Consider the following 144179-nt stretch of genomic DNA (forward strand, 5'->3'; position numbering starts at 1 on the left):
TTTTCATATTTCTATTGACACTAATATTGTTTTTGAGCCTTTCCAGTTGGTGGGTTGTGGAAAGACCCGCTTGAAAACCGAGTTGAGATTTTGGGATAATACTATTGGCTATTGTATGTATTCTCAATCTGTTTAAAATAACTTTTTCGAATAATTTTCCTAAACAGCTTAGCAGGCTTATCGGTCTATAGTTAGAAGCCAGACTGCTATCTTTCGCAGGTTTTGGTATGGCGATAACTTTAGATAATTTCCAGTTTTCAGGAAAGTATCCCAATTTCAAACAGCTATTAAATATAAAATTTAATTGAACTATTGTGGTTTTTGGCAGATTTTTTATCGCACTATTGTTTATATTGTCTAAACCTTGTGATTTTTTCGCTTTAAGATTTTTTATTATTTTACAAATATCTTTAGGTTTTATCAGTTCTATTGGTTGAGATTTGGACCGTGAAATTTTATTGAAAAATTTGTTGACTGTTAGGTTCACCTTATTTTCCAACAGACTTCTGTTTAGAGTGGTGGATTGATGAGCACTTTGGAAAACTGTCCTTAGTGCCTCGCATTTTTCTTCAGGAGTTAATAGTGTCTTCCCACTCTCTTTTAAATGTTGAATCGAGTTTGGTTGATTTTTAATAATTTTGACAAATTTCCAAACTTTGCTTGGGTTTTTTAAGTTATTCATCGTTTGAAGATTTTTGGTCCATGATTCGTTTCGAACTAGGTTAAGCTTCTCAATAATGAGGTTTTTGAGGTGCATATACATGGATTTGAAGTTTGTGTTGTGTCTCTGTCGCTGCCATTTCTTTCTATACATATTGCGTATTTTAATTAGTTTGAGAATATACTCAGGAATGATGATGTTAAATTTTCCTGGTGTTTTCTTTGGCACAGCAAGGTCATGAGCTATATTAACCTCTGTTGTTAATATATTTAGCAATTCATCTACTTGTGATTGATTTTGCATTGAACTAAGGTTTAATTCCATCACATTTATTTTGCTTTTTTTTAGATGATTTCTAAAAGCAACCCAGTTGGCATTTGAATAATCAAAAATTTTTGTTTCGGGTTTGGTAGGTAAACAAAGCCCGTTGATATTGAAACTGACTGGGAGGTGATCAAAGGTAAGGTCGATGGATGTTAGAGGATCTGAAATATTGTGGTTATTATTTGTTATTATAATATCTATTGTGGAGGGGTTGAATTTTTGATTAACCGGAAAATATGTTGGAGTGTTTGGATGATAAACGGAAAATTGTCCTCTTTGCAATTCGTCAAAGAGAATTTTTCCTGCCCGATTTGATGAGGCGCAGTTCCAAAGTCTGTGTCTAGCGTTTAGGTCTCCACAAATAAAAAAACTATTTCTTGTGTTTGTAAGAGCTTGCATATCACTTTTGAACTTAACTGCATCAGTATTACCTCCGGGATGATATGCGCCAATAATCGTGATCTGAACATTGTTGGATCGAATCTGAATAGCAATGGCTTCGATTATCCTTAAATTGTATGAAGGAAGAAGCTTATGCTCTATGCAACATTTTACAAGCACCATTATACCTCCTTTAGTACTATGTAGTCTATCTAGTCTGTATGTTTTATAGCTGGCCACATTAAAAGAATGGCCGGGTTTGAGAAAAGTTTCATATACTATCATGATATCGATGTTGTTCTTTGTTAAATAGTGAATGAGTTCATATTTTTTGTTGGAAATGCTGTTTGCATTCCAGTATGAAATTTTAATGTTTTTGGAACCTGCCATCACGGGTAACAGTATTTTTGCACAATTTTGAAAACCACTAAGATTTGATCTTCTTTGTTTTTACAATTTCTCAAGCAAGAGAAGGTTTCTTTTACTATTTCAATTATCTCTTCAGAATTGAAAAGTTCACTGTGGTTGTTGGCAGTTACCTTGGCAAAGGTAGTAAGGTTAGATCGTTGCCCTGTGATCATGTTAGTATTTGTGTTAGAAATATGCGAATGGGAAGATTGCGTAGAAGGAAGGAGAGGGAAACTACTGTTTGAAAATGATACCTGTTTAGGTGTTGTGGTCCTGTTCTTTAGTTTTTCAGTTGTGGTTTTGTTCATACGGATCGGGCATCCAAAATAATTCGCGGTATGATTGCCTCCGCAGTTGGCACATTTTAATTTGTGAGCCGGTATTACGCCGTCTGTTGAAATCTTTGCCACCGGGCAGGTCGTTGATCCATGATGCTCAGCACACTTCATGCAGATAGGAGGTCGGTAGCAGTTTGCGGCACCGTGCCCAAACCGTTGGCAGTTTTTACATTGCATAATTGAACTGCTGTTCGAATAATATCGCCACTTCACTATTTGGTGGTCCAGCGCTGTGATTGTCCGCAACACTTTGATATCAACAGTACCTTTTTGAAAGTGAAGAAGGTACGCTGCCTGGTCATCGTACCGTTTGTTTTTGATGCTCAACTTTTTTATGGATGCTGGTGTGACATTTTCCTCTTTTAGTATTAGTGTGATCTCTTCCAGGGGCTTATCAGTTAAACCCAACAGCACGATCTTCGTTGTTTTTTCTTCGTCCAACTGGTACGTATGGAAGTCTGTATTTGCTTGTTTCAGGTAGTTTACTACCACTCGAAAATCATTACTGGTCGTGGTGCGTACTAAAGTACCGTTATTTGTTACGGACGTCGTGTATTTAACTACACCAGCTGCAATTATTTTTCTGTGGACATCACCCACGTTGGTGCTCGCTACCACGATTGGTGGTGGTAATCTTGTCGATTGTCTTACGGTTGTCGTGTTGGTATTGACCACTTCATCATCGATCGTTTGTAGGATGTCGAAAGGGTTTTGATCACCAGATCTTCCGGCTTTTGGAGAGTTTCCGTTATTGTCCACGGATTTGTGGAAAGATCCTAGAGGCACTGAGGATTTCCTCTTGTTTATAATCCGTTTCTTGGCGCCCATTGTTGGGCGTATGGTTTGTACACTGCTCTACTAGATTTGTTTTGTTTGTGTGTGAGATCTCTAGCTCCCGTAATGCGTCCGTTCGCTATCGAGTTTGGATGCAGACTCACATTACATGAGTGATATTCATTAAATACATAAAAAAAAACACAAAACATAGATTTGTTTATAAATTTTCTTCATTTTCATGTTCATATTTTTGGATCTATTAAAATACATTTGAGCATAACGAAGCTTCATAATAAAAAACGGGGCTACCTCACGATCGTCCTCTAAATGTAATTTGGTGCTTCCTATATCTTTTGAAAAAATTGTTAGATGTTTGTAATGGGCCATGGCGTGTTTGTTAGTTTTTCCTTTACCTGTCCATAATATATCACGTAATATTTCTGGAGTAAATATGGCTTTTAACGTACGCGACATTCTTATCTTACTATCTGCTATTTGGCAGCCAATGGTGGCATGCAACTAATCTAATATGCCGGTATAATAGTTTTCAGATTTTAATTTTTTTTTTCATCAAAAACTGCTAAAGAGTGCAAGCTATCTATTTTTTCTATAGCCGAGTTTATATCATTGCCTAAAGGTGCTGGAGTAATAAGGTTGAACAAGGATCCAACTGATGCTTCTATATTAGATAGCCGCGACATAATTGGTTTTTTCTGCCACTCCATAAAGACTTCCCCTCGTTTTTTAACACTTCCGAAATCACATCTAAAATTACAATTAAACATAGATTAAAGAAAAATTATTAAAGATACTTAATATAATAATGAACTAACCACGTATGGTTTCACGCAAATTTTTTTGACCTTATCAAAAACGGAATATCTTCGGGGTCTAAAAGAAAGATAATATAAAACACATATTAAGAAAAGGTTTAAAACTATAGTATATTAAACATAAACATACCAAGTGCAGCGTCATGAGCAGCCGCTTCCTCTAGTGTGCTAGGACCTGCGAAAAAACGACATATTCGTTAATTTGCTAATATAATATAATATATCCTATGTTAACATGTGATATAACAAGTTATAATAATTTGGGAGAAACAACATCAATTAAGATGCACCTACCGGGAACAGAGAAAGCGGCCTGACTAGGTGCAGGAAGTTGAAGAGAAACCAACTGCACTCTCGGCTTGCCAGGGCTTGTGTAGAAATCAATTTGTTAAGATGCGTGTAATATATAACATTTCGATGAACGTACCTGGCGCAGAGAAAGTGGCCTGACTAGGTGCAGGAGGTTGAAGGGAAACCAACTGCATTCTCGGCTTGCTAGGACCTGTGACGAAATCACATTTTCCATGAGCATTTAACAAACAATATCACAATGCTACTGCAGTATGCATCCATAATACACCTACCAGAAGCAGACAACGTGGCCTGATTAGGTGTAGGATGTTGAAGGGAAACCAACTGCATCCTCGGTTTACTAGGACCTGCGGAGAAATCGCATTGTTAATATGCATGGTTGGACTCAAAATCACTTTAGATGCACCTACCGGGAACAGAGTTTGCATCCGTCTCAACTTTGATGCTTTTTACGTTAATACATCGTTTTTTGGGGATATTAGGATCTGTTAAATAAATTTAATATAATTTCTTAAATAAAAAAAAAAACATTGTAAAAACTTATATTTACCGAAAGTCATAATATTCCTTTGGGAATCGTTCAAAACTCCAAGGACAATGCGTGGTGGTTTTGATGCATTTAAATTCTCTCGGCCCTCACTATCCATTGCTAATAAATAAAAAAAGGATCCGAATAGTTCATCATGGTTCAAATATCACAAACACCATCATTTATATTGCCGCTTTAAACTCACCTCGATGACTAGTAAAAATAGATCAACTCAAACAACACTGGACGAAAATCATACACGTTGCAACCGGAGTGGGATAAAACCTAATCAAAAACCCCGCATAAGTCTTTATTAATAAAACCATATACATGTATATCGTACGATAAAATCTCTTCTCTCACCTTCTCTCACAGGCGTATCGGAAAAACCCGGGACTCGTACCACACAAAACGTGAACACAGCGTTTTAGACAAATGAGAGAGTGAGAAAAAACGCTCTGAGCACATCAACGGGTAGAAATAATGAGAAAAGAGCACACACGATAACACAGCTGTGTGTCAGTTATCGCGGAAGTGTCAGTTACAAAAATTTAAAATAAAATCCATACGTGTTTTAAACACCCAGCAACCTTGGATGTTTTCATCTTACCCACACCTCCACTAAACCTTGGGTAATCAAGTACAGTTGCCTTTTGCTTCTCTAGAACAAGTTCTCTAGTTCACTAGAGAACAAGAACCTTCCAGAACAACGAGCAAAAGGCAACTGTACTTGATTACCCAAGGTTGGTAAGATTAAAACATCCAAGGTTGCTGGGTGTTTAAAACACATATGGATTTTATTTTAAATTTTTGTAACTGACACTTCCGCGATGTCGTCGATGTGTCGTCGACCTTACGTCGATGTCGATTTAAAATCGACTTTTTTTACCAATCACAGAGCTTCGATCATAAATGACTGTTTTTTAAACGCAACTGTGAGGGTCACAGTTGCTTGCAACTGTGATGATCACATTGCATTAAATGTGATCCAAAATGTTGCAGGTGAGATGGTAGATCGCAGAGTGTTGTACGAATGAATGAAAATATACACACGTACACGCGGGGATAACGGTACCGCATACGCACACGATACAGTGTGGTACAGTACCGAACAAAATAGATATAGCATAGAGTTATTGTTCAATAATACGATTGTACCCACAATGGGGTAGATCATCCCAAAAGTTATAAAGCTTAAGCTTTAAGCCTGTATCTGTCAAATAATCCAGGTACCGGGCGGTATCATTCTGTACAGCAAGGCTATTGAAGGAGACAAGGTTGAATATTAACGATTTTCCGCAAAATTCTTCTTCCAATAATTTGACGTTTGTGGGTGTGGGGTCATACGTTTATAACTACAGTTAAAGCGGTTCAAGCGTATAGGACGTGTATCATTTGAGAAGGGGAAATTTAATAATTATTTGTAGAATATATCACTCATTTCATTGCTAGGTAATTGATACCAGCTTATCTATTAAAAAATAAGAATATTGCAGTATATGCTTGATTTATATGTCCAGATGCATTGTGGTCAGCAAGATTTTTGGTGTGGTTCGCCGAATGTCTTGAATGCCTTGAAACCAAATTGTGTCGGTGCTAAATATAAACGAAAGGATGTTACTGTACCAAGTGCATATGGTTCTTTTCGTTTAAAAATCATCAATTAATCGGAAGGCATTCATTTCGTTATAACTGAATCTGCGCACGAGTTCATCCTTGGGAGTGCCACTATCTTAAGATGCCGCTCTCTTAAGATCGAATGGAAAGGGACATTTCACGGACGATTGTGGCTAATCGATATCGATAGATAATGATTGTACAAAATGATATGAAATGTAATCATCATCAAAAACTGTTTCACTTATGCCTTTTCATTACTCAATTTATTCTGGATGTAAATGATACAGTTTTGCTTGGTAGCAACTTTGCATTCACCAATAGCCTTAACAATATAAACCGTCCCCAACGGACATTCTCTTTAATACTTCATTAGTTATTATCATTACTTCCAATTCAAGCGCAAAATTTTGTCTAAATGTACAATAAGAAAAACATAGAAATGATTAATTTTAATCGAACAGAGAAGCACCGTTGCAATTCAAATGGCCGGTGTACCTTTTCTGAGGGATTTTGCAGGCTGTCAAACGCACCCTCCCCTGTCAAATGCACCTACTAGTTTTTCATCTTCTTACTTGTCAAAATACTCTACATTCCACCACCTTGTCTCCTTCAATAGCCTTGCTGTACAGATTCGTAAAGGACATAGCATTTTGCCATAAAGAATGACACAAGGGATCATTTTTGTAAACTACAAATTGAGAAAAATCGATTAAAGTTTAGAAATTTAATTTTAATTTCAATTCATTTGACGTAATATACAAGTCTGATTATTAAAATAATCCTTTTCAGTTTTCTTCGTTAAAAAAAATTTGTTTACCTTTTTCGCACACGGGAAACATGGCCTAACCTGGCTCAGACCAGCTAGCAAAATTCTTTGTTTTGACATTTGTCGAGTTTGGGTTTTGGGTACTTGGGTACTTTCATTGAGAAACCAATCTAATCCTTCTTTTCTAGGCTTAACTTGGCTTGCCATTTGTACGGCGAGCAGTAACCCAACTAACCTGACGTCTAAGGCCGCCAAAATTAGAAAAAAGCAAAAACCTTACGAGTATGTCTACGAGCAAGTCAACGGACTGTCCCACTTTGAGGGGGTTTTTGACGTTTGGCAATGGGTTTGACAGTTGTCAAGTAGGGGGGTTTGGAACGTTGGAAACCATTTTGGATCGATTGGAAATTGTAAAAAAAAAACCGTTATTATTTACCACTACATTTCCCCCGTCCTCGTCTACTTTTTCTCTCGGTTATTGTTCATACACTGTACACATGTGATCATATATGTACGTTCTATTGCTGTGAGGGGAGAAGATATTATGTATTGTGTATGTGTGTAATTTATTATATAGAAATATTTTTCTGTTCAGAAAGTGCGATGCTCGTAGTATCCGGCTCTAGCGTTGATCCAAGAATGTGTTCTGAAAGAAATACAGTCAAGATTGTGTTACGCACTCTGCTATCAGAGCGCTCATGGTGCGAGACGTTAATAATCGCGTTTTATTTTACATTTGCGTATAAGCAGTGTTTAATTTATCATTCGACTATGCGAAAGTATCAACGTGATTTCCGTGTGTTTGGAAATCGAGTTTTGTTATCTTGTGGTGATTATGGGAAGAATAATGGTTTTTTGATACTTTCCAGTATTAATTTAATATAAGGAAATAAATTTTGTCCTTTTTATGTATGTTAACGTCACGCTGTGTATGATAACAATTCATATTTCAAATGTTCCTGGAAAAAATTATGGAAAAGTCACTCGGTGTTAAATGCTTTTTTATCATAACGGCGTGCAGCTTGTTGTTTACACGATGAATCCTGTAAGTAAAAAGTTAATTTTGGTTAGAGCTACATCAGTAAAACTAACGGTGGGTATGTTTATATTTCAGAAACACGATAAAGAGAATGCTGCTGCAAGCAATAACCGTAACAACGATGTAAGTATGTACATGAGCAAACATAACGAAGTTGAGTGCTATTGTATGTTAAGAATCCGAAAACTATCATTGTATTGTGTTTGATGTTGTACGCTACACTCATAGTTCACGGAATGATATGAATTTTCCAGCCAGTACAATAAAAAACAGTGCCAAATGAACATAACACTCAGTTATGTTCAGCTTCAATTATTCTAGCTATATTTGATTGTGTGATTTGTTAGTTCAATTACCGATTTTACCTGATTTCTATAACTATCTATTTGATGTCATGAACGTATAACTATAACCTTGAATTAAATGAAGTTTTACAACGTTTATTTATATTTTTTATAGGACTCTGCACATCGCGCACACTATCAATTTGATCACACTTATACACCACTTATGTATGAGGTATCATCTTCCAAAACAAGAAAACGTTATGCAAGCCATGCAACTTCTAAAATGAAGTTAAAGACTCTGAAAGATTCCCGATTGTCGATTCAGGATCATTCGTATAGTTCAACGACATTACCTGTGCAGTCCTCGCCAGCTATTACTTCATCAGCCGTGCCTGCACGTTCGAAAACATCAGCTTACAGACGTAAAATACCAGCCATACGTGCAGAGTTTGAAACACCAGCGAATGCTTCTAGTTCGAAGGCTCTACCTACTGCTCCATCGTCCGCAACACCAACTGTACCTCCAACCATTCCGTGCAGTTCAAAGCTACATATTGCTCCATCGTTCACTACACCAACTGTACCTGAAAGGTATGAAACTCCAGCCATTCCTTGCTGTTCGAAGGCTTTACCTACTGCTCCATCTTCCAAAACAACAACCATACCTGTAAGTTGTAAGACACCGGTCAGTTATACAAGAACAGAAACTGTTCCTTCAGGCTTTGAAGCTGAAACCATACCATTAGCATCTACATCTCAAACTGTTACGGCTACCGTTTATGACCAGCATATCCTTTCAAACCCATCATCACCTCTAGAAATCACCCCAACAAAAGAATCTGACCTTCTCACTAATTTGCATCCTTTGCAGAATGAACATACATTATCGTATATCGTGCCCTCGAATCAGTCTTCTGGAACAGAAAGTTCACACTACATGCACATTATTGAAAAGGAGCTAAAAGCTCTTCGACAAGGCCAAGAATATTTGCTAACTACTTTCGAGTGTGCTATGGAAGCTGTTGGTGCTTTAACACCATCTACTTCTTTTAGCATGCAACCGATTAAATCTAAGGAGTCGATGGTAGAATTTGATACCCGACTTGCCGAACCAGATTACATGGCACAAGTGATAGCGTATTTAAAACGAACGACAGGGGAATATCGTCCTATCAATTTGATGCACCGATCCATAGATTTGCTGTTCGATTTGGAGTTTTTCGCATCCTGCAGTTGGAGTGGAATAGGCATTCCTAACCCAAAAATCCCTTTCAAAATTCATACCAATATCCTTAAACTTTTTGGCCTACTAGGAACAACGGACGGAGTGGAGTTCCCGGAATGGAGTATTCGCGAGTACTTTAAAGATAAATTCTATCATGCGAAGCAAAGGTTACAGAACTACAAACGTATTCGAACATCAAGCCCACGTCCATTTACTCGTTCCAATAGGCTTAGTGCAAGAAAAAATGCTTTAGAAAATCAAGCAAATCCGCAATCCTCCTTTTCTGGGGTATCTGGAGCACCTGAAAGCACCTAAAAATAATATCAGATTACAATGATAACACAATAACAAAGGAATAAATACTGCGTGTCATCAGATAAGCAGACTGAAATGCATTACCTAAAATAAAAAAAATAAACGTTTAAATCGTTGAAAGAATATATTTATTACAAAAAATAGCAAGAACTAATCCTTCTTTACACTGCTTTAATAGGTAAAGTAACATTCGAAATCCATTTCTCTTAGTCTAAACCTAATTAGGTTAATTAATAGATTAATCTATTAGCGTATGCACAAGGGGAGCAAACATCGTAAGTCCCTCGTTATCTAACTTGACGGCAACCATCTTACCTTTGACATCAGAAGTTTTATATTCGAAAGTATTAGGAGATAAATTTGAAATTTTGCCTTTACAAATATTGATGACCCCTGATGATACCGGCTCATCGAAATATTCCTCCGGATCAATCAACTTCCTACCGATTAATTTTATAGTCCCTGACGATTTTTCTGCAGAACAAAACCTGATTAGCTCTTTTTCTGGCGAAAGAAACCAACCGTCGCGATTATTGGGCCTTAGGATAAAATCCTTCATGGTTACAACTATATTGTCACCTGAACCCTTCAATGTCGTTTCATTATCCGGTCTCATTTTCGAAATGGTTAACTGTTCGAATTCAGAATACCTGTTCACAGCTTGCTCTAAGCATCTATGTCCGTGTCTAAGCATACCTTTCATATGCTGAAGAGCATTTTCAAAAGGATACGCAGACATTGTATTCAGAGGCCCTAAACGTTTTACTTCTTCAGTTACATGCAACAAGTTATGTACGTTACTACTAATATAACCTTCCCCATAGATTTCTTCATAATGCGAAACAAAATCGTTTAGCATGTCGGATGCCTCGTCCCAAAAATCTTTATACACATTTGAAGACAACAGCGTTATTGCAACAAAATATAACATAAAATGCTGATATGCTTCTGCTGATATGTTACCTCTCAGCACTACTATGCTAGCATAGAACAAAAAACTACTAAACTCCGATCCTTTCCAATGTTTCAAATCTTCTAAACCTCGTAACTTGCGATGTACTTCAGAAGGAAGAGTAATGCTTTTTAAAAGACTAGAAATGTGCACAAAGGTTTGATCAGACCATCTGGTTGCTCCCCTCATACCATACACCCACCCGTGTAATAGTTTGCGTGTAACTCCTAGATCTATCAAGTGAAGTTTATCACCGACTAACACGTCCTTCACTATATCAAAAAACCTTAGCTCCAAGAGTGGTGAATGACCCACTTTGTGCCTAACGTAAATTCCTTGCCTAAACTCAGCGTCCGAGCGGGGTGGATGATCGATTCCAGTATATGTAACCGCCCTTGATCTCGGGTGACGACGTCCGATGACTTTACATTTCATACACCCTTCTGTAGCATTGCAGCTAACGCAGGCTGGAAAAGAAGAAATAAAAACGAATTAGTGATATATGTTATTCCAAACACACTATGCTAAGGAATCTTACCTTTAATAAAGCTACGAGCTGGTGAATCCGCCACAAAAGCCAACACTTTCAGCCTCACTAGCGTTTGTTGCTCACCAAGACGTACACCTTGAACGAGCAGCAAATTTAGTTCCTCTACTAAAGGCCGTAAAATCTCTTCTACTGAACCCGGCTTCGATGACCCGTAGAATAAAGCCACTGCCATAGGTGGTATGTGGGGCATATCTTCGATGGACATTAAAATCGGCCAAAACGTGCTTTCACTGCTCCTGTGTAGAGGCAATCCGTCAACAAAGAATTTTAAGGGAAGCTCAGAAACATTTCCCAGATGGTTGCCACTGCAAAAACAGGGTATAATAAAATAAAAAAGGGTATATAAAATATGTCAGAATATCGTCAGTAGTAAAACATTACGCTAATCGCTTACCTGAATCGAATATTGAGGCAGTTAGCCACTCCGTGGTACCAAAAACGACCCCCTTGAACAGGTACTATATCTTTTTGTACCCTGCTGGTTCTAAGCAGGGTACGAGCATCCTTCGGCACAACGCATGAAGTTTTTTCACGGATGATTCTCAATATCATGTTTATCGATGTGTGAGCCGAGTTTGTTTTTAATGCCCAATATTGAAGGCAGGCATCCAGGGACTGTTGACCAAAGTCAAACTCTAAAGTTTCTTCGGTATTAATATCCTCGTCGTCATCTGATATCTCATCATCGAGTGGAACGTCCAAGTGCTCCGTTGGCTCCATGGCATCCGTCTCAGCATAGATAGGTCCATCATCGTGAGAAGTAGCAGCATCGTTTCGTGGCTCTGTAAAACATAAATTAATACACACATGTAATTAATGGTTTAATACAATTTCACTAACGAGAACAATAATCGCACATACCATTTGCTGAAGGTAAATTATCCTCACAAGTGCACGGACACGTACATTCACTTGCACGCATAACTGCTGCTATTTTAGCTTTACGCCGGTAAAACGGTTTACTACGACGCACTTGCTGAGCATCCATGCTTTAATATTTAAGCAATTTAGCAGTTTAACAATTTCACTTATTCAAGTCACTTATTTTGTCACTTGTTATCGCAGTTAATATCACTTTTAAAACACTGTAACAATTGGTTCACTAAAAATTGAGCAAGAAATTGCGTTCTTCACTGTTCAAAATAACGAACCAGAATGGTAAACAAACTTGTTTTTTTCAAACTTTTCACTTCGTGTTCTTCTTCTTTGACCTGTTCAGGTATCAAATATTCGGAGGTACGGCCAAACGCTCTAACACATTCTCACAGTGTGTTTACTTCGGCTCGCCTCGTGTATTGCGCCTGTAGGAGTAACAGTGTGAGAACATCAGCCGCACTCGCTCTAGCACATAGAAACATCCATCGCAAGGCTAGTTGGGAAGCGGATAAGCCTGGAAACGTCAAAACGCATACAAAAAACAGGCTTAGACCGTGATCTACCCCAATGCCGGTCAGATGCCGGTCAAATTCAGATGCCAAGGAAAACGCGTTCGATCCTACATGAGGCCAATATTGCTTTCATTTAGGCCAGTAGTGTTGAGCCAGGTGTAATGACATAGGCATAGGCATAGACAAGGCTGAGCTTCTTTCGTTTCAGGTGTTGGATATGATTCGGACATTCGATCTTTTTGAATAGAACATGATTCATCACTGACTAGTTGTCCTTGCATCGATTGATATGAACGTTTGCACGGTGGGCGGAGTAGGCGACCACCTAGGGCCTCGAAGAAAGTTGTTATGCTGAAAAGAGTATGTGGGTTATATGTGAGCATGGTAGAGAGGTCCTGAATTTTGAACAGAGGTCCTTCCAAAGGAACTCCCACTCTCCAATGTAGTAACTAAGATTAACGTACAACTTCGAAGGAACCCCTCACCCCTCTCACAACAAGCGCTCTCAATTATCCTCCCGGTAATGGTCTGGCCGTACTGTTGGATTGATTTCGAACCCAAGAAACAATCCGCGCCGCCTGGCCAGAACTGTAGCAAAAGCCAATAGAAAGTGTATGTTGGTCTTTGGTTAACATTTTTATGCTGGCGATTGACTGTCTCTCTGTGTGGGATAAATCCACCGTTTGAGGTTAGGATCTAAATAGTTATGCTCATCGTTTCTGACCGCTGTAAGGTGAGTTGAGATCTTCCGTAAAATTTCATCCATAAATAGTCGAAAGGAAATCCCAACCGGCATTCGAAGTCATTTCGAGTGAACTTTTGGGTTCTCAGCCCGATAAAGTCTGGGCGCTGCATGGGGAGGTGGTATGCGGACTGTGGAACAGCATGCGACGAGTGAAGGTGTTGAGCAAAACTGCGACCGGGATGAACGTTTACTCTAGCTCACTCATCGTTTTTTTCATTCTCCTTCTTCGTCAACGCTGACCCTCTCAGCTGTCAACCATTTTGTTTTGGTTTTTGCAGCGCAGTATCAAATGTTTGCGGTATTGTTTCGTGGCTATATTTTAAATTGCCAAATTGCAAACGTGTAGTTTATGCGATTGATTTTAGTGAAACAGATTAAAGTGCGATTATCAATCGCGTGTGCGGTGCAGGAAACTGTTTCCGATCGGAAATAAGGCAGAGATTAACAGGTTTTCAATCTGTTAAGTGCAGCTAAGTATTGCTCCTGCTTTCTGTTCCATCCCGTACGTTCTGTTCACCGTTTTTGCCTGGTCCTAGTGTAACGTGTGGTTACCAAGCGCATGCATCTTTGGACCATCTCTGTCCATATGTTATACGGAGCGGCAGCCACGTCCATTGATGATCTATGCGCAACGTTTGCTTCCAGACATCCATTCCTAGTCGGTTCACCAGGGTGCATGCAACCTCACATGCGGTTTCAAGCTTGTAATACGTTTCAGTGATATGAATTAACGTTTTGGTTGGCCGACGAGTGATTGTTATCTTTTTTTAGGTACGAGGGACATGAACAAAAAGGAAAGCGACAGCTGCTTCCAGTACCGGCGTGATGCCGGCGAACTATCGTGATGCCTGTTCCGATACTTGCGTGGTTCCGGGGACACTATGTGGTGATATATTGCTGTCCAAAGCGATGCCGATGAATATCGATGTGGTCATGGCAGTTAATATCGCAGGATAACAAACGCCATGCCACGATAGTAAGGGTGTCGACGAATGTAGGTATTTGACGTATCCGAAGTGTTGCTAAAGATGATGAACTTGCATATGTTTTTTTTTATTGTTTTCATTTCAGTGTACATATGCACGATCATTGAAAGGAAGGGCGAATGAGGCATGGACCACTTTCCACGTAGGATTACATACGGCGCGATTTTCGTCGGTACATGCGTTAGAAAAAATGACTCAAGCAACGCGGGTCTTTTTTTTTCTTTTGGAATTTACAACTCTACCCAAAACAGGTAATGTAAATAAAAGTAACCATTTACCTCTTCTGATTTATGCTATTCGAGATTGTACAAGCACTTTCTTCACTCCATTTTATTTTTCGTTTATTGTAGGTGATTTTGTGTGACACCGATTGCATTGAAAGTACTAGTACGACAGCCTATATGGAAAGCCAACCGATCCACTTGTGGTACGACCGAGTGCGAAACGATTACGAGTGTTGGGACAATTTTCATGCCGTCATCCATCATATTGACGGAATCAACTACTCGGTGCTCTAGTTAATATTCCGATCATCGAGGATCTTTGAAGCTACCATTCAACACGGCTTCCAAACTTTTTGTGCGAAAATTTAGGTTATATAATAATAGAAATATTGTACATACAATATTACATATATTGTGTAAATGTTACAATTATCCACTAATCTTACTAAGTATCATTTAAAGAACGTAATTTCAAATTGCAAACTATCGACAGAAGCAAATAATTTTTACAATTGACATTGTTATTAAGTTTATTTATTGATAATTATTAACAACATCTCTATTAAAATTAATTATACTACGTAATGATTGTAAAAGTAACCTTAAAATAAGAAAAATTGTAAACTAATATTTATTATTGAAAAATAAAAATAATTAAATAAAAAAAAAATTAAAAAATAAATTTTAGTAAATTTGTTGGGGAAGAACCACTGTGTGCATGAATGAGACCCCTCAGGATCGATCATACTTCAGGGATACTTCCATCGGGCCGCTGACGGACCAGAGCTCAAAATTCATTCGAAATTCACCCCGATTGCTTGTTGGGAAGCTGTCGATATTTTTTTCGACAATTAGTATCGCGAACCGTCCTTTTCGATCGAATTCATTTCGACAAGGAGACGACCTGTCGAGAGCTAGTACAAATTTGGTTTTTGAATCTGTTTATATATTTGTTTATTTGCTCAAAGCTCAAATTTTGTAAAAAAAATACACAAAAAAAATGTAAATAAAAAAGCTCAAATTTTGCTGGACGGGCGGGCCCGTCGTTCGATCTGCCGTTCGATGTGTAATCTCACTAACATTGTTACAAAAAAGCCCGTTCTGTTCTCCCTGGGAGTAAAGACGAGTTTGGTCACTATTTTGAATTCTTCATCTTCTTTTCTATCTTATTCCATTTTGTTTCTCATACATTACTGTTAAAAGTGTTATTTAAACTGTGTGAATAAATTAAAATAACGGAAACTACAAAATAAACCACTTCTTTGTTGCATTAGCAACAATTTTCAAAAATTTATTTTATATCGCAGTATTTAATGACGTGAAACCAATACAGATAACACATAGAATGGTGATCTATAAAGGGCATGTAATGCAATAGATAAAGACTTCAAACAGATTTGAGCTTAAAACTTTATTTGTAATAAAAATGCCTTTGCCAGCATTATTCATAACTATCCGAAACCAGCTGCATTAGTATGCTTTTAATTTCTTAAACCACGAGCTGTACGTAACTGATGGTGTATTCAAATGCAGAACGACATTAGGATGAAGCAAACAGCTCCCGTAAGTGCTGATATGATCTACACTTGTTATAGTAAGTTTGGAAGGATCGTTGTCATTTTTACACACTGCCTAGAATCAAATTTGTCTGCCACTTCACTTTCAAGAATGCTGCTTGCTTGTAGTTTGTTTTTCAAACGAATTTCAATGTTTTAGGTTACCCTCGTGACGTTGACTAAGAAGGAACAGTTCTTGGGATCCGAATCATGAATATTCACGAATTGCTTTCTGAATATATCGTATTTCTGTTCAAATTAAAAACAATGAAAATGAACTTACACTTAGTACGAACATTTAAAAGTAGCAATACATTTTCCTTTTAATCGAAGCAACGATGTTTAACATATTGAACATAGACAAGATGCGAGGGTGAAAGTTTTCTCTCATTTCGCTTCGAGAAAACTCTAATTTTTATGTTGCTTCTGTTCAGCGACTGTAAGTTTGGTTAATCTCGTCAGTTAAGTTAATCCTAATATTCAACACCCTTCTGTTTTTTTTATCCTGCCTGAAACATTGTACACACACTCACACTGCATCAATCCGAACGATACCCTTAACTACTCTTAAGACACCTAGTCGTAGCTGTCTATTTTCTTCATGCTCTTGGTTTTACAAAACTTTTAGTTCAAACGTCCAATTTTTAAAAATGTTTAGTATAGTGCGTTTTAAAGTAAGGATTTTTTTCCAACAAAAGCACAGGTTCTGTATTCGGTGTGTTGTTTAATTAATAGAAACTACGGAATGATTTATTTCCGTTGTCACAATTTCTCGAATGATAGCTGACTATTCTTTGTGTCTTATAATTGTCGGTTGGTAAATATGTCTACTATCTTCTTCAGTACGATTTGAATCTAGTTATTGAACTACTACTACATTATACTTGACATTTACCTTTTATTATCTTGTGTGATAGAGATTAAATAGTCAATGTAGAGTGTGAACGGAATGCCAGTAATATTGATATTAAGCTAATCTTTTCTCAGAAAGTAACTCAAGTGAATCATTTACCGTTGTATAGTTCCATGACACGGTTAATCGTTCTCTATATAACTGAAATCCGTTCTTCTCAGCTACTTCTTTCACTCAGTTGTTCATTTGTTTTCAAAATTTTCCTTTGCCATGTTTCAAATTGTTTTGAAGACCTTATTTGTTCTGTGCTCCCTAATGTTAATGACATTGCCATAATGGGTGAAGAAGCCAGGCTCAAGGGTTTAATGACCTTTAATCCTTATTTTAAGCTTTAAGGATTAACCCGACACAGAAAACCATCCTTAACCAAGAATTTTCTTAATGTATGCCCCATGGTTGTTTTGTACCTCTGATTTGGTAAGCAGGCGGTGGCGGTTTGGTTTGTAGGGCTGATAATTTTCTACGTTGGAAAAACTGTTATGCAATTCAGAATGTTTTTGCTCATCGTACTCTTCATGCTTTTCTTCCGAATGATTATCGTGGTTTTCTTGGAAAGTTTTATGTTCATTCGCGGATGGAGGCTTTTGTGTCATTGAATAATTTTCTGAAATTAATCCAGTCCCTTCGGAATTTGCATTTTTTGCGCTCATGGGTAACATTATAGTGTGTTTATTGTGCAAAGTATTCTCTTCCGTTGTCAGTGAAGGTAAATGAGCGCTTATTTTACTGCTATCGTTTGCTCCAATTTCCGTAGCGTTTGTATTATAGCCAACCTCTATATCTTCTATAACCGTAGCAGTCGGGACAATAGTTGATTCCTTAGGTGATTCAGATGAGTGCACAGTAATATCATGTTCCGGTGCAATGGTGGTTGTGATAAAATCAGAATACTGTGTCAACTGGATAGCAGATACCAACGCAGCTACTTTAAGTGGATTATTATTATGATACGGAAGCGGAAGATGCGCAGACGTTGTCACAGCCGTCTGTAACGGTCGTGTGGTGATGGAAAATGTTCCAGGATGCTCGGTTAGTTGAGATTTATTTTGTTCGAAAACAACATTGACTGCCTGATGGACTTCACTCGTGGAAGGAGCAATTGATGATGCAGATAATACCTCATCCTTCAAAACTTCGATAACACCTTCTCTTAAAGTCGATTCCACAACCATAAATGGATCACTGTTTTCGTGATCTCCTAACAAATATGCATCTGATGTTGAAGGTGCAGGTGAGACATTAACCCCAGAATCCACTGAAATGTTAGTGGAAGATACAGTGCGAAGTAACATGATTGGAGGCGACTCTGTTTGAGGACGAGCGGATATGAAACGTGCCTTTACGAGTAACATTGGCGGTATGAAGTGATCCCCAGTAATTACTTCTTTTTTTGGTGTCGTTGGCAAGATGTGATTTGACGCAGTTGTTCTTGTGATTAGCAGTGCTGATGTTGTGGGAAAAATAGTGGAAAATATCGTTGGAGTAAAAATCGTCGTCGTAGAAGTTGTTGCTTCTGTTATATCAGGCATAATGGTTATTCCTTCATCTCTGTCCGCATCAGTTCCACGACGCAAGCGTGAATCTGGCGTAGTCATGATTTCTGTTGATTTCTCATTGATATAGCTATTGCCACACAATCTATCTTTGTTACATTTTTCATTCGCAATCTTTACACCATTTCCTACAACAGTTGGATCAGCATAATCTCCATCCGCCGTAGGTTTTACGGCTTGTTGAATGATATCAATCGGTTGGATTTCCGTTTCGTCCTGCATTGGCTGATCGCCTAGCATCGGTCCATCGTCTTCATCCTCTTCATCACCACTATCGTTCCGATCCGATCTGTTGGAGTCCTTTTTCGTGTAGTGATTAACCTTTTCGTACAACTGTGATTTCTTGATGTAGGCAGATTTACGCTGACTCTCCGTATTATGGATCACACTGTCCAGTTCTTCACTATGTACAGCTACATGCTCACTGCGCATAAGGTCTTGCAGGTTGAACTTATTGATGACGTTCTTTACAGTGTCTTCGATTTGATTCGGATTGACCTCGATCTTGTTGTTGCTTTCCTCATCGTTGCTGGATACAACTGTCAAAATATCGTGTTCCAATATTGACTGCTGTGGTGGTCGTCGTGTAGCGCTTGCTGTTGCCAAACTGTTAGCGTCAATCATTAATTGATTGGTTTTATCAATAGTTAATGCCGATGCCAAGTCCTCTTCATCGCTGCACTGCAATTGCTCAATAACGCTGTCTCGGTCTTGTTTACCCTGGCAGGTGATATGCTTCGTACCGGATTCTCCGCAATCCCGTGAGAGCTGCACAGTTCCGCTGTCCGACATATACTGTACCGTAAGGGATGGAATCGACGTGATGGTGCAGTCCACCGCCCACGTTGGCACTAAAAGAGTAATGGTGGTATCTTTAAAATAACAAACACGTCGAAGAGCGATAAAACAGTAATCTTACCAGGAAGTTCGCATAGGAATGCGGCAGTTTCAGGGCCCCCGCATCGAAAAGCATGCCAACGAAAATCCCTAACCGGATCTACTACGGCACACAGTGGTTGTTCGATTGCTGGCATAGTTTCTGCCCAATAACCATTTGCAGGATCCAGTGTCCTTGAGCTGCTGTATAAATGAAACATGAATTTAATTTTAATTTAATGCATTAATCATATATATCCTCCCAAATTCGAATAGAAAATGTTCGAAATCGTACAGTGACGCTGCTTATAGGATGCTTAGCACCCGCTGGTCGTAGGTGGCAACAAGTGGCATTCGTGTTTTGTGTGAGCTTTTTGTATTATTGAATAATAAAATATCGATGTTACATTAGTTAAAAATATTTACACAACTATTTCGATATGATTTAATATACTTATGAAATCAGAATTTACAGGGTTAATGAGATTACTTGGCGACGGCGGAGCATTTTTCCTGAATCGATTTCCTGAATCGATCTGAATCGACAGAACTAGCAAGGGAACACATACAACCTGAAACATTCGCACCATTTGGAACAAGCTCAAATAGAAACTGACTCTATTCCCGCAAAGCTGACTGTCACTTTTGCAACGCTTTAGCATAACAAGCGTGGTTTTGTTTTGCCCGTACTTGAAACGTGCCGAGTTAATCTCGGAACCGCGGATTTTGTGCTGGGGAAACTTACGGATGAGTAATTTAAATGTTTAGTGTTTGTATGTGGTATAAAGAAGGAAGAAGACTCTGACTTTCGGACGCGCCCCTTACGTCGCATCGAGGAGCAACAGTATAACTGTAACGCTTGATCAGCTCTCCGCAAAATGCCAGCGCATGACAAATCTTCGACACAATAGTGATATGATCAAAAGTGACAAAACTGAGAAAGTGCCTTCCGTTCAAGACAATACATTTGAACTACAATCTGCTGTCGGTATTCTCACCAACAAGAAGAATTAAGTTTCCTCCGAGTTACCTGTTTCATCACTTACGTATCTGGATCGCACAAACTCATCTGCAGTAATTTACCACAAATTACATACACGGGCACATCCTCACGCAGGACATTTGTACACCAGCCCGAAATCGATGCAATGGAATCGCACTTTACTCACACGATTAAGAAACGTAACCATGGGCACTTGTCTGGATTAAGCAAATCCCCAGCCTTCAACATCCGAGCTACAAAGGCATGGTTATAATTTATTAATGTGAAGCCACATGTCACTCCTGAAAACATGTTCTTTTTGGGTGTAAACGATACTTTCCACTATTGATGTCACGGTTCATCGACTCACTAAACGCAGTGCTGACCTATAAGGGAATTTTTTAATCTCTTTCAAAGTGAGTATTCCTGATTCCTGATGGACAGGGTGCAGTGCAAGGTGAGAATATCGAGCATGCTGTCGGATGCGTTCGAGTCTCACCGGGGATTGAGGCAAGGTGACGGACTCTCCTGTCTGCTCTTCAACATCGCTCTGGAAGGTGTCATGAGAAGCGCGGACTTCGATATGCGGGGCACGATTTTCACCCGTTCCATCCAATTCCTTGGCTTCGCGGATGACATCGACATCATCGGAAGGACATCTGCGGCGGTGTGCGAGGCGTACACCCGACTGAAGCGCGAAGCCTCAAGGATTGGATTGCTGATCAATGCGACGAAGACAAAGTACCTGCTTGCCGGAGGCTCTGACCGTAATAGGGCCATGCTGGGAAGCAGCGTATCGGTCGACGGCGATGATCTCGATGTAGTAGAGGAGTTCTGCTACCTCGGTACGATCATAACTTCGGAGAACAACGTAAGCAGCGAAATCCGAAGGCGCATTGTTCAGGGGAATCGTGCCTACTGCGGGCTCCACAAACTCCTACGATCCAGAAACCTTCTCCTGCGCACGAAATGTACAATATACCGTACATTGATACGGCCGGCTGTCCTCTATGGTCATGAGTCTTGGACCATGCTCACAGAGGATGCCAATGCACTCGGTGTTTTCGAACGCCGTGTGCTAAGGACGATCTTTGGCGGTATCTTGGAGCACGACGGGTGGAGGAGGAGAATGAACCACGAGCTTGCTGAGCTGTTTGGGGGACCTGACATCCTCACGGTGGCAAAGGCCGGAAGGATACGCTGGTTGGGGCACGTCATGAGGATGCCGGACTCGTGCCCCACCAAAAAGGTCCTCGTCGGCGACCCGTTCGGCACGAGACGCAGAGGAGCGCAGCGAGCCCGTTGGCTGGATCAGGTGGAGCAGAACCTGTCGGAGATCGGGTGCAGCAGAGGATGGAGAGCGGCAGCCCTGGATCGAGTCTCCTGGAAACATATTGGTGACCAGGCCATGTCAGCACGACGTGCTCAACAATAAGAGCGGGCCAAAGAAGAAGAAGAAGATTCCTGATTCCCTAAAGGATACTGCTTTGCAAACTTCGTGGCCGCCTGCGCTTCGGCAGTTCGGCAGTTTGTTGAACACGGTTTCACAAAACGCCAAATCCATGAGAGGATTCTATTTGATCCGGCCTCATCCGTCTGCAAGCATCTACTAGCATCGATCTGATTGGTTCGAGCCCTCCTGCTCTCACATCGGTCAGTCACAACCAGCTCTCACCATCGGCAGCATTTCCATCCAACGCATCAGGTTCGCCTTCCCAAGCATCGGAACTACTCGACACGATTGTACCGGATTTTGTGAGCTCTCCTCCACCTTCATCGCTCCCACCGCCTTCGCCGTTGAGGATCCTTCACCCGTCTCACGCATAAAGCTGCGGGGCCACGAGCGTTGAGACTGCGTCTCAAACCTCATTTACCTCAGTCACTCATTTACCTCAAAAAGTCACTCAAAACCAAAGTCTCCGTTGCCTCTTGAGGATTCCCTCAATTTCAGTACAGTGGTGACCTTACTGGATTTGACGTTGACAACACACAGTGTGTGAAGAGTAAAATGTTTTCATGTATTTTTATTTTTTGTTTCTACTGTATTTTTGTTTCAATTTTATGGAAAATATGGTCAAAAAAATTGTGGTTTGTTGATTAAAAACTAAATCATCATTTTCTTAATTACAGGAGCTTAATCCATCAATCATATTGCAGTTGAAAAGTATAAATTCAATTATAAAAAATGTTCACAACTTTTGTCACACATTGTTCCAAAAAGTACGTTGCGGAGACATAAAAACATCATACCGTACGCCAAAACATTGTGCTTGTACGATCATAATTACGCATAAAACACTTTCAGAATGAAGTTACATTCATAATAGTACGCAAAAAGTGTACTTGTATAAAAAAAATAAACCATTATTCTTTCGCCATACCATCGGCAGATACAACAGGTTTTGTTTACATTTTGAGCTGCTGATTGGCCAAATCTGTCAAAAAAGTCGCAAAAATTTTTGAGACTTTTGTAGATGAGCCAGGTTTCCCTCAAAACTCAAGTCACTCAATGTTTAGAGTTTTGAGGGAATCCTCATCGCTCGTGGCCCCGTGGCTTAATACGTCATACGCAGCCGGACCACCTTTTCCCTAACCAGCCCTAAACGCACTCAACTAGCAGCTCACGTGTAAACGATCTGTAGGTTTTCTATTATCAAAATATTCGCGGGCTGCGCACTACGCACACGGAACTGCGCCTCTCTGTCTAGTCCTCACTAGAAGCTTTATGGCTGAGCACACACGGGACGTTCACGTCCTGCCCACGTCCACACCAACTTCGTGCAAAGCCGAACATAAACAACTATCCTTTACCGTACGCACGAGCGAGACAGCATTTGTCGTACGATCAAGCCCGTTATGCTCTGTACGCGTCATTCTAAGGCTGGGCACACACGGGACGTCCACGTCCTGCCCACGTCCACATCGAACTTCGTGCAAATCCGAACATAAACGCCTATCCTTTACCGTACGCACGAGCGAGACACAATAGTCGCACGATCAGCCCGTATGCTCCGTACGCGTCTTTCTAATAGAAGCATATGTAAAATTCAGAGAGGATCTATTATCTTACCCCCTAGTTCCTTTCATAAACATTTTCTTTGCGTTTTGAGAGCCAGATATGATGTTCATTTTGCTTAGTCTAAAATTTGTTCATGTAATTATATTTTTCATGTAGGTTTCAGATAAACCATTGCAAATAAAGAGTTAATAAAAAAAATAATATTGTTCCAAAATATCGGGAACCGCTTCGCAATATGTTGTGGTGTTTAAACATTTCATCACAAAAAAAACCAATGCTTTTCTTCCTAGTTCTCACAACGGTTCGATCACAACCCATCTTTTTGCAATCCATCCTTTTTACTCTACAACAGCAAGGCTGCGTAAGCGGGTAAGAACAAGTCCACTGATCTGCTCTCGAGAGAATTATTTCCGAATCCTCTTTCACTTCGTGGTTTGTGGACGTCTTGTGGACGCGTCCACGGCAGGACCCAATTTTTTTGAATTTTTGTATGACTTCGTGGATTTTGGACGTCCAGTGGACGTACGTGTGTGCCCAGCCTAATAGTTATTTCCGATTCCTCTTTCACTTCGTGCTTTGTGGACGCCTTGTGGACGCGTCCACGGCAGGACTCAATTTTTTTTAATTTTTGTATGACTTCGTGAATTTCGGACGTCCAGTGGACGTACGTGTGTGCCCAGCCTATAGATAGAAAATTCGAAATGTCGCAATGTGTGTATTTTCGGCGACTTTGTGCGACTTCGACGCCATGACGTTTATCTGTCGTCCCGGGTGCAGTTGCCCGATATGCTGCCGATTCAAATATTTAAATTCAAACTAATTCAGTTGTGAGCCAATGAAATGGAATAAAGCAATACAAAAAGTAAAATAAGTAAGTAAAAAAAAGAGCGTATGAGAGAGAGAGGATCGAGTGATGATTAGGAAGAGAGTGAAAAGACAGTCAGTTTTTAGACAGACGTATTAGACAACGGTTCGGAAAATAGCAGCGTTGAAAAGGAGAGAGGAAGCTGATGTATTAAAATAAAGAAAGAAGTATGTCTGGAGTAAAAAAACAAAAAAAAAAGTCAGAAAGTTGACTAAGGTTCTCAAATTGGAGAAAGAAATAGTGGTACATGGTGAAAGAATGGACGATAGTCACGACAGATTTGACAGAAAATAATCCATCGTGTAATACGGCCAATACAGGCTAAAAGCATAAGCCTTCTTACTTATACTTAGTAGTTTTTTCGGATCAGCGCTACCACAGAAGGCCTTCCAAACTACACATGCTACCACAGAAGGCCTGAACTATTTATCCAAGATCGTTGCTGGTCGCCTTTGCAGAAAGAACAAAATAAATCTTTAGACGTCAAATATTTATGCAGATAAATATGCAACGTCTAGCGTAAGACCGACTCCACATGGGCCGTTGTCGCACCGTACCACGGAAAACGCGTATATCTTTCGTTTCAATATTGAACTTCGAATCAGCTCGATTTGGGTGGGCTTTCAAATCTTGCACGGCAGGCTGTCAAATCTTCTACACCTGTTGTTGCGCAGAGTTGTTCATCTTGAACAAAGCTGCATTTTCGCGAAGAACCTGTTTGACAGCCAGGCGCAGAAATTTAACAGCCGAGCGCGTCGAGTACCGCGCAGGTCGCGGCTCGTGTGATGGCGACTTTACAGTCTAGTTTCTTAATGTACACTGTTATTGTCCTTGCTTTTTATATGCTGAACGACCCAGTAGTGCATTTTGTAGCGACGGCACGACGCGACAGATACGATAAAACTGGTCCAAAATCCCAACCAGACCAATCAATCCGTCAGACACAGGACTGACTATACAGCACCAGCACAGCACATCATAAATATGTTATATAAAAAGCCATGCTTGAAACCTCTCGAGAATTTTGTACCAGTAAAGAGTAAGAAGAAGGCAGTTTATTTCGGTAGTATGGGTAACAGACTTCACGAAACACATATGAACGAACGGAATAATGTAAATCTTGTGTGTTTTATGTTCTACTTACGTCCAAATGAAGCGTGCCGAGTTTTCGGGACGCATCAGACCGATCCATACTGCGCTAGTCACGTCAAGCTCCTTGAGAAAGGCACGGGTCGCATCAAACTGCATTCCATTGTCAACTGTAAAGAGGCGCCAAATTAGAGAAAAAAATTATACTACTTATTATTTGTGCGATTGATTCATAGGTCAGCTAGGTAGGTCTTGGTCAAGAGGTGAAGGGATAAAACGCCAATGCAGAGTTTTTATATGACAGAAAAACGCAAGCGCCTATCACAACAAAGGCAGCATATGACATTTAAACGGCTTTAGGCTGGTGGAACAGCTCCATCGTTCCGATTTTTTTGCATATGCGAATCGTAAGAATGTTCCTACACAGTTAGCGATTGTCGCATTTGCGACTGCGGCTTTGTCAAACTACATAGAAATATATGTCAAACTACATAGAATACATAGAAAATTCGAAATGTCGCGATGTGTGTATTTTCTACGACTTTGTGCGACTTCGACGCCATGACAGTTTATCTGTCGTCACGGGTGCAGTTGCCTGATATTGTGCCGATTCAAATGTTTAAATTTAAACTAATTCAGTTGTGAGCCAATAAAATAGAATAAAGTATAATTTAATTTGAGTAAGTTCACGTGCAGAAATAAATTTAAAGAATTTATATATTTTTTATTTATTGAGTTTGGTTTTGGTACCATCCGGTGTTACCCGTCGTCGAGCTTTCTTGATGATGACTATTTTCAAACATCATCACTAGCCTTCGTCAATCAACTCTCGTCAAACTCGTTAATCAACTCTCGTTCGTCGAACTAATATTCCAATCCTCAAGGGGCCCCTTGTGTTACTCTGCGGGACCCCCAATAGCATACGAAGAGGGTTAAAGCGGCGCTTGTCGGTCCCATTTCGAGCATATTTTATGCACTTTCCCTACTAAATACACTGGCGGATCAGTCCCCTTGGAGGCTCTGGGCGGATAATAGTTGGGGCCCGTGGGGGTGGTCATGATCAAATTTAAAAAATTACTGACCGGGGAGCCTGCACATGGACCAACTGTCTCTCTTAGAATTCAGAGAGACAAACCGCGGGGGAAAGTTGTATTCCAATTTCTCCAGTAGCCCTTTGTGTTACACTTTGTGTTGTGTCGTTACTTTAGTAAAAACGTACTCGCACAATTACACATTAAAACACGTTTATCACACTAAAAGATAACACACACGATAACGCAAAAACGACTGTCTCCAGCGGACGTCCAAAGGAGAAAGCGATCGGGTAGGGCACGTGCGAACAGTTTTCGGCACATCGGATGCTGTCGGTTCCCAGACAGCAAAGAGTGATTAACTGGCTGCGTACGTGATCAAGGTGTACACAACACTTTGGGGCCCCACTTGCACTCTTATACTTTATATACTTTTCTTACTAAACAGCTTTTCCCGGGCCCCCCCTTCACGGCTAGGCTCTAGGCGGCCGATTACTCCGCCCACCGTTAGATCCGTCACTGACAACCAGGAAGGGTCAATAAAAGTAGGACCCAACTCCGGTTGGACACCCTAAAATTTCATCAGCCTGACTCTTGGCAGCTTTTCGGCGGCATGTTTATAACCCCCCTTGTGAAAGATTGAGTTGAGTTTGCAGCACTTGTTTATATGCAATATTGTTTGTTTTTTTAGTTACTTGATATTTTTTTGTGCAAAATATATTTAATAAATTATTAGAAGACTTATAAAACATGTATTGGGTTACGTATTTGAAGTATTATGCCAAAATCACTTCCTGCATATAAACAACTAATTCAAACTTAACCCAATCTTTCACAAGGGGGGTTATAAACATGTCGCCGAAAAGCTCCAAAGAGTCAGGCTGATGTAATTAAATGCTCCCGTTCAAAAATCCGGTGCTTGCAATCAAAAATGTGCGCCGGCGACAAGAAATCGAGTGCGGCGCGTCAAAAAATGTGTGCTGCCAGTCAAAACTAAAGTGTAAAACCCTGAATCACATACATTAGCTGGAACTGTTGAGAAAGTCATAATTTTATTAAACATGTATCATAACTACATTTCCAGGTGGTACAGAAGAGAGCTCTGTTGCAGGAACCAGCACCAACCGCAGGAAGGCTATTTCGACATTATTGATGAATATCGAGGCCGAGGACAATCCAACACTAATCCTGGTAAAAGACGATTCTGCTGCGAAGATAATTCCGGTAGGCTTCATCATCATCATTATCGCAAGCATGGACTACGTTCGTCGTGACTGGAGGCTCTGGTCGTATGTTCCAGTTTCGTTCGAAAAGCGTCGCTAGAACTTTTTTGGATATTGGGCGGTAATGTATTGTAATGTGAAAATATTGTAGTGAAATAAAATAATGTTTACAAAAAAAAAACAAACTAACTATTTTTAATAATATTTATTAACCTTGAGGAATAATTAATATCATGAACTTTCTGCTCTCTCGCGATATAAAATCATCGGTTTTTGTCACATGGGCTGTAAGATCGATTGCAGATCGATTTCAGAGTGAAATCTGAGTAACTTATGAAAGAATTTTGCCAGGTGGGGAAGCACTAGTACAACTCACCCAAGGGAACAAAATTTGGAGTTTGGGAACTATTCTCAACCGAGTTTGGTCCTCCGAAATGTGATCCCGAATAGTTCCGCTTTGCAGCAGTTTGGGCCATCGAGGAACCCAAGTTTTATGGACTCATGAGTTGAGTGAGCAGTTTCGGGACTTATCGCTCAAATTTACGACCGATCTCTCCTTCGTTTGGACTTTGGAGCGCTTTTCCCCTGCACAGGGAGAGAGAACAAAAAAGCTGCACATGCACTCACACTTTCTATACGAAGTACGTGCAGTGTGACGAAGAGTGTGACAGATATTTTTGCATTCGTATGATTGCACGGATCAGCTGTTGCAAGAACGAGAACAGAACTTTTGTATTATACCATTTGATACCAATTTACCTCGACGGCGAATCGATGCGGCCACGGAGTCCCAGTCTGAGAATAAGCAAACGCGTCGGGTTTTGTTGTATGATCAGCGCGTCGATCGATGCGTCGCAACATTGGTTTGAGTGCATTTTGGTCATTCGATATGCACCAAACGAACCATACCATCCTTATTGGGTTCAAAATGCAAAGGAAAAATACTTAGTCCAATGCCTATTATGGCAGGTGCTGTTGTATGCATTCATGTAGCAACTTACTTTAACTTGATTAACATTAAGGCTTGGATAATTTTAGCGCATTCTTCTATTTTTGCTCCAAGTGATAATCGACGACCGGTTGAGTGACGACCGATCAGGTTGAGAATATCATGTTTATTCAATGAAATATCACAATAATAAAAAAGACACTCGTAGCCATTTTCGTACCTATTAGTCGCTATACATAAAACGTAGATCGTAGAGTATGTGTGTATGTAATGTATGAACATATACTCGCATACATGCGAAGATAACGGGACCGCATACGCTCACGGTACAATGTGTCTTCTTCCTTTCGGATTTGGATATGATTCGGACATTAGATCTGTTTTGAATAGAACAAAATTCAGAACTAACTAGTGAGCCTAACAATCAGTCGATTGATACTAACGTATGCAAGTTGGGCGGAGTAGGCAACCGCCTAGAGCCTCGTAACAAGTTGCTATGCCGGAAAGCGTATCTGGATTGTCAAAGAAATATTTTAACTCTTCCGCAAGGTATAATGTTGTTCCAAATGTGCACTTTCGCGTCTTCTTCTTATTCCATTTGTATGGTTAGTTTTCTGTATATTTTACAGTATGCATTAACCATTACATTTGAACAGATAGAACTAAAAATATGTAAAAGTCAGCAGGTGAGAACAAACCTGTTAACACAACACTGGAAGTTACATTTGATTTGTTTGACTGTCTGTACCTGTGTAAAGACGTAAAATGCTTCAACCATCCTCTGGCCATGCCATCACCAATGGCAGTATCAATTCCAAGGAGTCACGCGCAGTGTCCAAAGCAAAACTTCAAGCACTATACATTTCATTGTTGTGTGCTAGAAAGAAGCCGGCTATTCGAGAAGTGTCAGCATTTTGTACTGGGCAATGAAGGACCAAGAGGAAACAAAAACGTGCGGACGGATAAGGGCTGATACGCACAGTATCTCACTCTGCGTGAAAAGCTTAAGTGCATTAAGCGGGCATAATTGCAGTCTATAGCGGATCATGCTCTTTGGAAATTCGTTGAAATTAGGTATTGGTATTATTGATGCTCAGAGCCCCTTGCTCCTCGAGGCATCGAGGACCGATTAGTTTGCGTAGTGCGTGATCCGTTACTGACTGCAATGCATAGTTTCAAATATTTTTTGTTAGTGATGCATTGGTGCAGGCTAATCCACGATCAAAACGTTGGGTTAAAACAAGGCAAATCGTGTGGAGCTAATGCATTATCACATGGGGTCACACACTAATTCATAGTCACAAAACGCTCAACTGGACGGTTCGCGTATGTGTGACGGAGAAGAAAGACATGTGCAATGAAGACACATTCATTAAACCCACCCTACAGACAATGAGAGAAAAAACGAGTGCGATTTACTGGCCAAGGCTGAGGAGGCTAAGAAATCTTGGGGAAACAACGTAAGACGTGTAAAGACGAGGGGCCGTTGAATGTGTGCGTCAGTTAACATGTTAATCAACGGCCCCTCGCTGCAGCGGTTCGCGAGCAAGGCGATTATGTACACTCTCGAATCCTTTCCGTCTCGCATTGTCCTTCATCGCAGCGATCCTGCTTACGCGTTAAGCTAGCGCGGTTGCTGTGCGCTGAGCTAGAGCGGTCGTATGATGAGAGTTAGAAAATGTTCCCATCTCGTCCTTACCCGCGCCAGGAAGCATGCTGTATCGATCTTTGTCTAGCGTTCACACCACCATAGCGAGGTCAGCTAAGTCTGCTGAACGCTAGGTCCGGGACGGACGTGTCGAGGTTGTTAGAACATTTTGATCTGTACCAACAATGCGCGCATCACTTGTCGCATTTGTTTTATACAGTGCGGTCTGCTAGGGGATGTTGTTTTTTGTGAAGTGGAGGAGATTGTGTGGCTGTGTTTTGCCATGCCGTAAATGTGTGGTGTTTGTTTTCTTCCTACACTACGTGCTTGCTTCGGCAAGCGCATTGATATTGGAGTTAGGAAAAAAACTTTCGGTACATGTTGTGGACAATGCGTCCTTCTTTTTATGCATCTAAACATAGTTGGTGTTTTTTTTGTTTTTTAGTGAAATAGTAATTAAATTTCAAGTGAACGTTTTTGCACATTATGAATCAACTCGTGTATTGATTTTACGGATTTTACGACCACCACGGATCTCAGCAACAATCGGCTCCATAAGCTTTCCCATAGCTGTTACAGCCGAGGCAAGAGCAGTTTGGACCCCGGCCTGCATGCCCAAATCCTTAACCGTTGACAAACTGTCAAAATTGTAATGTAATGATCCCATTCGTCCTCTTCCGCTATGTTATTGATGCGAAAAGAAATTTGTAGACGTTCCAGCCATCGATCGAAATTGGATTTACTAGCATCGAATGGCTCAAATACGCACAACGTCGGCATCATTTTAGCGGCAACAGGAACCATGGAAAGCACAGCAATTGTAGAACCAATAGTTTTGCCAGTAATAGTTCCAGCAGCAGCAGTAGTTCTGGCAAATTTAACATTGTTTACATGTAAGCATTGTTAACGAATGTTCTCAACCTCATCATAACTATCTACAAAAGTTGCAACATCCTCAGTGCCAGAATCGAAAAGTTACTACCCATGTATAACGACCCCTTTAATTTGACTTTGGTCATTTTTGAACTAAAAGAGGGTCGAAATACACGCTAAAATACGGTATATAGTTCATTCCAATATTTAGTTTCTCTAACATTCCTTGTGCACATAATTCATTTTGCAAACATTTTTCTGTAGCCACCTATTAACTAGGTCCCAAGGTTCAGTTACTGAAACAAATACAATCAAGTCTCTCTATCCAGCAAGCTGAAGGGACCGCTATCTTACCTTAAAATTAACACCTAGTGGTCTTCCCAGGTTCGATTGCCAACGTATCTGGGAAGACCGCTAGGTGAAGATGCAGGGTTAGAGAGACATGATGTTTGTATCATGTGCAGCTTAGAGAATGCCATGTTAGGGAGGATTTGCATAAAATGTAATGAAAATGAGGGGCTTGTCAAAAGTGATCATCTTAGAGAGAGAGGCTATCTTTGAGGTGTACTACCTTAGCAAGACTTGATTGTATAACTTTTCTTAAAAAGAAAACCTTTCCGCTTACGATTACAAAATACGGCCAATATGGCGATTTTCCGTTTAAGTCCGTAAATTAAATCACCAACTCTGCAGTTGAAAGCTGTGGGTAGCCGTGTCATATTCATTTTTTTTCAACAAGAAAGGCACAAATAGGGTTCGGTTACTTACCGGTGACTAGATTAGCATGATGAAACTGACAAACTGCGTCCGCCTCGAACCAGGAGATTTTGTCGCGAAAGTAGCGATAGAATACAGAAAATCCCTCTTGCGGCAGCGTCCACGTGTTGCTGATGTTGACCTGTTTAGATGAAACGTCAGCGAAGTAAATAGTTAGTCTCGATTATGTCAGTCAGCTTTCGACATTTAAATATTCACAAGTGCAGTATTCTTATGGGCTGAATTGAATTACAAATTTTGGGTTTTCGATCGAATAACATTTTGTGCAATTTTGATATCGATCGAATCGAGATAGTAGCTACTGTGAGTGTAGTGGCGACTGTTTAGCTTTAATTTATTTAGGAGCATGAAGCGAGATGATAAAAAGCTTATAGGATAGCTTATACAAATTATTGTTTTTTGTGTTTTGCGTTATGTTATATTATATTATTTTGAAATAATCATAAGACGAAACGGTCATTCTTAATAAAACAACACATTAAAAATTTATTACAAAACGTATTACACTATCACAGGACGTCAAGACGTAACAGAACATGTCTGCTCGCTAGAGTAGCCGCATTAAAAGAGAGCTTACACAAATGGAGGTTCGTGCTGCCGAAGGTAGTCGAACGAAAACGCATCGGTAGCTGTCACGTGTCAACACGATTACAGGACCGAGTAACGGCAAGTAACGCTGCGCGCCCACGGTGTATAGAACACCTTACACAACACCTCCCCCTTTTAAGTCAGCCGGTACGCGCTGAACCTACGTGGCAGTCTTCTAGACCTAGAAGAACGTCGTGGTAGACGCGCCTGCTGGGTGCTGTTCCTGTCGGTAATCGGGGGTGCTTGTTGCTTTCTGATGTATGCCGGCGCTGCTAGTAATGATGCTGGTGATGAAGGGGTCTCTACCTGTGCCGGAGGTGCTGATACTGATGTAGAATACAATGAGGTCGGCGACGTCGAAGATGCTGGCCGATGGAACTAATTTCATGGAACTAACGACTTAATTTCATCAGCCTAATTCTTGGCAGTTTTTCGGCGGCATGCTTGTGAAAGATTGGTTTAAGTTTGAAACACTTGTTTATGTGCAATATTGTGTAACATGTAGGATTGACACCTTTGATAAATAACACATGACAATTTAAAGTAGCTAAGACACAAAGATTAGTGAAACGTCTTAGGCATTAAAGCCACATGAATTTTCGATCATCCTAGACACGAACCACTTAGGATCAAAGTAAATTAATGCAGTCAGGATTAGAACAAGATAGCTAATGAGATAGCATGAGAAGTGGCGTCCTCAATACATTAACACGAAGTTATTTTTCTGTTAATAAAAACTTAGATCAGAAGTTATCACAACATAAAATACCACCAAAAGATGCGCAGGAATTTTAGACACAGCGAGGTAATACTTTTATAGCACACTCGATTATGCAAATGATGTAAATTAGAGAGAGAGTTCATAGAATTGCGTAACAGGACAATAGGAATTGTTACCACCATTAAAATATGTAAAAACGCACCTGTGAAAAATCACATACGCATAATACACTCGTTAGAAAGGGATAGTTAATTATGTTCTTACATAACAGTAGTAGAGGGTCAAATACACCCCCTTATGGGTGTATAATGTAAAACAATGTAATTATTTCATATAAAAGGAGGCTCGCGCGGAGCCAAAAATCGCAGTCGCAGTCACAGTCATAGTCAGAACTAAATATAAAACAAGTGTACAGTTAAAGTCTAAAAGTAATAAAAAAAGGTGAAAAAAGGAATATATCTATCCACATCCTATCGGTCTGAGATGACATCGGAAGGAAGTCCGCTACAATTGTATAGCTGCAGCATAAGCGCGAACCATTGCAGCCGATTAACAGTATATACAGGAATGCCCTTCTTTGAGCCAAAGATCTGGAGCGATGGCCTATGGTCTGTTTGGAGTTTAAAATGACTGCCATACAGCATTTTGTGAAAGCCAGTTACCGCAAATATGATGGCCAATCCTTCGCGGTCTATCTGACTATGCTGACGCGTGCTACACCACTGTTATTAATCCATCTGCAAACTTGTGGCTATTGGTGGCTCCGAGTCCAACTAAGGATGCGTTTACGACTACGATGATTTCGGCTTTAGGGTCATAGTGGGTTAGAAGCAGAACTGATTTCAAAATCTCCTTAAACCTGTTAAATGCGCTTTCGCACCGCTTCGTCCACACAAACTGGTTCTCATTTTTCAATAAACCGTCCAGGGGGTACCTCAAATCCCGCTTCCTGGGAACAAATTTGCCATAATAGTTGATTGCTCCCAAAAACGAATGGACTTCATTTACAATTGTTGGCGCTGTAAGCTTTATTATGGCATCGGTTCGGGCTTTGGGTTCGGCCTTAAACCTGGTCGGTCAATGATGTGCCCGAGGTATTTTATTTGATGCACCGACGACAACGTTATCCATATAACCAGACGTGTCGCATAATCTAGCATGCATCGCATCTATAATCTGCTGAAATGCGGCTGGTGCTATCTTTAACCCGCGAGGCAGACGATTATAGAGGTAAAGATCTCGATGCGTGTTTATTGTCAGAAGAGGCCTCTTCGATAATAATCGACACTCTTCGATCTCGACTTGTAAAAATGCGTCCGACAGATCTATTTTGCTGAAGAATTTGCAGTGGGCCAACTTTGCAAAAATGTCATCAGTGAACGGCAACGGATACTCATGAGGCTGCAGCCCAGCATTCAGCCCCGTAGAATAATCTCCGCATATTCGAATACTGCCGTTGCTCTTACGTACGACCACGATTGGGGCTGCCCAATCGGAGTAATCGATGGGAGTGATCACGTTCATATTGACCAATCGGTCAAGCTCTTCCTCAACAGTGGCCTGCATAACATACACCACGAGCCTTGGACGGAAAACTGGTTTGCAATTTTTACTTAAGCTGCAGCTTAATCTGCGCTTTTGCACAAAGTCCTGTACCACGAAACACTTCGGGAAAACTGGCTTGCAACGTTTTCGGAACGCGTATTCGTTGAGATCCCTGTCGGCCAGATTGTACGAATAGGTGAGATGTCAAATCGATGCAGTCTATGCTACCCTTGTATAGATATGTGCGTGTCCGCGAGCGTGTGTGTCACCCAGCCCGTCATCGTATCTTTGCCTTGTGTGGTTTTGTACCTAGCGTTGTTTGGCGTCAGTGGTGACTCTACGTTCGTGCCAAGTAGGTGCAGGTTGTGAAAAGTTTTTCAAGGAATAGAGATCAATTGAAAATAGATTGTACAACGAATATGCACCAACGAGTAAGTACTTATCACATACATTAGCCGGAACTGTTGAGAAAGTCATAATTTCTATTAAACATGTATCATAACTACATTTCCAGGTGGTACAGAAGAGAGCTCTGCTGCAGGAACCAGCACCAACCGCAAGAAGGCTATTTCGACATTATTGACGAATATCGAGGCCGAGGACAATCCAACACGGATCCTGGAAAAAGATGATTCTGCTGCGAAGATAATTCCGGTAGGCTTCATCATCATCATTATCGCAAGCATGGACTGCGTTCGTCGTGGCTGGAAGCTCCGGTCGTATGTTCCAGTTTCGTTTGAAAAGCGTCGCTAGACCTTTTTTGAATATTGTGCGGTAATGTATTGTAATGTGAAAACATTAAAGTGAAATAAAATAATGTTTACAAAAAATAACAAACTAATTTTATTAATATTTAATAACCTTGAGAAATAATAATTATTATGAACCTTGGGAGAAGCATCAGAGCTGTCAATCTGAATTGTACTTATAGATCTTCTTCTCCGTACGCCTAATCGTGCACCTTGTAATTGTTCTAATCGGTGTACTTTTAACGATATTGTGCCGCCAGGGTTGGTACTCCAAATTATTCAAAGTTTGGTGCAATCTACTCTTTAAAGATTTTTTTACACATCATGCGTAACATTGTTTTGATCTGAGCCTGACGCTGTTCAAACTACACGTACCAAATCGCGTCAGATCGCATCAGACCGATTTTTGTATGGAATTGACAGCAGGCGCAAACTGTGCCATAATCTGACGACTTGTCAAACTGTGTGTGTAGTTTGGCTGTTACTGGCGCTGGTGTTGCTGTTGTAGTTACCTTGTTCTGCCACTTGCCCATCTTCTCCTGCCTCCTGCTCCGTTTAGGTGTCCTGAAAAGTAACACTTCCATCTTTGGATCACCTTCCGTTCGTCTGTCAGGAGATTTCCTTCCGCATCTCGGCACATTGCGGATTTAGGAGCAAATACACCCCGTGCCTCCTTCAATCTCCTGTAAACCAAGCGGGTGTCCCCCGACTGGGTTGCTTAAGTTGCTTAAGCAGCTGTTCATCTGACTCTTCACAACGGTGTTTCTTATCCTTAAAGAGCAGAGTCTGTTGTTTCCTCAGTTTTTTTGTACTTCTACACATTCTGATGGGTTTCATGCTATAGCATGCGGGTTTGTGCTGCGGGGAGGGGGTTCATTAGCATATTTCATAACTGTTGTAGGGCCCATTTCTGACATACTTCATACACTTTTCTTACTAAATAGCTTTTCCGGAGCTCCCTACACGGCGAGGCCCTAGACGCCCGCACTTTATTTTTTAGCATTTTTGCGATGCCGATTATATTCATAGTTACACATTGCTATTTTCTACATGTACAACAATTGTCGAAATGCTTTTTCATCAGGAATCAGTTGTCATTTTTTTATATGGAACCTTTTTGTAAAACAGTTTGATAGCAACTCACCCGGCGGCCTACAGGCACCAAACATCCAGCAAGAAACGTCAAATCGTACGTTTGTCTCTAAAAAAATTCGGCTGTAGGCGCTGTTGTACTATCGGCAGAGTATCACCAAAAAATTGTGCGGCATTGGAGGAAGGAGTCTTCTAGAAGCTCAATTGCCTTTGTTCTGGCTGGTCATACTTTCACGCACTCTGTTGCTAAATGAAATTGATATAGTGAAAAAGATCGACATCGTGATCTTTAAAGCATTGATGTTGTGTTGAACTTGTGGCAAAAAAGCAATCAGTTTGAGACAGTGGCGGATCTAACGATGGGCGGAGTGGGCGGCCGCGCGGCAACCCCCCCTTCCCGCTCCCCGGGCAATAGCTAAAAAATATGCCGTTCGTTTAAAACGCGTACTCCTCTTCCATGGTCCACTATCGATATGCTCTTTGATATGCTTTTTAATATCGATATGCCTTGGCATATAACTATATATTGTAGGATATCACAACGAATTTAAAATTACAATATGAAACATTGCTAATTTGTGAACTCTCGCAAAATCTTACACACAAAAATTTTCTCTATTTGAAACGCAAGTAGCAAACAATAATTGTATTCATTTTACCTGTTACCAAAAATTACAGTTGTCTGTATCCATAACTTAATCTCCAAAAACTTTCGCATCAGCCTTATTGACAGAACTTAACAGATAGTTGCAGCAACGTTTTCCTGATCTAGGTTCAGATAAAAAAAAATCTTTGTTTTGGTTCAAAATTCTTTCAATGCAAATAATAAGGATGTTCCATCTGAACTCCAGATACAAGTAATTGATTTACAAAACAATTAGAGTCTGAAAACCAAATTTAACGATTTAAATCTCATAACTTTTTATCAGCTGTTGCCCCAAGAACAGTAAAATTATTTTAAATCATTTGCTTAAAGCTATATTTCAATGTTTAGCAGCACATATAAATTTGAAAAAAAACATTGTCAAAACTGAAATTTACAAAATCCTATTACAGATCAATATTAACTGATGACCATTAGCAATCAATTTTAATGATAGATTGTACAAATATTGAACCTCGCTTGGAGTATATAATTGCTGCAAAACAAAAATACAATATCATCAATCGCATTGATTGACATTATTTCCGATAATTTTGTATCTAGGATTTTATAACGGAATTATTCGAGTAAACTAATAAAAAAAGGTATTCTCCAGGCCCGCTACAAAATTTGTCCCTTTGCCTCAAAAGTTTGCAGACCGCAAATATAGAGCATTTTGTGTGACGCAACTTTTGTTTTTTGAATAATCATGGAAAAGAAAGAATTTCGCGTGATGATAAAGTAATGTTTCATGAAGGGGAAAATACAGTAGAAGCCAAAAATTGGTTTGATGAAGAGTTTTTGGACACTACTCCATCAAAATTAACTGTCATATATTGGTATGCTACATTTAAAACGTGGAGAAATGAGCACTGAGAACGGTGAATAAAGTGAACGCTATGAAGTGAAGTTGATCGAGATACCTGACACCCTAAAAATATCTAAGGAACGTGTTGGACATATCGTTCATGAGTATTTGAATATGAGAAAGCTCTGTGCAAAATGGGTGCCGTGCGAGTTTTTGCGTATAAATGTTACCTTTAATGAGACTTGACTTCACCACTACACTCCAAAGTCCAATAGACAGTGATCCGAGTGGTTATTATAGTTGTCAAGTTATTGGAGCGTTTGAAGGACGAAATCGTCAAAAAACGGTCACGTTTGAAGAAAAAAAATGGTTTGCTTCACCAAGACAACGCACCGTGCCACAAACAGTAAGAACAATGTAAAAAACATTAATTAGGCTACGAATTGCTTCCCCACCGACCGTATTCCCAGCGAATATTTACTTTTCTCAGATCTTAAAATGATACTTGCTGAAAAGAAATTTTCGTCGGATAAACAGGTGATCGCCGAACCTGAGGCCTTTTTTGAGCCAAAGGATAAAAAGTACCACAAAAATGGTATCGCAACATTGAAAGAATGCTATAATCGGTATATCACCGCTGTAATCGGTTAAAGGGATGTATGTTGAATAAGAAATAAAATTAATTTGCAAAAAAATTGTGTTTTACTATCATAGGCCAAACTATTATCAGAGCACCTGTTATTATTTAGCTTTTTTAATCGTATTAACTTATAAATTTTACTTGGTATCGCATTGTGCTTTAATCGCATTGTGCTGTACATGACTAGTTTAAATATTGGTGGAATATTTTAACAGCAACACAGTCCTATTCATCTGAAAGGTCAAAAAAATATTTCAAAATTATCTAAAAGTTTTTTGTTTTTTGTTTTTTTGGTTTGTCAAATATTTTTCGTCTCTTGGAAAGGCAGCCAAGCCTATGGAAATGCTGATAAAAAATACAAGAATATATTAAAAAACACATTAAACCGGAACCGTATGCAAGATTGCAAGTGGCCTGTGCCAATTTCCTCAAACTTCACCACTAGAAACCTTATATGTGATACGCTCAATTAGCACATCAACTCGAAATCATTCAACTTAGTTTTATGGGCATGTTCTAAAATATTCCAATAACTCACTAAAATTATACATCTGATGCAGGTTTCTACCAACACTCTAAAACAATCCACCACACAAGGCCACATTTAACATTGCATGAGTATATAAAAAGATGACAAAAATGGATCTGGCACTGTTGGGGTAGAAGATTTCTCCGGAAAACTTTGCTTTCTCTTATATCAACGAGACATCAGTGCATACTCTGGCTCCGAAGGCATTTTACAGCACGGAACAGTAGCTAGTACCCGCGTTGCGCACGTTGAAGAATAATTGCAACGGGCACTCAAAGAGACCTACAGCTTTTCAAGATAACTACAGTTGAAATATTTGATGTGCAAAGTTTGACATGCTGTACCCCATGCAAAATAACATCTCTGGTATGTTAAATTAGCGCACTCCTCACTCCACATACACATTGACTACTATACCGACGGCAAATGTTGTATTAATGTCGTTCAAACAGCCCAAACGTTCGACTACAACATAACGGTTTCTTTCAACCGTGAGACATACTTTAATATGGCGAAAATCGAGAAAGACACTCAGACGGTATCCATTTTCGTCCCACAGAACATGCTTTCAATATGAATTTCGGGAATTCAACACATAATGTGTGCATAGCAACATATCACGCTGTTGAGGAACATCACGTAATTTGGAAAATTTAAGTTCCTTCGGCACATTCAGCTTTTTCGCTAGTTGATTTGACAAAGGACTAAAGTTTAGTTCAAGATATTTGTTCAGAACTAGAATACAACCACTTGAACCTTTAATTACATACTTTAAACAAACGCCGTAATGCACTACTGAGAGAAATATTGCGGCACTATCATTTGGTTTGCAATCGCCAGGTCGACTGCAAATCTCGTGATCCTGAATACATTCATCCTGCGTTGAAATGGCGTTGATTTTCTTTTTGTTCCAGGACCAAGTAGTTTTTTATATTAAAAGTACCATGGTTCATTAAGGATTTATTTTTGAATGCATCGCTAAATGAGTTTCGAATGATACAATAAATAATGCCATATAAATGTCAGAAGATCTCCTTAAAATGTTTTGTAAATGTAAAACATTTTGTAATGCGGTGCGAAGTAAATGGTTGCGAAAAACAGCGTCACATCCTGGTTCTGGTGCGGACAGAAGAACACGTTCAGCTACAGCGAGCTGATTCTAACGAAAACACGCTTCGATCACAAGTGGTGATTTATCGGACGATACCTGTAACTCTTCATTCGGGCGAAAATAGCATCAACATCATAGCATTTGTTGACGAAGGTTCATCAGCTACCCTAATACATTAGAGCGTTGCTGACCAACTAAAAGCGGATGGACCGAACGAACCGTTGCGGATTACGTGGACCGGAAACATCAGTCGCTTAGATGATCGATCCAGGAAGTTATATCTTCAAATCTCAAGTCAATGATCAACACAGAAGTGAAAGCTGTTCGAACCTTGTACAGTGACTGGACTAATGCTCCCTAGTCCATCCCTGAGATTAGATGATGTCATACAACGCTACAAACATCTGTCGAATATTCTGATAGGCGAAAATAGTCAACAAACCTCGCTGACGATAATAACAGGTTGGCTGATAAGTCCCCGGTCTGACACATAGATGGTGCCGCTAGTATTAAATGCATATTAGTTTTATATAGTACCAACCTTCAAATGATTCGTGTCAAAATTTGACGTCTGTATGTCAATTAGTTTGTGAGACAGAGCGTCTTTTGTCAAGCAACTTTTGTTATTGTGAAAAAAATGGAGAAAAAGAAATTTCGTGTTTTGATAAAATACTGTTTTCTGAAGGGAAAAAATACAGTGGAAGCAAAAACTTGGCTTGATAATGAGTTTCCGGACTCTGCCCCAGGGAAATCAACAATAATTGATTGGTATGCAAAATTCAAGCGTGGTGAAATGAGCACGGAGGACGGTGAACGCAGTGGACGCCCGAAAGAGGTGGTTACCGACGAAAACATAAAAAAAAAATCCACAAAATGATTTTGAATGACCGTAAAATGAAGTTGATCGAGATAACAGAGGCCTTAAAGATATCAAAGGAACGTGTTGGTCATATCATTCATCAATATTTGGATATGCGGAAGCTCTGTGCAAAATGGGTGCCGCGCGAGCTCACATTTGACCAAAAACACCAACGTGTTGATGATTCTGAGCGGTGTTTGCAGCTGTTAACTCGTAATACACCCGAGTTTTTGCGTCGATATATGACAATGGATGAAACATGGCTCCATCACTACACTCCTGAGTCCAATCGACAGTCGGCTCAGTGGACAGCGACCGGTGAACCGGCTCCGAAGCGTGGAAAGACTCAAAAGTCCGCTGGCAAAGTAATGGCCTCTGTATTTTGGGATGAGCATGGAATAATTTTTATCGATTATCTTGAGAAGGGAAAAACCATCAACAGTGACTATTATATGGCGTTATTGGAGCGTTTGAAGGTCGAAATCGCGGCAAAACGGCCCCATATGAAGAAGAAAAAAGTGTTGTTCCACCAAGAAAACGCACCGTGCCACAAGTCATTGAGAACGATGGCAAAAATTCATGAATTGGGCTTCGAATTGCTTCCCCACCCACCGTATTCTCCAGATCTGGCCCCCAGCGACTTTTTCTTGTTCTCAGACCTCAAAAGGATGCTCGCAGGGAAAAAAATTGGCTGCAATGAAGAGGTGGTCGCCGAAACTGAAGCCTATTTTGAGGCAAAACCGAAGGAGTACTACCAAAATGGTATAAAAAAATTGGAAGGTCGTTATAATCGTTGTATCGCTCTTGAAGGGAACTATGTTGAATAATAAAAACGAATTTTGACAAAAAAAATGTGTTTTTCTTTGTTAGACCGGGGACTTATCAGCCAACCTGTTAGGGCTGAATAACATCGAGCTGTTTGCCGCTTTAGAGATTAGAGTTAGTAATACTCGGTGCATCGGTGAACCGGTTGCGGTTAGATCCAAGATTGGACTGGACTGGACTGGTTGGACCGTTTACGGCGTAGACGACAGCGCTTTGACTACTAACGTCATAACGAATCTACATCGGATCACTGCAATGACTAATCGAGAACTTCACGATGCTGTTGGAACCAAGTATAAGCTGGAGCAAATGAGTGCTCCTGCCTTCAAAGTGCCTATTGCTTGTGACGAAAACCGGACAATGGAAATTTTAGAAAAAAACGACGAAGAGAGTTGGTAATCGGTTTGAAACGGGGCATCTATGGCGAGATGATAATCGAGCCTTTCCGGATAGCTACACCGCAGCAGAGTCATGAGTAACTGACATGATAAAGGAGTATGAACGAAAGGGATATGCCCACAAGATCACCGATGATGAATTATCCAGATGCTCCGAAGAAGTGGTGTGGTATCTGCCTCTTAATGTGGTACACAATGCGAAGAAACCAGAGAAAATCCGTCTACTATGGGATGCAGCTTCAACAGTGGCACGAGTTTCGTTGAACTCTATGTCGCCGAACCCTATGTATGCCGAAAGTCGTATGTCAATTTCGCGAACGAGCATTTGCCTTTGGAGGCGCATAAGAGACGTAAATAATCAAGAGCAGAGGTTTCTGTTCGGCAGTAATACAGAGGGCAGGCCGCAGGTTTACGTTATGGAAGTGGCCACGTTTGGGGCTACGTGTTCTCTCTGTTCAGCTCAATTAGTTTGAATGTAAGAATTTGAATGCCCTTGACTTCGTTGAGCAGTATCCAGAGGCAGCGCAAGCAATTATAGAAAAAAACACTATGTCGACGACTATTATGATAGTGTGGCGAGACTATCACGCAATCTCACACGCAAGCTAGAGTGAGAAATAAGCGCCGCAGCATAAACCGCATAAATTAGGATATCCCTATTCGGGTATCCTAAATGATAATCAATGTTAACCTGAACGCTTTAGGCGCAATAAAACGCTCTCTACCATTGTACCCGCGAAGCCAACCGGACGTGTTAAGAATTCATCTCCAAATCCGACCATAGATAAATTCTTATCCTATAATAGTGTTGATACAGAAGCGGAAGCCATCAAACTGGCTAAGGAAATTCGGCACATTCAAGCACAAGGAGGATTTCACATCTGAAATTGGATGTCTAATTCAGACACATGCCTAGATGAGGTTGGAGAGAGGAGCGAGAAAACAGCATAGCAATTTTCAAGCCAAAAGTAGATCACGTACGACCGTGTCTTGGGCATCAGCTGGAGATCAATAGAGGACGTTCTTTTGCTTCAGTGTGCTTTCAGATGCGGATCATCGGAAGTTCGTCGTCGATAGATTTTAACCCAACAAACGGGTTGTGTTGAGCGTGTTGATGACATCTGATCCCGGTCTGATTACTCCGATCACTATTCGAGGTAAAATGCTGATTCAGGATTTGTGGAGACCCGGATGTGATTGGGACTCTAAGATTGATTCTGAGTTGGATGTGCAGGGTATTATCTGAATGGAATGTTGGATGAAGCGAGCGGAATTTCTTCCATTCAGTCTGAAATTCCTAATAATATTACCAAGTGATCACATGTTCACCCGACTCATAATACATCATTATCATGAGAAGAGCAGACATGGCTACCGTGAAACTGTGAAGAGTGAGCAACGACAGCTTTACTACATCCTGCATCTCGATGCTCGATGCATTCCTAGGATGACACCGTTGCCGGTGCAACGCATGACATCTAGTCTAAGACCCTTCAGTTGAAACTGAACCGGAGTTGATTACATCGAACCTTGCGATGTGAGTATTCGACGACGTACGGAGAATAGTTGGATAGTGATATTCACGTGTCTGGTGGTGCGTGGAATCTATCTTGAAATCGCTCATGGGCTAGTAGCGCGACAGACGAGTGGAGCGCGACAGACGAGAAAGCGACGCCACCGACACGGCTTTCCACAATCCCTGAGCCGAAGGTGGTGTCGACGCGGGCGTTATCGACGAGCAAGCCAGGGACAAGCACGCAGACCAGCATGGAGCTGAAGAAATTGCTGGAAGAGGCGTCAAAAGCGAACGAGGAGTTGCGAGGCATGGTGAGCTACATGCGGGAGGAGATGGGGCTTCTGCGTCTACAGATGAAGACTGCCGCAAAGAACGCGCAGCAGGAGCTGCAAGCTGCGCGGGAGGATGCGAGGTACCGGGAGGCGATTGCCCGGGAAGACGCATCCCAACTGCGGGCTGAGCTGCAGCGTGAGCGTCAGAGCAAGAGTTGTTGGCGCAAACGCTCGGTTGCATAGGCAACCAGCAGCAGCAGCAGCAACAGCAGCTTCAACAGCAACAGCAACAGAAGCAGCAGCAGCAACAGCAGCAGCAGCAAAAGCTGCAGAAACTAGGCGGACGGCAACGGGATTTAGTAGTGTCGGCTGCCACGCCTTATGTCCAAGATGGCGGCTCCTGGGCAGAGGTGGTGCGCCGAAAGTCGCGAAGCCTTCGCCCGAAAGAATGGCAGCAACAACATCAAGTGCGGCCACAGCAGCATCAGCAGCATCAACGGCCGCAACAACACCAGCAGCCGTCACGGTCAGGGCCACAGCAACATCAGCAGTCCGGTCAGTGGCCAACGTTGCCGCAGCAGTAGAGCATTGAGAAACGTCGTCCAGCCAGAAAGCGGCCGGACGAAATCGTGGTGGTACCATCGACGGGAAGCAACTTCCGGGATAAGTGCGAGGCGGTGCGAACAAGCCCGATACCACAGGAGCATCAGCGTCAGATCGGCGTGGGCAAACGCACGCCAAAGGACAACCTGCGGCTGCCGTTGGGCCGGGATGTAGATAGCGCTGCACTTTGCGCTCGGCACCAAGGGTACGGCCAAGGTCGTCACCGAGATGATGGAGATCATCGTCTCAAACATCGATCAGATGGCAGAGGAGGACGATATAAGCAAAGCCATGCAGATCCAGCTGGAGAAACCGAAAGTGGCCGCTACTATCTCGATGTGGGAGCGCCGGGTTGGCACAAAACGTGCGAGAGTGCGTCTACCACGTGCCGATGCCGAACACCTGGTGGGAAAGCGGCTTATGTTGAGCTACACGTCGTGTACGGTGCGTGCTGCTCCGAAGGCTTCATTAGACTTGAAGCGCTGCTTCCGGTGCTTTGAACGCGGACATATGGCAGCCGCGTGCCAAGGAATAGATCGCTCAAGATTGTGCATTCGATGCGGTGCCAGCGACCATAAGGCGGCCGCATGTACGAACGAAATCAAATGTATGCTGTGCGGTGGAGGTCACCGAATCGCGGCAGGCCTGTGCGGTGTGCAACGTTCATCGCAGTGATGCAAATCCTCCAAATTAACGTCAACAGGAGCAGAAATGCGCAGGATTTAGCACTCAACACGATGCGGACGGAGCGAGCAGACGTTCTGCTTATGCAGGAAATCTATAGCGTACCAAACAACAACGGCAATTGGGCAACGAACCGTGACCTAAAGGTGGCAATCGTTGTAAGTTCAGAGACCCGATTCAGAGGGTCCTTTGCCAATCTCTGTCTGGACTAGTAGCCGCCTTGGTGAACGCAATCGCGGTCATTTGCGCATATGTATCGCCCTCGGTTGGAATCAGCGAGTTTGAGGAGATACTGGAGAGGATCGACGTGATGGCTCGTGATCATCAGCGTGTGGTCCTCGCCGGAGACTTCAATGCGTGGCACAGCGCCTGAGGTAGCTCGCGTATGAACGTGAAGGGGGAGCTCCTGCTCCAGATGGTCATCGGTTTGGGGTTGGAAGTCCTTAACAGCGGAACGGCCCCCACGTTCACAGGAAGCGGCGTTGCTCGTCCGAGCATTGTGGACGTGAGCTTCGCGAGCCCCGAGATTGCCGGCCAGTGGACTTCTTCAGATCTTGAAAGTCGCTGGAAGATCCTGAGCCGGTATTCTTACAGTGATCATGTTTATATCCGGTATGCTGTAGGGGTGGCTCAGCGGCGTCAAATAAGACACCAGCAGCAACGTCAGCAGCTGTCATCTGTGCGAGATGCTGGCTCCCGGTGGCGGACGCGCCAGTTCTGCCCTCGACTTTTCGTGCTCGCGCTTGCGGCGACCCAGTTCGCTGATAGGGTCACCAATGCCGGGAGTCTGGAGGAGGTGCTGTCGCTGGCTTGTGACGGTATAATGTCGCGAGTATACCCGTCGCAAGGCCACTCGGGGAAGCCCGCGTACTGGTGGAGACCGGACATCGAGCTACAGATCGAGAACTGTCGTCTGGCCAGGGAGCGTTTTGATGCCACCACTGAGGCCGCAGGTAAGGAGTACCTCCAAGTGAGGACGGCACTCGCGGCAGAAATCAAACGCAGCAAGAACCAGCACTTTGCGGACATGCTGCAGGCCCTGGCAGATGATGAGACCGGACAGTGGTTTCGACAGGTGCTCGGCAGGCTGCGGGGCACCAGGACGGCGCAAGAGCGGGATCCGGTAGTGCTGCAGGGTATCGTGGCCACCCTGTTCCCGGACCACCAACCTGTGGATTGGTCAGAGCTCGTCGTTGAGGAGGACAATTGCCAGGAGGAGCACGTGAGACCGGTCAGCACGCAGGAGCTCTTGGACATCGCGAGTGGACTGCATCCCAGGAAGACTCCAGGTCTGGATGGGCTGCCGAATGCCGCTTTGACGGTGGCCATCCGGAAGCATCCGGAGATGTTCTGTGCGGTGTTTCAGGAGTGTCTCGATTCGGGGCGTTTCCCGGAGGAGTGGAAGCAGCAAAAGTTGGCTCTTGTGCCAAAACCGGGCAAGCCGCCGGGGCTGCCAACTTCCGTCCGGCCGATTCTGCTGCTGAACAATCCTGGAAAGGTGTTCGAGCGGGTTATATTGAACCGCATCATTGACGTCCTGGAGGATCCGGAGGAACCGAAGTTGGCGGACAACCAGTTCGGTTTTCGCAGGGGCCGTTCGACGGTGCAGGCTATCCAGCAGGTGGTGGACGCGGGACGTCGCGCAATGGCGTTCGGCCGAACAAACGACCGAGACAAGCACTGCCTCCTGGTCGTTGCGCTTGACGTCCGCAACGCATTTAACACCGCCAGCTGGCAGTCGATTGCTGAGGCACTTCGCGATAAGGGAGTTCCGGTGAATTTAAGTCGTCTCCTGCAAGACTACTTCACCAACCGAAAGCTCGTGTACGACACCACAGACGGACCCATCACACGTCAAGTAACGGAGGTCGTTCCACAGGGGTCCATCCTGGGCCCCACGCTGTGGAACGTCATGTATGATGGCGTGCTGCGGGTTGAGCTTCCGGAAGGAGCAAGCATCATCGGCTTCGCGGATGACATCGCGGTACTTGCCGAGGGCTGCACTCCTGAGGAAGCCGCATCGGTTGTCGAGGAAGCGGTAGACAGCGTAGCGGCATGGATGAGCCGCCACATCTATAACTGGCGCCAGAGAAAACGGAGAGAGTCCTCATCTCCTGTCTTCGTCGAGGTCGGCTAGAGGTCCCGTTTCGTGTTGGTGACACCGTTTGCCGGACACAGCAGTCGATACGGTACCTGGGGGTTCGACTCGACGACCACCTGTCGTGGAAACCACACGTTGAGACGGCGACGTCGAAAGCCCTCCGTGTGGTTGGTGTGGTGACCTCGGTCATAAGGAACCACAGTGGTCCCCAGGTGGCGAAACGTCGACTGATGGCAGCAGTTGCGGAGTCGATCGTACGCTATGCCGCCCCTGTCTGGTCGGGACCAACGGAGTTCCAGTGGTACCGACGGAAGCTGGCCCAAGTGCAGAAGCCGCTCGCACGGGGCGTTACCAGCTCCTTCGTTTCAGTGGCGTACGAGACCGGCGTCGTATTGGCAGGCCTCTTGCCGTACAGGTTGCTGATACGAGAGGACGCAAGGTGCTACAGGAGGCTCCTAGCTGCCCCTGGCACCAGCAGAAAGGAGGTTCGAGTGTCGGAGCGCCTAGCCTCGATACAGGAGTGGCAGCGGTCGTGGGACCTGGTGGCAGAAGCACCTACGGCCAGTCGATACATGAAATGGGCCCATCGGATGATTCCCGACCTGCACCAGTGGGTGGGACGGCGACATGGAGAGGTGGATTTCCACCTCTCACAGATTCTCACGGGACACGGATTCTTCCGTGAGTATCTACATGTCTGCGGTTTTGTCTCCACCCCAGAGTGTCCTCGGTGCCCAAGTTCGGTTGAGTCGGTGGCCCATGTCCTCTTCGAGTGCGCAGTATTCGCGGAAATCCGTGAGGAGTTCCTTGGGTTCGGCTCGGATGACCCTGTCCATCCGGACAATCTGGGCATGAAGCTGTTGGAGAGCCCGGATCAATGGAGCTCCATCCAAGAAGCGGCCAGAAGGATCACCAAGCTCCTTCAGGAGATATGGCGCGAGGATGAGGTGCTACTGAACGCTCGAGCACCTTCCTCGTCGGAGATTGTTGACGAGGGTGGAGATGAGGCAGCGTCTCATACACGAACACGAGCGAATCGTGTGCGAGCGACTCGAGGACGACAATCTCGACAACGCGCGGCTGCTCGAGCCGATATCCGGTTGGCGACAGCAGTTGCGGAAGCAGAGCGAGCACGAGAGGACGAAGTACTCCGGGCGGCAGCTGAAGCCGAGGCAGCTGGAACGGCACCCCCTCCCATTCCACGTCGGAATCGAGGGCGTCCTCCGTCTCCAGGTATTCAGGTACCATTCAACAGAGGTACGATCGCCGAATCTTCATGCAGCGGGCTTGGCGGAAACGGATACGTTCCGGGACGATTCCACCAGTCCCTCCCGGTCGGAGCCGAAGAAGGCGGGCGCCGCCTTCAGAGGCTGACATCATCCGACGTCGCATTCGAAAACGAGAAATGGAGCAGGCGCGTAGACGAGCTGCCAGGGGAGTTACAGTCTCGAACCAAGGTCTACGCGAGCCCTTGACAGCAAGTGACGAAGCGTCCATCTCAGAAGCGACTACCTCTGGTCGTTAGTATGCGCAGATACGGGAAAAAGGTGACACAGGGGTGTAAGCTTTTAACACAAATGATGCGTTAATGCAATTACAGTTAATGCGAAATTTAAATGTAATAATGCGGAGACACATAACCCCTGTCACCCAGCCCCTGACGGGAACGGGGACAGGACAAGGGGAACGGGAATATAATAAGGTACAATAATTATTCCTGAATTGTTAACAAAAAAAAACTAATTGCATTCTGATCTATTTCTACATATATGTGTGCGCACGATACGTCAATCCACGGTAACTATACATAACAAAATTGAGGTGTGTTCCTCTTCCCAATTACCAAATCGGGAAATTCCCAAGTAGCATAACAGGAACTAACATCAGTTTCGCACAATCTATATGATTGAGCAAAGTGCGTGGCTAGCCTGAAAGCTTTTTCTTCAGATGTGAAATATGTGGAATTACTCTTTTTTATAAAAATTGTTCAATATCTTTAAACCTATGACCAAAAGTTATTATTATTTTTGCCATTTGCCTAAATGCAGAATAATAAGCCCTGATTCCAGATCTTTGGAATTGAGATCGAAGAGAATTCTTTGGCTTATAAGGTAAGTAGTGTCTTAATCAAGTTTTACTAAGTTACTATAAATCTCTATCTTAGCAATGCACGTACTTACATTCTAGTAAGAAAAAGGCAGCATCAATGTGATCTTCAGTCGCAAGTGAAGGAGTGGGATTGATGTTTTATTCTATCCAACGGTGAAATTGAATCCAATCAGCATCGCGATAGTTTAGCCCCTTCCACCTGGATTGCGTCCCTACAATGCCAATAACCAATGTCTTCGATAAATAGTCTGATGAAAGAGCTGTGATGGTATTTGGTTCTTCTATTCTCTCAGGCATGTTGGATAAAAACAGTTCCAGCGACGACCCACTTCTGTGGTTGACGTAGTTTGGTTGCGGCGGAAAAGATATTTTAAAGTTTTACGTTTGGGCAGCCTCCCAAAGAAGCTGATTGTTGCGGTTCTTCCGTTGACCTTCCACATATTCGGGGCCAAAGATTTTGAGCATTTTCCTCTCGAACGCGGCTAAGACGGTTTCTACAGTTTTAGACAAAGTCCATGTCTCAGAGGCGTATGTGAGTACTGGAACTATATAGGTTCTATATAGTCCCAGCTTCGTTTTTCGCTACAGGTGTTTTGAGTGGAGAAGTTTCCTCAAATTGTATACCAGTTGGCAGTCAGCACCCTAACGCGTATTTCAACATCAATGTTATTGTCGGTGCTGACTTTTGACCCAAGATAGGGAAAATTTTGGATGACTTCGAAAGAGCATCCACCTATTTGTACGTCACTCCTGCGTAAGTTATGATGTGTTAGCAGGGCCACTGGTGGTGCCACCATCAACTTGGTTTTTGCTTCGTTAATCTCCAACCCGACGTTTCGTACCGCCTGCTCAATCCTTTGGTAAGCATCCGCTACATAGGAGAGCCGTAAACCAATGATGTCTATGTCATCAGCGTATGCCAGGTTCTGAATTGACTTATAGATAATGCTCCCCGAAGTCCCCTCGGATGGCCCTCTCTAGTGCTAGGTTGAAGAGTAGACAAGCTAGCCCATCTCATTGGCGCAGACCCTTGGTGGTAGCAAAGGGCCCTGCGCATTTTCCATCCTCCATCACCTGGCATGTGACGTTTGGTTTTTGATTTTGACCACCTCACATTAAACGATATATCATAGTACATTTTAAACCAACGTGACAGTTACCCGGTCTGTGACAGTGACCCACATATAGCTCTGGCGGCACAAAATCGTTAAAAGTACACCGATTAGAACAATTACAAGGTGCACGATTAGGCGTACGGAGAAGAAGATCTATAAGTACAATTCAGATTGACAGCTCTGATGCTTCTCCCAAGGTTCATAATAATTATTATTTCTCAAGGTTATTAAATATTAATAAAACTAGCTTGTTATTTTTTGTAAACATTATTTTATTTCACTTTAATGTTTTCACATTACAATACATTACCGCACAATATTCAAAAAAGGTCTAGCGACGCTTTTCAAACGAAACTGGAACATACGACCGGAGCCTCCAGTCACGACGAACGCAGTCCATGCTTGCGATCATGATGATGATGATGCCCACCGGAATGATCATCGCAGCAGAATCATCTTTTTCCAGGATCCGTGTTGGATTGTCCTCGGCCCCGATATTCGTCAATAATGTCGAAATAGCCTTCTTGCGGTTGGTGCTGGTTCCTGCAGCGGAGCTCTCTTCTGTACCTCCTGGAAATGTAGTTATGATACATGTTTTATAGAAATTATGACTTTCTCAACAGTTCCAGCTAATGTATGTGATAAGTACTTACTTGTTGGTGCATATTCGTTGTACAATCTATGTTCAGTTGATTTCCATTCTTTGATAAACTTTTCACAATCTGCAACTACTTGGCACGAACGTAGTCACCACTGACGCCAAACAACGCTAGGTACAAAACCACACAAGGCAAAGATACGATGACGATCTGGGTGACACACACGCTCGGGGACACGCACATATCTACACAAGGGTAGCATAGGCTGCATCGGTTTGACAGCTCGCCTATTCGTACAATCTGGCCGACAGGGAGCAAACCCCTGAAAGAAATAACAAAAAAGCAATTGCGCTGAACTAGTGACTTACGCAAACGAAAACATAAACAATATGAGGCGCTGAAGAACGCTCAGATGATACGTTATGCAAAGTAAGCATTCTTGCAAATCCGCGTGAATACGATGCCAAGCAACTTAAGCAATTATATTGATAATATTATTGCATTTCCTTTAACATGATATAGCAAATAGAGTAAAAATCACAATGTAAAACTGAGTATAAATAGCGAACAGAACCGTCAGAACCGTTTGGGGCGTCTAAGCTAGAGATTACTCAACCAAACCTTACGTCTTCTCATTACAAGAGCTTTGAGTGTCCCCTTACCCAAGGTAAGGCCTCAATCTCTCTAACGGAAGTAAAGGAAACCTTTTCCAGGTTCCTAACGATCACCTGGATGATCGACGCGAGATAGAAGTTTTGTACCGTAGAGTCCGAAAACCACACAAGGAAAGTATAATCGCGTGTCTACCCGATACGTTAACATAAATGGTACTTAAATGTATAATGGAGATGTAAGTGAAATATTAAATGGTGAGCATTGGTATATTACACTGATATCATAAGGTAATGTACTTACAATTCTGAACATTATTTTGGGTATATGCTAGTTGATTTATAAATTGAAGCTGCTTTTGCTTGAACGCAAGAGGATTCTGAGACTGCTTAGAGCTCTTCTAGCTCAATATTTGTTTTATATGTCGACGATGCTTGTTATGTGACAATGGATGTAAACATGATCCACCACTACGCACCTGAATCCAAAACCCACGATCTCAATGGACATAAGAAAGTATCAATGGGTGGGTATCAGAAGACTCTCTTGACCTTGAAGGGAAGCTTCACCTTTAAACGTCAACAAGTAGATAGATAACATGGATTTGGTATAAAAATTCCTTAAATAAGTTAATTTTTGATACATAAACTATGGGGAATCAGAGATTTATCTTATTGTATGTTACGTAAGAAAAAGTTAAACCTCCCCTCCCCCCTATGTAACAAATCGTAACGCTGGTACTAACCCCCTCTCCCCCTGTCAGCGTTACGTAATAATTGAATGAGCCCTTTACCGCGTCATAGTCACGTTTAGTGTTGCATGTTATTCTCCAGAAGTTACCTGCAGCAAAACTAAAGGTGGTAGCATACTCCCCCTTTTTTGTGGCGGTGCAGAGCAATACATATTCTTGCTCGATGAGATTATGTACCATGATCGGTGGTATTCTCACTTTGTGTTGGATGACATTATTCGTTGCAATGCAATTCTTCTGCATTCTTCTTCTTTGCAGCCAACGTGGTACCAACATTGCATAAACCTACATGCTTACAGGGTTTTACACTTTAGTTTTGACTAGTAGCACACATTTTTTGACGCCCCGCACTCGATTTCTTGTCGCCGGCGCACATTTTTGATTGCATGCACCGGATTTTTGAATGGGAGCATTTAATCTCATCAGCCTGACTCTTGGCAGCTTTTTGACTTTGGCAGACATTATGACTTTCTCAACAGTTCCAGCTAATGTATGTGATAAGTACTTATTTGTTGGTGCATATTCGTTGTACATTCTATGTTCAGTTGATCTCCATTCCTTGATAAACTGTTTACAATCTGCAACTACTTGGCACGAACGTAGAGCCACCACTGACGCCAAATGACGCTAGGTACAAAACCACACAAGGCAAAGATACGATGACGAGCTGGGTGACACACAAGCTCGCGGACACGCACATATCTACACAGTGATATACAGTGATGAGAAGTTGGAGGTAGATCGGTTGATCCGATCCGATCCAGGCTTGAAAAATCTGATCCAATCGTATAATATGGGATCGAATGATCCGGGATCACTGTTGAATAGCGCTGTTGATTCCTAACGATCCGGGGTCACCATTGCTTGGAAATAGTGATCCCTTGTATGGGGATTGTGATTCCTAGCGATCCGGGATCATCGTTGCATGGAAAAAGTGATCCCTTGTATGGCGATTGTGATCCCTAGCGATCCGGGATCATCGTTGCATGAAAATAGCTCTCCGCCCCAGCAAAGAATTTTGCTAGCTGGTCTGAGCCAGGTTAGGCCATGTTTCCCGTGTGCGAAAAAGGTAAACAATTTTTTTTTAACGAAAACAACTAAAAAAAGATTATTTTAATAAAAAGACTTGTATATTATGTAGGAAATTAATCACCCTGTGCTTGGTGACAGTTGGTGCTAAGGCTGGCAACACGGTTGTCAGAAGGAAGCTAGCGAGGATAGCGGACGAGGAGTCTAGTTCGGGAACTGCACTCGGAAGGTTGTAAGACAACTGATGAACGATTGAAAATAAACGAATTTTCTTTTTCTATCATCCTACATGGGGGCTCAACCGGGATAGGCAGTTTCCGATATCGAACAGTGATTACGCGTTGTGTTAGTGGGTTGCTGTGTGCTCCCAGAGAATAGCTGTGGTGTTGGGTTGCTGTGTGCTCCCTGGTGCGCCCAGTTGTCGCAGTGTGTGCTGTGTGCGCGTTTTATGTGTGTTGGATCGCGTATTGGTTGTGGATTATTCATGTTTAACAATAAATTAAACGATGGATGTATCTGACAAGGTAGCAGAACTTGTGGAACAATTCACTAGAATCGGGTTAGTGAAGCAGTGCAAAGCCAAAAACCTGCCGACTTCTGGCACAAAGGAGGAATTAGCTGCGCGAATAGCTAACCAATGTGAGCCGGTGGAAGTTGGTACGGAACAAAGTCTGCTAAACTCGACCGGTGTGGGTGAATTCGTCGATGCGCAAACGTGGCTCTGCCACGTTCAATTTCACTGATGTCAAGGAGGCATTACCAACATTCGGGGGTGATGTAATAGGTCATGATGTAGGCCAATTCATTTCTGACCACGAAGAAAACGCAAAACTTTTAGGTTGGACTGAATTGCAAACGTTAGTCTATGCAAAGCGACTCCTTACAGGCCTAGCCAAATTGTCTATCGCATGCGCTACTGGACTGCATTCTTGGAAGCTGCTGAAAAACGCGCTCGCCTCAGAGTTTCGTGACGAAACCAAAAGTGTAGAGGTACACGAGGCGTTGCGTAAAAGGAAGAAGAAGGCAGACGAATCATACATTAAATACGAGTATGCCATGCAAGCGCTAGCGAAGAGAGGACAAGTCAACGAGGAATCGATTTGTGAGTATATTGTTCAGGGTATTGTGGATGATCCAAGAAATAAAATCTGTCTAATGGGTGCAGGAAGCCTTGCTGAGCTCAAAGTGCTTCTAAAAAAATTTCAAGCGATGAAATTGCAGTTGCCAAGTGTGCGCTACGGCAAAGATAGTGCAACCTCGAGAGACAAAGACAGAAAGTGTTATAATTGTGGTGGAACGGATAACTTTCGAAAGAACTGTAAAATGGCGGAAGGCGTTCCTAAGAAAGATTTTAGAAAGGATAAAAGTACGAAGTGTTATTCGTGCCGTGACATGGGGCACATTTCGACAGCTTGCCCAAAGAAGTTGAAACCAGCCGTGAACTTTATCACTGGTCGATACCCGACAGTTTCTGTGAAAATTGATGGGCACACATTCGATGGAATGATCGATACGGGAAGTGATGTGACATTATTGCGTGAAGACGTGGTGCAAACAATTCAAAGAAAAATAAAGAACAGTAATAGAATTGTTCGCGGATACGGCGGAGAGCGTCAGTGTGTTAAGGGGGAATTATCTGTTGAAGCAGAAGTAGGCAATGTGAGAACAAAGATCAACTTTCTTGTGGTTCTAAGGAAAGCGATCGACACACAAGTATTGATCGGCATGGATTTCCTCAACACAGTAGACTACATTATTTCAAATAGTGTGGTAGAGATTTCTGCGAAAAATAACGATGTTGCGCAAGTTGACGAACAATGGATTCACCACATTGATTGTGTCGTATAAGAAGCGTTGGACGTTCCAGGTAAATTTGAGAAAGAGGTATTGTCCATAGTAGATGACTATGAGAGCGCAAAACAAAGTGATAAAACTTTTGGAAATGACAAAACCGTAGGCGAAATGAAAATCAAATTGCTTGATGATGAAGTTATGTGTGCGCGACCCCGACGTTTAGCTCCGTTTGAAAAAAAGATCGTGAAGGAGCAAGTGAGTGAGTGGATAAGAGATGGAATTGTACGACCATCTTTTAGTCCATACTCCAGTGCGGTTGTTGTTGTACCCAAAAAAGGCGGTAAATATCGAATATGCGTCGATTATCGCGAAGTAAACAAAAGGATTGAGCGTGATAAGTATCCGACACCGAATATTGAAGACCAAATCGATGCATTAGCCGATGCATGTGTGTATACTACGCTCGACTTAACAAATTCATATTTCCACGTAAGACTTAGTACGGATAGTTGTAAATATACGTCGTTCGTTACAACAGAAGGACAATATGAATTCTTGAGAGCACCGTTCGGGTTGTGTACATGTGGCAGTTCGTTTTGCCGATTTATAAATTCAGTGTTCAAAGAATTGATCGACGCGGGCGAAATTTTATCGTATATCGATGACATTATTATTCCTTCAAGAAACGAGGACGAAGGACTAATCAAATTGCGACGTGTGATGGAGCTAACTGCGAAGGCTAATCTGCAGTTTAATTGGAAAAAGTGTGCTTTCTTGAAGAGGCGTGTTGAATACCTCGGTTATTCTGTGTATGAAGGGAAGATCGAAACGTCCCAAGAAAAGATCGAGAAAGTGCGAAATTTTCCGAAGCCAAGAACCGTCAAAGCGTTGCAGCGATTTTTGGGATTGGCAAGTTATTTCCGGAAATTTGTGCCGGATTTTGCCAAAAGGTCTCGTCCGTTGACCGTGATGCTGAAGAAGGATGCTGAGCTTGTGTTTAACGCTGAAGCTGAAACGGCGTTTGAAGACCTGAAAGCAGCGTTGACGCTAATATTTTCTGAATATTTTCAAGTCCGGTTTAGAGACCGAAGTCCATAAAGGCGAAGGACCGAAGGCGATAAATTCTGGTGAAGGTAGTGGAGATTTTCTGATTATTAGTGGTGTATTGTACAAGAGCGAACAAGGCAAAGAAAAGGTTGTTGTACCAACAAAAATCGAATCTAGTATCATTAGGGAAGCCCACGAGCAAGGTCATTTTAGTGTGAAAAAGACTAAAGAACGCCTAACGGATGATTACTATATTGATGATATAGAATAAGGAAAATGTGTTGATTCCAAAATAAGGAAATGTGTTGATTATTGCGTACGATGTATTGTTAGTGAGAGGAAGCGTGGCAAGGCTGAAGGTTTACTAAAACCCATCCCAAAAGGAGAATTTCCCCTTGATACTTTCCATGTGGATCATTTAGACCCAATTCCTTCGACTCGCAAATCTTATAATTACATATTCTCTGTAGTAGACGCATTTACCAAGTACGTATGGTTATTTCCAACAAAAACCACAAACGCGGCAGAAGTGGTTAAGAAGATGAAAATTATTTCAGGTGTTTTTGGAGATCCGAGGCGAATAATTTGTGATCGTGGAGCGGCATTAACGTCTGTATTGTTTGAAAAATATTGTACCGAACATGAAATCGAATTACATGGAATTGTAACTGGTGTTCCTCACGGGAATGGACAGGTGGAGAGAATTCATAGGATTGTCATACCTGCTCTGACAAAGTTAACGATTCAGAATTCAGAAGAATGGTTCAAATATGTTAGCAGTTTTCAAGTAGCGGTAAATAACAGTTGGCAGCGTGCCATACGAATGACACCATTTGAACTTTTAACAGGTGTAAAAATGAAGACCAAAGCAGCTGTCGTTATACATAATATCTTGGAGCAGGAATCGCAAACAGAATTTGAAAATAATCGCACAGCGCTTAGGAAGATAGCACGTGAGGGCATCATTAATATGCAAGAGGAAAATCATAAGACCTATAACTTACGACATAAGCCAAATCGAAAGTATATAGTGAATGATCTCGTAGCGATACCCGTCACTCAATTGGCGATAGGGAGAAAAGTTAAAGATAACTACTTTGGACCTTATGAGGTGGTAAAGATTCTTCCGCATGAGCGATGTGAAGTAAGGAAATTAATCAACAGTAATGAAGGACCGACAGCGACTACTACGGCGTTTTCTCAATTGAAACCATGGTCCAATTCCGGGGAATTGTGAGGTCAGGAGAGGCCGTGTAGGAAATGAATCACCCTGTGCTTGGTGACAGTTGGTGCTAAGGCTGGCAACACGGTTGTCAGAAGGAAGCTAGCGAGGATAGCGGACGAGTAGTCTAGTTCGGGAACTGCACTCGGAAGGTTGTAAGACAATTTATGATCGATTGAAAATAAACGAACTTTCTTTTCTATCATCCTACATATTATTTCATTGCATTGAAATTAAAATCAAATTACTAAACTTAAATCGATTTTCCTTAAATTGTAGTTTACAAAAATGATCCCTTGTGTCATTCTTTATGTCAAAATGCTATGTCCTTTACGAATCTGTACAGAATGATACAGCCCGGTACCTGGATTATTTAGCAGATACAGCCTTAAAGCTTAAGCTTTCTAACTTTTGGGATGATCTACCCCACTAATAGGCTGCATTGGTTTGACAGCTCGCCTATTCGTACAATCTGGCCGACAGGGACGTGCCTCACACGAATGTGACCCAAGTGGTCTTTTCGAAGCCAATTCGGAACTTATTAGGACCTACCCAGGGAGAAGAGTTGGACCTCTTCCATACAAAATTGGTAAGTGCTCGCTCTAACAGCTATTTCGCTCCTGCTTGCACTCCCGCCGAATCGAAACCCCCCTCGAAAGCTCTCTCGATCGGAGCAAAATTTTTCGTGCTGTTCGCTTCTTCGAAGTCATTCCTTCTCGGTCGTGTCCGTTGCAGGCATACACAAACGTCAACAAACGCACACACACAGCCCACTGTTGCAAAAATCCTTCGTTTTTAACCTCACTTTTTGATCGTGAATTTACATTGCGCAGATCCCTCATGGCAAAAAACTCATTTTAAACATTGTAGAGCTATTTTGTTCGCTCATTGCACGCATGTATTTCGCTCATAGTGAGATTCTCTACATATTTTAATATCCATAACACTATTCCAGAAGATGTTTTGTGCTTTGTCGGTCATTCCACTGGTACAATTATAGTTACTGAAATCTATTGTAGATTCACATGTGATGTTTTGTGGTTTGTTTGTTGTTTGTCTGGTCATATGTTGTGACGAACTAGTTTTGTTTGTCATGATGATTGTAAATATGCCATCCGTGCATTTGTAACGGTAAATGCAACAAAAGGATCGAACAGCAGGATAGGCAACGTATGAGTTCCTTGCACATGTGTTTGATTCCAGTTTTGTTTCTTCTGTTTTGGCTCAGATTCAGATGGTGTTCAGATTCAGGTTTTGTTCACATTATCAGCTAATTTGTTAGGCAACTGCTATCGAAGTTATGTTAGAACTGTTAGCAATAGTTAAAGATGGCAATCGAAATTAAAGTGATCCCTCCGTTCTTTCTGGAGGTTGAAGGACTCATTTTGTTTGTAAACTTTATTATGCATCAGGTTCTGCTCAGGCCAATCGGATGTGCGCAAATAGGTAGCTCTCTAAAGCAGTGACTGAAGGTTTGGGTCTGTTAAAGGATAACATTTTACAGAGAAAAATGATTCCTCTAAACAGCGCTCAAAAGCGATGAGCATAACTTTTTACTCCCTAACCTTAGACGGATGATCTATCCAACACGTAGAGACAGTTGATCGCCAAGGCAAAAGACTGACCAAAGACGGATACTGACTTTTTAATCGGACTTTGCATTGCTAGCAAGACGGCGTAAATTGGTTCATAGTCTTGTAGCGCTACATGAAAAGCTACAGGCTTTTGTAAACATTACGCTTTACAGCAGTACGGTGAGGTAGTCCTTTTTAAATCAGTGAATTTTTCATCGGTAGGACGTTACCGATAGATTGATAGTATCACTATTTAGCTGAATCTTATTCTATGCAGAACAGACCCATCAAGCTATCTATGAAAAATATAAAAACATGTTTAAAACTACTAAACCCTTCTGTGCCAGTGAAAGGTCCACCAACATGCTCCTGTCTATGCCCCTCACCGATAATCACCTCCTGTTATGATTTCATGAAAGGAACGAAAACGAACATGGTCACTAATGGCAAAGGCTTCATGACAACAACAACAAAACATTGGTTTTAGTAAGACCGAACATACACGCTCTTTCCTCAGCTATGCTATCTGATCGGAATCCGAACAAACTAGCAGTAATAATTTACTCTCGACATACGATTTGTTAACATCTGCGAAAACTAACTCCATAATCAGTCTAGACCTTCTTTGTACGGTACTGTACCTTATGCGCATGAGTACCGTTATCTTCGTGCGCACACATATACATCTTCACACGTTTGTTTCAGACTCAACCAATAACGACTAACACGGTACGCAAATTGCTACCAGTCAGATCGGTCATCGAATATCATTCGTTGTAAAATGGAAAGAAACCATGTTAAACCTGCAGTAGTCTCTTTTTCCTGAATGATGATTCGACATCCATCATCAAATATCATCAATTGTTTACTTCCTTACACCATGATGCAACTGCAGTACCTATCTGCATGATGACATTCAAAACCTGTTTCTAGTACTGTTTATTGTATCAACATTTTATAAGAGATTTATACGATTTCCAACTAATACTAATACACACAGGAGTACGTTTGCTTTTCAAAGGGCCTTAGTGGTTTCAATAAAATTTTTGATACAGTTATGGAACCTCAACAATTAAAAAATCATTTACTGGCCAAAAAACTTCTTGAAAAGAAATGTGACAAAGCTCATTTGGCAGACCTGTATTCTAAATTTAACAAAATTAATGTGCAACCGCAAGAAAAAAAAAAGCAATTATTTCTGCATCCACACCTAAACTTGCGTATTTTTAAAAGAATCTGGAATGTAAGGAATTGTGTCACTTTCCATATCTGAAACAAAGTCAAGTAAAACTGAAAGACGACGAAGTACAAACATATTGCTCACTGCTGGAAATGCTATACGGGGACTTCAACACAAGTTTTAACCTCATTTTAAAACTAGATGTTCCATGGATCCTTGATCCTTTTCAAAATGGGGAGAACAAAAATGTGATGTTACAAGAAGAGCTTTGAATGAGTTCTAATGAATGATTGAATTGGATAAGTTCAGGCTAATAAAGAATTAAAGCCAATGTTCAAGTCTGGATATTAACATTATTGGCTGCAAAATAGCGTGCAACGACTTAATTCCAATTTATTGAACTATATCGATAGCTTATTGATAGCTGAAAAATTGTTTTTAACTTTCCCATCGTCCTGCTTAGAAGAACAAGGTTTTAGTGCGGTTATTAATTTACAACTCAAAAGAAAAAATCTCCTTCAAATAGTTGAACGCGGTGATTTGGGCATAAAGTAAATATAACTGGATCCTGACGTAGCTAACTTTTAAGAAAACATCACTTGCACCCTTCACCCTGAAATAACCTATAACTTTCTTCTTCTAAAAAAACACGAAGTGGAAATTAGATAGATTTTTACTATTTCGTAACAAAAATCATAAACTGGGCGATGGCATTAATTTCTATTAAAAAGTGGGCGCTGAATTAAAAATAAGTTTGGGAAGCACTGCGCTAAAATATATTCGAATAATTATTATCGAATATTATTTTTTGCTTTAATTTTTTTTTCGAATACAGATAGCCTCACAAATATAAATAATTTTGCATGTGTTTCAGTTAGCATGCATAGTATTGCCAGCGACACGGGAAAATATCGGATGAAACAAAAAGGGTAAAAACCTCTGCCAAAAATCATTAAAACTGTTTTATGAAAAATACATAAACTTAGAAATTTTCCACTAGCGCAGCGATTCAACGCTTTCGAATTTACCCATCACGATGCGAAAGGATGTGGGCTATTTGCCATGGCATAAAAAGCAACGTAAGGGCAGCACGAAAAAACAGCCCTTGGCAATCGTTTTCGCAAAAGCGGAAAATGTTGGAAAAAGTAGCAAATAACCCAACAACGGAAATATCCAAAACATAAAAGAATAGCAAAAAATCCGGCACGCCCCCACACGGGCGGCTAAGATTAGCAAAAAAACTGTACTTGCTTTGACGCCGCTTACAAAGTCGTCTGACCGTATCCAATATTTTCCGCCTGATCCGGAATGGCAACATCGTCTACAGTAGATTTTTAGTAAATACTCGGAGTGCAAGTTTGGTGGCTAGAAACACAGGATGATTTTTGAGATTGTTCTCAGACTACGTTGGCATCATCTGTGGCGACTTAAAGTCTGCCGTTTGCTCTTGGACTTTGCATGGGTTAACCTTGTGAAAAATACCAAGCAAACAGGCGCTAGGTCCTACACCCACTTCGCATATTCATGTTATCGCTTACATGCCTATGAAAAGTTTATCCTCTCTTATCTATTATCCATTCAGTCGAATCTTTCTCTCTCTCGCGTACAAAGTCTATCTCGTTGCATCTCTCCTTTACTCGAACAAAATTCTAAACGAAAAACAACAAAATTTAACTACCGTAACGTATTTTTTCGCACTCTTCGCGCCCAAATAACCGAATAACGTTCCTAAGCCCGATATCCTTTGACCGGAAACGTAAAAAAATAGTACAACGACAGTTTGGGTGACACATTAATTTGAATTAAACTGAGCAACTTTCTCAGCATTATTCCGGGCCATTCGGGCTTTTGAACCATTCGAGAATGGGTCCGTTTTTTTTGTATCTTCGATCTATTCTAAAAGCATGCTGCTTGGCCTTTATTCATTTTCAGTCCGGATCACGATCCTTAGCACGTGCCATGACTGACCATACGGCTAATGTTATCCTGGAAAAGATTGACAAGAACGCTGTGAGGCAAAATTACACCAACCAATCATAACGAAAGATCATCAACGCATACAGCAGTTCATGTTAAGACAATGAAAAGGATTATATGAAAGTAATCGTATCCACAACATTTCATCGTTGAAATTGATCCTTGCGGCACTTTCATTGACTGATTTTTTTAATAAAACTTACTGTGATGGTACTCAACATGGAATGGTTGCCAAACATGGAAGAGTTTTAATAAAACTTACATGTAAATCACATGTTCCGTAATTGTGCAGCATAGTTTACTCTCTTTGCTCCATATGGCGGAGCGGATCTTTTCAAACAAGTTGATGAAGCCAAAAATTAAAGGGAGTTTAACTCTCCCCTAATTTACAGCATCAAGCTGGAGAGAGAGCTGGAAAACTTGGAGGAGCTTGGAAAAGAACCAACATACAGCTGATGCTCGGTAATTGCTTCAGTGCCAAAAAAGTGGAACCAGCTGTACATCGAAACACGAACGACTGATATTTCATTAAAAAACTTGCCTCCTTTTTGCATTTCAATTTTGTTTCTTTCTTTCAACCTGCTCTACCGTAGTATGTTTGGCTTAGAAAATATTTAACAATGCCGGTCGGAATTATTATTTCGATCTACTCTTTTCTCTAACGCTTTTTAAAACCCGGTTTGCTGCAACTATTTGCATGATGCCCATGGAAGCACGTACTGGAGACGAACGTGCCACGTAGCACCCATCTCGTCCAGTTTTTATTCCCCATTGGAGGAGGAGTTTTTATTAGTTTCTACACCACTGCCGTGCCCAGGCCGTTCTACTCAAATAACAAAAACACTTTCAAGCACTGGGCGTCTCCATTGGGGCCAAAGCTATGTGCTCTGAACATTCAACTCGTAACAACTCGTAGCATATTTACATGCTGTTTTATAATGAGTACCTTTTTTCTTCTTCTCATCCTACCTTTTTTCTTCTGTTTATATTTTCTTACTATTAGTTATGACCATTTAACTAAAGCTCCATGCGCCTTCTTCAAGCAGCTGGAAATAAATTCCACACAACCATAGCACAAAGTGCATTTAAATGATAGATATTGGAACAGCAATTGTAAATTTCCAGCGAAAAGGCAGCATAAAGATAAACAACCTTCACGTGTCCAACCAAGAGAGCTTTGTTTTTTGCATAACGACGAAACGCGCCCCACGCGAGTAGCACTTTTTTCTATAGGCAATTCTTTTGATGCTTAATGCAGATCTGCTTGCCATAAAGTGCTAAGAGAGGATGAACAAAATCGTGCTACTTAAAACTGTTACAACGATATTATTAATTAACATTCATTTTCTTAAAAGCAACACATTTGCTGGACACACAGGTACGTCCACTGGACGTCCGAAATCCACGAAGTCATACAAAAATTCAAAAAATTGAGTCGCGTCCACGGGCGTTTACAAGACGTCCACAAAGCACGAAGTGAAAGAGAAATCGGAAATAATTCTCACGAGAGCAGATCAGCAAACTTGCTCTTACCCGCTTACGCAGCCTTGCTGTTGTAGAGTAAAAAGGATGGATAGCAAAAAGATGGGTTGTGATCGAACCGTTGTGAGAACTAGGAAGAAAAGCATTGTTTTTTTTGGGGATGAAATGTTTAAACACCACAAACATATTGCGACGCAGTTCCCGATATTGAAATATTTTTTTTTATTAACTCTTTATTTGCAATGGTTTATCTTAAACCTACTTAAAAAATATAATTACAAGAACAAATTTTAGACTACGCGAAATAAGCACACGAAAATGCTCGGTAGTACTGTTTTTTAACATGTACCGGCAGAAATATAAGGTATTAGTTTGTTCATTATCATAAACCATTTCCAAAACAACCATTAGTTTCACAGAAAAATGTTTATCCATTTCTACAACTCTTTTTTGTCTAACGTCAGCATATTAACGTATTCGTTTAGTTCAAAACGGAAAGAAAATGTTTTTGATAGGAACTAGGGGGAAAGCTCCTAGATCCTCTCTGAACTTAACGCATGCTTCTATTAGAATGACGCGTACGGAGCATACGGGCTGATCGTGCGATAACCGTTACCTCGCTTGCGCGTACGGTAAAGGATAGGCGTTTATGTTCGGATTTGCACGAAGTTCGATGTGGACGTGGGCAGGACGTGGACGTCCCGTGTGTGCCCAGCCATTGGATGTACATGTGTGCCCAGCCTTAGGCTGTCGTTTCCCACGTGACAAACACCGATGATTTTATATTGATCTCTTGTTTTTTCTCAGTATCTCACTATGCGTGAAAAGCGTAAGTGCATTAAGTAAGGAAAAATGCACTCTATAGCGGATCATGCGGATTCAGCCCCATAGATTTTGCAATAGATCACCACTGATCACCCTCTCACCAGCATTCAACCGATGGTTTTCTCTCGACTTCACATGAGTGTAGCTGGTGCTGCCATTGGTTATGGCATGGCCAGAGGATGGTTGAAGCATTTTACGTCTTAACATAGATACAGACAGTCAAACAAATCAGATGTAACTTCCAGTGTTGTGATAACAGGTTTGTTCTCACATGATGTGGCGAACCTGCTGACTTTTCATATTTTCAAGTTCGATCTGTTCAAATGTAATGGTTAATGCATACGATACATATGCTTTAAAAAGTAGAGGCCACAGGATCGGTCAACAGGACTGATAGCACAAGGTAAACAGAACTCTTCGTTACTCCCGGAGGTGAAAGCAATCGCAAACATAGTTAAGAATCGCGTAGACAAAAACATCTTGAAATGCGCCGGTGTCTGCCAAAGCAATTTGCATTTGAGATGCAAGGAATCTCCCAGTTGCAGCGATCGGAGGTTTTGGGTAAAATTTTTCCTTCCGACCATTTATGGATAATATTTAACGGAAGACCTCAACTCCCCCAACGTCATTCAGAAGCGATGAGCATAGTATTGTCCTTGTTGACATAGTAGTCCCTACATCAAACGGTAGATCTATTCCACACGGAGAGCCACTAGATCGCCACCATAACAATATTATTCAAAGGGCAACATACACTTTCTATCGGCCTTTGCTATAGATCTGGTCAGACGGCGTAGATTGTGTTTTGAAATTATCCTAATCGTTTTTTTTATCTCCATTCAAAATCAATCCAACAATAGGGCCAGACCATTATGGAAAGGGTAGTTGAGGGGGCATGCTGTGGAGGGGGGGGGGGGGGTTTTCCTTCGAAGTTGTGCTTTGATGTTAGTTGCAACATGGCGTGGAGGGGTCTTTTTGGAGGCACCTTTATTCAAAATTTGGTCCTGTTCTACCATGCGGAAGAGTTAAAGCATTGATTTGACAATCGACATACATTTTCCAGCATAGCAACTATCTAAGAGGCTGTAGGCTCGAGGTCGCCTACTCCTCCCAACGTGTATACGTTAATATCAATCGACTGATTGGTATCATCACTAGTTAGTTCAAAATCTTGTTCTATTAAACAGATCGAATATCCAAATAAAATCCTATTTCAAAATGCTAATCCGAAAGGAAATATGCTCAGCACATAAGGCAAAACAATGTTAGCCTTATGTAAGTTGAAACATATACACGCGATTTCCTCTGCGGTGCATTTTGACCGGCATCAGAATATTATAGGTATAATCGATTTATTGAACAATAACTTTATGCGACATCTTTACCTATTTTGTACGGTACCGTACCACATTGTACCGTGAGCGTATGCCGTTATCTCCGCGTGTATGCGTGTATATGTTCATACATGATATGCATACATACTCTTCGATCTATTTTTAGCGACTAATAGGTACGCAAATTGCTACGAGTATTTTTTTTTTTTTATTTTTGTGATATTTCATTGAATAAACATGATATTCTCAACCTGATCGGTCGTCGACTATCACTTGTAGCAAAAATGGAAGAATGTCATCATTAATATATTACTTTTTTGCACTATAATGCAAATGCAGCACCTAACTGCATGATGACAATCTAATTGTGCATTCAATAATGTTTCTTATTATCAACGAGAATGAGAAGATGATAATTTTTTTTAGATAACATTTGAACAATAACAAGACAAAATAACTGGCATATTTCAATCATGTAGTCGTTTGTTAGTTAACACCATCGATGCCGAGTTGAAATCATGCAAGGTATCACCTGATGCAAGTCAATTACTTTTACTCCCAAACAGCGATGCTGTACGTGCTCCAATCAGCTGTGCGTTAATATTGGTTGTAACATGAATGCATACAACAGCACCTGCCATAATAGAAAATAGCCATCGGACTAAGTCTTTTTCCTTTGCACTTTGAACACAATAACGATGAAATGGTTCGTCTGGTGCATATTGAATCCAAAATGCACTCAAACTAATTATGCTTATCGACGCATCGATCGACGCGCTGATCATAAAACAAAACCCAATGCGTTTGCTTACCCACAGACTGGGACTCCGTGGCAGCATCGATTCGCCGTCGAGGTAAATTGCTATCAAATGGTATAATACAAAAGTTCTGTTCTCGTTCTTTCTAAAGCTGATTCGTGCATTCATACGAATGCAAACATATCTGTAACACTCCTCTTCACTCTGCACACACTTCCACTTCCGTGCGCAAAACCATCCAACCATTCACACATGCAGGATAGAGTAAAGCACACTATCTTCTCCTACAAGACAAAACAGTACGGAAGATGTGTCGCAAAAGGCGCATAGGTTTATTATAATATCGCCTAAAGGAATAGAGCAGTACTTCAAAGCAGTAGTGTAGAGAAGTGTATAAGATAGGTAGGAAAGTATAGTAGATAGCAGAGAAAAATAGAATCAAGCGCAGGGGGGAAAAACGTTCTAGTCCAAACGAAGGAGAGATCTCATAAATTTAAGTGCAAAGTTCTATAAATTGTTCATCGGATTATCAGTCCATGAAATTTTTGTTCGAAGTTGGCTCAAAATTGTGCAAAGAGGAATTCTTCGGGGCCTCTTCTGGGAGGATCAAAAACGATTGCAAATAGTTCAAAACCCCAGATTTGTTCCCTTGGGATAGCTGACTTCCTAATCATATCTAAGGAACGTGTTGGACATATCGTGCACGAGTATTTGAATATGAGAAAGTTCTGTGCAAAATGGGTGCCGCGCGAGCTCACATTTGACCAAAAACAACAACGAGCTGATGATTCGGAGCAGTGTTTGCAGCTGTTTGAGCGAAATAAATCCAAGTTTTTGCGTCAGTATGTTACCATGGATGAGACTTGGCTCACCACTACACTCCAAAGTCCAATAGACAGTCATCCGAGTGGACTGGACACGATTAACCTGCTCTAAAGCGGGAAAAACACAATCAGTTGGCAAGGTTATGGCGACTTTCTTTAGAAAAGAAAGATATTATAAGCGACTACTAAATCAAGTTATAGGAGCAATTGAAGTCGGCCACATTTGAAGAAAAAAAAACATCAAGACAACAAGCAACCACACCACAAATCAGTAATAACAATGAAAATAAAAGGTGAATTAGGCTATGAATTGCTTCCCCACCCACCCTATTCCAGGTGACTATTTCCTTTACTCAGATCTCACAAGAATGCAAGCTGGGAGTTTTCGTCGGATGAAGAGGTGATCGCCGAACCTGAGGCCTTTTTTGAGGCAAAGGACAATTACTACTACAAAAATTTTATCGAAAAATTGAAAGACCGCTTTAACCGGTGTATTACCCTTGAAGGGATGTATATCGAATAAACAAAAAATTGTGCTGTGTTTGTGTTGAAAAATTGTGTTTTACTATCATAGGACAAACAATTACCAGCCCACCGGTTAGAACAATCTGATCTTTACAATTAACTACGGTCAGTGAAAGATTGCGAATATATACCCAAAGGTCAACCATCTTTCAAACTAAGAGGTTTATCACAATACCTTATTAACAAATATCGATTGACGAGACACAACAATGAAGTACCCGTGCCGTGCCACAACTACAGCGCATAGCAATTATTGAAGTCGTCGTTTTATTCGAGAGAGTGTGTCACATTGACAATACAATTCGTCGATGGGATACGTGTGACACCCTCTTATGGCTCAATGATGCAGTTTGTGAAACAACGAGCTCTAAACGTACAAGCGAAATAAAACGTTCGCCCAACGGGTGTAATTCATGGTACGACACGGAACATTTTAATCCACTTGAAATCCTAGCGTCGAGCAAGTCGCTGTTGTCTATAGCATACAAACTAAAGTTAAGGTTCAAATGTTACGGTATTGTCCCTATGCTAGCTCTACCTATCAGGAAAGATGCCTGTGCACAGCTGTGCAAAGAAAGTAAATAAAATATTGATAAACAACTCAAATTTCTGATTTTTTTGTTTTTTCGTTTTTGTACACAATCGAACCAAAACACAGATGGGAAAAGGTGAGACAACTCGCTGTCCCTTGTTCAAAAACATTGGTGGAATAGGTAATCCTAACGCTTCTGAAATATAAATTGTTTATTGCTCTAAAGCAGGGGTCTCCAAACCTTTCAGCCCGCGGGCCACATTGGTTGAAACTGCCATAGCGTGGGGGCCACTTACACATTACAGGGCTTTACATTGGATAGGATATGGCGAATCCAACATACCGAACACAAACAAATAAGATATACATGAAGATAGATATTCCCACAACAAACTTTGCTGAATCGCTAGAACTGGATATCGGGAATCGGGAGCACTATTTAGTGAAAGTCAAATCTGGTCGGACTGTTAACGTACACGCTAATTCAAGAGTTGTACTTGAAAATTAAGTAGGCAAATAATCACCAATATTTATCATCATCAAACATATTTTTTAATCGACTTTTTAAGCAAGCTTCGTGTAAAATTTCGTACATTCTTATATATTTTATCTCAACTCTTGAATCCGGTAGGTACGTAAACAGCCCGGCCAGATTTGGCATTCACTAAATTGTGCCCCCGAAACACTAAAATTGATTTTTTTTCTCGTACGTAGGATTGACTAACCAGCTACGGGTACATAAAGTCATAGAAAGTTATAAATGGCAGGCCTAGACCTCTTGAGATTGTTGTACCAAAAGAGAAGTAGAAGAAGAAATTGTGCCCGTGGCTCCATATCCAGCGTTTACGATTCAGTAAAATGTATTGTGTTTCACTATCATTCACCCCGTTTATCTTATAAGCTCACGCGATTCACGCAGTTGGACACGTCATATACTATCTGTTGTAAAACCCTATATCTTGCGGGTTAGTTACACAGATGTTGCGCTTGAGATTATTTTTTTTCACATTTTATAGTATTAAATGCTACTAACTATTACAGTAATTAATATTTGAACAGTTCAAAAATATTACAACGTTCCTAAAATAGACATTTTCATTAAAATGGTAACATCAGCAATAGCGTCGCACTGGAAACTCTCGAGGGCCGCATGCGGCCAGCGGGCCGTAGTTTGGAAACCCCTGCTCTAAAGGATACCATACGACCGCACTAACTTCTTAATCTAACACACACATTGAACAAGGTCGATCTACTTCAATTCGTAACTCTGCCGAAAAGTATACAAGTGCGAAAGGGAGCTTTTAAAAAAGATGTCAGAAACCACGAATCGCCACGGTGTATCTATATATGCATGTGTACGTGAGTCGCATCAAGAAACATTTATTGGAGAAAACCCCTCCGAGTTATGTTTCGGCGGTGCCACCACCGATGTAAACCACTTTGGTCCAACCAGGTATCGTACCGAAGGTCGTAAATACCGTTCGGTTCTGTTTTAATCTTTCCAATCTTTTACGTCCTCAGGACGGAAACTTCCCAGCGAAAGATATGGCGAAAGGCGTGAAAGAGTAGCCTTCATCTACTGTTTCATAGAACGTTAGTTAGCCAAACAAACCCCCAAACTCTCCTCGTACTAGCCCTAGCATCGATCGACTCCAGTGGCGATTACTTGTTCGGAACTTTTTTAGCTACTTTTCCATGGCAATCATAAAAAAATTACTTCTACTTGAGATGTTATTAATCTATCGGGTGGGAAAGTGACACAAGGAAACCATCCGGTGGAAATTATTTCATGGTGGTGCGATTTTTTACACCTGCGACTTTTTATGTAAAGATTTTAGCACGGCGATCTCATGAAAAATTGCTTATCGAAATAAAGAAAGCAGAAAAAGAAACTAGAACAACTTTTAGTTTTATTCCCAATTACTGTAAACACTTCGTTGGTTTATGGGAGGTTTTCAAAACAGACAAAAGTAATTAGTGTGGAGCAAACAAAACTAAAGCCTGAATTTGAATGATTCTCAATAATATTTTAGCAACGACGAGAATGCATCGAAGTAGATTGCTTACAATCCGTTGTAGTGTGGTAGTCCAAGCGTAATAATCGACTAGCAGAATATCATACCGACGAATCGAAATGAGCTGACTTGAGTGAAGTTCTAGCTTAATAATCTCATACTATAGTAATATTATGTTTATTTTATTCTACTTATAGAATTCAATTTCTATTTTGCAAATATCTAAAAACCCCAGAAAGATGGTATATTCTATACAAATTACTCATCACAAAATTGTTGCTGTAATTCTCGAAATAAGCATAGAAATATTAAATGTCTACATTTCAAAAAAATGGGTAAATAAGTATTCTATCTCTTAATACGACATATAAACGATGTTTCAAAGGAAACTAGAGTTACGCGGATATTCGAGATACGCAGATTTCTCTAGATCGCATAATCCGCATATCAGGGTAATGACTGTACACTTAAATTTAAAAATTCATGTGAAAATAAGCAATACGGCCTGTTCATTATATTTGACACATTATAATAGACACACATACATACAATTGATGTACCACAAGAGTGTATAATAAAACAGAACCAATTTTATTTCGTCTACTTACCGCCCGTGACTCAGCTAAATCGATGCAACCGACGATAACGATCGCGAAAATGAAACCACACAACAACTTCGGCATGATGAGTATGTACTGCAGAACAGCAACTACTGCAAAAGTCTTTGACACCAGGAATTGCTCCTTCCCGTTAGTTCCAATTTGCTGTAATTCCAGCAAAACAATCACAGAGTGTACTCGGTTATTTTAATCTGAACTATGTACAGTAAAAATTATGCTCAACTTTAACACAAGCATAAGATATACGAGATAAATGGAAAAGAAACAAGAGTTTGATAAGAAATGAATCTATTTGGTAGAACATTCAAAAATTTATTTCATTAAAGACTTCTTCGCTAACGGTACTTAAAAGATAGGTTCGCTTTCAAGCATGGTGTAAGTAGCATGCTTTCCATTTCTCAGCCATACAGTGGCTATAGCACTGGAAAACATTCCTTTGACCTTTTTGTTATCTACAATCAGTCAATTTTTTGGTTTTTTTTTGCACGTCCACATTTTCCACAAAGGACTATACCTAAACCATGTAATGAATGATATCTGTTCCGGTGAGGAAGCAGAACAAAAAAGGAATCTTGGAGCTGGTACGTAGTACGACAGGCGTACAATGAAATGGTTCTTCCAATCAACCACATCCTGTTTTCGCCGCTTCATCATTCGTTCATTCAGGTTCCTCACAAAAAAGGATGAAACCGAAAACAACGAAAAGCAAAAATAACGAAGATATGAACGTCATAAGCAAAGGAACAAGAAGGACAGCTTCGATGCGCTAATGGTGACATAGAAAAAGTAATCATAAGAGCACACGTACGAGGCAATGGTAATAGTAACCAACCATCCAACAAACCTAATGGATGGTTATCCGCAACGATCATTCAGTACAACCTATATGTTCTAGCAATAAATAAAATTGAGTACCGTAACCTAAAGCATCACATTACAACAGCCATGAACAATAAATAAGATGTTCATTTCTTTTTAAGCAACACTCGCTGACATGGACTAGGTGACATTTTGACGTGACAACAGTTTCAACCAAAGCAAACGACAATAGGTTAAGATACAACTGAGAAACGATTATCGCTTCGAATGAATTAAGTGTTTGAGTATTCTTCTCAGCACTATCAGAATCTAAACGAAAAAACGAAAAGCTCAACAACACGATTTATTTAGGAAATACTCCATGTGTTGAAGAAAAGCACAATGCTGCCACACTGCCGCCGAGGATATGCATACTCGTTCTTTTGAGTTGCTTGTATGAACAGCATCAATTAAAGTATTGCCGCCTTCGAATGGTTGATTGGTGGTTTGAATTGAAGAGCCCATAGATATCTATGCTCGTCATGATATGCGAAATGACGCATGCCGGAACTACCGAAAACACCGGTTTGAGACATTGCAATATATATGACCATTGTTTTTCGTAAACCATGGTTTATTACACACCATCACTAAAGTGGAACTAACGCACACTAACGCACTCAATTGTTTAACACTGTCAGCACACCACCGTAACTTTGGTTTTGGACTGGTACTGTGAAAATTCCGCAGGAGTGGAAAGTTCTGTACCGTACCGAATGCGCTAACCGAGTGATGTCCTTTCCAACGTAACCGTGCTGACGTCCTTTTCCTTTGCACTACTACATAGTGAAGTAATTCCTACAATGCCGGAGCGCGTTCGGCTCCGACACGACACGAATACTGCTATCCGAAGTTTGAGCATAAGGGTAGCATTTGGTATTTGTTGCACTGCTACTGATGTACTTGACGATGTGGGTGTGAGTTTTCTGTCCTTGGATAAATAAAAACGCGGATGTTTAGCTCTTTTTGCCCTAGAACGTCCAACATTGCTGCCCAACAGCAATACATCGAAATTCTAAAACAGAAACAAAAGATAGCAGAGTAGTCACTATTGTCTAAATGTTTTTCATGTTTTGAACCAAACATTTATTTATTGTCTAGGCATCATTAAATTAGAAGTTCAAGTTTTTCATCATTTTATGGCCAATTATGTCACTAACGTGTGATGATGAGACTAAGTTTTTCGTTTCATATCTGGCTCAAGGTCATTTTTTGAGTATAAATTTTCAGTAATGCATAACTTAGCAATACGTTTATTGCTAGCTAATGTTTTTATACTGTTCAAAATTCATCTCTATATTTACTTATCTCAAACACGGTTGTTCTATTAACAATTTGATGACTGTCGTAAAATACGAAAGCGAACGCGAGAGGATAACGTGCTCCGTCGGGATACCGACCGCAGACGATCTCAATCATAAATATAACGACACTGTCGAAATGAATCCATTAACTCATCGCACAGAAATGTTTAATATAGAAAAAAAACATTAATGAAACTAAAACATATTTTTCAGATGTTTTGCGAATTCGAATATGGCCTCAATATTTAAAACAATAAGGTGTAAAGCGGAGTTTATATTCATACATAAATTGACGGAGATTAATGCGAACATTTATAATTGTAATCTAATATGATCTGACACACTAAAATTATTTTTATTATCATCATACTAGAGAAAAGTATCATAGTAAAACAGCAACATAAACTGTGATGTGTTAATAGCGACTCGACATGTTTATTTAAGCGAAATATCATTGCGATTACAGAAATGTAATAAAAAAAACCTCAACACAAAACAACTACTGCTATAGCCAAAATATTTCTGTGCTGCATAATTTTAAAAGCTTTGATTTGACATTTAAAGAGTATTTTAGATTGTTGGGAAGAACGACATTAATTAATTTCAAGCACGGTACACGTAAACCGGTCGTCCTACGTCCGCCTAGTCATTGATATCATTCAATATCATTAGCTGTATTGATTGATGCTAAATATGCTGCATAGGTTTCGGCAAGTAAAAGCAAACCACACATGGTAGGCCAAGACCTCTGAAGTAGAGGAGTCACAAAAAAGAATAACTTTATGATTCCATAGACACTCGCTAACACTGAGTGTTGTACCATTCCCTAGAACTACTGGTTTCAAAGTTTCACAACATACATTTGGGCAATGTGTCAAAAAAATGAACAAAAACTTTCGTTGCATTTATCTCTACAACCAGAACCTTTTGTAATATCATATTATTGGAACGGGATGCTCGATTGCTAAATCCCGTTCTCCGTAAGGTGTACAGGTTATACAATGAATTTATACAGAAAACAAGTGTCAATTATATTAAATGGCTTTAGCAAAATGCTGTGTATGTGTCAAAAGCAAACGGCGCAAAATTATCGCCCCACACCTGGTACCATGTCGTTTTGCGTCCACGCTTCGACCAGGTTGATTGCACACAAGGGCATCGGTTAGTCACGGGCAGTCAAAAATTGGAGTCTGCATTAGCGCGTTATCGATCGCCGTGTAGAAGATTAGTTGTGTGCGATCGGCACCATCGTTTCGCCACCGAGCAAGGCTTCGGGTTGGATCGGTGCGTCCACCGTCAACACACCGTCCTTGCTGAGCGATGACTTGATGTTTTCCGGTAGGCAACCTTTCGGAAGCATAAATTCACGATTATATTCCCGGTACACAGATTTGGTGTCGGACTTCTCCACGTGCTCGGCATGCACCAGCAGCTTGTTGTCGACAGTTTTAACGACAATTTCTTCCGGCGCATACTGACTTACGTCAAAGCGCAGCTTTAGCACCTTACCATCACCATCGTCCTACGAAGAAAGAGAGGCATTAATAATGAATGACATTCATTCCTGCTGCGGTATGATTTTTACCTGAATCAGAGGAGAGCAAATGTCAGAACCGCTCTGAGATTGTGGGAGCTTCATTGAGGTAGCAGCGTTTGATGTCGTCGAGCTAGAAGTAGGAACGAAAAGGAATTCAAATCAACAATTTTGTAAAAAAAAATACACCAGAAATCATACAGAACCCTTATGGGTTATCTATTTTGATTATGAGACAGCAACACTAGAAACAAATATGCACGAAATGTTGAAGTTTGGCTAACATGACAGAACGATACTCGCATGCTAAAAAACCTACAAAAGGAAATCAACCGCATCACCCACGCGTAATCTCGTAAGAATGTGCGTATGTCTTTGTGAATGAACATAAAAATAGAATAAGAACAAAATGGAAGACAAATTCTGTTTATAACACTAAACGAAAAAGATACTACCTTGTCATGATTGCGTGTTATTACTGTGACTTATTCAGATAATATTCATGCAATTAAACAAAGTTTACCGTCACTACAGTTATTACAGTACAATCTATAGTATAAATGCTAAACCTTTGTGAGATGCATATGAATAAGTCAAGCCATATGCACACCAATGGCACGAAATATTTGACCGTGAATTTATTGTTTGAGTTGGTGTGTTTTCTCAACCAACTGTTTTCTGAGTTTTTCTTACCAATGTTGAGTCAATATTTAATCATACTGGTGTTGGCAATACACCGGCAATACAAGTGCTCATCATGGACGAGTTCGTAAAAAAGCAGCAGGCAATTCGTTCGATGGTTAGTGGGCGTACTATGGTACCCGTGGCTTAAGATGATGACGATTTTAATGACATCACTCCGAAGTCGTCACATGCTACCTCTATATGATCTATTCGACCTATTTCAATATTTAGTCGAGTGGATTGCCGTATAAGGGATGAAAACAGAAATGCAAAGCAATCAAGGAACACGGGTAACGTAATAAAAACCGTAGGTATGCAAACAAGTATAAGACCCTCGGCATGATGAACGCATGAGGTGATAAAACCTACAATGATATTTTCATTCGCCCACAGTAGATCGAGAGGTTGAAGATTTGATTTCTCAGTGAAGTGTGACATCATCAGTAATACACGTAAAATGTTCTTAATTGATTAATGGTGTGTATGAGTTTGAAAAATATTACACCCAGACGACCTGCTCGTTGCAGTTACATAATGTATTTTCTCTGATTGAAGTATGCATTCCTAAATTATAAATATGGTATACCTTTACAGTACCTAGCTATCCGGCTGCATGGTAAAATAGGTTTATTGGGCGGGACATGGCAGACATGGCCTTCTAGTAGTAGTCATTACGCTGCGAAAAGGGTAAACCAACCTAACATAATAGGTAATGTGTAAAAGATCTTTTATACAATCTCAACATTCGATCAACCGATTAACTATCAAACGTTTTTATCAGTTGTGTGCAACTAATCTTAGCAGATCTTAACGCGATGTAAACAATATTTTTTTCTTAGTGCAACTAAAACTTCGCTTATCCAACATAAGCCGTTAATTACAGCAGCTCTCCGCTTTACGCTAATATTTGGGACCGAACGTTTTAGCGTATATCGAATTAGCTTAGGAAAATCGCTTATACTTCATGTTGAAGAGCTGAAATAATGATATGTATAAGGTGTCACAGAAAGTTTCGTAATAAAACTGCGTGAAACTAAGAGGAATTCGCATGTTTAACATATTTTTTAAAATAACTAGTAATGTAAAATAACTGTCATGTTGAAGAGCTGAAATAATGACATGTATAAGGTGTCACAGAAAGTTTCGTAATAAAACTGCGTGAAACTAAGAGGAATTCGCATGTTTAACATATTTTTTTAAAATAACTAGTAAACTTTCCATTTGTTCTATTTTTTCATTGCGTGTACAAGTTTTTAGAACAGCTGTTTGCAGAATTCCTTTGATTATCTTTGAGCTGTCATTTTTCCAAAACATCGCGTATTGCGAAATCACGTATATCGCGTATGGCGTAAAGCGGGGAGCTGCTGTATTTCACAACAGCTGCTGTTTGAATATAAATACAACACTAACGTACGTGTAATAATTATAATAATTATAATTATTAATAATTATTAATAACTATGGCAATAATTATGCGTTATGAGCAAGCGATACAACAATTTGATATGAGCGTATAGTGGCAGGAAAATAAAATATAAAGAAGAAAAACTTATTTATTGATCGTTGCAACATGCAGTGTGCATTATTTTAAAATTAGAACTAAAATAAACCATGCATTTGCTAGCTAATTGTTGCTGTTAATTACGGGAGCTTAAAAACCATTTTCCACTGCTAACGATGGTATCCGAGTACCCTTCATATTATGATAAGTTTGGTTTAATCTTAAATACCTGGACGATGTGGCAACCTTTTTGGAAGAGAAACTACCCCCGGTGACATTTGATCGTGACATCCAAAAACAAACAAACAAAAAACGGATGCCAACGAACAGTTAGAGTAGTATTCGAAGGAAAGGAGACCATGAGCCGTGGTTTAATACGTTGCGTGTTAAATGGAAAAGAAAGAGAGAGAAAATACGGCAGTAAAAGGGATAAAAGCGGGATAAAAGAACGGTCAGTTTTGTTAAACGTGTTTGTTAAACAGTATTTGTAATATATCGCGCAGATATTACAAATTACACAGATGTCTCCCTCAATGAGATCCCTGAATTAAAGGTCAAAGCAAAAGAATGATAAGACAATTAATAAATAAAGTTAATTAACTATTGTTAAGGAAATGTTATTCAATGTACTTTTTACATATGAATTAAACACCATTTAATTTTTGAGCGACGTCAAATTTCCTATTTGAAGTTTTGTTTTGTTGTTTCTGTTGCTACGTACATATATTATCTCGGATATAATAAAGCATGCAATGTGCAACGTTGCCTGTTGCTGTTGCGTTGTACTTAAATAGTAGCATTTGCATAATTATATATTTGTAGTATATTGTACTGTATACGAGCAACAATTTGATACATCTGAACTGACTAAAATATTGTTCGTATGTTTTTCTCCCTTCTGTCTCTTTTCTTGTATTTGAAAAAAATAACCCTGAAATACCAAGCAAAATAATCACAGAATGTTATTTCGTTTTTTGATTTCGACGAGAACGTTCCTTTGACATGGAGTCGCCTTAACGACTCGACTCTTCCGTGCACCATATCCATATTTATTTCAGCCTGCACCTCATCATCTATTAATATCATCCTCCGCTGGTTGCTCGATAGCTGATCTCAAGCATACATGTGCCAGTTTGTGTATGTGGTCGAGTATGACGAAACCCTTGCTTTTTCATTTGCGCTGCTATACAAATGAAAACCTTGACGGCGGAAACTGTGGTCACCCTTGTATATCCAAAGAAGGAAGAAAGGTCTTTCTATGAACGGATCTGACTCATGACTCATCAACACTGCCAACGCACGCTACACAATGGACAGACGTTGGTGGTGATCCATCATTGACTTTGGCCGTGTTCTACCTTCTAAAAATTGCGCCTTCCCCTACGGTATGGTATCAGTAGATCGGTGGAAAATCGTACATACAACACATGCACTCTCCTTCTCGCGTATCTATATAAATATATATTTATATATGTGTACGCTCATGCTGTAGAACCGCGTTGCTAAAAACCGAGCAGAAAGCGTACGGTACCCGTCTGCTGGCCATGTGCAATGGGAAAGACCAAAGCAGACAAAACATCCATCGTGCGGGCAAACGATAGAAAGACCTTTGGAATCGGTGCCAAATTGTCGGCGCCAATCGACATTCTCTACACGTCTACTCCTCCTAACTGCCAATTGCTGAGCGATGGTTTGAACCAATTTTCGATCGCTACTGGACAAAATTCACCCTTTACTTTTAGCACAATCCACCACACATACCTGGATGACGTCTCGAAGAAATTTGGTTCGCGGTTCATTAAATCCGAGCGGAATCGAGCCATCTCCTCCTCCATCTTCTTCATTTCCGAATCGAAACGTTCTCGAATGCTGGAAAACTCCGTGTCGATCACGCTGAAGTCGCCGAGTTTGATGGGGATGTTGCGTTTGTTTACGTTATCGGCCATGGTGACGTCCGGTGGTATTATTTTGTGATATAGCTGGGCAAAAAGTGCCGAAATTAGCAGGTGATTCAACAGTTGTACGGAAGCACCGACGATGTGGTGGCTAGTGATTCGCTCTGGTTGCAACAAATCGAAACACGCTCAAACACGGTATATTAAAACTAAATAAACGCACTACCGCAAGGATATCGTTAGGTTTGTTCGTAGACGATGAAAGTACGCAACTGTTTTCTTTTTCTAGTATTAAAAAACAAGGGAGTGAAATAATGCTTATTCTATGCCGCGCGGCTGCGTCGTCTGGCACGAAACGAAAATACTGTAGAACTGACGTTCTTCCCCGGAATTATGTCAGTATTTATTATGGTTACGACAGCACGTTCTGCTACCTTATTTGTATAATCGCTAAACGCCATCTGGGTGAATGAACGGAAGAAAATGCCATTGTACATGTCAATATAGCGTCAAAATTGTCTGTAATTTTTGTTTCTACTATCATAAAACAAAAATAGAACCGAATTGTATGGAAAATGCAGCTCAAATTTATTAAATTCGTTATTTTACACAAGGCTATTGAAGGAGACAAGGTGGTGGAATGTAGAGTATTTTGACAAGTAAGAAGACGAAAAACTAGAAGGTGCATTTGACAGGGGAGGGTGCGTTTGACAGCCTGCAAAATCCCTCAGAAAAGATACACCGGCCATTTGAATTGCAACGGTGTTTCTCTGTTCGTTTAAAATTAATCATTTCTATGTTTTTCTTATTGTACATTTACACAAAATTTTGCGCTTTAATTGGAAGTAATGATAATAACTAATGAAGTATAAAAGAGAATGTCCGTTGGGGACGGTTTATATTGTTAAGGCTATTGGTGAATGCAAAGTTGCTACCAAGCAAAACTGTATCATTTACATCCAGAATAAATTGAGTAATGAAAAGGCATAAGTGAAACAGTTTTTAATGATGATTACATTTCATATCATTTTGCACAATCATTATTTATCGATGTCGATTAGCCACAATCGTCCGTGAAATGTCCCTTTCCACTCGATCTTAAGATAGTGGCACTCCCAAGGATGAACTCGTGCGCAGATTCAGTTATAACGAAATGAATGCCTTCCGATTAATTGATGTTTTTTACACGAAAAGAACCATATGCACTTAGTACAGTAACATCCTTTCGTTCATATTTAGCACCGCCACAATTTGGTTTCAAGTCATACATTCGGCGAACCACACCAAAAATCTTGCTGACCACAATGCGTCTGGACATATAAATCAAGCATATACTGCAATATTCTTATTTTTTAATAGATAAGCTGGTATCAATTACCTAGCGATGAAATGAGTGATATATTCTACAAATAATTATTAAATTTCCCCTTCTCAAATGATACACGTCCTATACGCTTGAACCGCTTTAACTGTAGTTATAAACGTATGACCCCACACCCACAAACGTCAAATTATTGGAAGAAGAATTTTGCGGAATTAATCGCTAATATTCAACCTTGTCTCCTTCAATAGCCTTGATTTTACAGACGCCTCATATTGTAATGACGTTTACCACGAGCTTATCAGGTGCTGTCACACTTAAAATTATTGTGATTTTTTGTAATCATTGCATTTTAAAACGCAATGTAACTACAATTTGGTTAAAGATTTCAGAAGCTTTAATGCAATTCAATTTACGAAGTAGGGTAAAAGATTTTTGGGCAAAAGATTTTTGGGTAAAAGATTTTTGGGCAAAAGATTTTTGTAGTCTCCCCCTATAGGATTTGAAGCTACCCTGGACATATTTGTTGCCCTATGATCTCAAGTTGGTCATGGATAGGTAAAAATTCAAATTTTATGAGGTATGTTTTAATTTTTGTTTCCGTGGCTGTAATAGTTAAAAACAATGGAGGTTATGAAAATTATGAAAAATTAAGGAAATATAAAAAAATATAAAACCATCAGCGATTCACTTCTAGTATATTAATGATTTCAGGATGGTTATCATATAGTTAATAACATAACAATATTTTAAATATTTAACTTAATATCTTTAATGGGCAAAAGATTTTTGTAGTCCCTCCCTATAGGGTTTGAAGCTACCTTGGACAAAAATTTGACATGACCTTATGGGTTGCACGTAGTTATGAAGGAAAACAAAATTAAAATGAAAGTGTTTTTATTTTTTGGTTTTCGTTGCAGTGGTGGTTTTAAACGGTGATTTAAGGAAAGTAAGGTGTAAGTTAAGAAAAAAAATTAATACATATAATTTATTATTTATCAAAAGCATTACTGCTTAAAGATTTTACTCCCGCGAAGCATGAAATTTTTATTATAATTTGTCTAAAGATGTAGTAAACAGTTATGCAAGGGAATATTCCTAATAAATTTAGCAAAGTCAAATAAATATATGTTTCAACAAAGTTTTTTCATTAAAGATATTAAGTTAAATATTTAAAAAATTGTTGTTAACTATATGATAACCATCCTGAAATCATAAATATATTATAAGTTATTGGCTGATAGTTTTATGTTTTTTTAAATATTTCCTTAATTTTTCATAATTTTCATAACCACCATTGTTTTTAACTATTACAGCCACGGAAACAAAAATTAAAACATACCTCATAAAATTTGAATTTTTACCTATCCATGGCCAACTCGAGCCCATAGTGCAACAAATATGTCCAGGGTAGCTTCAAACCCTATAGGGGGGGACTACAAAAATCTTTTACCCCAATTTGTCTATGTATCTATGTAAGTAGGGTAGCTTTAAACCCTGTGGGGGGGGGGGGGGGGACTGCGGCTCTGCTTTTGGAACTGCGGCGCTCCATGGCTTATTCATTTCCCGCACTGCAGTTTGCATTATAAACACCAGTTATGTAACAAATGTCAAACTGTCAACAAAATGTAAATATTATATGCTCTTCCTACGGTACGGCATAATTCTTGAGAATATTTTTATTTTACCAGTGTGTTAATAGTTTTAGCTAGTTCAAATTACTGTAAATAACACGTGAACAATTTACCTGAACTTAAGCATACTTTTGCAGTTGATCTCTTTTTCCATTCTTAGTTAATATATATCACATGACCTTTGAAAAGAAAGCGTGTAACCGATGGCGTCCGTACACGATAATGCGAAATTAAAATGATTTTAAATACAAATAGATGCAGAAATTTTGAAAATAATCTGGCAGCGCTATAAAAATAGTGCATCTGTTTATACAATACCTATTTGAAAATAGATTTGGTGAAACTCTTCTACCCCTACGACCTAGGTTTCTACTTTTAGGATAGCTGAAAAAAAATCATGGTATTAACATAGGGAATAGGGAATCTTCGTATAAGTTCTCTAACTAAATGTGTTAGACAATAATATTATATAATTTAAAAATTATAATTGATCCAATTGCAAAATATGTTGGTTCCTAATAAATGCTTGAGACACTTGATATAATTGATTGTCCATCGGTTGATTACACGTGTACAACGTGTGTTTTTTTAACACTCACAGATACTCAACCGACTTAATAAGATGTTGAAGAAGACTTCAGAATTGTTACATCCTGAGCTGCTAGCAAATGTTGTTCAACAAGCAGAAATTGTTTCTCGCTTTCAAGCTCTTCCAAACCTACGTTTGAACAAGAAACCGGTGAAAAAAGAAGCATCTATACTGATTCCCTTGTGCCTTGTAGATGACAGAATCAATCTACTATATACTCTACGATCAAGCAAGTTGCGTAACCATCGCGGACAAGTTTCTTTTCCAGGTAAGAATGTAAAAGTACGTTTATGAAATTATACAATGTTTAATTTGTATTGTAGGTGGCATGAAGGATTCAAGAGATCTTAGCTATGAAAGCTGCGCGGTACGAGAATTCGAAGAAGAAACTGGCGTTTCGAAAAATTTCGTCCAAGTTTGGGGACGCGGGAAACCCATAATTCCATACGCTGGACCGTCTATTACTCCGATCGTGGGTCATATTGTTGATTTTTCTATGGACAAACTACGGCCCAACTCTGATGAGGTAGCCAAAGTATTCACGGTGCCCATCGAGACGATTTCATGCAATCATAACCGAAAACACACCCAATTTCGGTCCAATTACACTATGCCTGTTTTCCAAAATGGAGATGATACCGTGTGGGGAATTACGGCAATTATTACCCATCTATTTCTTGTCGCTTTATTGCCGGGAGCGTATAACGCTCGATTACCATTCATAAAGAAATATGAAGCAAAACTAACGTAAAACCGATTATGTGAACTAATCCTCTTTCTCTTCTTGGCGCAACGACCTACTAGGTCATCCATGCCATTTCTGACTTACTAGACTTATTTTACCTCGTAGCCGGATAGTCTGTCGTTGCTACGCGGGATTGGTCCGGATGGGATTTTGGTCCGATCAGGCGTGGGAAGATCGGCGCCGCTACCATCATGCCACTGGGTCATCCCTAACACAATTAAATAAAGCATTCTTTCATTTTATCATTAAACATTGATGAAATACGAATATTTTCTTGTTAAACTTATACATTCAATTGCATTATACCTGGGAAATCAGAGTTTCTACCAATGAATTTCTTAACATTTCGAGTGTATGCTGATTTTTTTTATTTCTTTTAGATATTTTTAGGTGCCAATAAACATAAAGTTAATGTATCGTTAAAATAAAGAAAACAAAAAGTCGCCGTAGGCACTGTATGTTCACGCACCGATACCGCAGAAATAGTACTAAAAATTTGTGGCAACATTTTTCCTGCTACTTGACTTCATTACAATTTGAAACAATGCACTCTTCTAGGCTCGAGCTGCATATAGGACTCGTGTTTATTTCAGGCTTACCAATCAATGATAAAAATAAAAAAAGACAACTAAAATGCCTTTGACAAAGTGGGCTGTAAGTAAAACTTAACATGCGAACTAATAAAGATGTAAAGCCTACCACAATTCAATCAATTTACATAGCTATTTCCTATTATGCTGATGCTATGCTGCTTTGATTTCTCGTTGGCGTGTAGAAAGAAAACTGGTCATTTCGTTGTTGGCTTATTTACTCCATTTTGTTTAAATTTGCTTAGTCCATTCTGCATGCTGGGTCAATCGTAACTATGTTTCTATAGTTAATCATTACGGTTGTAAACATAGTGCAGTTAATTTGCTTACACCGTTATCGATTACGAAGTTATACATATTGCATGAGTGCAAATGTGTAATCGGTTTTAAATTCAGAATTCAATTTTACTTTTGATTACATGAAACACTGGATGTGCTATTAAGGCAAACCATTGATATAAAAGGCAGAAACGTGCTTATTTGTATCCCATTTACCGCTCTCCAACACTAGGCATGGTATATATGAAACTTAAAAAAGAATAAAGTAGCACAAAATGAATAGTACGGACACTTGCGATGTTATGGTTCAAATTGGTCCAAGCAAGCATTACTGTAGTCATTAGACTTTGGAATTAATCGTCTAAAACTATTCATAATGCCTAACTCACTCTCTCTACTTCCATACTGCACAAGGTGTAGATATTTTGTTGATATCTTTTTTTACAGCTAGTTATTGTCTCCATTACTGCTCATTCAAATCAACGGGGATTGATGTGGTGAATGTTGGCGTCTCCAGTTCTTCGTGTTTTTTCATTTTCAACATCTGGAACAAATGAAAACAAAGTATATTAATAATCAGTTATCAAATTCAATATTACCTTTATATAACTCTTACATACACAGCGTGAGGTTAATCTAGTGTTCTACATCTACCGTGCTAGTATGTTATGCCATACAGCATTGTATATGCCTTATAGCATGTGAGGTTGATTGATATTACGCATATATTAGTTACCTACATCTGATATACAAGTTTCTATTGTCTATTTACAACATTGGGTGTTTTCTTCGAAATAAATGCTACAATTTACGAACAGCTTAAAGTGTGCGACCATAATCTATGTGCAATAACCGTAAAACAATCCCAAAACAATATTCAACATTCTTTTATAACAAAAAATGAGCAAAAACTTAGCACCTACATATAAGGAAACGTATAAAAGAACTCTGAAGCAGTTGGAGAAAAATTATAATAAATCTACTAATGTATTTGAAAAGAACAGAAGAACACATTATTAACACAGAATAAAAACAAACAGATACGCAACAAACAGTAAGCTCCCAGTAAATATCCAGGTACGCATGTGCACGTAAGGTTTGCAGCAAAACAAAATACGAATTGTACATAATAACCATATATAGATATACATGACATGTAATAATATCATACAAAACGTACCTTAATGTCACCTTTTGCCTACATTGGACAGGCACGATGAGAATACAATGGACGTTATTAATCACATCATAAGAAGTTATGTGTCTCCCCGTTGAGAATGGGAGAACGAAGAAATGGCACGCATCGTATATAAGAGTATTATCGAACGACAAAGATAGTATATGCGTGAATGGGAAGCGGGAGTGACGTCCACAACATAACAAAAAAAACCAGTACGACAATGAAAAAATAAAATAGATAACTTGGAATTATTCTTTTTTGAAATGATTTTGTTTGTACGGCGCAAATATTGTCTGTGGATTAATTTAAGCTGATGATACTACACATGAGGTTGTTATGTTGTTTATTTTTATATATTCAATAGTAGTTACGCGGTTACAAAAATGAGTAGATTACAATAATGTAAAGGCGTAGAATAATGTTAATTATAGAGAAAATATACTACATTTTCTCTAAGCCACATACCTGTTGCAATTTGTAATGATTTATAATATCCTGATCAGCGGGGCAAGACTGCGTAAATGCATCTAACTGATACATATGGTACATGTATCGCCATAACGCAGTTAAATGTTTCTAAAAAAAACATATACGATGAATATTCACTGTCCAACCAACTTGGTACGCTTGGAACTATTGGACGATAAGCATATTAAAAAAAATCACTTACTGGTATATCGAAATCAACAAAATATTTTCCAGCCACTCTGATATGCTGCAGCCGCGGCATCAGCTCGCAATCGAAACAGCACATCGTGTCACCAGTAAGGAAGCGGGTGCCTCTGGCTGCCAGGTGATCATTAATCTTTTTCAAGTGAACCAACAGCGAGTTATTCTTGTTCTCGTCCTTTTTCACCAGCATCAACTTTAGCTTGGAGTACAAATTTTCTATCAATGTGGCTACCTCTTTGTCCTGAAAAAAGAGTAAAAAATGAATGAAATTTAATGTCAGCGACATGAAAAAAAATTAATTGACTATCTTTACCTGTACAAAAAGATTATATCCACCTGGCACCGATTTCATTATATGGCGCTCTATCTTCTCATTCTCAAGTATGGCTAACCCATTGTCTATGAGAATCGGAGGATGTGTGGCCTCGAAGTTAGTGCGAAAGTCTGGTGGAGGTTTCTGCATACACACTGTCGTCACCTGATAATGAGTTGGATTGAAAATAAATCGATATGAAATCATTTCACAAGCAATGTTGTAACCATTTCGTATCGTCAATTACATGGACTAACCGTAGTTCATTCCATACAATATTCGATCAGGGCTGTATTACGCTATGGTCATATAAATCATCAGAAACTACGCTAAATACGTTTTGTTGGTGTGACAAAGGATAGAATACTTCATCATAGTGTTTATTTACAAAATGCTTCATGGGCACTTAGGAGAGGCAATTGTCCATGGTAAATGAGGTTCATACGCACATAACACGAGCATAAAATTGTGATGACCCCAAATGCCCTCAAAAGTGAAGAATTATTTACTTTTCAAAGCTCTTCAAATGTACTATAGAATGCCTATCAAGGTGGTAAACGAGTCCTCATTGCAAAGTTTTATGCAATTATGCCCTAAATACGTAAAGTTTAGTGGCAGATAATTGTTAAACACAATATAGCCAGTCCCCGAGATATGCTGTTATAGCGGACCGCTATAACCCGGGAAAAATCCGCGTATACTTCAAAGTTAGATAGTTGACTTTTTCTCTGCACTTAGTTTATTTAGCAAACCAGGCTACTTTTTGATAGAATACATTAAAATAAACTACAAACAAATGACTTATATGATACAAAATATAACTTATATTTATATGACAAAGTAAGCTATTTTAGACCAATTTTACACCTTTTTGCTTCGATTTTGTGCTATAAACTAACTCAGCTGTCAAATTTCCAAAAACCACGTATGTCCACGTATCCGCGAATAAGAGGAACGTATCTCGTATCTCGGAGACTGCCTGTATCTCCGAATCCAAGTATAACCGAGCAATCAGACGGTGCAGAAATGTCTCGGAGAAACGAACTTTTTTGCTGGATTGAGCCAATTCAAAAAGTCTCGGAGAAAAAGTCTTCAAGCAAATTGTCACCGTCTAATTGCACGGTAAGAGGGACCGCGTATCTCTGAGACTACGTACTAGCAAGTACTGGTAACTAGAATCAAGTAATTTCCATTAAATACAATGCACTGTCAATCTAGTTTTATCGAGGGTATTATAAGGTCGATTTTCTGAGAAAAATTGTCTTGAAAATATTCGTGTCAAAAACGGAAGATTTATATTATTCCTTCTGTTCGTGTTGTCAGTTTGTTAAATGATCTTTAACGAAAGGCAAACAATTAAATTAGAGATGTGCACGATGAGTAAGTGTGAGTGAGTGATTTGAAACCTTCGACAGAGTGAATGAGTATGAATCAGCAGAAGGAGTTTTTATGACTCCTTTAACCACTCTTTAGCGTGATTATAATTCCGTGATAATATAATTATAATTATAATTCAGAGTGATTATAATCCAAAGAGTGGTAAAACAGATTTACGCACTCCTGAGTGAGTTTCTAGTCGGCACAGAGAGTGAGAATGAGTTTAAACGCACAGGAGTGGTTAAAACAATAGTGCAGTGTAATATTTTTTAATGAATCTTAAAAGAGTGAGTAAAGGTTTCAAATCTTTAAACCCACTCTTTGACTCTGAATCAAATCATTGAAAAGAGTGATTATTCTCATCTCTATTTCAAATACACTACCAAGACTTTGTATTTGCTAACACAAACGGAGACCCGCGTTTCTTACACTGTTTTCCGTCAGCTAATTGTAACGGAAAATATCCACCAGCCAAAATAGAGATATAAATAGGAAGATGTTTTTTAATATATGGACTTTTCATCGCATTTCATCGAAAAGTGTCGGAGAAAAAAGTCTCCGATACAATACGATACAATTGCTCAGTCAATGTTATGCAATTACCCTTTCTATGCGGTGTCTACTATTTTCCCCTGGGAATGTTCGAATTATCGAAATTATTATAATTATCGTTCGAATTATTAATTAAGCTTTGCTAAAAAAAAACCTTTGCTCTAATGTATGTAATGTAATGTAAAAAATCTAAGACATCTAATCTAAGAATCTAAAATACAATAATTTGAAAGCCAGTCAGTGATGTTTACGGTGGTTTAATGGTCTTATTTTGAAAACAAAACTTTTCTAAGGTCGCCTCCACACAGAAACATAATACAGCCAGTCCCCGAGATATGCTGAATGAAGCCTGCCGCGGAAGATTTGAAAGCCGACCCAAACCGAGCTGAGCTTTCTAAATTTTGTCTCAAGACAACGAAGTCAAAAACTTGACGACTCAAACATGTTTTTATAACAGCAATCTGTTTGCCATTTGTTAGATTTTTCTTAAACTATCTTGTTTGTAATAGATAATTGGCCCTTATAATGTCATATTCGTTTTATTTTTTGTTTAATTTTTTTTAGAGCGGTCCGGATGGATTTTTCAATCGGCCCTGTCTTGTGGGTGAAAAAACCCTACCATCATTTGCGACGTTGTTAGGCCCAATTTACATAGATGCGATGAAATCATCTGACCAAAAGCATTATTCCAAACACTTTCTGAAGAGACCAAGTATAATTCGATAGAAAACGTTGTGTTCGGTGAAGAAACCATCATAGTAATCTTGCACGATTTTATGTGTGTGGAAAAGGTTTTTTTCGTAGAAAACCTAGACAAATGAATCCTATAATTTGTTATTTACTACAAAATTGTCTCTGAAATATGGAGCGCGAATGTTTAATACTAAAGTAAATAGAACTAATAGTACTGAAGTTCGATATGACGAAGTGAATAAGAATTGATGTGCCGCTCTACCCCCGAAACGCAACGAAAGTCAAGCGTACGTTTCGAAATTAACACATATAGGGATGGAGATTTATAAAAAAAAAAAAAAAGGTTCACTAAATAAAAGCAACATAAAGCAACCGTTTCTTTATTCATAGCCGAAAACATAAATATCGCAAAGCACAAAACGAAAGAGACCCCGGAAATATATAATACATCAACAAATTCGATGATTTCGGTCTTTTAAAATCTTCCATTAAACTAATTAAAAGACCGTCGCATTATGGTCTAATAAGTCCATCTTTGTGCTAATTTGTTACCGGGGAATTAGTTCTTTTTTTTATAACGGATGGATTTTAATGACGGTTTATCACCATTAAAAATATCATCCTTCATTGTAAAGGAGCGTCCAGACTGTACCCCATAACAGTTATACATAACAACATTTTGTTGTGTTATACCGGTTATGCGCAACAAAAACAGAATAGCGAAATGTTGAATCCGCACCACAACATATGCTCGAATTTGACATATTCGAGTTGTTTTGCAGCGGAAGCAATTTTTAAACATTGGTGATTCAACTAAGCACTGAATTAAACTGTTTTTCATTATCTGAGTGGGTTGATAATTATTATCCTGCCGAACTTATACATTTTGTCAATTTAAATTAATTGTTCATATCATTTTCACGGTGGTCTATAATAACAATACGAACTAACGCAAACGTTAAACCCACTGCGCATTTCGGTACGAAAGGGTGATTTTATTGTTGTTATTGTTGTATTGAACATATACTGACTCAACAGTATATAAAGTTACAGCACCACCATTTACAAAGCACCAAAAAAGAAAACAAATGCCCGTCCATAAAACAATCCGGGAAAACATTGGCATGGAAAATGAAAACAACAAGACCTTCAGACACGCGGATCCGCTGCTGTGAGCATGAAAATGAAATGTGAACTGTGCGTGGAAACATTTTTGTTTTTCGATTTTTTTAGTGTGTAATGATTTTTTGTTCTCGGCATTCATTTTACTTTGAACATGTGTTTAACCATACTTTTGATCGCTCAAATGATCTGTGGCGTTACCGTCCGCAGATATCACGCTAGGAGCAGTCTTCTAAGTTTGAGCGAATTTATTTATCTATTATTGAACGCATTTGTTGATTCCATCAATTCAGCAGCAGAAGGTCGAACTGTAGTTTTAATTTCCATGTTTTGCGCGGGTATCCCATCTTCTCTTCTTAAGAAAAGGCAAAAAACGCATTACCAACGAACTGTTCGATGCTACCGCGATTTCGCTTAAAGTACGCAATTTGGTGATGTTCACGATTACATCATTGCCCGTTCCAATAAGAGCGGTGTGCAATTGCTACCTGTTTCTCCGTACTTCTCCCAGCCAAGACCTGCGCGCACGCGTGCGTATTTTCAATGCGTCAATGTCAGCACGCTAATCAACAAAGCAAATGATGGGTTTTTTCAGTAGTAAGACTAAAAAATAAGACTGCTAACGCTCAATTTTCTTTAAACCCCCACGATTACTACCACCATAGTCCGCAGTGGGATGAACAGCAAATTGATAATATCATACGATTGCATACACATACAGCAAATATTAAACCTTCTATTCCGTGACACGTACTAGAAAAGTGTAAGACCGCGAGAATCTTACTACTGGAGCAATGTGTTTTGTTTAGCGAGGAAAACAGAACCGATGAAACTCGGAACATACGTTAAATACAGCACTGTGAACAAATCATGATGGTTTCATACGGTAACCCAATGGAAATGATGATTCTTATCTATTTTAAACGAATCTAAAAATAACCATTCCAATCCCACGTATAGAGTAAAAACAAAGCTATAATAATTGATTCACGATCTAATCACTGGAACCTTCCCTTTTTCATTTAGTCTATTTTGTTCTTCACTTTTTTACCATTTTAATAATACGTATTCGATTTCATTTTCAAACCATCCACCTGTATATATAAAATTGCGTTTGCTATCCGTTATGCATAAGTCGTTGCAATTGAAAAACAGATTGCTTTCAGATTGTATGTTTTACCTTCAGGCTGATCGTCTTTAACTCCGCCAGCAGATAGAGATCCATAAAGTACTCTTGGCAAAATAGGCAAGCTCCCTTCCTTCTGCCATCGATTGTGGATGCCTGAAAAAACATTACAATAAAAGTTACTTTTTAGTTTAGAATACTTAACAAATATTTAAACGATAACATTGTGCTTACTAATTAAGTGTTATCTGAGTCCGTTTTGACTGAATATATGTCAGTTATTGCCATCATAAGCATCTGTCAGTAAGGTACAGTGTAGAAATTATTTATATCGCAAAGGGGAAAACAATCAAACAGACAAAACTGAGCAAGTATTCAATTTTTAGTTGAATTTTTCTAATATTTTTGTAAATTATAAATACATTGGAATTTAAAAATTCATTTTCGGCATAAGTTTACGTTCATTCCCCCTATCATGTGTACGTGAAAAACCAGACCAACGTACGATTATCCGGCATGTAATATGGGAGAATAATTGGTGATTAGAACGCTTGGAAAATCGACTGGATTCTCACCATACTCCCATGTGCGCTAATCGCCAACACATCGAACATGTATTAAATGCGGCTTGAAAATACATAGAGCCCCACAGTCAACGATAACAGCTTTGACCAACGTGCGAGAACTTAAGATGGGCACGTGTAAATTGGAACATTAGATGAAGGCCTTCCATGCAATAGCCAGTTCCCATTGCTAAAAAATATTACATTACATAGAGATAGAGAGAGCAATACAGAGCCAGTGCAACTCTGGAAGAACAACGCCACATCCGCCAACGGTCATCCTTTAGTTTGACGTGTCCGACCTCTTGGATCGATGGTGCTGCTGCTGGAGAAAGGCCAGGTGGTCACGGGTGTGCAAGACAAACAGATTGTCGCTGGTCACGTACATTCGAATCGCCGATGGAAAAGTGAAATAGCTAACTATTTCTGAGGGAGACGAGTAACGTGTGAGTGTAAATAAGAAAGGGAAATAATGCCATTCGGAAAAAAGTCCGCCAGGGCAGATGACATCATCAGTCACTGCGGTCTATTATTTTCTTTCGTTACTCGTTTCTTTGCCGCCACTCTACCCTCTTTTGACCCTTACAGGGTATCGCTAACGTGTATAACGCCACCCACCTCCGACACTCTTGCGATGGACGGTTAGTAACCTTGGACTGATCGGTTTCTGCTCTACTGTGCACAGCAACAGACAGCGAGGAACGCTACCCCAATAGGGGTAATTGGGACGTAAAGGTACGGGGGTTACCCTTGGTGAGGGGAAGCGGGGTAGGTTGTTTGAAGTAGGAAACATCTTGTATTTGAGCAATTCCCAGAGAGTGTGAGTGCGTAAGAATGCGCCTCCATATATCAGAAGGTATTTTTGGCGCGGTTACCTGCGGATAGTTACATTGTCAACCATGCCACGCTAGTTAGGACTTGGTGTTGTTAGGCTTGTTGAGTTTAGCTCATTGACCACCATGGCTATCATGTTTAATAGCCACAAGTTTTGTATCTCAATGCACATCGCATATAAATGCTTGAACATCCAATATCAATATCTGACGACATAAATATTTAGATTTTATTAAGTATAAAATACAGAATACAATACGGAGGAGCAATCATCAAACTAGGTATTTCTTAGACGCTAATATTGCCGTAATACTTAACATACAACATTTAAGTATGTACGCAAAATCAAAATGGCTAAGTATTGCCTCTCTTAACATTGCTAGAATACTGTTTGGTACCCGTTCTTCCGTGAATAAAAAAATACTACTTGGTGCGACAATACAGGCTCGCCGCTCGTTTCTCTTCAGACGTTTAGTCATCTTTAAACTCACACGTGTCATCCACCATACGCCACCCGATAAGAAAAAGGGTGCATGGTATGCTGTACTTCGGTGACACCGATCCGAAACCAAATATTGTGGTAACTTTATCAAGTTTGCAGGAAGTTTTTACGCTTGTCTCCGCTTTCAAATATCATCGTCGTTAATATCGCAGAAGCATGTTTAAACAGGGCCATTTATGAACTTATTGAGAACACAAGTAGAGGACGTAAGATAAGATAACGCGTGAACATCATAATACTTGGCCACGTCAGACCACCACCGTTGTTCGTTTCATGATGTGTAGAGGTTCACATTAATAACAATAAAAAACCCTCAAAAAGAAGAGCAAAATGTGAACAAAATAGTGAAGAAATGCCTTACCACTACTATGCATGCATGGAATGATAGGGTAATAATAGAGATTATTTACTAAAAGTACTATGTTCATTCTAGAAATTAAGTCTCGCACTTTTTCACGTACTATAAAGTTACATGCAATAAAACTAATACCAAAAGTGAATAAAATAAACAACTAAGTCAAATAGTTCAAACCAAAACGAACTACGTATTTCAAAAAAACAAATAAAATTGCATTGTACATTTAAGGCGGATAACACAGAAATGTGTAAATAGTACGTTGATGGATTATCTTGTACCCTGGTAACACTAATGATTGGCTACACGCATGGTGGTTCTGAAAGCCTGTCCAAGACTACATGGCAACATAGACAATAAGGGTGTACACAAGAAGTACCTGAACCACATACCCGCACGTACCAGCAAGAAATAATACCACACAATGTGTGTAAAATGAACCTTTTCGTAATGAGTACGACACGAGGAATGTTAAAGATGACACATGGCACCTAATATTGCTCGACCAACAACGACATGGATTGTATATAATGTCGTTTACAAATAAATAAAATATGTTAAAAGATACTCTGGGAGCTTTATGCTTAATAGATTGACGCTAAGACAGGAAACGACACAACGCATTTGTAAGGCAAAGGAGTAACTCATAATCATAATGTTGGTGAGCAATTATAAGTGCCCGATGGTTGCACGTTTCAACATTACTATCTACTTAATGCGTACAAACAGTGCTTGTAGCCTATCAATTGATAACAATAAAGCAAGCTTTAACCTACCATCTAGAGAAAAGCGAATTGATGTACGCCTAGATGATATGTGGAGTAATTCGTTTGCTTATTTGCAGATAAAAGCAGTAAACTGTCGTGAAAGGTTCCGGTGTAAAGTCTTAAATCGTTTGAAAAGACACTACAATTGGTGCGCCGCAGTGACCTTTATGCCATGGTTTTAATTGTATACAGTCTTTTCCCGAGTTACGCGACACTCCAGTTGCGCGATTTCTAGATACGCGAATTCAAAAAAAAAAAAATACAGTTCGTGTAATTTTGTATGTGGAATTGAAATTTGTACTTGCCAAATTTCAAATTTTCCCAAAAATACGTTAAATGTTAATATTAAAGACATTAATTTTGGAAAAAAATTACTCTAATTGTCGAAATAAACGTAAAAATATCAATTAGTAATGTGCTTCGTAACGTGTAAAGAAGAAATCGATCACTGAATACTAACTATAAACGATAATATAAAGCGAATCCGAGTTACCGAGTTCGCTGGCCCGCACTATTCGCGTAACTCGGGACAAGACTGTATTGTATTTCTTCTTCTTTATCAACACAACAACCTCAAGAGGTATAATTGAACATAGCTCTAGAGAGTAATTGCAAACCACACTAGTACTGGGCAGATTCTTTCCTTAACCATAGATAAGCAATGTAAACACTGACGGTTTTATACACCCACTTCATGTAGTAACTTCAAAACGAAGACAATTTTTAGGGAGTTGATACCTTTACACTGATAGTGAATATACAGGCAGTCCCCGAGATACGCTATTATAGGACCGCTATAACCTGGAAAAAATCCTCGTATCTCAAATTTCCTCGTAAATCGAATCCGGGAGTAGAATCGTTTTTACTTTAATATTAGTTAGTTGACTTACTTCTCTGCACTTAATTTATTCAACAACCCAGGCTACTTTATGATAGAATACGTTGAAATAAACTTAAAACAAATGTTTTATATGACAAAGGAAGCTATTTTGGACAATTTTACATCTTTTGCGTTTTTGTGCTATAAAATAACTCAGCTGTCAAATTTCCAAAAACCGTGTGTCTCTGAATCCGCGTATAAGACGAAGCTCGTATCTCGGGGACTGTCTGTACTTATAATTCTTAAATTTTAAAATATATTACTTTTACTTCATCAGGTTTCATTTTGCTTTTAAACTATGAATAACAATAACTTAAGCGTAAGTAACTTTAAAACTTTTACAGTTACTTTTAGAGATGTCAGATCTCATGTGTCATTTGCCATTGACTCATTCAGTGATTGGACATCTGTTAGCAATAGTACATAATTATATTCGGGCATGAATAAACGCGTTATTTTTTAGTGAAAATAGTGACATTTTAGTGAAATCTTGACAAAAGTCTTTAAAAAAGGAAATCTGGTCAAAGTGAAATCGGAATAGTTTTTTTTCCGAAATTTTTCAGGTAATACGCAAGTATATGTTTGTTCTGTGAAGAAAATCTCATGGGATGTCTGCAGTAAGCAACGATTTTACAGAATTTAGACCATTTCCAGACGTATGCTAAACGTAGTTGACGAAGCTCAATTGATACCGCACCGAAATGCTTAAGGTATGATCAGAAGGGTGTCATATATTACGAACTACTTCCGAGTGCTGAACTCAGCCAATTCGTTTTAAGCAAAAAAAAAAAATAACAACCAGAATATTAGACTAAGTTTTCCACCACGGCAATTCTTCTGCACGTGAGTTTTTTTGTAAATGATTTTTCTCACATTATCAAGTCCAAGCACTAATTTAAAAAACAGAACACCTGGTTACGCTAAAGCAAAAATTGTATCAATGAGGAAAGATTATTAATCGTACCCATTACTTTAAATTGCCAATGTGATGTCACATCAAGAAATTGTACAATAAAGAAATACTTAACTAACTAACTAACTAACCACGGCAATTCTTGATCTCATGTAACTTCATTTTCTTCATCGGTACAACAACCTCAAGAGGTCTAGACCTACCATTTCTGGCTCTATGTGACCTTGTTTACCCGTAGCTAAATAAAAAAATGTAAATAAAATGCAATAAATCCTGCGTACGGTGGATTGGTCCGGATGGGTTTGTTGTCCGGTCCGTTCGTGTGAAGACCGGCTTCGCTACCATCATGCCACCGGGCCGCACCCTCATGATCTCATGTAACTGCTTGTGTAAAAAAAAAACAATTTGAAGAATACGGGATTCGAAATTGTAGTTCAGACTAAGCGCTCTTTCGCTTTTTTTAGTCAAGCATAGGCTTTAGATTTAGAGTTGGCTTAATTCGCTCTTAACATCAAAAGACGATACTTCATTTGGTTCGGAATACAAAATTTGCCTAAATGTTGTAAAAAAGATATATTATGTGATGTACACTTTTATAAATGAAAACTATGTAACAATTTTAAACACTACCGGGTACAATTTTGGAAAAAGAAACGCTGGAAACTTATTGAGACCTAGTATAATAATAAAAAGTCAACAAAACAAAGGAATTTCAATAACTTGTCTTTTTAATTTCACCTTCTGATCTCAGAATGATCTCAGCTTCTATTGAGAAAAAGATTGTTTTTTTTTTCAGCATAACTAGCATTAACACGATTAAATAGCACTGCAAAGGTTCAGACAAAGCGCGAATGGAACGGGAATACAGGTCGCGAATGATCGGATCATGTTGCGTAACACAACTATTTTATGATTGAACAAAATATGATGTTACTTAGATCTGTTATCTACCTCGTTTTTATTCGCTCTCTATCTCTTGAAAACCCACGTATGAAATGAATACCCTTCAAAAACAACATTTATGTTGGATTTTTCTAACAATTGAAGCAAAGCTCACTGGATTTGATCGGCACTGTGAGATCTTGTGGCTTACCATAATTAGTAATATTGCAATGTCGCCGAAAAAAAATATTTACCTTAATGATCAGTTCTATTTCGGGCACCGAACCATTCCGGTTGGCTCCATTATCTTGGCCTTCGTCGGACATCGCAGTTGTTTGAATTTTTGCCGCTCTTGTTGCCTCCTTCGCTATTGCGGTGTTGAGATACTTTGTGAAATGTGATTTCTGGTCGTAAAAACTTTCTCGTATTGCTGCTGGATACCGATGGGTGTTGTATTGGGCTGAACGGAGAATGTTTGATAAAATTAGATGTTGATTGATTGAAGTTTACTTTGAATACACCGTTCATTGTGCTGTGCACACGGACGAGGGCACAGTGTTATTTTTTTCCACCACACTTTCTCCTCTAAAGACCGTATTTCGCTTTCACCGCGCTAGATCGGGTAAGTTTGAAAAGGCTGAACGGTGGGAGAGTGAACGGTTCGGATCAAAATTGTGAAACGAAGAAGAAAGCAGATGAAGGGCGATGTAGTACGGAAAGTACCTTTTAGTACGACTGCTTGTCGATATGCAGATCCCGAATACCGTTCACTCTATATTAGGCGAGCAACTTAAGAGAATCAAACAAGAAAGATGCATGCAGAAAATCTGCATGTCCAGGTCCTTCTATTCAATCATTCAAATCTTTCTGCTATGCTCGTCAAACAACAACAAGTAGAAACAAAACGGAACCCTACGTTGTAACTAACAATAACAAAATACAGTTGACTAATGCTCACTGACTTTTTTCTTTGTTGAACCTGCCAACCTCGTAAAGCAAAAAGCAGAAAAAAACATCTGTACACAACACCAACTTCCCCGAACGCTTGGGTGCTGCTGCCTTCACACGGATTCTATTACAAAACAACCATCCTGGGCGCATCTCATTCCCGCCCGTTCAATATTGCATTATATGTTTTCCAGTTCAACGAGTCCAAAATGCACTTTAGCCAACAGCGCACACTTTCCGCTTGCGTGATCAATTTCTTCACTTCACTTCGAAAGGCACCAACTCACACACAAACACACTCGCGCCGTGCGCAATAGCAAGGATGACCAAAGGCCGGACGCGGAATGATGACTATGGAGATGCGGCGGGTTGTGATTGTTCCTCCACGGTGGCGTGATGGTGTGTTGTGTGGCAAAATATTGCCACCCTATTGCGACTCTGGTGATATTCTGGAATTTAACTATGGCGATACGCGACCCCAACACAAAGACACACCACCGAAACCGACGCTAATTTATTTTTTTTAAATCCCGACGCCGTCCAGACACACACTAGTGTCGACGCGGTTCCTAACATCAGCATCATGTTTTAATAAAGCGGAAGGAGTTATAAATTGATGAACGAAACGGAATGCAACTGCGAGTTTCTTTATTATAACTACCACATCAAATCATATAAAACAAACACATAAATCACTCACTAAAAGCAGTAGAACCAGCAAGTGATATCGCAACCTTTTGTGCTTCAAGTGCCGTACGCAATTAATGGTGCACTGCTAGCGCAAATACACAGTACGCTCACCATTCAATTGAGCTAGAGGCGGAGCGGGAGTCGTGCACTGACAGTTCCGGAACCTTCTGAACAAGCAGCTCTCAACGGATAGAAGAAACGCCCATGACAGATCCCAATCTGCAAAGATCCCACGAAAAGACCGATTTCTTTTGTTTATATTACTGGTTAGCGAGTTCACTTGTTTTTTGAGTATTAGGCGTAAGTTTACTATGAAATCATATTTATTCCTTATTGTACAATTTTTTTTTTTCGGTAGAACGGCCTGGCCGTATCTTATTGTACAATTTTACACGTATGTTTTATTGACAATCATTCGAGTTTTCAATGATTGTCTATTTTAAGCCTGCAACCGTTGGCTTTACTTTTGTTGATGTTGGTAGCTTGGGCGTTGGTTTGCTGTCATGCCTTATAAAAGCTAAAGAAGAAGAAGAAGGCCGAGTAAACAAGACCAACAGATCTGGACTCATAAATTAACGCGTTTTTATCGCTTAACCTTTGTTTCAATGACCAAAAATACACACTTACTTCTATAACCACCTACCTGGGTTGGTCATACATTTCGTATGGGAGTTTGCACCTTTTCGCGTTGAAATGCGGATCTCTTCAGTTTTAGCTGATGGAAGGGGGTAAAAGATTTTTGTAGTCCCCCCCTATAGGGTTTGAAGCTACCCTGGACATATTTGTTGCACTATGGGCTCGAGTTGGTCATGGACAGGTGAAAATTCAAATTTTATGAGGTATGTTTTAATTTTTGTTTCCGTGGCTGTAATAGTTAAAAACAATGGTGGTTATGAAAATTATGACAAAATAAGGAAATATAAAAAAAAGAACATAAAACTATCAGCCAATAACTTAAAATATATTTATGATTTCAAGATGGTTATCATATAGTTAACAATATAACAATTTTTTAAATATTTAACTTAATATCTTTAATGAAAAAAAAACTTTGTTGAAACATATATTTATTTGACTTTGCTAAATTTATTAGGAATATTCCCTTGCATAAATGTTTACTACATCTTTAGACAAATTATAATAAAAATTTCATGCTTCGCGGGAGTAAAATCTTTAAGCAGTAATGCTTTTGATAAATAATAAATTACATGTATTAATTTTTTTTTCTTAACTTACACCTTACTTTCCTTAAATCACCGTTTAAAATCACCACTGCAACGAGAACCGAAAAATAAAAACACTTTCATTTTTATTTTGTTTTCCTTCATGACTACGCTCAGCCCATAGTGTCATGTCAAATTTTTGTTCAGGGCAGCTTCAAACCCTATAGGGGGGACTACAAAAATCTTTTACCAATGATACTACTCCCGGATTCGACTTACGTGGAAATTCGAGATACACGGATTTTCTCTAGGTTATAGCGGTCCGCTATAATAGCGTATCTTGGGGATTGCCTGTATATCCGAATCCACGTATTAGAGGTACCGCGTATCTCAGGGACTGCTTGTACTTATATGTCAAGGAGACCACATAAATACTGAATTGACATCAACGCTACACACGTCAGTTGGACACCGTAGAAGGAACACGCATCTCATTTAAGTGAACCGTTATTTTAGGGTGAACAAACGAAAAAAAAAGAAGGGAACATGTGGAAATGAATTAGAATTAAAGGGAAGAATTTTGTTACATAGGAAAGCAAAAAGGACACGAAAAAGAGATTATTTTCACGATGGGGGTCAACGACCCCGGAGGGGGAATACCGCTCTACAATTATTACAATTAACTGGCGACAGAGCCACAAGGTTATAAGGTGCCCCGGCATCGAGTTCATGAGCGAAGAAGAAATAAAAGAGGGACTAATGGCGGATAAAGTGATTGAAGTGACAACTCTAAAAAGAAAAGTGGAGGACAAAATAATGAACACGCGTACAGCAGTGATAACATTCTACTCAACAAATGTGCCAAGGATGATCGATTTCGGTTTGTTCCCGATAAAAGTAGAAACATATATTCCGAAACCAATGCGATGCGGTAACTGCATGTGAATGGGTCATGCTAAAAAGTGGTGCAAGAGAGAATGAGTGTGCGCTAAGTGTAGTGAGATAGCGCATGAGGAAGAGTGCAATGTTTTAAAGTGTGTATCGTGCGGTGAAGGGCACCATACACTACAAAAAAACATGCCCAGTATTTTTGGATGAAAGCGAAATACAAAAAATAAAATCGATGAATAAGGTAACGTATGGAGAAGCCAGAAGAATTCGGAGAAGACAATGCCCTAATATTCCCAGAACACACACAAACTCACAAATATCCTACGCACAAAAAACAAAATCACAAACCAATACAGAAAACACTAACCAATCAGACAGTACAAATTCTTTATACACAAAAAAAATAATGATACAAAACAAAGCTACAAAAACACAGAAAAACAAAGAAAACCAAGATAAAAACGATACAGCAAAAAACATTGAAAACAAAGAAAACAGCACAACGAAACAGAAAACAAAATATACACAGAAAAAACTTATGAAAATAATGAAATCAATCCATCACAAGAAAATTTGGAGAACATATTAATACAACAAGAAAATTGAGAACTAATTCCATTACAACACCCAAATCAGGAAATAGAACAAAACACCACTAGAAAGGAAAATGAAAGTGAAATGACCTAAGAAAACAAATGAAAGAAAGTAAAAATAGGAAAAAAAACTTCTGTTTAAAAAAAACATAGCTAGTATATTGTTTGAATGAACTGAGGCAGCCATGTTCCGTGTTCACGGCGGAGCTTGCCGCAATTTTTTACGCACTATTGTTAATAGCAGCGAGTCCCCCGGATCAGTACTTCATATTTACAGATAGCCTTAGTGCTATTGAAGCACTGAAAACTCCAAGGGCTGTTAAGAGCCAAGACTATTTTGTAGTAAAAATTGTTGAATTGCTCGGCTCAATGTTTAACAAGGCGTTCAGAATATCGCTAATCTGGGTCCCTTCTCACTGTGGAATTCCCGGTAATGAGAAGGCAGATTCACTGGCCAAAACAGGCGTCAGAGAAGGCGTTTTTTACGACCGATCCATCTCTTTCCATGAGTTCTTACGCACTCCACAGCAACTTTTCCTGTCTCGTTGGCAGAGCATGTGGGAGGCGGATGAACTCGGGCGATTCCTTTTCTCAATCTCTCCGCAAGTGTCCCTGCGTTCTTGGTTCGGTGGGCTCCCTGTCGATCGTGCGTTCATTCGAATGATATCCCGACTCATGTCGAATTATTTCGCATTGGATGCACATTTACAGCGTATCAATCTGGCAGATACAAAAGTGTGTGGCTGTGGGGTCGGATTCCATGATTTGGACCATCTTTTATGGTACTGCGTGGAATTCGAAACCGCCAGACCCTCCTTGATAGGAGCAGTCGAACCCAGCGGTAGAATCCCGGATACACCGATTCGAGATGTTTTGGCTGGCAGGGACATGAAATACATGAGGCTGATCTTTCGCTTCGCCAGGGACAACGATCTTATCCTATGAATCCCATCCTTATTTCCCCGTGTATCCTTTCGCTCTCCATCCTTTGTTATTCGTTGTCGTTGTCCTTGTGAATTAATGTTTTTTGCAGTGCCATTTTTAAACCGTTGAGGAAACAGTCGCCTTTGAGGACAACACCAAGGCCGCAAAAGGGAGCCAGACTAGACAGGGTGTTTGTATCGTTCAGTCTGTGTACATTTGTTTGTTTTGTTTCAGTCACGTCATGGCCCGACGAAAAATGTCCAGTCCCGTCGGAAAATGTCGAACACAGGAGGTTGTTCCCGTAAAGACCGACGCCATAGCACATCAGCCACACCACAAGCAATAGCTCCACAACCACAACAATAACCACAATAGCATCACCGGACCTAGACCATCACACAAAACAATAGGACAAACAAAACGAAAAACAACAATAGTACAAAACCTAAAACGACACAAAACCAACATCCACCATACACCAACAACCAATCCAACCGAGTATGCCCGGGATAAAGCAATTCGCAAGGAGGAAATGCCTTGTAAAATTTGAAAGATTGTATAAACTCAACACTTTGTTGATAATACGGCAAACGCCGTCATCATGTAATAAATAAATAAATAAATAAATAAATATATTGTTTGAATGTACTAGAATTAAAATCAAGAAAATGTGGTTAAAAATACTTCAAGCAAACATCCAGGGTTTAAAAAAAAATAAAGAAGAATTATCACACATATTAAAAATGGAAGAATATAGTATAGCATGCCTACAAGCAACATGGCTAAAAGAAAACGAAAAGATAAAAATAGCAGGATACAACTTAATTAAAGAAAACAGAGCAGACGGATATGGAGGCAGCGCAATCATAATAAAAAAAGGAATAAAAGTCAAAGAAATAAAAAATAGAGAACAGAACATTCAAACAACAGCGATAGAACTTATAGAATCAAAACTTCAAGTTATATCCATATATGCAAGCCCAAAAGCCACAGCATAAGAATTAAAAGACACGATACAACAGATAGAAAGATACATAAATTATAGGACAATAATAGCTGGAGACTTTAATTGTCACCATACATTCTGGGAAGGCCAAAAAAATGACAAAAAAGGAATATGTCTATTGGTTGAAGTGGACGGTACAAATTTCATCATTCAAAAAAATGAAAAAGAGGCATGCATTTCAGAGGACCCAAAGAAACGAAACACGTCCATAGACCTAACAATATTTTCTCCAGATATAATAAGCAATATAAGTAGGGAAATTAGCGATGAACTAGGAAAAGCGATGAATTAGGAAATAGCAACCACAGAATGATAAGGATAGTATTAAAAGAAGTAATGAGAAAACAAATCAGATCAACAATAAATAAAGCCAGGATATTGTAGAGTTCACTGTTCTTTTATTCCGTATCAGTCAACCGCTCAAGCGCGTCTTCCCCTCGATTACCACTTTAATCTCGCGCCATCCTGCCACTCACAAGTTCTCATCGTGCTTAACCACACCACTCTCACGGGTTCTCATAACTCTTATCCCTACAGATATTAGACACTTTAAGAGCACAGAACATGACAGATATACAACAATCAAACAAATATCTAAACAAATTGAAAAAATAATTAAGAATAACAAAACAAAAACCAAATATGAACCAAAATCATGGTGGAATACAGAATTCATAATAATGAAATGACGGCCAAAGAATTACTTAAAAAAACATATGGCAAAAATAGATCAACAAAGCTAAATGAAATCAACGTACCTGAATTTATCTACCTACTACTAAAAACTACTAAACAAAGAAAACTGGGAAAGAATATTAAACAAGGAAAAGAAATCAGCCCCAGGGACCCAGGGAAATCATGTATGAGATGCTGAATAAAAAAAGAACTAAAAAGAGTCAAAACCATCAAAAAGAATCAAACCAAACAGAGATAACAAAAGTCTGGAAAACTACAGATTAATATCTCTAATTAACACCATAATGAAAGTCAGCAACTCTGAGGTGCTAAATAAAATAAATAGACATTGTGAACTGTATAGCACTATATTTGAAACCTCATTTGGTTTTAGGAAAAACAGATCAATCCAAGACTGCACAAACTATCTCCTGGATTTGATATTTAAAAAGAAAAAAAGGAAAATAGGAATCATATTCATGGACCTAGAAAATGCATACAACAATGTAAAATTAAAAATCTTATTAGAAGAACTAATAAAACAGAATATAAGCAGCCAAATAGTAAAATGGGTAGGAGAATTTCTAACCTTCTAGTAATTTCTTAGGTTCTAATTTCTAATTTTCTAGTAAAATGGGTGAGAGAATTTTTCTAGAAATAGAATGATAGAAATCGGAAGCAACAACCAAATAATAAAAAAAAACTAGTCAGTGATGGATTGCCACAAGAAAATGTAATGTCTCCAACCCTTTTTAATATGTACACAAGTATGGTACATAATAGGATTAAAACAATACCAAAGATTAAAATAATACAATACGCAGATGATTTTGCACTCATAGCTTCCGGAAACAACGAAAATGAATAACAGAAGAACCTAAAAAAAGGCATGCATGAATTTATAAAGGGAATTCAAGAAATAAGACTAGAAATGAATCTTAAAAAACAAAAATAATGACAATAGGTAAAACAAAAAATAAGATACAACTAAAATAAAACAACATAGAGATTGAAAATATAAACTCATATAAATATCAGGAAACAATATTAGACAGTAAACTAAACTTCAAAAAACAAATGGAAGAGTTGAAAAACAAGGCAAGAGACAGACTCAAAATACACAAAATACTATGCGGTAAAAATCGCGGAATAAGTACAACAAAAGCAAGAGTTTTGTATAGAATCACAATCAGAAGCATATTAGAAAACGGATCTTCTATCACCAAAAACTGCAAAAAGACAAATAGAAAATAAAACTATGTAGTAAACTAAACTAGCTAATAAATTCAATAAGAACAAACAGAAACAAAAAGCTAATCACCGCACAAGAACAATTATTTGAAGAAAACAAAAGACTGATTGAAAAAATTTATATAAGTACTTCTAACGACATAAGTCAACATATAAATATAAACACTAGTATTAAAGACAAAATAGAGGAAAAGCCAAATAGAAATAAAATAGTGACAAAACAAATAGTACTTGAAAATATAAGGGAGCGGATGGAAAATAAGAACAACATATTTACAGACGGAAGCAAAATTAAAGAGAAATGCGGGATAGGCACATACATACAAAAAGGAAACAAACATACATACAAAAAGGAAAGATGGTACCACAGCATACGAGCCAGGAACAATGTTTCCATAACAAGCATCGAATAGAAGGCCATAGAAATAGCTATGAAAATTGCAGAAGAACACCAAATTAGTAATCTCACAATATACACAGATAGTCTTACAAGCTGCAATATATTAGAAAAAGCAAAACACCAGGACCAAATTGAAGAACAAGTGTACTACATATTAAAAACCGCAATAAAATTGAAAGCAGAAATATGGTGGATACCAGCACATGTAGGAATAGATGGAAATGAATGTGCAGACAGACTAGCAATAGAAGGAACTATATCAGATATATTAACCGAAAAAAAATAAGACTCATCGATGCTTTTGAAGAATTTAAAACCAACATGATAAAAGAAACAAAAGATTGGTACGAAGAAACATGTCAAAATAAAGGTAAAAAGATCATGACATTTCAAAAAAGAGTTTGAAATAACCTCATGGGAAGAAGGAATAAATATAAACCCTGAAGAAACAAAAGCAATAAATAGAATCATAACAGGCCACGACTGGTCTCCATTTTGGCTGGCCAAAATGAAATTAGCAGACACAGGTATATGCCTAGTATGTAACACTTCTAACACAGGAATGCACATCATATTTGAGTGCAAAAAATATGGAAAAAACAGGGACAATTTATCTTTTGACAAACTAAAAGAAAGATAGAAAGACAAGGATGGAAAAGAAATAAAGAAGATAATTAAGTTCATCAAAGAAAATAATATCGAAATATAAACCACGTTAGTCGACCACTGCTTACATTGGGCGTGTTTGGATTGAATTTAACAAATTTTGTTAGAAGACGTCCAAACAAATCCAAAGTAAGCAGCGTTTCGTACGAGGCAGGAACATATATATTTATATATTTATATATATACACATAACAAAAAAAATTGGTAGACCTAACAGAGAAAATAAGCCAAAGAAAAAAGAGTTTAAGAGAAGACAAACCAAAGAACATCAAGACCACATGACCACATGACATAACCGTCAGGTCAAAATTAATTGAGTAGGTATGATTCTAAGTATGGGAGTAAGGAACCAATCCTTATAAACATAGGAATATAAAACCCTAACATCAAAGAATTGTAAGAACATCAAAGAAGAAGAAGACATCAACGCTACACAACATTATGCATGAGATCACTGCCGATTCCTACCATTTCAAAGAAATGTCTTATCACATCGATTCCTTAGAATTGATGGGAACCTGGCATCGATTCCAAACGGAAATCCAAAATCATTCCAAAGAAATAAGCGACTAGCATCGAATCTTCAAGGCGGGATGTGCGAAATCTACCGTTTTCCTGCATAGATTTCTTGATGAAATGTACATCGCATCGCTTCCATAAAGGAATGTGCGTGATGTTTGCATCGAATTCTTTCGCGAATTGTGCATTCGCTATCGATTCCCCATAATAATTACGTGATGTAGGCATCGATTTCATACTGATATGTGCTTTACGATGAATCATAACGAGTGTACACCACTTACTCAACAACCAATCGTCGGTTCCAGTTGGATGTACAAATTCCTTGATCTTGCACACACTTATTTACGAGAACGTAGGTACAAAAAAAAATCAAACCTCGCCATTCTAGTGACTGTTGAGACCACTTTTTATCACGCACAAAAACAGAAGACCAGTACGACCGCTTCTTTACTTGTCAGTTATCATTCAACTGACTTTTTATTTTTTTTATAATTGTATTCGACCCTAAACTATGGTAAAAAACATTCTTGTTGTTCGTTACTGGGCTGAGCGTTTCGTTCGTTTTCATACATGATTGGAACCCCAGAACGTCCCATTTGGACAAGTGCAGGAACATCATGACCAAGGTTTTGCTCCAGTCCCTGCCAGAATCTGCTGGTGAATTGATCCGCCGAACTGATTTGTGCAAGCTCATTCCTCCGTTTTGATGCCACATCCGTACATGTCTCATTTGCCTTCGATTCCGTATCGGCAATGTTTCGATGTGAAACATTTCTCGCCTTACCTGTGATTAAGCTGACATCCGCCGGTTCATTTGCACCTTTAATTTCTAGCAACACATCATCAACATTTGAGTAAAGTCTACCATTGGGCAGCAAATCGGGAAAGTTGGTTGTATAACATGTAAGCAATTTTTCTTTCCACGTCTGATTGAGTGCCATCTCGGCCTCAAATACAGAAAGTAGCGGTCGGAAAAAATCACGCGATGTAAAGATGTCGTTTTCCGGGCAACCAACCAACACAAAACAATCAATGTCGATAAAATTGGCCAGCTTTTCAGGATTTACCTTCCCTATTGAGATAAGGTAGGTGCGAACACCTCGCGTTTTTGCCAACCGCTGTACTCTAGACACGATCTCGAGATAGCCCTTAGTGGAGAGCGTAGCCACTACGATCCCGATCGAACCGGCGTCCATGCAACGCTCTATAGCGTAGTATCTCCGACGTAACCATTTGGCCTGAAAAGCATCCGTTCGTTCCAACTGTGGATCAGTTTTTGTGGGATCGTACAAATAGCATTGTGTCGCTTTAAGAGCTACTGCAGTATTGAAGAAGCTTAAATTGTCACGGCCAATATATAATACCAAACCGTTCGACTCGTGCGGCGTATCTAATTTCCAATGCATTATATCGGCCTTTTGATCAGCTTTTGCTAAATTAGCTATCACCATGTTCGGAAACCGATCCACGAGCGTGTCCCGCATCTCATCCATTGCGTCGGTGTAACAATCCTCGTAGAAACATGTCACATGGATATTCCGGGTAACAAATTCTCTTGATAGTGTGGCAAGCAATTGTCCTTCTTCCAGCTTGAATTGGAAGAACACGTACAGTACGGGAATACGGGAAACCTTGCTTAGGCACGCGTGTCCGAAATGAACTATACCGTCCGCATTCGCATGGGCTGCTGCAATCTCATCTATGCAGCAACTACCGTAAGATGTATCGGCAAGGACAAAAATGCACAATTCATCAACTAGGGCTGATTTTAAATCATTAACGATCTGTACGATGTGGGGTAAAATGGAATCCGGAAATTGTAAGGCAACCTGTAATGATTGGAATGACAATGTGTTATAACCAGAATTCTAAATTCCATATACTTGATTCGTTCGGTTCGGTAAATACTCGTTGCAGGTTGTGTTTCTCTATCCACCTAAGACAGCGATGTTTTTGTTCACTATTCCATATTTCATGTAATCGTACATGGTCCACAACTGTGACCGGGGACTGATTTTGTATTATACTATCACCGGAACTGAATGCTGAACTCATTATTACGCACAGTACATTTGTTACAAACGATTCGATATTGGTAACCAAGGCTATTGTAGGAGACAAGGTGGTGGAAATTAGAGTATGACAAGCAAGAAGACGAAAAAGCGTTTGACAGCGGAGGGGGCGTTTGACAGCCTGCAAAATCCCTCAGAAATGGTACATCGGCTATTTGATTTGCAACGGTGTTTCCGACAATTAGAGTAAATTTTTATCAAAATCAATGTTTTTATATCAAAATTTTACGTATTTTTAAGAAAATTCAAATACTAACTTCAATTCCACATACAGAATGACACGAATTGACAACATTTTGGGATTCGCGTAACTCGAGTGTCGCGTTACTCGGGGAAAGATTGTATATATTCCAAGTTTTGAATGGCCACGATACGTAGAAAAAAGTTATAAGCGAATAAAAACGCCTAGGCTCACGGGTGGCCGGTTGCCAGGAATAGGGTTAAAAACATAATAACCAAGCTATTTACGAGCATGTATGATTGTATCTGTTGCTAACAGAGTGCTTCGAGTCGTTGATTAATCGTCGATTCGGATCCGACTCGGAACAGATAATTCGTTTAGACTAGGATTTCAGTTAAGATCGTGAACTAAAATTCAATTACGAAGATTATTCGAGAAAATCTCTCTCATTCGCTCTCCTCCTCTCTTACTCTCTCTTTTAGCGCAACGACCTTCTATAGGTCATGTCTGCCATTTCTGGCTTACTAGACTTATTTTACCACGTAGCCACATAGTCAATCCTTGCTACGGAGGATTGATCTATCTAGGATTTTAAACCGGTCCTGTCATGTGAGGAACGGCGCCGCTACCAGTATGACCGCCCCTAGATTCGAGAGAATCATTGTTGCTAATTTAGGATATCATCTGTGATATCATCCATATTCTTGCCATACATTTAACACAATCTTTAAACACACTTTAGAAAATACCAAGATTAGGAACGAATTTTTAGGATTGATGTTGTACTGTACTGACACGTTATCATAGTTCAGCCTTTCATGCGGAATAGGTTGTGCTCCTTTGTATTCATTGCATCATTGTAGGGTTATTTTTTTCACAATTTTTTTTGCTTCACATTTTAAAACAGAATGTAAAAATCACATAAGAAAAATCGACCGATCCACCAACCGAATACCAACGACTCAAAGTCAAGCATGAACTCATCTCAAAAGCTTGATTAATCTCCTTCCATAATGTATGCATATCAGCAATAGGTAACTGGCTCTTGTTCACCAGAGTCCATGATAGATTCATATCCAGTCGCATCCACATAGCATTAATATCAACTAGAATTTCACTTGTAATAATAACAACTGGTTATTGTATTTAGAGAAAAATGAAATCGAAAACGAGATACGTACCTCGATGGTATACATTAAATAGTTTATTTGGTAGGTAGCATATTTTATCAAACACAATATCGTATTCGTGAACCAACAACTCCATTTCTTTGGCATTAAGCCAATATCCGAGTATAATATAATATGTAAAAATAACGGTTACTGCCGGTCTGACGATATCTTTCTACTGCAACCGAACAAAACTGTGTAACTCGCTCATCCATTTCCACGGTACGATATTGCATTCCGAAGACTGAACCATCACTTGTTAGTAAAATAGAAAATCTTGCTCGATCATTATGATCCTAACTTGAAACACGCAAACAGGTCACATACGATGATCGAAACTTAATCACTAGTATTTAATCCAGAATAAGCTACCCATCGGTTTGCATAGCCTATTACGTACGGGAATTCAATAGATTGCCATAGTACCTTTTAGTGACTTAAGAAAAACATCCAATTTACCAACAATTGACAATTGATATGGAAAAAAGTTTACTCAATTAAAAGAAAATCATTTCATATCCATCTGTTGCTTCAAACATTTACTGGAATTTAAACTGAAAACTAGTTCATCTTGTTCTAGATTTACAAAAGGCCCGTAACTTGTTAAAAAAGACAGTATAGGATTCATACTACCGGGCAAGGAGTTCATCATTTCAGATGTTTTACAGGGATGTAAATTTAGATAGGGCCGGTATAATATTGGATGATGTACCATAGTAATAGCTTGGTACATTTCATTCGAAGGGACTACCTCACTAATTTGCAGAATATTCCAGGCTTCCTCAATGTTGAACTTTTTGCCGCCTGTAATAGAAAAAAATTAATGAGTATAAAAATGTTTACATCTCAGCTAATGTTATTTATTTACCTTCCTCGTATATGTTGAAAAGCAATGAGGGAACTTCATAACTCTCATGGTAAAGAATGTGATATTCGAAAGACAAAATTCTACCAATATCCTCATTAGCAGCACAGGCCGGGTCTTTTACAATCTCCTTTTCGGGGAATGCATTCAACGTACTGCCTTCAGTGCACTGTTTCAGATGCAGATATGGATCCTGAATATGCTGCTTCTTTTCTAAGCGAATATAAGAACGCCCACCCTCATATACCCATCTCCATTGGCTTCTACAGTTTCGCGAAGCAGCGACTACTTGGTCGCAGTAAAAGATAAAATCTCGTTCATGCATTTCTGTTGCTAGACAATCTTCTTTAATGCGTGATCGTGTCCGTGGTTGCTCAACATATAACCAAAAGGAAAGAAGGTTAGACACCAAACAATTTGATTTTTTTCTTCGAAATACCTTTGATGCCAGAGAATTAAACACACGAATCCTACACTTCCAACGCACAAGATGTGTGTGAGTAGTTCCTAAAATAAAAAAAAAGTAATATCAATTAGCACACAATAATTTGTGAACATACTTTTTGACAATATCTCAAACAATAGCAACATTCATAACTTACGGAAAATAATTTTGTTGTGAAAAGTTACTCAAATATCAATTTCATCTTTACTGGATGTGGTTTTCTCCTTCTTTTGTTGTGGCAGAAGGCTCATGGCAGTGGAATATTCAATCAAGAGATCAAGCTTCAATTATGATCTAAGTATTGTTACGCACACACCCAACAATACTCTCTTTCACACACATCTAAGGATTTGGTTTTAAAATGTGATAGAAACGATGAGATCATTTTAAATGCAAAGTCATCCTACATTTTTCTACCTTTACCTTTAAATTTGAATACAGTTTATTAACCTATCTTTTTTCTAATATGTAATGATAATCTACAACAAAAATAAACAAGCTATCTCGAGGGAAAACCTACACAATCCATTAAGAACGAAACTCCGATTATCCGGGGATCGATTAACCGGTGGATGGTTTATTCGTGAAATTGAACATGACAGCCAAACTACACACCCAGTTTGACAATCCCCCTAGACAATTCGAGTAGTTTCACACAAGTTCCTCAACCCACCAACCTCGCTTGGCTCATACTTTTGTAATCGCACACAAGATTTTACATTGCCGTCTTTTTCTCGCGTATGACGGTGGCCATCTCTCCCGCATTCCTGAACAGGGCTCTCCAAACTATGGCCAGCGGGCTGCATGCGGCCCTCGAGAGCCTCCAGTGCGACTCGCGACACTATTGTTAATGTTACTATTTTCTATCTAATTCGCAATTTATTCGGTCTAATTTACATCAGTAATAATATTTTTTAACTATTCAAATATTAATTAAAGGGGCTGCCCGGCGGCATGGTGGTAGCGGCGCCGGTCTTAAAAAAAAAATTAGTTAATGTAAAGGAGCGTCCAGACTGTAACCATAACATATGCTCGAATAGTCTTCGAGCAGAAATTCGGCATTTCTGGCATCCAAATTGACACCAAATTGCGTTTTATGATGATTTGGCAACACTGAACGGACCGCAACAAGTGTGGACGCAAAACCTCTCGCATTGCATAACAAGTTTCTATTTTATTGCTAAAATATATCTTTTACACACTCAGATCATGAAAAAAGGTTTAATTCAGTGCTTATTTGAATCTCCAATGTTTGAAACTTGCTTCCATTGCAAAACAACTCGAATGTGCCAAATTCGAGTATATGTGGCGCAACAAAAACAAAATAGCGATATGTTGAATCCGTACCATAACATATGCTCGAATTTGGCATATTCTAGTTGTTTTGCTGCGGAAGCAGACAGTAACGCTATCAGTTTGTAAACAAAGTTCCACCGAGTACTGTCTGCTTCTCGAAAAACCGCATAGTTCCATCGCGAACCACTAACCGACTCCAAACAAGCACTAGACAGTAGCAAGTTCCATCGAGTGCCGCGTGCTTTTTGACAAACCGCATAGTTCCATCGCGAACCACTAAGCAACCAATAACAAACCCTGTAATTCTATTGAGTACCGCGTGTAGTTTAAATGGCTGTAAGGGTCACACAAGGTACGATTTTTAGTTAAGCAACCTGCAACCACCGTCACAGTGTGATTTCGAACATTTTGGCTATTTGAGATACAAAATTAATGTACGAGATTGTAAACAAAGGATGTGCAAAATATCGGTTATAAATTATGTTCAATGATGATAAATAGTTTTGATTAATTTTCAACTTAATTTCGTAGTTCAACACTTTAATCCGCTTGTACGTAAACATGCTAACCGATTTCACTAAATTGCGCATGCGGTATGGAATCGCGCAGTTCTAGCGCTTCAATAAAGTTTGTAGTTTTTGTGTTTATCTTGTCTGTTCGTGCGATTCACTAAGTTGGATTCGCCATATCCTATCTAATATAAAACCCTGTATGTGTAAGTGGCCCACACTATCTAGTTTCAATTAATGCGGTTAGCGGGATGAAAAGGATGGTACCCCTGCTTTAGGGGAACAAGTGCTCGAACCCGCATGCAACCTCCTAATTTTGTTTCTCCGAGCTTTGGCCCACACAAGATTAGGAGATTCGTTATATAAAAATAGGGCAATATTAAGGGATTCGGAAACGATCCGAGCTTATGAGGGTGTGTGAGTAAGCATTTGGAGCCCAGGTGTATGCATGTGTGAGTGAAATCGCTCGGTATGTGTTTTTGTAGTGGTGATATTCGTTTTCTTTCGCCCAGTTGAAGTTTTTATTGACAAAATTAATATACTTTTTAAAAAGCTTAATAAAAGAATTACTCTAATTGAGAAATTTAGTGTTTTCTTACCCAAGTTTACCGCATACAGCGTAAATTAGTAGCGGGATTGTTATAAATATTTCCGCATCATTCCGATCTCGTCGAGTTTTGTTTCGAGCTCATGTAGAACAATATGTAGAAGAACTACGAAGCCGCCACTGAATGGAGATATCCTGCGTGAGTTCGTCGCACTTACGATGGACAGTATCTCGTTGTTTACTTTCTTCTTAACCGTGCAATTAAACGATGACAATTGTCTCGGAAACTTTTTCTCCGAGACTTTTTCGATGAAATGCGATGAAAAGTCCATATATAAAAAAACAGCTTCCCATATACATCGCATGTATGAAGTGGCTCTATTTTGGCTGGTGTTCTGTTGTCATTTGTTCATAAATACTAGTTTTATCCACAAAAACAAGTCATTTTAAGCTTAAAATGTAATGAATGTTAACTGCATACATAAAGAAATAAACACCCACGTATGGCATGTAAACAAACATATAAGCGCAGAAATGTCTCGGAGAAACGATTTTTTTTTGCTGGATTGAGCTAATTCTATTTTTGAGCTAGTTCTATTTTGCTGGATGAAGCTAAATAAAAAAGTCTCGGAAAAAGTCTCTGAGATAATTGTCACCGTCAAATTGCACGGTAATATTCCTTGATTTTCGATCCGTTCTTTTTCTTCCATGACTAGAATTAATAAGAAAACATCGTCTTATATGAGCACTATTACAAACTTAGTACAATCGTAAATTAAATGTTTTCGTTGCAACAATATATGCATGCAATCGTAACGCATAATATCGTAAAGAATGTTTTAGTTAGGAAGCGATTTGCAACAATTTAATGCTACTATTACCACACCGGTAAACTGAAACATTGTCTATACACACTATCAAGCTCTGTTTTGCATTGATTGACGTTGTAATCAAACTTACCTTCTAAAATCTGCAATGATGAATTTATACGTTCATCATTGATCAATCGATCGATCTCATGTTCTGTAAATAGAATAAGAAGGACCAATTTAATTAATAATTGATAATAGAATGTTACTTAGACAGCAAGTAAAATTTAAATGATACTTACTTTTTAGTTATATGTACACTCCACTGTTCTGCAACGAGATTTGCGATCGATATCTTAAAAGCTGGCAAAGGCTCTGCTCCTCATCGCTTATTACGTCATGTCTTCGTTCTGCGTAGTGGAAGGATTTAATTAAAGGATATCTTAAAAGCTGGCAAAGGCTCTGCTCCTCATCGCTTATTACGTCATGTCCTCGTTCTGCGCAGTGGAAGGATCTTTTACCGCACATCCAAGCTTGGATATACGGGCTTGTGCCAACCCCTTGGGCGGATGGTGGTGTATTGCACAACAGGAAGGAAATGGTAGTTCCGGTTTCTGGGCTTTCCGCACTTCAAATAGAACGACTGCATGCCACACCACGCTGTCACGAAGTTCTCCATTGGTTCTTGATGATAAACGCAAAGCCAGCTGATTCCGTGTTCTGTAAATAGTATAATATGAATGAATTTCAATGATATGGCAGGAAAAAAAGTACGGATGAAAGTTCAAATGAACTGTTTAATACGTACTTCTTAGTTATCGAAACCAGCTTGTTTCAAAAGCTTGGATTAAGTTATCACACGGCTGTCCCTTCCATAGATCAGGGGTCGGTCGACACGACAACGACGAGCGCATAATGAATTGGTTCCTATCGTACTACTGGATATCCCCTGCCGAAAAGTAAGTATAAGTAGAAATTACATATTTTGGTACTTATGGAAATAATAATAAGACTACTGAATAAGACAAATGTGGGTATCTATGTAAACAACAAAAAACTATGTGGATATTGCGACCTTTAACACGGTTGATGCCACGACATGACACGACAATGAGCAACTCATAACCATAGTGCATTTATAGGTTGTAACTAGTTGACTGCGGCCAAACCCGTAATTGAAGGCACAACTATATTGATAGAACACTGTCAGATCACTTCCCACTACGTATTACACCCACACGATTTTCGTCGATGCCGGCACCGAAACAGAAAAGGACAAAAATTTTGGGATTTTTGTATAAACTGAGGGCAAAATTAGAGGATGCAGCTACGGATATGTGTGAGTATGCATTTGCCGCGCAGGGTCTACTTTTCCACCCACAAAACCTTAATTGTGTGCAACTGAATCGGTAGAATACATTTATCGCACATTCCACTTATAATTAAACTATTTTCAATGTACAAAACCGATTATACTTACCAAAGATCATCTCCTTCGATGCCTTCACTGAAACAGTACCGGAACTCGCGAATGTGTTGATTTTTGTCGCGTTTCTTTGTCCATCGGCGTCGGCGCGATGGATGATACTGGGATGGTTCCGACTTTCATTTTTATCCGTGTGAAACAATTTTTTTGATAAAAAGATACAAACTATAAATGTGGATTCGTCTTTGTTTTTGTTTAACTTACCAGTTCCGATGGACTTGTCAATTTTTCAGCAACACGCGTTTCATAGCACCAACACAACCATACTGTAAAATCACTGTATACAGACACGTTCGGGTGGATTGAAGATGGTCGTTGATTCTTCTAGAGTGCAGGAGAGACGGTCACCGTCATACGCGAGAAAAAGACGGCAATGTAAAATCTTGTGTGCGATTACAAAAGTATGAGCCAAGCGAGGTTGGTGGGTTGAGGAACTTGTGTAAAACTACTCGAATTGTCTAGGGGGATTCTTTCATGTGTCGTCAGCTACAATTTCACCACAATTTTACCACCGGCATAAGGTGAATGCACAAAAAGTACGAGTGAGTTTTTGCAGCGTATATGCTTTAGAAAAACAGCTCAAATTCTACTGTTTCGTGTCTCGCGCCTCTGTCACGATTCGGACGCGTCGAGCGTATCGATGCAAAGTGTGCTGCGGTTAGGAGTGTGTGTTTTTCAGTTTATCCACGACAGCCTACATTTAGCATTTTGTGTGCAGCGGAAATCGATGAGAATAGAGCACTTATGACAACGGTGATACAATGTATGACTCATAAAATCACACTGCTTGTAGTTTGTAATGAAGGCAAGAGTGCAAAAGTGGTATACCTGCTTCCGACTGTGTTTTTTTTCTTAATATGGCGAGTGTTGCGAGAGCGCCTAGCGGGGGCTATCAATAGGATATGAGTAATATATGCAGCAGCGTCGTGAGTTTTAGAGAGAAATTGTGATTGTGTAGATACCAGTTTTTTTGTTCTACATGCAATATTTGAATAACTTTCGTGATTAGTTTGAGGAATTATTTGTCACTAAAACCGCTCGGACGAAAATAATGCCCACAGTAACAAGAGGTAGAAGAAATCAAAGCGCTGAAACAATTCTAATTTCTGCTAGCGTATTTAACGTGAAAGTGAGAATAGGAGGGGGCGTATGCTATTGCCTAAATAAGATGTATAGAGTGTAAAAGTGAAAAAAAAAATCCACGATATAATATTAAAGGAAGGAGTGTGTATTTGGCTTTATGAATTAAAGCAACGTACAAAAAAGGCAACCATCAAACATCTCTTCTTTTGGAAGTGAGAATCTCACCTAAAAGTTTCAACCTGTGCAAAATCCTAACCTTCAGGAAACTTCAATTCGTTTGCGAACAATAAAATGGGCTTAAAAAGTCAAGTGGATCAATCGCACGGTTGTACCTCATGAAATGAAATACCTTTCACTTGGTTTGATATGATTGGTAGCTTTTATCATACCAGAATTCAACCTCTTTGTACATCTTTCTCACGCTACATTATGCCTTGGTTTATTCTCACCTGGTTGCAAGATGTGATCTTTCTCCGCAACCACACATATGACATACTCTATTAGGAGAGCGTTCTAAATTTGACAATTTAACGTACAGGCAGTGTCCGAGATACGCGGTTCCTCTTATACCATCTTATACGCGGATTCGGATCTACACGGTTTTTGGAAATTTGACAGCTGAGTTAGTTTATAGCACAACATAATAACAAAACGATGAAAAATTGATCTAAAATAGCTTCCTTTGTCTTATAAAACATTTGTTTTTAGTTTATTTGAATGTATTCTATCAAAAAGTAGCCTTTTGCTGAATAAATTAAGTGCACTGAGGAAGTCAATTAGCTAATTATGAAATATAAACGGTTTTACTCTCGGATTCGACTTACGCGGAAATTCGAGATACGAGGATTTTTCCCGGGTTGTAACGGTCCGCTATAATAACATATCTCGGGGACTGCCTGTACATACTTTCTCTTTCGTTCGAAAGAGCCAGACGATTTGCCATTCATTTCGCTAGAATCTCAAGCGAACGCGCATATTTGACTAACTCCAAGATGATAGAACGATGAAATAGCCGGGATTATTACGAATCTACCGCGAATGTAGCATACTTTTTCATACTCTTCAGCTTCTTGCATCCGTCACGCCTTCCAGATAGATGACATTTGGCTGGGTTGAGAGTGACTGGGTTCGGGTGGGTCGCTGCACCTGCTGCCAATAAAAAGCAACCGAAATGTGCATTCCCTGCCGATGTAAGGTGGTGGCGAGGACAGTACAGTGAATGCATTGGGTGCGAAGGCAAACGAACGCCACACATATCACCGTGCATTGTGAGAACACCCACATTTTACTACCAACCGTCCAGGCGTGTGTAGGATTTTCGATCTTACAGAAAGCTGCATCCGGTTGCAGTTTCGGTGCACGACTAGAAGTGTCTATTGGGTTACATTTTTTGCAGACATCAACAACGTCGAATTTTCACCCAACAGAGGATTTTCACAGTATACGGCATGTATACCATGTGCGTTTGTGTACAGCTGTGCAAGACGATTATTCCGAATGTGGGATTCTTACGAGTGTTAAGATGGAAGTACATATTGAACGATTCTTGAAATGTGTCGGTTGCAATAGTTGAGCAAATTACTAAAGTATGTGTTGTATACTGTTGTTGAATCTTTGCTTTAACCCGGTATATTGCTATTTCAATCCACCATTCCTAACAGTCACAGGTTCTATCTAAAGCCGAAGAACCTTCAATATAAACAATCACCATCGTTTCTGTTATTACAACAGCAAGAGCAGCCGAAACAAATACCTTCTCAATCGTTCGAAACCAAGTTTTTGTGTGCATGTGTATGTAGACGAATGAGACAAAATGAATTTCTCCATCAGTTTTACAAGCTTTGTTGCGGGTTTCCTTGGTATGCTCCATCAACGGGAACAACCTGCGGCAACCAGTGTAGTATTATCCCGTATTTATTAATATCTAGTGGCAGCCGTGTGTAAGTGCATGTATATTCACATTGCCGTTACAATTGCTAGCAAACAGCAGCCTGTCCTCAGTCTGTAAATCGCATATCACCCGCGGTTTTCTTGAATCCTGCAATCAAACCATAATCCACCATCAGCAGAGCAAGATCCTTGTACAACGGACTAAACAATTAATTGTTCAGTCGATATATCTTCTCTACCTGTAACCAACGTAACCAAATATCGTTTCCTGTCCGATTTGTGTGGAAGGGCAACATACGAAAAACTCAGCAATGGCGACTCCAAAGGACGAACGAGCAAGCAATGTGGCAACTGTGGTAAATGGTAAGTGGAAAATTCGAATAATTTTTTTTCTCTTATTCTAATGCTATTTACTGCCCTGAGAAATGGTTCTACTGTTGTGAGTAAATTGGTTAAAATGACGAATGAGTTAAAATGAATTGGTTGTGAATGGTTTTTGTTATACTAGTATAAAAAGAAATTGTTCTACTCAACACATGCAAATTCGCAGTGATTATATATGGTTAACACAGATATCGTTGTCGTTAGATAATTTAAAGATGACCAATGGTTTATCTCAAGTTGAAAAGTATGAAGGAAGAAAATAATTTAATTGTGCACGTATCCTTGGTGCACCACGTACCACCGCAGAACTGATGTACAAAACACGCTTTGGGTTTGGTATCATTCGCTTCAATTAAGGGAGACGTAACCGTTCCATCATGTTTATCGTACCTTCAAATTGCCTCCGTTATGGTAACCATGGTGAACTAATAGAAAAATTAGTTCCTAAATTGCTTCCTCTAGTTGTCTTGCTGAAATGGGGTGCAGTTGTTGGTACGATGTTTAATATAAGCTATAGCTGGTAATGCACTTTCCGAGATAACACATCTTATTCTGCTTCATACTACACACTCTTTGACACTGTCCGTGGCCTAATCTAAGGGGAAAAAACGAAAAAATCTTTTTTTCAAAAATGTTTGCTATGGTTCCAAACAGCATGAAGCAGGTGTGTATGTGGAGTTAGAATACAAAGAAGAGAAGTAATGGTAGCGCAATTTATCGACTTAAAATTGAAATTACATCAACGGCTCCAACTTTTCAACGTTTCGTATTTCTTGCATGTGTGTAAATATATTCGTTTTTATTATGTTAGTTTGCATATTTAGTAAAACCCTTATTGAGCAGCCAACCCCAACAGTTGTGCTCTGTTTCGTCTCATCTGCACACTCAGACCAATCAACCAATTAGCAGTAGCGTTGCATGCAACGCTGTTTGCCAACATGTCGATGACAAATTTTCTTCAAATGAAAATTATTCACCAATCAATCCGTCGATCAAACGCGTTAGTGGTGTAACAAAGAAATCGTTCGTGCGAATCGTAGAAATATAGAACCACAATATAGTGAGTGTATGGTAAGAATAGTGTTTTGCCTTCACAGATACGTTGTCCCTGTGCTCCATGTTCTTCGTACGACTAATGTCCATTCTTACTTCCGGATGTGGTACTGATTCATCACACTTGCTCGCATACAACCTTAAGCTTTTTAAATATAGTTCGTTTCTTCCACTCTCTTCTCTTCGTTCTTCCACTCTATTGATGTGTTCATATTTTAGTCATGGCTCTTAACAGCCCTTGGAGTTTTCAGTGCTTCAATAGCACTAAGGCTATCTGTAAATATGAAGTACTGATCCGGGGGACTCGCTGCTATTAACAATAGTGCGTAAAAAATTGCGGCAAGCTCCGCCGTGAACACGGAACATGGCTGCCTCAGTTTGAAGAAGGCTTCGGTGTTCTCACTATACACACCGATGCCAATGCCCTCCTCAGAGTAAGATTCATCAGTTCTGGTTCATTTTGTCAATATGGATGCACTTGTTCACAAAAATGCCCGGTACGACTCTCGCACGAAAATCTTGAGGAATGATCTTGATCTCCTCACGCAACGAAGAGTCTGCACTAACAATGGAACTATAGCACTCAGGAAGGGCAGCACGGTTTACTGCTTGTGGGGCGCTTGAATGGAGTTGTAGGGCAACCAAATCATTATAAATATTAATTATTTTGCTCTTAGAACCTGTTTCTATAAGCGTTTTAAAATTATCTATAATCGAGGGATTTGATACTGAAGAACGAACCAGAAGGCGAAGAAACTTAATTTCAAAACGTAACCTCAGCGGCATCACTCCGGTCATCAATCTATTGACATTTTGTACGTAAATTGCATGCCTCCTAGTGCGAGTCTAAAACTGCGAAACTGTAATCTCCTTGGACCTGTACTGTAAACTGTAAAATCTTGGAGAGAAAATTTTCTTGAATATAAAATTTTTTTTAGATTATTTTTGTTTGTCCGTCTCAAAGTTTACAGGTTCGACCGAGGTACTCCGTATAAAGGGGTGCAACTATGGTGAATCCTTTTAAACTGTTTTATTCCCAACACATAGAAGCTGTTACACCGATGTTGCAGTCGGTTCGCGATGGTCTATCAATACGCGTATGCTACGCATTGCTCGTGAACAAAGGTAGCGCTTGTAAACAGCGCCAAGCTGGATTGGTTATCCGGCGGATGCTGCTGTAGTAGTCCTCCCTCTGGACATCGATTCAAGCCGGCAGACAGAACGAGAACAAAGGTGTAGCCTTGGAAAGGGATATTCTCGTAGAGGCTTTTTAAATATAATTGTGGACGCGTCCACGACAGGACCCAATTTTTTTGAATTTTTGTATGACTTCGTGGATTTCGGACAGCCAGTGGACGTACGTGTGTGTCCAGCCTGATGTGCACTTGATGAACTTGATGAAGCTGCTTACTCATCTTTTCTGGTGAAGATGACGTCTCTCGTGTGTTACTCTCTGTGGAGGTAGCTGTCATGACCTGATCTAAGGACGTTGGTTTGCAACGGAAACACTAATTGCATTCATGCACCATCTTCCTTACTGAATTGCGCACACGAAGCGGCCAAAACCTTTACCTTACGGCAGCAATAATCAATTTTGGAAGACATGATGACGGTTTTATGGTAGAATTCTAGAACCATTTTGATTAATGAGTGAAGGATCCAAAAGTATAGGATGTTTCCTATCATTCGAAGTTGTTGTATTTCTAAGTCGTCCTCCAACAAGTAAAATTCCATCCACGATCATCGTAGCTAACGATTTCAGGTTGATCTATACTTGTTGCGGTCTATACTTGTTGCGTCGTATGTAGTGCTTTTTTATCATCTGCGAATGAATCCTGCTCGGCGACGCGTACCAAGTTTTGCATTCTTCTGAAGCTCTTCGGTTTGTAGCCAACCGCTTAAACGATTGTTGCGATTCTCAGGGTTGATGTGGTAGGTAAATCATTGTATCCCTGCCACTAGTCCAACTAATGCCGAAAAGGATTTTCTACCGAAGAGGGGTTTTTAAGGCTGATCCTGAATAACTAGTGTAATTGTTGCTTCCAGTTCCTGTTCCTCAACAGGTTGAGTAGGTTTCCATGGCTTTCTTCTCCGGTTGACTCCACTAGTCTGGTTCATGTCACCACCGCATGGATTCCTTCATTTGGCTTCGTATCGTACCTCGGGAAACAATATCTTTCGGATTCTGTCCTCTTGACACATGACGCCAACTCTTAGATTCTGATCTCTCGATTCTAGAGCTCTGATACTACAAATTGTTTTCAACGTGATGGCCTGCTCGCCAGCCAGTGTAGAACGATCTCAGAGTCTACCCAGAAGAAACACGGCAACTCTTCCTTGAATCCTTTTTCCACCGTTTTTCATTGGTGACTCATCGGTGCAATTTTTTATTTGCAGCATAGGAGATTTACCGAAATGCTTCCGTCTTCCGATATTGTCCTCAAGTAGATATATGCTCCATACGCCTTAAGCGATGCGTCACTGAACTACAACTGTTTGGCGATAATGATAAATAGGCTGAATAATCCAAACGGGTCGAATAGTCGTGCTAAATCCAATAAAGCTATTGTTTTTGTTATGGGTTCTGCACGCATCCAGGTTGGCATACAAAATCCAAATTGATCCATCAATGGCATCGACCCTAATTCAAGCGTCTTGAGGGATGTGTCCTTGTAGAGACTAAATACTTCTACCTCGGTGCATTGCTCCACTTGTATAGTGTTCCGTCGCTACTTAATATATTAGCTGCCTTTGGGTTTTCCAATTTACCCTGTACTGCTCTAATTTTTCTTGTATTTACATTGTACCAAGTGCTTGTAAGCACTTTGTTGCCAATAACCGAGTATGTGCCGTAGGTGATTGTTTTGAATCGGAAGATTTTTAGTTTAGTTTCCAACTCATCCTTCCAAACGATCTGCTGCAACAGTCGATCTGCTTCCCGTATCAAAATTTGGCGATACATCTTCTCGATGTCACCACTGATGGCGTAGTTTGGTACACAAAAACACAGCATAATTCGGATAAGATCTTCCTGTACCACTGGATCGATCATTAGGGCATAGTTCAGCGACGTACCAGAATCCGTAGTACAAGAAGCATTAAACACCACTCGTAGTTTTGTAGTTAGACTATCTGGTCACAGAATGCAATGATGTGGCAGGTACCAAACTACTGTTTGGTGTTCTATCTGATGTTTTTATTTCCTACTTCAATGTGATGTCATAATGTGATGACGGTGAGAATGTAATTCGGTGTTATATCACTACTGCTGAACTTCACCAGTCCATGCGGTAGAACTCAAATGATCTCCCGCAGGATATGGAACTTCCATCGGGCTTTGAAGTTGGTGCAGTGAGATTGTAGATTTAACTGGACCGAATGTGAAGAACTGTTTCTGGATCTGTAGTGTAGGAAGCAATATGTATGTGTGAGCGCGCTAGTCGCGCAACGATTTAATGCGAGAAACTGGGGTTTGTTTTTAGTACTACGCGAATAGAACTTTTTTTCCTACGTTGTGTTCCTGTTTTGGCTTCTACCTTGCGTGATGGCGCTGCTGCCTGCCGTTTTCGCCTCCCTTTTCATTCGTTTTCGCCTCTGTCATTTGTCATGCCTAGTTGTCAATTCTTTGTTTATCAACAGTTTTGTTCTGCGCGAAAAGTATCCCTGGCGCCCAGTGCCCGGTTAACCTTTGTGCAAAGCGGTCACGCTTTACCGTTTGATAACGAAATTTTCCCTCCATTTTTCAAATTTCATTGAAGTGCAAAATTTCCAACTGAGATCTTTATAAAAAATAAACCAACAACATAAATAGTAAAACAGTGTGAAGAGTGCTAGTGCGATGGGGGTCGATGACCCGGGAGGAAATGGGGCCTTTGGGTCCTATTTCAGCATTCTAGGGGATCCACCCAACAGAAACTCCAGAAAGAAGAGAAAAATCAGAGGTGAGCGAGTAGACTTGGCTATTAGCGAAACATTCGGGTCTGAGGAAGTGTTTATGGTAGTGGAAAGCAATACAAAGGGAAAAACACTTGCTAGCTACAATCCCTTCCTGTTTGCAAAAGCATCGGAAATGGCGATTGGAGGCAGACCAAGCGAAACAACTCTCCTAAGAGACAGAAAAATACTAATCCGTGTTAGAAACCAAAATGAGGCTAAGAAGCTCAGGAGCATTAATTTAAACCACGGAGATAACAGGATGGAGGTAAACGTTGACGAACACAAAACTTTAAACACTAGCAAGGGGATAGTACGATGTGATGCCTTCAAATTCCTGACAGAAGATGAACTGCTAGAAGGGCTATTATCACTGAATGTATCAGAAGTATATATTATGAAAAGGAAAGATAAAGATGGAATAATCACAAAAACGAGAACGGCCATATTAACTTTTAAAACAACAGTGTTGCCCAAAAAAAATAGGCATAGGATACTTCTCAGAAAAAATCGAATTATTCATACCCAATCCAATGAGATGCATGAAATGCATACGGTTTGGTCACACTAAAAACAAATGCTTCAAAGAAAAAATCTGCGCTAAATGCGGAGGAGAATTACATGAATTATGCACAAATCCGGCAAAATGTATAGCCTGTGGTGAAAACCATTCGGCCTTAGATAAAGACTGCCCAGTATGGTAAGATGAAGTGGAGATAAAAAAATACAAACGGAACAAAGAATTACTATCAGAGAAGCTAGGAAAAAAAGGAGAGAAATTGCTCCAATAGTACCACGCAACTACACGTCAGAAAATTTCGCAAAAATAGTAGCCGGAAACAATATCCCAACTCAAAAAAATATAGAAAAAAGAAAGCTAGAAAGTAACAGCGAAGAAGACAACAGTGCCAAAGAAACCAACGAATTAAAACAAATTACAAACCCAGAAAAAATATACGCGAACGAAACAGTAAAAAACACAGAAACCACAGAAATAATTAACGAAAACAAAAATATAGTAGAAACATTTATAAACGAACAAATACACAGCGACTCTGAAATCTATTTAATGAATGACGAGATCCACGAGGTAGAAATTGAAACTACAAACATACCCACATTTCCTTAAAAAAATGGATAAGCATCAAACGAAACAGAGAGTAATTAATACACATTCTAAAAAAAAAAAGAATTACCACATAGCGTGCCCACAATAAACATGGCTAGAAAGAATAAAAAAATCAATATACCAGGTTACAACATAATACATACAGACCGAATCGATGGGTACGGAGGAACCTGCATTATCATAAAAAATAAAATGAAATACAAAAAACTAATCGTGACAGATGAAACTGATCAAGACATACAAACAACTGCAATCCTAACACACCCAAATAACCTCATAATAGTGTCAATCTACATAGCACCACAAACCACTCCACAAACAATAAAAAACACCATAACAAAAATAATCCACCACACTAGACATCACAAAAACATTATAATAGCAGGAGACTTTAATGCACATCATACATTCTGGGGAGATGAACAAACAGACAAGAAAGGGGAAATCATTCTAGAAGAAATTGACATATCCAACCTAATCATACTTAAAAACAACAAATTCACCTGCATACTCACTGACAATAACAAGAGGAAAACATCCATTGACCTAACCCTAATATCTAAAAATATATACACATACACCAACAAACAAATAATAGACAACCAGCCAGCAACCAATATATATAAAACAATAGAAATCACTATAAACAACCAAAAAATCCCCTCAAATGACACTATTATAATAAACAAAAATAAAGTAAACAAACAAATCAACGAAATCCACCATTCAAATATTTACAACATAAAACACTTTGCAAAAACAGTTCTAAAAATCATTAAAGACAACAAACAAAAAGTAAATTACTTTAAAGTCCTGGTGGAACGAAGACATAAAAAAAGCCCACGAGATCAGAAATAATGCAAGAAAAGCCTTTAACTAAAATAGAAGCATAGAAAACGCTATAGAGTTAAAAAAAACCATAGCAATCCTTAGACTAAAAATAAAGCTAGCAAAAGAACAGCAAATAGAGAAACATATGGGAAAAGAAATAAGAATACTAATACCAAAGAACTATGGAATCTCCTTGCCAAAATTAACAATAACAATATAAACAATAAGGAATCTAATATTATCCACAACGAAATAGAACAGGCTAACAACTTTATGAAACTAAATTTCACGAATAACAAAAAATCCAAATTCAGACTACTCATAGACCCACAGTACCAAAGAGAAGAAGAATTCATTAACACAGAAATCTGAAACGAAATCATAAACAAACAAAAACATTGCACCAGGAATCGACAAAATAACTTACAAAATGTTGAAAAACATAAACCCAAAAATTCTAGATAAAATTATCGCTGTTGTAAAAGTAACGGCGAAAAAAGTTTTTGTCGGTTGTGTTGTGTTGTGTCGATTGTTTTCACAAAAATCACAAATGCTAACACAATGTGGATAAAAGGAAAAATTAACAAAGAATTAAAAAGGATAAAAATTATTGCCATACCAAAGCCAAACAAAGACTCAAACGACCCTAGCAACTACAGACCCATCGCCCTGATAAAATCAATACTAAAAATATTTAACACGGCAGTGCTTATAAAACTAACCAGACACATAGAAAATAATAATATACTACCGGAAAAATCTCTTGGCTTCAGAAGCAAAATAACAATAAACCCATAAACCCATAAACCAATGCATAAATTATCTTAACAACCATATAAATCACAACCAAAGATTAAACAGGATAAGCGGTGCTATATTCATAGACCTTGAAAAAGCATACAATCAAGTCCATACTAAAACACTAATAGAAAAAATGATAACATGCAATATACCTCCACAAATAACACAATGGACATATGCTTTCCTAAGAAACAGAACATTAGAAATAGAGAGCAACGACAATACATACAATATGCTAGTCACAGACGGCTTGCCACAAGGCGATGTAATGTCACCTACACTATTCAACATATACACAAAAGACATACACAAAACAATAAATCATCCTCACCAGATAATTCAATATGCAGATGATTTTTTACTCCTCAGCAGTGGTAAAAATGAGACAGAAATGCAACAAAACATGCAAATAGCTCTAAATGCCTTCAAACAAGAAATCGAAGCTTTAAAACTAAACATCAACACAAGCAAAACCAAATATATGATCTTTGGAAAACCTAGGTCGAATATACATTATTGAATTCATTGAATATACATAGTGAATAACATTATTAATAGAAATATCGAAACCACAAACACCTACAAATATCTAGGCACTATAATTGATAACAAACTAAACTTCCAAAAACACATAGAACACCTGAGGAACAAAACCACCACGCGCCTAAACTGCTTAGAAATTATAAGCGCCAAACAAAACAACATAAACCCAGGAAAAAGCCTTGCAATACACCGAGCAACCATCAGAAACATATTAGAAAAAGGATCATCTTACACACTAAACTGCAATAAAAACAAGGCCAGAATAATGAACACAATGCTAAATCAAGCTCTTAGGAAAGCAACAGGTTGCACTAAAATGACACCCATAAACACACTACACGCAATCGCAGCCGAAATACCTTTCAACATAAGAACCAATTTTATAGGAAAGAACTAGCCAAGGACATCGTATTTTCCAAAATAACACGACTACAATTAAACAAATTCCATCAAACACGTTATAAAAAAAGAAGAAAACACACCAAGAAGAAATATATAACAAAGACCTAGACACACTAAAAACCTATACACTGCTACAAACAACGACATAAAACCATATAAAGATCAACACTGAACTATCAGAATCAATAGGTACCAAAACAAACAACAATAAAAACACACTGAAACAAAAAACACTAGAACACATGAATAAATTCGACAAGAAAAGACCATGTATATTCACAGACGGAAGCATTATAAACAACAAAGCAGGCATAGGAATCTACATAAGAAACAACGTCCAACAACACTTTTATAATTATAATTTTAAAAATATTGCCTCAATAACCACAATTGAACTAATAGCAATACAAACTGCACTCCAAATGACAAAAGAACTAAATATTGATAACCCAATCATTTACACTGACAGTTTAACAGCTTGCACTACTCTAGCAAAGGTTATCACTGAAACAAACATAGAAGAATTATTTTACAATATCCTAAATAATGCACAAATAACAAAAGCTGATATAGTGTAGATTCCATCTCACGCAGGCATAACAGGAAATGAAAACGCCGACGAACTTGCAAAAAAAGGCACAATGTCAAACACTACCATAGTAAACAGAATTAGTTACATTGATGCCATAAACAACTACCAAAACGAGATGACTGGAAAAACAAAACTGTGGTTCATACATTCCATCCAAAGTAAGGGCAAAAAATTCTTGACATTCCAGAAGGAGTTCAAATTAGACCCATGGTACAAACACATAAATTTAAAAGGAAACGAAATAAAAACCATTAACAGAATAATATCAGGGCACGACCTTTCAGAGTACTGGCTAAGTATCATGAAAATATGCGAAAATGGCACATGCGACAAATGCCAATCTCCTGAAACGGGCAGACATAAAATCTTCTTCTGTCAGAAATATAAAAGAAATGCAGACATCACAATCGAAAATATAAAAGAAAAATGGCTAAAAATCCGGAAAAACATGGAAAACGATAATAAAATTCATAAAAACGAACAATATTACATTATAATTTACAAACAGGACAGAGAACCAGAACAACAACCTAAATAAGATCCATATACTCGCCACACAAAATTTAACCCTTATCATCCACATATATACAATATATACACCTATTTACCAAGCCCGTGGGGTCATGCGCCACAAACACTAGCCGTTTAGCTACCAAAATAGCTAAATACATTCCATCCATAATTGATTTATCTACTTGTAATAACTTAAGATTTAAACGGAAGGTGTGCTTCGCACGAGCTTGCAATCACGAATGCCCGCATTGACCTTGACCGTTTATTTTTTGACATTTCTCTTTTTGACAGTTAAGATAAACAGACTATGGTATGACACGTTATTAAATTTGAATTTCTAACTATCTACAGCTCGGCCTTCCTGACCCTAAATTGTCCTCAATTTTGTGTTTTAACTATTACTTAATTACCCAGGTGTTGCATTTCATAATTCGATCAATCACCAGCAAGAGGCACAATCCACCTTCTTAATTTGTCCGATTCCAAAACTCCATCGTACGGTATTTGCGTAATCTGAATTCCATCAATGTCCCTAATTACATATCTATCGTTAGGTAAGCGTTTGTGTATTACATATGGACCCTTGTATCTGGAAATAAGCTTTCTGTTAGCGTTGACTGTGTTATCTATATTTTTTATCACTACAAACTCTCCTTCTTTGAATTGTGTAGCTGGACGGTAGTGTTTCTCATGCTGTTTTTCATTGTTTTTTTTTTGTGATTTTAAAATATTAGAAGAAGCTTCTGCGCGTATCACTTCTAGTTCTGAGGGTACTTTGTTTTTATCGTCGAGATATTCGGTTAGGTGGTCTACTGCAGGACCTCGCTGATCTACGCCAAAAAGCAACATAGCAGGGGAAAACGAGTTGAAGAATGAATTGTGTGAAAAGGGTAGGGTTCTTTATGGATACTATGCAGGTTTCTATTATTAGTTCTAGCAGGAGCGGTATAAAGAACGCACTTTAAGCAATTATTTATGACGTTTGTTATCCGAGTTTTTCTATTGGGGAACCAGTAATTCTTATCAATTTGAGTACAGCATTTGTCGACTCCAAGATGTCCTGTTTGTTCGTGAATTGAGCGAATCAGATTATTTATCATTTCCGTAGGTACGTATAGTTATAATCTGTTTGAAGTGGAAAGTTTATATACGATATCATCTTGCAACTCGTAACCTTTGACATCGTTCGTTTCTAACTCCCTTTTCAACGCTTGTATAGTAGGATCTCTAGCTTGGGCAACGCGTAATTGAAAGTCGATATCAACATCATCAATCGCAGCTGCAAGTTCTAATCTACTCAAGGCATCCACATGGCTCATTGCTGTCCCCGGACGGTGTTGGATTGTGTAAAAAAGAGACCAACGAGCCATTTTAGCGGATCCGTTCCTATTTTTCAAAGTTTCCACTAGAGAATTGCAGTCTGTTAAAATCTTTATAACGATGCCATGAACATATGCGTGAAACCGTTTGAGCGCATAAATCATCGGAAGTGTTTCGAGTTCATAACTGTGTAGTTTGGCCTCTTCAGTAGAAGTGGCCTTTGAAAAATACGAAATTGGGTGAAATTTGCCGTCATTCTGTTTTTGTAAGAGTACTGAACCAAAGGCTGAAGTACTGGCGTCACAATGAAGTTCTGTTTCGCGTTCCGGGTCATATATAGCAAGTACTGGAGCCACTTTTAGTTTATCTTTAAGAGTTACGAATGCCTTTTTGCAATTATCATCAAAATTAAATAAAACATTATTTTTCAAAAGATTTGTTAAAGGTTTTGCTATGGCGGAAAAATTAAGTACAAATCTACGGAAAAAAAGAAAATAATCCCAAGCATTGTTGAACTTCTTTCACGTTACGCGGGAAAGGGTAATTTTTAATAATTTTAACATGTTGGTCACTTGGACATATACCTGAAGAGTTGGTTTTATACCCTAAATAGTCTAACTCATCATAAGCAAACTTACATTTATGAAGCCGGAGTTTTAACTTATTTTCGCTTAAGGTGCGTAGCACTTCTCCGACCAGTTGTAGATGCTCAACAAAATCCTTAGATGCGATAAGTATATCGTCGATATATAATTATGTTATTTATTATAACATTGATATTTTTTAAAGCTAAACTAACCTAACTAACCTAATTAACCTAATTTTACTACCAGTTTGTATCAAGCGTCCTATCTAGCCGACGAATCAATCAAGAAGAACGAGTGTGTCCTGCCGCTTCCGTTATTGGGGTAGATCACGGGATAAGCCAGTTTTTTGTATGCGTTTTGACGTTTCCAGGCTTATAAGCTTACAGCTTCCCATACAAACTGCCAAGCCAGATAAGCCTGGGAATCGATGGTTAGATTGTTTTGCTTATGAAAGTGCTCGACAGCTGCTCGACAAATATCAAAACAAAGCATTTTTCTAGCAGGTTTAAACTAGGTTAGGCCATATTTCCCATAGGCTTAGGATGTTAAAAAAGGAAAAAAATACATAAATACGCATAATTAATAAGTTTTTTTTTTAATTTCTGGTGTTCTGGTGTTTAACAATTATTATTTTTATAAAAAAATCAGTTAAAAAAAAAGTTATCAAAAAAGGTAAATTATTATTTCAATTTACTTGCAGTTTTCCAGTTCACAGTTTACAAAGTCTAAACATCACTTAAATATTGCCTTGAAAATAACACGAAACATAAATTATGCTTTAAAACTGAACCGAAGTTTGCGTCCTCCGATTATTTCTCTCGATTATAATAGCATACAGATGAACATACCGTTTGTTGTTGCGTTGTGATGCGCAAGCTCATTTAATTTAGCTCACCCTCGTAGCTTCTATCCTTTTAAAAAATATGGTGATGTATTACTTTCTACTTCATGGAACTGTTTCGTGCATTGATACATTTTTACCGTTTGATGTCAAACTTCAACAACACGGAACCCAAACTAAGCGATCTAGAGTAACTAACATTTTGTAGTCCTTTACTTTAATTAAACCCGTTGCGGTTTACCGTTGTACATGGAATTTTATATAAAAGACCCTGGCATTCTGTTAGATTCGAGATTCACCGACTGCTTTAAAATTAAGCATGTGCTGTTAAGAATAAACAGAGATCTTAATTACCTGCAACATTTGGAATGTCAGTTTTGAAAAATGGGATGCTTGAGAGTGCTATACAATTTCTTTGGCTGAAGTATGCTTCTTTGATTGGTGTCCTTCCTTAATACAGCTATAGCACGAGGGGAATGATTCGTAGAAGTTTTCACACGACAGCGCAAGGTGTATGGAAATACATGTTCAACGAAACCTCCGTACTCCAAGCGTTGCCAGTTAGTTCGTTATAGTTCTTCTCTTCAAAGCCATGAACGTCCGTTCCTTATACTTCTCGATCTCTGGCTTACTCATGGTACAGCAATCATCGCTCGTAATGAGAACGTCATAACCATACTGACGGGAAGCCAGCAAATAATTCGTTCAGCTCTTATCAATCTATCAGCATTATAGGCTGCTTCGATGGTCAATCACTGTTTAAAAAAGTTTTTTTAGTGCCGCACCATGACCGTCATGATCTGGATTATATTCTTCGAGTCCGGCTGTATCAGTGTCTTCCACTTGCTATGTTCTTCATCGTTGATACAGTAAAATGCTTCGGATATATTCGCAACGTCGTTCTAAGGATCATGCTTCAAACTCTAACGTTTGTCAGTTAACACATTAAACACTCGAAAATGCGACATGCATGTGATTTCTCCTTTTATTTATACACCAGATTTAGCTACATACGGATCGCATACCAACTACACCGCCTACTTTGAACACAACTTTACTATAGAACGTTGCGTTCGCTTGCTATGTTTTACACGTTCAGCACCGCATCACTCGATTAAAGGTGATGCCAATGGTTAACGCCTGTATCACCGCCATCGCTATACAAATTGTAGTTAGTAGTATCGTAACGCCATAACGTTTCCATGGTAACATCGTTTTTCGGTACACTCTTCGATCATTTTCTGTGTGGTGCATTCACCATTTCACATTTTTGCTGCAAAACTTACCCTTTCAATGCCTGCTACCTGATTCCAGCGCTAACAATGCAGTTTTCGATGAGTCATGATCTGGTCAACTGATGAGTCAACTTCCATGATTGTTTTATCATTGGAAGTTATTTTGTATGTATCCAAACTTTTTACCGCGCGCGATTCTAGAGTGTTTTTAACTGTTTTTCTTGGGTATCAGTTGCCACGCGGTCCTCAACAGTTTTCAACCGGTATTTTAAAGAGATTTTCAAAATTAATTTCCTTTCACTCGGTGATATAGTGAAAACGATACCAAATACAGAAACAATGACCTATGACGGCAAAAATTTCAAAGTCGAAAAACAAATAAATTATAAACAAATAAATTTAAATTACAATAGTTTCAACGTACCGGACATAAAATATTGTTTTGCTTACCGTTATCAATTCCTCAGCACTTTTTAATGGAGGCAGATGCTGGTTCAATTCAACAGCAAGCTGATGCCAGAATGCTTTTAGGTTACCCTTAACAAAGCCCTTGGCAATATCTTGCCGCTGTTCCATTAAATCAACCAGTTTACTGAACTGCGCTTTATTCGTTATTGGTCTAGGATTCCTAGAGTAAAGAATGTATCAATTATCGAAAATTTCAAATCTATGCTTAACACGTTAGTTGCCGGGTATTTTCTTGAAAGTCAGTTATTTGATTTACATATAGCTTATATACTTTTGGCTATCAAACATAATAGCCATGGCTACCAACGTGTTTAACAATACATTAACAACCTAATTGCTTTTACTTACATGTTGTCGCTAGGATCACAAAAAGGATGTTGCTTTAAACACAGTATTTAAACGAATGAGATCGAAAGAGCGAATGAGATATAATCCTTTGATTTTTTTTAACATGTGGCGTGACGGGTGACGGGTTAGTTGTCAGCATCGGATTGAATTCTTGAGTTCTTCGCTCGACTCAACAATTGATAATTTTTTAAGTTGAATGTTTTTTTTTAATGTGGAAATAAAGGAATTTCATCCTTTATAAATCACATAAAATTGTTTTTGACTCACGATACTTGAGGAAATTTCTTAGCTTGTATTTACGTATTCACATAAGTATGAGTATAAAAAACGGTTTGAACATGCTTGAACCAATCTTTTGAAAGACATGTAAATACCGAGTAGGATTAATATGCTCATAAAGGTTTTTGAACCGGCTTTTCTTGTTGAGACGGCTCAATTGACTGAGATATAAATAAGGTTAATTATTATAAGTATCTATGTATATAAAAAATGTAGATACAATTTTAAACTAAAATAAAAAAAATAATATCCTGAAATTCTCGGTACAGAATACCTAATGTCATTCTTTATGTCAAAAATCTATGTCCATATGTGATTGATGCAACCCGTTACCGATTCGCCGCTCGAAATCTGATCGATTATTTGACACATACCGGCTTAAGCTTAAGCTTTCTAACTTTTGGGATGATCTACCTCATTAGCCTTAGCTGTCACTATAACGCTCCTATACTGTAAATGTTATACCAGTGGTAACGCTATAGGGCAGCTTCACATAGCTTATACCACATGATTCCTCCCGGGGGAGTAAAACGGACGTCCTCGGTCGTATAGTTAAATCTTTCGCATTCTATTGATCTTATTTTTATGTCTCTTAACATGTTTTGCATTTTCGAAGGTTCTGTCCTTTACGTTGTAGGCTGTCGCTTTTCTGGCTCTTGGGTCCAATTTTTTTCTGATGTTCGGTTTTATGTTAACTTGCTGACCCTCTTGAATCGCAGGTGGTTCTTCTTTGCAATGATTTTGTTTCATTTGTTTTTGTCTGGATAGCTCTATGTTTGATTTTACATTAGCAAATAGTTTCGTCGCTTGTTCGTGTATTATAATTGGGTTCGTTTCGTTTAATTGATTAAACAATATTTCGCTTGGGGAGTAACCTGTCGCTGAATGAACTGTTGCGTTGTACAAGGAAACTGATATGGCGATAATATCTATTGTATTTAACTCTACAAACTTGTGCTTGTTCGTATTATAAATTTCTATTATTGTCGAGTACGTTTTTTCGACTTGGCCATTGGTTTCTGAGGATGATGCGTATGTGAGTGAAACGCCTAAATTGCTCAAGAACTGTTTTAGTTGTATGGATCTGAACGTCGTTTCGTGGTCGGTAATTATTTGAAGCGGGGTACCAAACCTACTGAAATACTTTGCTAGTGCACTTCTGACATCAATCAAGTTCTTTGTTGCAATCGGTATCATCTGAGCGAATTTAGAAAACGCATCTACTAGCGAAAGGAAACTTTTCGTGTTGATGGAAAAAATGTCCATATGAACGCATTCCAACGGTTTTTCGGTTGCCGGTCTCGGTGATATTTTTATGTTGTACGGCTTCCGTTCGTATTTGTGTACATTGCATACGGTGCACGTGTTGACTGCAGCTTTGATTCGCTCGTGCATTTTAGGGAAGAAGAATGATCTTTTCATTTGGCTTTCGACTTCATGTATGCCTCGGTGAGCTCTTTCGTGTTCCTTCGTAATTAGCCGGTTCTGTTCTTCGATAGACGTCACATCTTTGACTTGTGAGTGTGTCATAATCATATAACCACAGCAGCTAAAATGATTCTTGAAAACATTTTGTATTATTGGTATGAGACATTTTGGAGCTAATATTGCCGTTTGTTTTCCGTTGTGGTATTTCCGCAGTATGTGGGTTAACGTAGTTTCGTCATATTCTCTTCTTTCTATGATGGTTCTCCTATAATGTGGGAATGGAGTTTCTGATAGTTCCTGGTCTTGAGTGCTTTCTCGAATTACTATTTGATTGTGGTAATAGTTTAATGGTCTTTCGCTTGACTTGATAAAAAAATCGTCTGACGTATCTGCTGAATGAATTGTTTCCACAATATTTATGACTTGTGAAGCGATTTCGTTTGGATGTTCTATTTTTCTGCTAAGGGCATCTGCTACGACGTTAGTTTTTCCCTGTTTGTACTCTATTGAATAATTATAATTTTCTAGTTCGAGCCTCCAATTTAGAATTCTATTATTTTTTAAACATGTTTTAATGAAGGTAAGGGGTTTGTGATCAGTGTAGAGTTTAAATTGATTGCCGAAAAGATAGGGTTTATATTTGCGAATTGCCCAAATGATTGCTAGCGCTTTATTTTTCTATGGTAGAATAATTAATTTCTGCCTTATTCAGTGTTCGACTGGCGAACGCGATTGGCCTTTCTAATTTGTTTTGTATTTGCGAAAGTACTGCACCTACAGCAAAATTACTTGCGTCAGTAGTGAGTATAAAGGGTAAATTGAAATCGGGATATGCAAGTATTTGATCGGATGCTATTGTTTGTTTCAATTTTACAAGTGACTCTATGTATTCTGGATCTAAAGTATTTATCGTCTGATCTTTTTTTAAATATTTTGTTAAAGGCTTTGTAATTTTGGAGTAGTCTTTGATAAAGCGGCGATAATATCCGGACAATCCAAGGAATTGTCGTATTTCTTTTTCGTTTGTAGGTAGTGGCCAGTCAAGTATTTTCTTTATTTTATCAGGATTAGCTCTTATGCCTTCGGGGGAAATTATGTGGCCAAGGAATTCTGTTTCTCTTTTCAAAAATTCACACTTATCCAATTGAATTTTTAAGTTAAATTTAGCTAATCGTTCAAGTACTGTTGAAACATTTTCTATGTGTGATTCTAAACTGTTTCCTACAATGACGATATCGTCCAAGTAAACGTAACAAATGTTTCCTATTAGTTCTGCTAAAATGTTATTCATCGCACGTTGAAATGAAGATGGTGCGTTTTTTAGCCCAAATGGCATTCTAGTAAATTCAAAATGTCCGTAATTTGTGGAAAATGCGGTTTTTTGTCGGTGATCTGGGTGCATCTCAATCTGGTGAAATCCAGATTTTAAGTCTAATATTGTGAAATATTGGGATTTACCCAAGCTATCCAAGATATCTTCGATTTCTGGCATTGGAAATTTATCGTTGATCGTTTTTTCATTCAACTTTCTATAGTCTATCACGACTCGCAATTTCTTTTTTCCAGATGCATCCATTTTCTTTGGTACCACCCAAATGGGTGAGGAATAGGGACTTGCTGATGGCTGAATAATACCAGAATCGAGCATTTCTATGATTTGCGTTTCAATATCTTGTTTATAAATGTGAGGGTACCGATAATTCTTGGAATAGACGGGATTATCATCGGTTGTGTTTATTTTATGTTTAATGGCAGAAGTAGATGTTAATTTTTCACCTGGTTTCAAAAGAACGTTTTGATTTGCAATGATTGTTTTAAACAGGCATCTTTTTTCAAAGAGATAAATGATTAGTTCTGATTATACCGTTCAATATTTCTTCTGTTAGAATCTTAGAACTGGATGGAAAGGGAATAGGCGTTAAAGTTTCAAAATTGTGTACAGTTAAACTTAATACTCCGGAAAATTTTGGAATGTCTATTTTTGTTGAAAGAATTTTGACTATTGTTTTTCCATTTTTTGAATTGTATAGTCCGGGTTCTATTATGGTAGAATTATCAAATTTTTGAAAAGTGGGTACTAACCAATCTCCATTATTAAGGGTTTTTACTTCTATGCAATGTGAATAAAGTTTTGTACTTGGATAATATTTTTCGAAACTAATGTTTTGTTTACCAAATTCAATTTGTTCAGTTTTATAATTAATTACTGCTTTAGTTTTAGCTAGAAATTGGGATCCAATGATGCCATCGAAGAATTGATGAAAATTTAATTCAAAGTACGTTTGAGCAGGAACATGGTTTCCAATAAGGTTGGCTATGTATTTTTTATTTATGATGTGTTTTCCGGAAATGTTGTTTATGATAGTTTCTTCGATTGGAATCATATTAGTATGCCTATTATGTATGTATGTTAGATATCATCATATTAGTATGCCAGGACGAATAACGTTTTTATTTGCTCCTGTATCGATTAATAATCGAATTTCTTGTTTAGTAACAAGATTTGTTCTTATTATGTATGGTAGGTAATTCAAGTTATTTGGGTGATTTTGTTGACCCAACAAAAATTTATATCAACACTTTCTTCCGAATCGGATTTGCCCTTTTCTGTTAATTCGTTGTTGTGTAATTCTTTGTGATTTAGAGTTAATTTGCTTTTGGTCGAATTAATTTCCATAGGTTCTGGGTATGATGGTTTCATTTTAAATGTTGAAGCTTCATTAAAGTGTTTTTGTGGAACGTTTTTGTTACTTTCCGACTTTTTCAAGTATTTTTCTTTAGTTTCATAGATTTTTGAAAAGCGATTATTGTTTGTAGCTGTACTTTCTGAGCACTTGAATTTGCACACGAATGCGTATGCTGCTTCTAAATCCTCAGGGCATGCAGCGTGGGCATAACCAAAGTACGGTTCTTTTAGGCCTGTTAAAAATGCCGCTAAACCATCTTCATCAATAAAAGAGCTAATAGCTTTCCAATTATTAACGTACTTTTGTTTTTGTTTGGCTTGCGTTTTAATGTTCTGTACTGTTTCTTTAATTAAATTGTAGTACTTATGTACCGACATGTTTTCTGTCATTTTTGTCTGCCAAAGAATACTTTTGTAGTTAGTAAGTTCTTTGCGATCACCTAAGGCATTGATTAATGTTTCTTTAACTTCATCGAAGTTTTGGGGATTACCGGCTAAGCAAACTATATCCCTAGCTTTACCTTCAATTTTGTTAATGACGGCCGTTACAAAGATGTTGTATTGTGGTTCAGAAACAATTCCTTTGAAAATTTTCAACGTGTTTTCGGCTGTACTAATCCACGCAGAGAGTTGTTTTTTATTTCCGTCGAAATTTGGAATCGCTTTGATAGGATCCGGTATTTTAAACAAGTTTGCCACGTTAAATGCAGCTTGTACATTTTCTTGCGGTGCACTGTAACTCGTGCCTGGCCGGGTTTCATATAAGGAATCCAGCATGCGTTTGTGATCTATTTGCTCTGCACGCATAAGCTCTAGCGAAGCAACAATTGTACTCATTTGTGAGGTTAATTGCATCATTTGATCAGGTTCCATTTTTGTGCTTTTATCTTCTAAAACAAGTGTCTCTATGCAAGGAACGTTTGTTTGAATAGGAATATGGGAAAGTTCTGCACTTTCGTCACTTGACGCTTCTTCTGAACTGCTACTATTGCTTTTATTCACTACATGTGAGCTAAGCGCGTGTCTTGTTCTTTTTAGTGCGTCGAAAGATTTCTTATTTGGCATCTACGAAAAGAATAACCGAAATAGAGAAAAAAAAATCTTCTGCTCTCCCTCTCTTACTTCCTCGTTGGCCCTATCTGGTAGTACTCCAAACGAATATTTGACTAATTTGTTAGATTGCAGCAACGAGTAGTACCATGTGCTTACGCACCAACACTAACACCACACTTCACTGCACTAACGCGCTTAATGCGTGCGCTTACAAATGAGAATAACGGGATATTCTCTCTGGATCTGTTTGACCTATCTGGTAGTATCAAAACAGTTAGCGTACGATGATAAATTGTAAAATCTATCGTACACACACGTGGACACAAAACACTATCGTTATTCCAAGCCTATCTGGTAGTGCTTTAGAATAACGGAATACACTTTCACTAGTAAAAGAAATGAAATGTACTCACGTGTTTTGGATAAAATTCCGATGATCCGGTTCCAGGTATGCGTGTCGGGGGGCCCTCAAATCCAACAGCGGATTAAATCCTATAGCTGCAGATGCTAAATGCGGAAACCACTTCAATATCGTGAATTCACTCGATATTTTCCACTGTTATTACACTCTGGACTGTCTACAGCGCCAATTATGTTATTTATTATAACATTGATATTTTTTAAAGCTAAACTAACCTAACTAACCTAATTAACCTAATTTTACTACCAGTTTGTATCAAGCGTCCTATCTAGCCGACGAATCAATCAAGAAGAACGAGTGTGTCCTGCCGCTTCCGTTATTAGCCTTAGCTGTCACTATAACGCTCCTCCTATACTGTAAATGTAATACCAGTGGTAACGCTATAGGGCAGCTTCACATAGCTTATACCACATGATTATATACAACTAATTTTTTTTCTTCGATAAATTTTCTTAATATCGTATTTATAAACCGCTGGAACTCGGCAGGGGCATTTTTTAACCCAAAGGGCATACGAGTATATTCATATTGCCCATCTGGAGTAACAAACGCCGTATACTTGATCGAGTCCTCGTGCATTTGCACCTGGTGAAAACCGCTCTTTAAATCCAGAAGGGTGAAATACTTTTTATTTCCCAAATGTTCCAAGCACGACTCTATGAGTGGCAGTGGGTAGTTATCTCGGAGAGTAACTTTGTTCAATGGTCGATAGTCAACACATTTTCTAATTTCATCATTTTTCATTCTGACTAAAACTAGTGCAGAAGCGTAAGGCGAGTTACTTGGTCTTACTATACCAGCCTCCACTAACTGATTCACGATTTCTTTAATTTTGTTCCTTTCGCCAAATGAAAGACGCCTAGGTTTTGTGAATATAGGGGTATTATGAGTAAGGCTTATTCGCATCCTGTGAGTTGTTGGCACAACTTGTTTTTCTGGATAGTTTTCGTAATTATTCAATATGATTGACTTCATATCGCTTTTTTGTCCTTTAGATAAATGTTCTCCTATATTTATAACGCTTGTTTCATTTACAACGTCTATAGCGCACATTTCGGCGAAAGTTTCAACAAATTGTTTTCCGTGTTCAGATTGTTTTGGTATGAAATCGGAGTTTGTATCATTTTTGGAATCAGGCATAACAAATTCCTTATGTGCCCCAACTGGTTTCTTAATCGAATCATGCAATAGACCCAAAGTTTGAAGCTTTTGGAAAACATCCGGCTTTATGGTATTATTCAAAGTTAATTTCATCAGTTCAGGAATGGTATAAGTTTTACGAAATTGAGCAAGAAAAATGAAAAGTTCTGACAATAAATCCCTCCCTATTAGCAAAGGTAATGACATGGAATTTTTAGGTAATATAATAAAAATATGATTGAAGATTTCATTTCGAAAGCGTATACGTAGTTCAATTTTTCCAAGAATGTGGTTTTGTACATTGCGATGCATGATGCCCAAAATCCGAACAGTTGTAACATCTCTGTCCGCTACGCTCTGTCGCCATCTCTTTGCCTGCGTTCGACTTCGAAGCATTCGCACTGTAGGTAGATGGGTTTCGGCTATCTGGTGTTTTGCGTATCAGAAAGTGCGTTTCGCGACGTTTGATGAAATCTATTAGCTCATAGATACCACTGTAGTCTCTTGTGATCAAGCAGTTGTAGATTGGGTCACGAGACAGTCCTTTGATGGCGTATGTGATTATAGCTTCCTCGCTCACTCTGCCTTTTTTCCCAAGCGCATTCACACGATACACGATACAAATAAATGAGTTCTTATCCCACTTCTGAATTGTCTACATACTATTTATTAATTTATTCTATTTATATATTACCCAACATCAACGTTATTTATTTATTATCCATTTATTTATTACTCAATGTCCTAAACATTTATCCTAACATTGAGCGTTTGTACCCATACCTGAAACACTATACCTCGTTACACCTAAATCTAAGTACCCAAAAAAAAAATAGTACCTGCACAAACATTTTGACTGTAGACCCCCAAACATGCCTACAATCGAATATTCCGTTGCCATAACAAACAGAGGGTTTCTGACTGCGCATTCTTCCAACTCCTAGCGAATTGGAACAAGATGTGAGCATCAAAACCTGGACCTCAAACCTCCCTCACCCTTTTTGGAGTTCTGTTGGGAGAAACCTAACCCCAATTCAGGAAACAGAGGGATCCATGAAACATTTCATACATCTGCACAACAATATGAATAAATATCATAAAACAAGTAATAATACAAGACATAAAATAATAGAAAAATAGCTAAACAAACAAAAACTAAATCGAAAAAATAATGAACAAATAACAACAATAACCAAAAATCGCACACGAACAACTGCAATAATAACAAACAATTAAAAAAAATAACAATGAAAAAGGCTCAAGGAAACAAGCATAAAATGAAACGGATGAACACAATGGAAGAAGAAACCAACCGGGCACTTTAAACCAACAAATTCAAAACATAGAGAAATGGACACCAGTCCTCTCTTTCAACCCCAGGGGGTATGCCTCTGAATATGAGATGTCAAATCTCATAGGAGGATGCAAACCACCGCCAAAATAGAAGAAGAAGAAATCCCTGGCGCCACAAAATCGCTAAAAGTACACCGATTAGAACAATTACAAGGTGTACGATTAGGCGTACGGAGAAGAAGATCTATCAGTACAATTCAGATTGACAGATCTGATGCTTCTCCCAAGGTTCATAATAATTATTATTTCTCAAGGTTATTAAATATTAATAAAAATAGTTTGTTTGTTTTTTTGTAAACATTATTTTATTTCACTTGAATGTTTTCACATTACAATACATTACCGCACAATATTCAAAAAAGGTCTAGCGACGCTTTTCAAACGAAACTGGAACATACGACCGGAGCCTCCAGTCACGACGAACACAGTCCATGCTTGCGACCATGATGATGATGATGCCCACCGGAATGATCATCGCAGCAGAATCATCTTTTTCCAGGATCCGTGTTGGATTGTCCTCGGCCTCGATATTCGTCAATAATGTCGAAATAGGCTTCCTGCGGTTGGTGCTGGTTCCTGCAGCGGAGCTCTCTTCTGTACCTCCTGGAAATGTAGTTATGATACATGTTTAATAGAAATAGTGTGAGTGATTAATGTATGTGATAAGTTCTTACTTGTTGGTGCATATTCGTTGTACAATCTATGTTCCGTTGATCTAATGTTTAAATATTTTAAACTGCATTAAAAGAAATCGCAGGTAAAGAGTTTCAGCATTAGCAGTCAGAATTTCATCAAGGAAATTCGCAAAATTAATGCAAAATAATGCATCCGCGTAATACAACCATGCGGAACAAATCCATCATCCTATCTTGTTTTGACAGATTTAATTGTTAGTAAGGCAGAGCGAGAAACTATGATGATTTTTCCCGCAGGGAAGGCTGTGAATATCAAGAACCGGATACTGCGGGAACTTACTGTAATCACTACACATAATTGTGGTCGTCCGAACAAGAATGGTTCGAACAAGATTTATTAGTTCGGGGTGAAACAAATGGTTTTTTAATAAAATTTATCAATAGTTATAATAAACTGGTTTATATGTATATAAAAAAAGTAATTAATACAGATTAGGACAATCGACCAATATTTTGGCAGATCATACCAAAAGTTAGGAAGATTAAGCTTTTAGCCTGTACCTAGCAAGTAATACAGGTACCGGGCTGTATCATTCTGTACAGATTCGTACCATATTCGTTCTGTACAGGTAGGTACCATACCTCCAATCACGCACCATACTATACCTCCATTTACAGGAAAAGAAAACATCCTACATGAGCAGTCTACTCAATAGATGTGATTTTCGACTCTTTTAGAACAATGACTCTTAGTGTTTGACTGTCTTGAAAGAGTCGGCTCTTAGAAGAGTTTGTATACGCAGTGCAATATCAAACCTTACTTAATTAGGGTGCAA

The 144179-nt window shown here is 39.2% G+C and overlaps 8 protein-coding genes across 9 annotated transcripts; 2 read left to right on the forward strand and 6 right to left on the reverse strand.

The window, feature by feature from the left end:
* Nucleotides 1-8558: 8558 nt before the first annotated feature.
* Nucleotides 8559-9815, forward strand: LOC128711337 (uncharacterized). The gene has a single exon (XM_053806209.1). The coding sequence runs from the start codon at nt 8559-8561 to the stop codon at nt 9813-9815; it is 1257 nt and encodes a 418-aa protein (XP_053662184.1).
* Nucleotides 9816-10053: 238 nt separating this feature from the next.
* LOC128713383 (uncharacterized) lies at nt 10054-11202 on the reverse strand. Its single transcript, XM_053808244.1, has one exon. The coding sequence runs from the start codon at nt 11200-11202 to the stop codon at nt 10054-10056; it is 1149 nt and encodes a 382-aa protein (XP_053664219.1).
* A 6289-nt stretch (nt 11203-17491) lies between these two features.
* On the reverse strand, nt 17492-71685 carry LOC128710008 (uncharacterized). The gene is made up of 5 exons (XM_053805051.1): nt 71611-71685; nt 32006-32135; nt 25569-25683; nt 19602-19762; nt 17492-19533 (listed from the first exon to the last, which is right to left on the reverse strand). Exons 1-5 carry the CDS (start codon nt 71683-71685, stop codon nt 17492-17494), a joined length of 2523 nt encoding a protein of 840 aa, XP_053661026.1.
* A 3324-nt stretch (nt 71686-75009) lies between these two features.
* On the reverse strand, nt 75010-79449 carry LOC128708906 (heat shock protein beta-1). 2 transcript variants are annotated; one of them, XM_053803889.1, is made up of 4 exons: nt 79265-79449; nt 77739-77765; nt 75370-75451; nt 75010-75306 (listed from the first exon to the last, which is right to left on the reverse strand). In XM_053803889.1, the coding sequence occupies exons 1-4, from the start codon at nt 79447-79449 to the stop codon at nt 75010-75012; spliced, it is 591 nt and encodes a 196-aa protein (XP_053659864.1). The 2 variants fall into 2 exon arrangements, with proteins under 2 accessions (XP_053659864.1, XP_053659871.1); XM_053803896.1 differs by lacking the exon at nt 77739-77765 and having other exon boundaries at nt 79274-79449.
* A 3526-nt stretch (nt 79450-82975) lies between these two features.
* On the forward strand, nt 82976-83693 carry LOC128711348 (mitochondrial coenzyme A diphosphatase NUDT8). Its single transcript, XM_053806220.1, has 2 exons — nt 82976-83210; nt 83266-83693. Exons 1-2 carry the CDS (start codon nt 82976-82978, stop codon nt 83691-83693), a joined length of 663 nt encoding a protein of 220 aa, XP_053662195.1.
* Nucleotides 83694-85019: 1326 nt separating this feature from the next.
* LOC128714347 (chloride intracellular channel exc-4) lies at nt 85020-97613 on the reverse strand. The gene is made up of 7 exons (XM_053809593.1): nt 97542-97613; nt 91646-91747; nt 86722-86886; nt 86407-86649; nt 86202-86312; nt 85737-85754; nt 85020-85100 (listed from the first exon to the last, which is right to left on the reverse strand). The coding sequence occupies exons 1-7, from the start codon at nt 97611-97613 to the stop codon at nt 85020-85022; spliced, it is 792 nt and encodes a 263-aa protein (XP_053665568.1).
* A 9912-nt stretch (nt 97614-107525) lies between these two features.
* LOC128711359 (2-(3-amino-3-carboxypropyl)histidine synthase subunit 2) lies at nt 107526-109071 on the reverse strand. The gene is made up of 2 exons (XM_053806232.1): nt 108925-109071; nt 107526-108845 (listed from the first exon to the last, which is right to left on the reverse strand). Exons 1-2 carry the CDS (start codon nt 109069-109071, stop codon nt 107526-107528), a joined length of 1467 nt encoding a protein of 488 aa, XP_053662207.1.
* Nucleotides 109072-110946: 1875 nt separating this feature from the next.
* Nucleotides 110947-111628, reverse strand: LOC128711369 (ubiquitin-like-conjugating enzyme ATG10). Its single transcript, XM_053806243.1, has 2 exons — nt 111307-111628; nt 110947-111242 (listed from the first exon to the last, which is right to left on the reverse strand). Exons 1-2 carry the CDS (start codon nt 111626-111628, stop codon nt 110947-110949), a joined length of 618 nt encoding a protein of 205 aa, XP_053662218.1.
* Nucleotides 111629-144179: the final 32551 nt, after the last annotated feature.

This window comes from Anopheles marshallii, chromosome X (assembly GCF_943734725.1).
Source record: "Anopheles marshallii chromosome X, idAnoMarsDA_429_01, whole genome shotgun sequence".
Taxonomy (NCBI): domain Eukaryota; kingdom Metazoa; phylum Arthropoda; class Insecta; order Diptera; family Culicidae; genus Anopheles; species Anopheles marshallii.

Coding starts and splice junctions, on each gene's coding strand:
- LOC128708906 (XM_053803889.1), bottom strand. CDS start 79,449: ATGGCCGATAACGTAAACAAACGCAACATCCCCATCAAACTCGGCGAC. Junction 75,452..77,738: donor TCCAAAAAGGTTGCCACATC/GTCCAGGTATTT, acceptor TCCTACTTCTAG/CTCGACGACATCAAACGCTG. Junction 75,307..75,369: donor TTTGCTCTCCTCTGATTCAG/GTAAAAATCATA, acceptor CTTTCTTCGTAG/GACGATGGTGATGGTAAGGT.
- LOC128710008 (XM_053805051.1), bottom strand. CDS start 71,685: ATGCCGAAGTTGTTGTGTGGTTTCATTTTCGCGATCGTTATCGTCGGT. Junction 32,136..71,610: donor ATTTAGCTGAGTCACGGGCG/GTAAGTAGACGA, acceptor TCATCTAAACAG/GTCAACATCAGCAACACGTG. Junction 19,534..19,601: donor ATTCCTATGCGAACTTCCTG/GTAAGATTACTG, acceptor TTACTCTTTTAG/TGCCAACGTGGGCGGTGGAC.
- LOC128711337 (XM_053806209.1), top strand. CDS start 8,559: ATGAAGTTAAAGACTCTGAAAGATTCCCGATTGTCGATTCAGGATCAT.
- LOC128713383 (XM_053808244.1), bottom strand. CDS start 11,202: ATGAAATGTAAAGTCATCGGACGTCGTCACCCGAGATCAAGGGCGGTT.
- LOC128714347 (XM_053809593.1), bottom strand. CDS start 97,613: ATGTCCGACGAAGGCCAAGATAATGGAGCCAACCGGAATGGTTCGGTG. Junction 91,748..97,541: donor AAATAGAACTGATCATTAAG/GTAAATATTTTT, acceptor ATGTTTTTTCAG/GCATCCACAATCGATGGCAG. Junction 86,650..86,721: donor GATATAATCTTTTTGTACAG/GTAAAGATAGTC, acceptor CTCTTTTTTCAG/GACAAAGAGGTAGCCACATT.
- LOC128711369 (XM_053806243.1), bottom strand. CDS start 111,628: ATGCATGAACGAGATTTTATCTTTTACTGCGACCAAGTAGTCGCTGCT. Junction 111,243..111,306: donor TTTCAACATATACGAGGAAG/GTAAATAAATAA, acceptor TTTCTATTACAG/GCGGCAAAAAGTTCAACATT.
- LOC128711359 (XM_053806232.1), bottom strand. CDS start 109,071: ATGAGTTCAGCATTCAGTTCCGGTGATAGTATAATACAAAATCAGTCC. Junction 108,846..108,924: donor AGAAACACAACCTGCAACGA/GTATTTACCGAA, acceptor CAATCATTACAG/GTTGCCTTACAATTTCCGGA.
- LOC128711348 (XM_053806220.1), top strand. CDS start 82,976: ATGTTGAAGAAGACTTCAGAATTGTTACATCCTGAGCTGCTAGCAAAT. Junction 83,211..83,265: donor CGGACAAGTTTCTTTTCCAG/GTAAGAATGTAA, acceptor TTTGTATTGTAG/GTGGCATGAAGGATTCAAGA.